Source organism: Sceloporus undulatus, chromosome 3 (genome assembly GCF_019175285.1).
Source record: "Sceloporus undulatus isolate JIND9_A2432 ecotype Alabama chromosome 3, SceUnd_v1.1, whole genome shotgun sequence".
Taxonomy (NCBI): Eukaryota; Metazoa; Chordata; class Lepidosauria; order Squamata; family Phrynosomatidae; genus Sceloporus; species Sceloporus undulatus.
In genome coordinates this window covers 45,165,529-45,309,707 of record NC_056524.1, presented here as the reverse complement: position 1 = coordinate 45,309,707, position 144,179 = coordinate 45,165,529, and the positions used below count along the sequence as shown (strand labels likewise).

Genomic DNA, 144,179 nt, shown 5'->3' with positions numbered 1-144,179 from the left:
TCTGTGCAGGAATATTGCTTTCTTTGTAGAAATTTGCTTTCTGTGCACACACACACACACACACCCGCATATTCATTTTTCATACAGAATAAATCTTGAACTGAAAAGATTCTCTCTTGTCTAAATTCGTGTGAGGGTTGCTTGACAATTGAGAAAACCCAATTTTTGACCATTTTTCAAATATTCTCTTCATCCTAATGAGGAAAGGGCCACAGTTTATAGACTCAAGTCAAAGTGCATTATTCAACTCATAATGCTTATGATGTATATGTATACATCATTTATACATCATGTATATATGTTCGACTACATAACTGTGGTAGTATGCCTGTAGTATTTCATATATCAACAAGACCAGACCTTTCTAAGTCTGGTTGGCAACGGTGTACACTTGTGTCTCTGTACATTGAATCACTAATCAGTTCTTCCTAGTGACAGAAATGTCTTCTTTTTAAGATCCCTTCATCTTCAGTGCAGGAGGCTGCTATTTTTGTGTACTAAAGAGATAAGCATCTTAATTAAACCTGTAGAACTAAACCCTTCCTTCCGTCAGTAAAATCAGAGTTTGATTTCAGCTGGCATTGTTTTCAGGGTGTCAGGGAGTAGTTCCTCCCTCTCCCCCTGCACCCTCCCCCTGCATCCACACTCCATGTGCTTTCGAGTGCCATCTCTTGCACATGTGCCATAGGTTCACCACCAAGGCTCTATAGGGACATATCCAGATGCTTCTGAGATGTCCCCTGATTGCCCTGTCAGGGTAGGCAGCATGAAAGGAAGATGAGACATGGCATAATTCTGCCTGCAGATCCTTTATTCAACATCTCTATTATTCAGGATTGTGTCCACACATGGCACATTGTGTCCACACATGCTAATTACATCTCACTTATTTCTTATCTCATCTCAGCCAATGGGTAGTTAATCTGATGTCATGGAAAGTTTGGGAACATGCTGATTATAAATGTAGAGCAAAATAGAGCATCAGGTTTAAATAACTATATGAGAATCTTTGGATGCCAAACTTTTAAGAGACACTGAACATCCTGACAGTTTCTTAGAGGCTTGGGGACAAAGGGGTTCTACAGACCAGCACTTTGTGCTGGCCTGTAGGTTCGGTGAGGATAGAGTATCTGCATGCTCCAAGCCCTCACCACGCCGCCTGGGTGTCATCTTTGGCATGTGCCCATACACATGGTGTGTGCCATGATGACGTTCCTCGGGTGCAGCGCCCAAACAGCACTGTGCACAAAGGGCATCATCATGGTGTGCAAGTTCTTTTTGGTATCTCCAGAGGCCACAGCATATGGTTGCCATGGCCTCCTTCTGGGGCAAAAACAGGTGGCATTTAGCTGCCCGTCTGCACAACTCCAAAGTCCAAATGAAACCCACCACTACTATGGACTGTATAATTCCCATCCCTATCATCAATAATAGGTAATTCACATACACTTTGTTTGCTGTAATATACCTGTAGCCTTTTCACCATGGAAATCTATGCAGATATTTAGTCCTCAAGAGAGTGTTCTTCTTTCACTTTGATGCTTCAGTCAAGTGGAGTGTGCTACATATGAATTATTTACATGTCATGAATGAATATATTCCCCATACATTATAACCATTCATTAAGACTTAATTTTTTTTTAAAAAAATAGCAGATTATTGAAAAAATGAGATAGACTTATAACTGAATTCGTTCAAAATTTATATGGATCTGTAACACTACCAGACTTGAGAATCAAAGTGATTATTCCTAAAATATACATGTGCAGGAACATCTGAAACCAACATTGGGTGTTATGCCAGCTGCACCACTTCCTAAAACTAGGGCAGTGGTTCCCAAGCTAGCTGGCCTTGGTCCTCCATTTGTTTTGGACTTTAGATCCCAGAAACCCCAGCCAACTTGGCCAACAGTCAAGAATTATGGGAGCTGAAGTCCAAAACATCTGGAAGATCAAAGGTTAGGAACTACTGACCTGGAGAATCTAAACATGGTAGTGTACATGATGGTAACCTCAAGGCTGGATTTCTACAATGTGCTGTACTTTGGACAAACAAACAGCTTCATTTATACACCGCTTCATACTGAACTAACAGTGTTTAAGCAGTTTACAACTGTAAGCTAATTGCCCCCAACAATCTGATTACTCATTTTAGCAACTTTGGAAGGATGCAAGCCTGAGTCAAGCTTGAGCCCTTTTGCTGGTATTGAACTCGCAACCTTATGGTTTTGAGTGAGTGACTGCAGTACAGGCATTTAACCGCTGTGCCACCAGGGCTCTACATCTATACTGGACTACGTCTATACTAAGGTTTGAAACTTCGTTTAGTTCAAAAGAGCTGGAATGATTACTGGTAAATCTAGGATCATATTTGTGGTTGTTGTGTGCCTTCAAGTCATTTCTGATTTATGGCAGCCCTAAAGTGCACCTATCATGGGGTTTTCTGTAGCTGAAATGGTGTGGCTTGCCCAAGATCACCCAGTAGATTTTCATGGCTGAGTGGAGGAATCAGACCCTGATCTTCTGAGTAGTCCAATACTTGAACCATCACGCCACACTGGCTCTCTATGATCACATTACACCAATATTAAAATCACCCCACTATCTGTATCAATTGTTACCTTTCAAGCTCTACAGTTTACCTGGTCTAGTTTACCTGGGGGAATAATCTCTTCTCAAATAATCTGCCCCATACATTCATGTCCTCTGGGGGGGCATGTATTCCAATCGGCCATGAATAGGTTGCAACAGTCAACAAAAAACTTTTCTTTAGTCACCCCTAAACTGTGGATCAACCTACTGGAATAGATTCAATAGCTGTATATATTTCTTAACAAAATTTATCCAGATATAATATTTTAGTATGCAAATGCTCCATATGTTTTTTTATTCATAGATAATACAAACACAGGAAGTGTTTACATATTTAAATACATATACATTCATGTGCTGCTTTATGACCATAATAAAGACTTATTCATATTCATATACATTATTAATTTAGTAGTCAATTGATTTATATCCCAACTTTGTCCCCAGATTGGGGCTTCAGCCAACTCACAACAAGCATAAGTAAAAATGTACAGATTAGAAAAACCACAAAAAGTAAAAATATGGAAAACAATTAACCAAAGAATAGTACTAAAACACAGTTGAATTAAAAACAATTTAAAAGCACACAGATTTTTTTAAAAAGCAGTACACCTCAGCAGCCAATGAGAAGAAGAAAAAATACCTATTAGAGTAAACTAGCACAGTGAAGCAGAGCAACCTAATCTCCCTTGGGGAGGAGTTTGACAGCCTGAAAATACCCTTCTTTATGACTGTATCAAATGCATCTCTGATAGTGACAGCATAAGGAGAACCCCAGAAGATGTCAACGCCCTTGCAGGTGCTTGTGGGAGAATATGATCCTTGAAAACATTTTGTAATCCTTTATTATTTTGATATCTCTGAATGATCTCAATAAAATCTGCTTTACTCAAAACTGAACTGCAGATAGGATGCACAAGAGCATAAAAAGATTCCTGCTGGACCAGACCATAGACGTATGAAGACCTATAATGCACTGCAGCATTTTGTTTCCCACATGCCTCTTTTGAAGTCCTCAAGGAGGACATGAGACCAGTAAGCCTTTCTTTTGTTGTTTCCCTTCAACTGGTACTCAAATAATGATGACAATGGGGGTAATGATGTGACCTCTAATCCTCTGGATAATACAAGCAGCAGCCATTTCTCTTCCATGGATGTGTCTAATTCCCTTTAAAGACCCTGAAGCCAACGGTGACTGCTGCATCTTATTGTAATGAATAACATAGGATGGAAATACATATTGTGAAAAAGTATTTTTTTAAAAAAAACAACAACACTAGTCTTCTATGTCCCCTAATTAGTTTTATGGGATAAACCCAAGTTAGAGTAATAAGAGGCTTTTTGAAGGTGTGGGGATCTATCCTTTTTTTCCACACTATGAAGGATTCTATGACCCTCAGTCCATCATGTCTTCCCTAACTCATCTATTTTCTAAACAAAACAGCTCCAGATGTTCTATTTTTTTTTGTAGGCCAGTTGTTCCAGTCTCTTCATCATTTTGAATGCCCTTTTCTGCACCTTTTGTCAGCTTTCCACTATCCACAAATTCCACCAAGCCAAATGCAGCTCATAAAATTATACTCTGTGAAATCTATTCAATGGGTAGTTAGGCTTCCTTCCCCCCCCCCCCCCCTGTTTAAAACATTTGTCTGCAAAAGCCTAAAAGACCAATTTCTGCAAGGGAATGCCCTTGAAAGTCAGGAAAACTAAAACGTGACAACACTCCCCAATACTCTTCAAAGCAGAGAAACATATTGTAGGTTTTCAGTCTGATTTAACAGGATTGGCAGAAACAGAATTGGGAGAGAGGCCATTTTGCCATGACCCTCTCTCTCAGAGACAGATTTCAGATTTCCACAACTATTACTTTACAGTGAAAACAAAGAAGAGTGAAATGGACAGAGAAGCAAAGTCTACAAATCCCATAGTCAGTGAAAGCCTACCTAGCTGATGTTATAAAGTACAGCTGGCCTGCCCCTTACATGTGCTTGCCTTCTGCAGACTTGAGCTCATGTGGAAGGCAAGCCCCAATCAAATCAAAACAAAACATGGGTGTGCACATCACAGTGCACTGCGGGAGCATACACTCAATTCTTCTTATGTGGGAGGGTCCGGAACTGATCCCCCACATAAGGGGCAGGTCTACTGTAGATTTCTCCATATAATTCTGGCAGAAAAATGATTTTTTCCTCCACCAAAAAGGGGAGAAAGTGGATGAGAATTCTGGAGCCCTTTCACACTACACAACACTGTGATTCTGCTTTAACTGCTATAGCTCTAGCCTATGTAATCCTGGGATGCACAGTTTAGGGGAAATCCTTTAAAATTCCTGGCTAGAAAGCTTTAGTGCCTCTGAAAATTACAAACTCCAGTATTGCATAGAAAGTAACCATGGTAGAAGAATAATTGTGTGGTGTGAAAGGCCCCTGGTCCTGTCTTTCTCACTTGAGTATGTCTGACAATGGTTTGGTACTTCTCTAAGGGCTAAATTCAGTACGACATCAAATGTGTACATATGCACAGTGGTGTTTAACATTTTCTCTCCTAGAATCATAGAATTATAGAGTTGGAAGAGACTGCCAGCGCCATCCAGTCCAACCCCCTGCCATGCAGGAAATCTAAATCAAAGCATCCCTGACAGATGGCCATCCAGCATCTGTTTAAAGACCTCCAACGAAGGAGACTCCACTACACTCCAAGGGAGTGTGTTCCACTGTCGAACAGCCCTTACTGTCAGGAAGTTCCTCCTAATGTTGAGGTGGAATCTCTTTTCCTGGAGCTTGCATCTATTGTTCCGGGTCCTAGTCCCTGGAGCAGCAGAAAACAAGTTAGCTCCTTCCTCAATATGACATCCCTTCAAGTATTTAAACAGGACTATCATATCACCTCTTAACCGTCTCTTCTCCAGGCTAAACATCCCCAGCTCCCTAAGTCATTCCTCATAAAGCATGGTTTCCAGAACCTTCCTGCTGTGCCCTGGGGGTGGAGGCCTCCTAATATTTGGCACTAGTATTTTCCCCCAATCCAAACTACATCTTTAAAAGAGCGTGCACAGCATGCACTAAGAGACAAAGGGGTTACATTTCCTCTCCTCACTTTTGCTGATCACTTTAATTATCAGCAAATACCCCCACAACTAGCTGAGTGTGGGCGGGGCCTGTGGTCCCATGGGAGACAATACTCTTTGGGGCTCCATGATAATGGGCTGGTGGACCTCTTGTTAGTAAACACCACTCAGGACAGGATAGCCGTCAACAACAATTCAACTTTATTTGCAACAACCTCCGAAGCGAAAACTTTTTCCTCACTCCCTAGTTACTTCACTGGACGTGGGACGGCTGTTAAAGGCACAGCTCTCTCTTCTCCTCGCGTTCTTCCTCCTGCTCCCTAGGGCGCTAGTCCTTCAGAACGAGCCGGGCAGTAGGCTTGTCCAGCCAGCAGTTGCTCTTCTCCCGGACCCAACGCTGAAGCCGTCACCCCTCCCGGGTCGCCCCTATTCCTCCACTCCCACCAGGTGGGTTCTGTCCTTTCTTCGCCCCCTTCACTACAACCGGCCCCCGGGTTAAAAGGCTCTCCCCGTTCGGTCCTCTGGTTCCTTGGACTCACCGGCATGGACACGTGGCAGGGTCCTGCCCTTATTCTCCCAGCCCGGGTTGGGGAATTAATGCTGGTGCTGGGTGTTGCCGTCAGGGAACCCCGTCCTCTTTCTCTGCTACCTCCTCAAACCCTTCTTCTGCAAAGTCCCTCTCCTCCCTGGGCCTTATATGAACTTCCTCCTGGGGCCCCTCCCCCGGCCGCCTTCCTGGCGCCAGCTGCAACTCTTCTTCCCCTGTACTCAGCTGGGACTCTTTCCCTCTTGCCTCGGCCCCTGGGCCCTCCCTTCCCCCTCCTTCTTCCTCCTTCGCCCATCCAACCCTCCCTTGCTCCCCCTCTTTACACTGAGCTTTAAAAAAAAAACTCTAAAAGAAGCTAAGTGGTAGGTGAAAGGACACATCCATATAGTTTGTACCTAAACTGTGCTTCCTCCAAGCTCAAATTCCTAAATAGTAGGAAACCACTTACGAAAAAAATTTTGCTCCCTTCCTGTGAATAATACGTTGTTGTGTTCCAAGGGTGAATTGCTGTTTCCACCCACATCTTGAAAGAAGTGGCTGAGGGAAATCCAGTAACACTACCACAAGCACAGAGCAAACTCTTTGTTTACTACAGGAGACAAATATGTAAGAATATATTACACTGAAGGTGGAAGTTCTAGAAATCTTTGAAACACAAAACACAAGCCACACTTGCTCATTATGAAGCCACTGTGGACCTATATCTGACCTATATCTATATAGTTGCCAGCATGCTCCTTCCTCTTTCCTTTTCTTGGTACCTTCCTATTAAATGATTAGAAAAGACAAAAAAAAGTCTCTGTTTCTCATGAGCATGGTATATCTCAGAAACAAATGCTCCCTTAGAACAGAGCTTGGGGAAAAAAGCTAATTTTTTGGACTACCACTCCCAAAATCCCTTCAGCCAGCACTGACATTCATAACACCAGTTTTCCCAAGCTCTGTCAAGACTATTACTTCATGCAGCTGAATGCCTAGTTAGGATAAGTTACTGACCCTGATTATATGGACTGGTTTGAGAGTGCTTTCCATACAATGGCACAATTTCTAGTGAAACAATTTACAGCAATGAACTGTATCAGATGTATGGAATAGCATATGACTGATTCCTGTATCTAATCTATGTTAAACAATGAATTTATGAAGTTTGGTGCTGAACTTTAAAATGTGATCCTCACTGAATTGTTTGCATAAACAATATGCTAGACACAAACAGATGGATATTCTTGCATCACATGTATATTGGGCTGGTGTATACATTATGTTGTGAACAATATTGCAGGAATGACTTTATGAAAACATGAGTTTTCTGATGAATCACCTATATAACTTTCTTAAAACATGAGTTTTTTGAGGAATCACTGGCATATGTAATATAACAGGAAATCTGAGTGTATAGAATAATGGGATGTAATGTATTAAGGTTCTGTATTGTCTTGTACTGAACAAAAACTTATTTCATAAAATATGCTGGTTCCTGTGGTTTTGGCATTCAGAAACCAGCCTTATAGAATCATAGAATTATATAAACATAGAATCATAGAGTTGGATGAGACCACAAGGGGCATCCAGTCCAACCCACTGCCATGCAGGAACTCACAATCAAAGCATGCTTGACAGATAATGTTTTGTTGACAATCAAAGTGAGTCACTCAGAAACCTGTACAAATACACTTCAATATGCAAGTGTTTTTTTTAATTTTTTCATCCAAAGCTCCAATAATCATGTATAATTTCATCTAGTAGTAAAATAGAAGATTTCCTCTTATTATATATCAGTTGCCTCTTTACTCTGAAAAGCCTGGTGGGGTTTGTTCTGCATGTTTTTGGGCTACATCTGTGCCCTCTCCAAAGCTTTTTTCTTTCTTGCTTGGGAATGGGAAAAACTGAAAGGAAAAGTGAAAGGACAGAAGTGATTTCATATACAAAATTCTAAAAAAAAAAAAAAAAGATCAGAACTAGAATGGAATGAGAATCCTAACATTGTGTGTCTTTTCATACACATTTGTTGTGCAATCCTATACATGTCTTCCCAGAAAATCCCACTGAGTTCAATTGCTTCAGGTAAAGACAGGTAAATCAGTCAGCTCCATTTGTTTCTAAAGTCCTTTTTAAAAGGACTTTATTTTTCTATCCCTTTTATAAATTTATGAATTCTGAAATACAATTCTTCCCCAATCTGTACAGACTAAATAGAAGAAGTGCAGTTATTCACACCTTGTGAAAGATCAGGTTGCACCTACCTGTCTGCTGTGTGGCTGTTATAGATGAAAAGCCTAAGGGGGTTGCGGGGAGTCAGCAATCCTAATTCATCATCACAAACTTGGCTGAATGCACAGGGATTCAAAGCCAGCCTTTTAAGAGCTAAGTACGCAAAGCCCTCTGCCTGGATGGATAAATCAGTTTTCTCCTATATTCACTTATCCTGTTTATGAATACATTTGAAGGTTTTGTTAAGTTCTTGACAAAAATAAGACTTACTTTCAGGTACGTGACTATAAGAATGTGACTTTGATGAAGTCACATCTAGATTATGAAATGTCAGAGAGAGTGTTTGCCTGATGGGTTTGGTTCATATCTTTTATCTGAAGCATCTTCAGATATCTTTGTGTTTTAATTCTATGTTTGAAATATTAAATGGAAACACACACAGTGTTTGCATCCTATTGGTTAAGTATGATAACGCTGTATTCCACTATATGTTTATACACCAGCTCAGTAACTGAACAATTGTTCAACAATTTCTGAAGGGTCACAGATTTCCCAAATCCCAAATCTGAGGGACACTCATTAGGATGTCATGTTTGGTGCAGTTCTGTGTTTCATGTTCACTCAGTGGCACTCCAGTTTTTGTATTTCTGTAATGTATGAAATGTCCAATTAGCTACATAATAAATTGTTTGTTTCAAGCCTTTTGATATATTCTCACACCAGTCCAGTTTGGACTGGGACAGTGTGTGATCTCCTCTTTAGCAGGTGACTTTACAGATTCCAGTGGCAACAGAAAGAGGTGTCTTAGCCAAGCAAGCCACAGTGTGACTTCAGATGCAGACCATGCCATGCTTGTCTGATGCAAAGTGGAACACCATGTGCATTTTAATGAGTGGGTTCATAGAATCATAGAATCATAGAGTTGGAAGAGACCGCAAGGGCCATCCAGTCCAACCCCCTGCCATGCAGGAAATCCAAATCAAAGCATCGTCGACAGATGGCCATCCAGCCTCTGTTTGAAGACCTCCAAGGAGGGAGACTCCACTACACTCCAAGGAAGTGTGTTCCACTGTCGAACAGCCCTTACTGTCAGGAAATTCCTCCTAATGTTGAGGTGGAATCTCTTTTCCTGCAGCTTGCATCCATTGCTCCGGGTCCTGTTTTCTGGAGCAGCAGAAAACAAGTTTGCTCCCTCCTCAATGTGACATCCCTTCAAGTATTTAAATAGGGCTATCATATCACCTCTTAACCTTCTCTTCTCCAGGCTAAACATCCCCAGCTCCCTGAGTCGTTCCTCATAGGGCAAGGTTTCCAGACCTTTCACCATTTTAGTCGCCCTCCTTTGGACACGCTCCAGTTTCTCAATGTCCTTTTTGAATTGTGGCGCCCAGAACTGGACACAATATTCCAGGTGGGGCCTGACCAGAGCAGAATATAGTGGCACTATTACTTCCCTGGATCTAGATACGATACTTCTATTGGTTTTTTTTTTTTTAATTTTTTCAGGTTGGCCTTTGGAAAAGGCAGTGGTGTGAATGCTTCACTAGCAGAGTTTACATTGGACCTGAACCTGGGCATGGAGCTGCCAGTCTGATATTTATATATATATATATATATTTCCTGCCTAGGCATTTTGTGAAAATGTCAGTCCAGTCTTGATTGGCATCTTGCCTGAGTGTTATTGATGAATGTTTTTCAGAAGGGCTTGGTAACCTGTCTACAAGTCAACCGTATTCAAGTTACTATCTACATAAAACCTAGAAGACTTCTCACCATTTCATGGCTAGAGTAGTCTAATAGGAATGGAGATGATTTTGTTTGGTTTGGTTTTTTATGCAAGTCTTTTCAAGCAAATTGACCTAGCTTGTATTTCCTACCCTAATATCCACATCAGACTTTACTATTATCCATTAGATATGAATCCAATAGCATGTTGAATCCTTTAGAATTCTGCATACAAAATCTATAGTTTGAGGACTGCTTATTTTATATTGATACTTGAATTCTTTTTTAAAAAATAAGATGGATATCAAAATGAGGCTGAATGGATTTATGACTAGTGAAACTGACACAGACTGGAAATAGTCTGATGTTGAATTCCTAAATATATAGCCTTTATTTTTATTCTTGCTGCTCTCATACCTGCTAAAACAACATTCCTAGCACTTTAAAGCTCTTCTAACACTTCCCTTGATGGAATCATTCTTATATTTTCATTGCATGTATGCATACATTTTGACTTATCTCTGCCTTAATCTCCTAGCACTTCCACTCTCTTGCATTTTGAACAGGAAGATTATCGCCTTTTATGCAACATTATCATATATGGTGAAAATGGGAGATGTGTATTTCAAAAGTAAGGAGGAAAATTAGCACCAAACAAGATATTTTAATGGATCTTCTCAGAAAGCACATTAGCTTTTTGTGCTCCCTGCATGGGAAGCTAGTAATGTGTTAAATGCTTTGTGTATGGAAGATAAGGCACTGTATCTTGGCCATGTTACAGACCGCCTAAAAGTTGCGGTCTGCTGCCGCCGCCATTTGTGGCACAGGGGAGCCTTAGCGGCCAAACTGCGAGGCTCCCTTGCACCGCAAAAAAGAAGCACCAAAATGGCGCTTCTTTTTGCGCCCCGGATGTGACGCCGCAAGGCTCTATTCACACACTCACAGCATCACATCTGGGGTGCACCGTGCGGATGCTACGTGTCCGACACATCAAGATGGCGGCGCCTGTGTGGAACAGGCGCCGCCATTTTGTACGTATCCAGTACGTACTAGAGTTAGGGGCGTCAGGAAGTGACGGCCCTTCCTAACCCCAGTACATACTGGATATGTACTTTACGCCTGTCCGGAACGGGCCTTGGTTTCATGATAAAGTTTCTCCATATTCTCAGATCCAGTGAAATTGTAAAGGATCTTTGACTGGAGGCAAGTACAAACATATCCATTTTCTCCAAGTTTATTGTCACCTACATTCCATACTGTAAGTAACAATGAGAGAAGCTTCAGAGAGAGAGAGACACTCTTTTCTCTAAGACCTATGGTTAAGGCCAAGTCTATTTGACAAACCATATTCCCACAGCAGTCTTCTAAGACCCTGAGATCTGCAGGAGAGAATCTTCTGGAGAGAAGTGACCAGTGGAGTCCCACATGGCTCTGTCCTGGGCTCAGTGCTATTCAACATCTTTATCAATGACTTGGATGACAGAATTAGGGGCATACTTATCAAATTTGCATATGACACCAAATTAGGAGGAGTAGCAAATACCCCAGAGGACAGGATCAAAATTCAAAATGACTTGAATAGACTAGAAAGCTGGGCCAAAGCTAACAAAATGAAATACAACATGGAAAAATATAAGATACTGCACTTAGGGCGGAAAAACAAAATGCATAGATATAGGATGGGGAACACCTGGCTGAATGAAACTACATGTGAAAGGGATCTAGAAGTCCAAGTAGACCACAAGTTGAACATGAGTCAACAGTGCGATGCGGCAGCTAAAAAGGCCAATGCAATTTTAGGCTGCATCAATAAAAGTATAGTGTCTAGATCAAGGGAAGTAATAGTGCCACTCTATTCTGCTTTGGTCAGGCCCCATATGGAATACTGTGTCCAGTTCTGGGCACCACAATTCAAAAAGGATGTTGAGAAACTGGAGCATGTCCAAAGGAGGGTGACTAAAATGGTTACTTTCGCATGTAAGTAACACAACACAAAATAGGTCCCTTAGACTTTGGAACTCCCTCCCTAGGGAGAATAGAATGGCCACCTCTTTTCTGTCTTCCCATCCTCAGGCAGACTTCTTTTTGTTGAAACAAGCTTTTTGAACTGAAACCTTGTAAAGAAAGGGCTGTAAAAAGTGCTATATTGTTTTAACTGCTTTTATCTTTTTAAGTATGTGGTTTATTTGCTGTGGAGTGAAGTCACCAATATAACCATAACACAAAGTTGGAGGAAAGGCAACAACTTTATTATAACCAAGCAGAACAGGGGTAGGGTTGGCTCAAAGCATGAGGTCTGGATCTATCATCAATCAACCCCTGGTTGGTCAAAGAACCAAATTGCTTGGTCACAGCCAAACTTCAGGATGACTAAGTGGCAACTAAAATACCCTATGAAGACATGCAACCGGTCGATCGTATGTTTGCTGTTAATCCATTTGTCACCAGGAGATGCTGAATCAATGTGGCCCCCACAATGGCCGCACCGCCTGCTCTCAGCACTCCCAAGTCCCAAAGGACCCCGGATCCAGCACTATGCAGCTCTGGAAACCACGCCCACCAGATCCAGAACCTATGCAACCTCTCCCACAAAAGTTGAGACAACACCGCACCGTGGCCAAGGGAGGGAGGGAGGGTTGGAGAGCCAAGCAAAAATGGCATCCAGGCAGGATGCCACGTGGCCTTTTATAGGCCAGTGAACCAATCAGGGCCAGGAGAAGAAGGAAGCACTACCCCTCCTGACCCTGAAGCCAATAGGATGCGCCTGGGGACCCAAGGCATCCAATCAGCAGGCATTTCCCCCCCAAGGCACGCTGGGAGATGTAGTGTCCCAGATCTGGGGCAAGGCCCGCTGAAACTGCCCAAACTGGCCAATGGCGGGCCCGCAGGCACCAGCAAAGCATGCTGGGAGCCCAATCAGACCCAGGAGAGACATCTCCTCTCCCCAACAGCAACAAGGGTGGCCCCGGTAAGTTGGGGTGGCCTCATTTTTTTAAATTCAGTGAATTATTTAATTATATATTAATTAAATCAAGAGCTCTGGTGGTGCAGTGGTTAAATGCCTGTACTGCAGCCACTCACTCACAAACCATAAGGTTGTGAGTTCAATACCAGTGAAGGGGCTCAAGCTCGACTCATGCTTGCATCCTTCTGAGGTTGCTAACATGAGTACCTAGATTTTGGAGGGCAATTAGCTTACAATTTTTAAATAAATAATAATAATAAATAAACTTTTTATTTGTATCCCGCTCCTTCCCAAGATCAGGGCGGCTTACAGCGATAATAAAACAATTCATACAATACAATAATAAAATCAAAAATTACATATACATTATACAAAAAAATTAAACAGACTAAAAGCCCCCATTAGCCCATCCTCTTTGCCACAGGAGAGGAGGGAGGCCCACAGGATTTTAAGCGGGGAATGCCTGCTGGAATAGAAAGGTCTTTAGATCCTTTCTGAATTGGGCCAGGGAGGTAGCCGAGCGGAGCTCAGTGGGCAACGTGTTCCAAAGGGCCGGGGCGGCGATGGAGAATGTCCTCCTCGTGGTGGAGGTGAGCCTGGCCCCAGGCACCTTCAGTAATTGCTGCCCAGATGTTCTGAGGGTGTGGGACGGAATGTACGGGGAGAGGCGGTCCTTCAGGTATCCTGGGCCCAAGCCATTTAGGGCTTTATAGGTGATCACCAACGCCTTATATTGAGCCCGGAAGCGAATAGGCAGCCAGTGAAGATCTTTCAACACCGGTGTTATATGGCTGGCCCTGGAGATGCCAGTGACCAACCTGGCTGCCATATTCTGCACCATTTGTAGCTTCCAGGTTTGGTATAAGGGTTGCCCCATGTAGAGTACGTTGCAGAAATCCAATCTCGAGGTTACCAGAGCGTGTACTACAGTTTCAAGGTCCCTCTGGGCCAGGTATGGGCGCAGCTGGCGAATAAGCCGAAGCTGATAACAGGTGCTCCTGACCGTCGCATTCACCTGAGCTGTCAGGTGAAGCGACGAGTCAAGAAGCACCCCCAGACTGCGCACGGAGTCCTTCACAGGGAGCGTGACCCCATTCAGGACAGGTGGAACCACCGCCATTCCTGGACCAGGGGAACCTATCACAAGTACCTCCGTTTTCTCTGGATTCAGCTTGAGTCGGTTTTCCCTCATCCAGCCCATTGCTGACTCTAGACAGGCCACGAGAGGAGAGACGCCGTCCTCAGTCACTGCATCAGTCGGAGACATAGAGAAAATGATTTGGGTGTCATCAGCGTACTGATAACCCCGCGCCCCATGTCTCCGGATGATCTCTCCCAGCGGTTTCATGTAAATGTTAAAAAGCATGGGAGACAGAATGGCTCCCTGAGGGACCCCAGTTGTCAGGGCCCGCTCATTGGAGCACACGTCTCCCAGCTGCACCATCTGGGACCTCCCAGAGAGGTAGGACCAGAACCACTGGAGCACAGTGCCCCCGATTCCCACCTCTGCTAGGCGCCCCAGAAGGATACCATGATCGATGGTATTGAAAGCCGCTGAGATGTCCAAGAGCACCAGCAGGGACACGCTTCCCCTGTCGATGCCCAGACGGAGATCATCGACCAAGGCGACCATGGCCGTCTCAACCCCGTAACCCGCCCGGAAGCCAGTTTGAAATGGGTCTAGATAATCTGTTTCATACAAGACCGCCTGAAGCTGGATTGCAACCGCCTTCTCGATCACCTTACCCAAGAATGGCAGCAGCGAGACTGGCCGATAATTGTTATGTACCAGGGGGTCGAGGGAGGGCTTTTTTAATAAAGGTTTTACTGTGGCCAATTTTAATTCTGATGGAAATTGCCCATCCCTCAAAGATGTATTAATAATCCAGCGTAACAATAAAGTTACCGCCGGTCCCCCCTGGGCCGCTAACCATGAGGGACAGGGATCGAGAGAGCAGGTTGTCTTCCGAACACTTCCGAGGATCTTGTCCACATCATCGGTACTCACCAACTCAAACTGATCCAGTTTAATAAAGTCCACGGAGGCTCTGGATGCCTCTACCCTAGGTTCTGCCTGAATGTTGGCGTTAAGACCTTCGCTTATCCGAGAGGTTTTATCCACGAAAAAGTCGTTAAATTTGTCACAGCAGGCCTTAGAAGGTTCAAGGATCTGGTTCAGGGCAGGAGGGAGCTGAGTTAGCTCCCTGACCACCCTGAACAACTCTGCTGGACGCGACTCCGCGGACGCGACACGAGCACCATAGAACGAGTTCTTTGCTGCTCGTATCGCCTCTCCGTAGTCCTCTAACAGTTGGTCTAGGAGAGCCTTGTCGTCTAAGCAAAGGTGTTTCCGCCAACGGTACTCTAGCCGTCTCAGTTCCCGCGTCCTTGCCCGGAGATCTTCCGTATACCAGGGCTTACGCTTAGAAGCAGGCCTGAGAGGGCGCTTGGGAGCGATACTGTGTATAGCCCTTGAAAGGCCGGTATTCCAAATACCGGTGAGGGCATCAACAGAGTCGCCGTCGCTTCCAACCATGAGCCCCTCTAAGGCTTCCTGGAGCCTTTTGGGTTCCATCAGCCTTCGAGGGTGGACCATTCTAACAGGTCCACCACCCCCGGGGGGGATCTGGGTAGAGACCTTGATTTTAGCCTCCACCAGGAAATGATCCGTCCATGACAGGGCGGAAATATTAGTTATTTCCGCCCACGGATTTTCCGCATCCGAACAGAAGACCAAATCGAGAGTATTACCCGCACAATGTGTAGGACCCTGTAACAGCTGGGACAGGCCCATGGCCGCCATGGTCTCCATGAATTCCCGAGCCGCACCGGATGGAACATAGCTGGCCGTGAGGGAGATGTTGAAGTCACCCAGGACAAGAAGCCTGGGCGTCTCCAACATCAGTTCAGCGACCAGCTGTGTCAGCTCGTTAAGGGAGTCGCACGGGGTGGCCGATACACTAACAGAATCCCTAGACTGTCCCTAGCCTTTAGGGTCAGGTAAATACACTCAATATAGGACGTCTGTCGGATGTGGTTCCTGGTGAGGGACACGGTGTTCCTATGTATCAAGGCCACACACCCCCCGCCCACCTAACCTGGGCTGGTCCTTCACCGAGAACCCGGCAGGCAGGGCCTGAGCCCACACAACATCACCTTCAGGCCCAAGCCAGGTCTCGGTAATGCAAGCCAGGTCGCAATTACTGTCCTCCACCAGGTCGTGGAGGATGTGGGTCTTGTTGTTGATCGACCTGGCATTGCACAGGAGCAGCGACAGGGTTTGTGGCACGGTTGGAGCGACCCTCAGGTTCCTTTGGTTGGGAGGGGGACAGGAAGGGGAGATAGATATGATGCATCGATCTCCCCTTCCCCTGGAACGCAAGTCCCTTCTCCCACCGCCATACCTCCCCCTGCCCCACACTACCTCAGTGGGAGCTCCGCTCGTAACGATGTTATCCCTTTCCTCCCTAGCCCATGCATCCCCCACATCCATAACCTCCCCCCCACCCCCACTTATTAAGTGCACTAATAAGCAGTATAGAAATGTACTTGCTATTGCTATTTACTTTTTGCATGTTTTCAGTTATATTGTTATCAATTTCATTTGTAAGCTACCTTGAGTCCCAATCTCAGGGAGAAGGTTGGAAAGAAGGAGGAGGAGCAGAAGGAGGACAGAGAAGGAGGTCCTAGACACTCCTGTCCTAAAGAGTGAAGTGTGAATTATTTAGCTTATAAAGAAAATTATATTTTCTTTATAAAATAAGGGTAGGTAGGTAACTTTCAGATTAAACATATTTTGATTGCTAGTAAATTGATATTACATCATGTCCTTAGCCCCCAGCATGACTGTTCTCTGTATACAATATTTCTAATATGTTAAATGGTTCTGAATCTCTGAACAATAATTCTTTGCAAATGACAGTACACAGATCATGGGGATTTACTGAGTATGACCTTTCATAGTCCATCCATCAATATGACAGGCAGTCATTTACAGAATTCTAGCTGCCATTATGCCTGAATGCACCTTATCTAATGCTTTGCAGGTACTGGTGATATTACCTTTTATATGGCACTGTATGATGCCTCACCCCCCACCTTATTCCTGTGGATATTTCCTGGTATGAAGTAAGGTATATGTTGTTCTAAATTAGAAGGTAATAATAATCTCTAGTTCCATGTTTACATCCTACTGAACTCAATGGAATTTAAGTGCTCATTATGACTAAGAATAGTGCAGCTTATGGACAAATAATAGATGTGCAGGGACAAGGGACATGATGTGGGTGTGTCTCATTTCCATTTCTCTCCTTTCGGCCTGTATATTTGAAATCTATTACAGATTCACAAACCACAGGCTGTACACAACCCCTCAAGGCCTAATGTGGGGTCTGCTACCCAGTGGACTGAAGCAATCACAACTACCGCAGTAAAGCAACTAAAGCAGCAAATCAAACTGGGGTCACTGAGGAGAAGAACTGCTCCAGTGCAGCTATTATAAATAGTATAGTATCACTCACAGCCCAGTAACATTGGGCTGGATATCTGGGATGGGGCGGGTTAAAGGCTTCCCATAGATCCTAGATCTTCCTCTCACATCAGAGTGTCTCTGTGGGTCTTTGAATCTGTTCAACTATCCAGCCTGTTCCTCAATTAACATCAGATACTGATCAAAAAGATTATGAACCCCTACCCTACACACACTTCTCTATTGTCAGATGTACTCGCTGTCTCTGTGTACAGTATCTCACAATTAAGGGTGAGTCATTAGAAGAGAATAATATCCAGCAATGTTAAAGGCAGTGGGAACAGGAGAATGTTACCTACAGATGGACACAGCCAAGGAAACCATGGTCCTCAGTTTGCAAAACTGGAGCAGGATTGTTAATAAAAGGGTCTCTTGAAGGACTCTCATTCATAGATTAAAGCCATCTTGATGGCAAATAACAATTAAGAGCAATTGAATAGGGTAGTCATGGAAGAATGTGAACATGAAAGAGTGGGTGAAGATGCTGGCCCACTCTGATCAAGAGTGTAAAACTGAGAAAGTAGCACTCACTCCCATTTCATTCTTGCAGATAATTCTTTCCTTTCTGTGACTACAGGGACTTTAAAGAAGCACTCTAAGGAACCAAACCTATTATGGGGATAGATAACACCTTAAACTGTTTTAAATTCTCCTGTAGTTTAAATTGTTTTTATGGGAGCTTCTTAGGTTACAGTCCTATGGTCTCTGGAGAGCCATCTAGGGATCACTTGATTTTTCAAGTCTCCCTCATGAGGGTAGAGAAACTACTGATTTATTTGTATTTTTTTAATTTATATTCTACTATTTTCTCAATGTGAGACCCAAAGTAGCTCACAACTCAGTCTTTTACCACATCACCCTACTGTCCTGCTACAATTGTACTAGTTTAAGAATGGAAGCATACTGGTTTAGTATAATTTCTTATAACATTTTTCCCTATAGTAGCACTTTGGCAATCCATGGTTGCATGATCTACTTTCTGCACTGTCAAACATTGCCTTCTAGGAGGAAGAAATTAGGAGAATAAGCAATTGCAGCTGCCAACCATTTCCCGAAGCTTGCTGCTGTGTGACACAGAAACTGGCTCCAAGAATGTGTTCACAGCCATGATCACTGTGAGGGGAAGGGGGAGAGGAGCAGACTCATGCATACTCTCATCATCTGACTGCCTGAGAAGTAGAACTGCAGTGGAAGATATCTGTCTCATGAAGGCAGTAAAACAGCAGTGAGACTGAGAGCTTATTGATGGGTTTTGCCCAGGGGTAGGCAACTGTTTTGAGCCGGGGGCCGGGTTGCTGTCTCTCAGACAACTGGGGGGCCGAAGCCCAAAAATAAATAATTAATCTTTTTTTAAAAAAAAATTAAATAATAAATAAACCGGGACAAATGTGGGTAACATTTTCAAATGGTGGACACTTTTTTTAAAAAAAAGTGGGGACATGCAAAAAAAATAATGCTGATTTTTAAAAAGTTAATATAAATGCATGTTTCTGAGGCGTCTATAGACAATTGCCCCCCTTTCCCCTGCGCGCAGAGGCCAAAGGCCCTGGCAGCATCGGCGGCAGGACCGGGCTGGGGCCAGTCCCAAGGCCTCGCCGGGCCGCATCCGGCCTGCGGGCCGCAGGTTGCCTACCCCTGGTTTTGCCTGTCGATGAAAAGCTGCACTAGAAGTAACAAATGAAATGCAAGGCAGCAGTAAGATGGACATCTCATTGTGTGATAAGTACCAGCCAGTGTGGTGTAGTAGTTTGAGCATTGGACTAGGACTCCGGAGATCAGGGTCCAAATTCCCTCTTGGCCATGGAAATCCTACTTGGGCGGGTCACACACACTCATCCCTAGAAAACCCTATTACAGTGCACCCGCATTATATGTGGCTTTGAGTGTGTGGGGCACAAGGGGTGGCGCTTCCCATTCACATGAATGGGGTGCACTCGCGTGGCGTGTGCCCTGTGTACTGCCATCGCGCCGCCACGGGCACAAGCCCCACTCATTTGAATGGGGCTTGAGCATCCACGTTTTTTCTCTTATGTGGGGGGGGGGGGGGGTCCGGAACAGAAAGGCAGACTGTATAGGATTATGATAAGGCAGAAATGAATTTAAAACACACAACAACAAAAATACTTTTATCCTGTTAAAATTCCACATTTATTTTCTCATGTTATAAAGTCTTTAAACAACATGCAGGTAAAAATATTCATAATAGGAAATGTAAAAATTTAGAAAACTATCCCATTAAAACACCACTAATTTAAAATAACTGCAGACATTTAAAACAATACAACAACACAAATATAGTACCTCCCAATAACAAGCCTTCAACAGCAACCAGGTGGAGCAGAGAAAATTCAAGTCAGATTTTTTTTCATTTGTATGTGAATCAGGATATCTATTCCTTTGTGATATTTTTATATCATATTTTATATTAAAGTCCTGTAACCCTGTGACCTAAATGCTAGCATGAACTTTTTCTAAAGGCTAGTAAGATTCTATGATCTGGACATTTCATCAAGTGGAAAATATCTTATTGTTTGTTCATTTGAAATTCTCTGAAGAAACATTATTCCAGCTGTCTTACAAAATGTAGTAACCTGTCTGGTAAATGGAAAAAAATACTGATTGAGAAACTTGGTTATTTCCTTGAAATCCAATGAACTTCAAGGGGGAAATTATGCTTTTATGAAATTATGAATCGGGGGAAATTATGCTTTTTATCCATGTACTGATTTAAGGATGATCCAGATATGTACATTTTTCACCATGGGCATGTTAGCCTATCATAAATATTTCCTGATTAACCTTTTTTTAATTAACTCTTTGTTTCATAGAAGCTTTTGTTTTCCACTGTAGTATGTCACAAAAAGCAACTAGTATGCTACAAACCAAGATATAAACTGATGTAAAGATATGGAAAATTATTCCTTTTTCCCTCTTCAATAAATCACTTTGATTGAAGCTAACCAAGCTTACAGAGTCTCTCTCTGCCTTTTTCTCTGCATTTGTTTGTAGTTAGATTAAATCCTATGAAAAAGTACAAGTGATCTTCACAAGAAATAATATAGAAAGTTGTTTACAATGAAGAAAAGCTCTTTTACAAATTGAACTTGTAACTAAACCAAAGAGCCCATCTTCTTATCCATGTGTACATGTGCACTCTTTCCTAAAGAGACAAACTAAGAGGAAGTAGTGCATGAGATACTTTAGAACTTTTCCTGGACCACAAGAATATGCCTTCCTAATTTTGAATGGGAAGGAGATTTGGTTTATTTCATTGGTTTTTTGTTTTGTTTTGTTTTTTTAATGGATTTATTTAGTCTGCACCTTCCAGACTGTGGAGAAAAGGCAGATTGGAGTGTTGGCAATATCCAGTCAGAGTAAGCTTGGCAATAGCCAATGGGAGCTTAGTCAAGAAAGGGTGGGGGCTACTCCCAGAAACAAATATAAATAGGAAGAGAGGAGCATGTATGAGTTAGATAGGGAACTGGATAACAACCAGATAAGGACAGAGCTCTGAGTTAGAGGTTTATTAGACCCTGAGGGGTTTTAACAGCTAAGGTGGCTGAGATACACTTCTAGAAGGGGCAGTTGGAAGTGGTTTTGAGTACCCAGGTAGGCCTAAAAAGAAATCAAGTGTGGAAAATGAATTGATTTGGCTGGAAAAGGCATAAAATAGCAACAAAGTTTTAAAATTCAGAGTCTAGTGAAAACTCTTATGTGAAACTGTAATCTAGAATATAATAACAGATACTGTAAATCTTTGCAACTGTTTAAGCACATAAACACCATATCAACTCTGGATATCAACCAGAAGAGAGATGCTGTAATGAACTATCTTGTAAACAAAGTTTTCTTTTGTTTTGGTTCAACTTGTGGTTGACTGAGGTATTTTAAGAGACTATAAGCCAAACGCTACCAGAACACTGAAAATAGTGAGTGTCATGTCTTCCTAGAAAATGGCCTAGAGGTAAAGGAAAAGTGTGGGAGTCACTCAAGCGAAGGATCTGACTCTGAGAGTCTTGTAATGCAATAAGGTGCCAGCTAGGGAGGTAAACATCACACAGACCTAACACAGAAATGGATGCAATTTGTGTCTGGAAAGGAAAGCCGTGAATTGCCAATTTTGACAATATCTAAGCATTTTAAAAATGTCTCAAACCACTATATATATTTCTAAAATGAACCTAAACACATTTCATTCACTGTGCTCATGTTTTTACTAGTTTATCCATTAATATATACATTTGAGGTAAATGCATATAAATATGTAATATGTTCTACTTTAAAACACACACACACAAGAAGCATGGAATGAATTTGGAGGTGGGAAAAGGCAAAAGTCTAGAGAAGTGGATTTAATAGAGCTGTCCTTCTCTGCTTCTGAGGATCCAAAACAAGGTAATACTTAGAGACCTTGAAAACCAGGAGTGATTGATGAATTATTTTAATCACTAATGTTCCAGAAGTGGGTTATTATTGTTACCTTTATTTACTTATATTATTTTGTTGTTCATTCCAAAATTATGTAGCTGGCATCTAATAGTGGCTTTCATTTGAGATGGTGTGCAGAGCTTAGTGGCATAGAAGGGGCAGCAATGGCAGACAATGAGTGAATTGGTAATACAATACACAAGATAAATTGGGATCCAAATCTCATATACAAAATATTATTAATTCTAATTTCTACTTATTACAAAGCAGCTTCTTTGCATGTATAACATTGCCTTTTGCACCCCATACATGACTTTAATTAAGCTCTAACTTATTCATGACTGTAATTCAGATCTAAGTGCTAGTCAAGTGAAATCAGTGTAATTAGTCCCAGAGGGCATTTAATATGAGAGCTAGGTTTCTGTTTCATCTTCACATTTAGGCAAACTGGAAGGATAGTGGATGATCATTTGGAGAATTTTGTCACATAAAAACTGCTAGTAGGAGAATTCCAAACAAAAATCTGGTTATAAGGGATTCCCATTAAATGCCATTTAATTTAATTTATTTACATGGCATGCAATTGGAGCAAAACAATGAGGATTATTATCAGCTATAAAACTCACAAACATTTCTCTGATTTAGAAGGAAATAAGATTGTACAAGTTTACCTAACCTTTGAAAAGGATTAAAACCCTTTAACCTTTTAAATATTTCCCCTTACTCTGTGTGGTGGCAGCCATTGCTGTCATAGAGTTATTTGTAATATAAAATGACGAGACAGGATTTCTGAGACAGATGTTTTGAAAAGGTCTCAACTGCCCAGCATGGAAAGCATGTTTATTGAGGCTCAGCTTCATTAGGTCAGACATCTGCTCAATATGAAGGGTTCCTCATCTTAATGCACAAGTCTACAGCTAGCTGAGAATGGGCTGTAGTTGACCCTATTCAAGGGGTCAACTCATTCGCAAATGCAAAGTTACTCCAAAGGCCAACCTCAAAACATACATGGATATCAAAACTTGGAAGGTCACTGACTGTATGGGTCAGACCAACAGAAAGGCTAGTGCCTTAGTTGTGCTTCAAGAGATCTTATCTGTGTTTTAGAAATGACATATACAGTTCTATAGGACAAGTGAACCTATAAAGTAAATAGAGTGAACTCGTTCCTGCAAACTAACATCAGTGAAAACAAAAATGGAAACATAGGTCAATGGTAGGAGGCATTTTCATAGGTAGTAGATATTTGTCCACACCAACAGGCAGTACCTTTGCACAGCTTCAGCCAGGAGCTTTTTCCAGACACAGAGTTGCCAATCACGGAGCCTAGATTTTTTTTTTTCCATGTAAATCTTGTAAGTTATCACTAAGGCTGCATCGATACTGCAGAATTAATGCACTTTGACATCACCTTAATTGCCATGTCTCCATGTTATGGAATTTTGTAGTTTTGTGAGATATTTTGTAGCATTGTGAAACATTTAGCCTTCACTGTCAGAGAGCTCTGGTGCTACAACAAACTACAAATCCCAAGATTACATAGGATGGGGCCATGACAGTTAAAGCAATGCCAAACTGCATGAATTCTGCAGTGTAGATGCAAGTTCAGTATAACATATGGAACTACAGTTAAAATTTTAGCATTGAGCTTACATTAGATGTGAAAAGCTATAAAGAATACAAGGTCATAATAACTATGCATTCATCACTTAGCAGCAGAAAGGTAAAAGAAAGGGCTAGAAAGCCAGCACGGTATAGCTGTTTGAGCATTGGACTATGACTTTGGAGATCAGGATTTGAATCCTGGCTCAGACATGTAAACCAAATGGACCATGAACTGTCTCAGCCTCAGAGGAAGGCAGTGGCAATCCTCCTCTGAACAAATCTTGCCAAGAAAACCTTATGATAGGTTCACCTGAGGATCACAAAAAGTCAGAAACGGCTTGACGGTACAAAACAACAACAATGACTAAAGGAAAGATTAAAACATTATACATTTTCACCCATGATTCTGCCATCTCATTCATACATACTTACATACATGAGATGGCAGAAAAGAAAGAGAGAGAATAATAAAAAAATACATAAATCTTACCTTTCTTGGTATACTATGAAGCAAGAGAGAATCAATTTCATAATAGAAGAAAAGGATGGGTATTACTCAATGAACTTCCATGATTTGACAAAACAAAAATGTGTGTATTGACTATGTGTTTTCTTTGCCTGTACTTTATAAAAAAAAATGATGAGATCAGGTCAAAAATTATATGTTGTACTTAATATAAAAGTTGCAAGGTGGCAGCATACTCTTAGAAATGAACCCTTCATGTTTACCCCCAGTTTACTACAGTTCTGTTATTTATTTCCACTAAAATGTAGGAATATAATTTTTTTGCATTTTTATTCCTGCATGCAAGAACAATACATTTCAAATGTTTTTGTCCATGCCAGGTGAGAATATAAACATTTTTTCACATTTCACTACTTTTTTTCACATTTCACCACAAAATTGTTTTTTGTCCAAAATGGATTTCTACTCAATGTGAATTTTTTTCCCCAGTATATAAAAAAATCAATGTTAGCTCATAATTCTGAATGAATGCTTGGAAGAGGTGATTGGCTGAATGAAGAAAACCATATTGAAACTGAAAACAGACAAGCAGCGGTCCTTAATATCATGAGTCTTAATCTGAGGCTGGAGGTGTATCAACCAGTTCTGGATGGGGTTACACTCTCCCTGCAAGACTGTGGGGCTGTACAGATGGGCACTGGGATGCTGCCCCTCTTTACCTTGGATTGGTGCCACAGCAGCTGCACACAGTGACACCGATTCACTCCCTCTAGGGAGCAAAAAGAAGCTGCTCCAAGCAGCTTCCTGGAAGGGGCGTCATAAGCGCATGTGTGTCATCATGGCACACGCCATATGGACAGACATGTACTATAATGGCATCCAGGCAGCACAGTAAGGGCTCGGAGCATGCTCAGCCCTTGCCACACATACAGGCCAGCACAAAGTGCTGGTCTGTACAGTCCCTGTGTTTGCAGTTTGGTAGTGCTCCTGGATCCATCCTGGATAAATGTGATGGTCAGGAGTACCTGTTATCACATTCAATTGATATGCCAACTGCTCCCCTTCCTAGAACTGGAGGACCAAAAGTAGGCAATGCATGTGCTTGTAACTTCTGCAATGCACTCTACATTGGGCTACATGAAACTCCAGTTGGTTTAGCATATGGCAGATTGATTATGAGTATATCCAGGGGTGATCACATCATACCAATCTTAAAATCACTCCACTGGCTGCCAATTAGTTTCCAGGCAAAGTACAAAGTGTTGGTTATTACCTTTAAATCCCTACATGATTTTGGTCCAGATTACCTACAGGATCGTCTTTTCTTATACAATCCTCCCTGTACACTCAGGTCCTCTGGGAAATCTTTGCACCAACCAGGACTAGCCTGGCAACAGTTTCACAAAGGACCTTTTCATCTGCCACCCTGATTGTGGAATGACCTGCTGGAAGAGGTATGACAGCTGAAAATTCTGACAGCATTTAAAACAACATTAAAGGCAGTTCTCTCCCGGCAGGTGTATACAGTCAGTTTTAAGTCATGACTTTTTAACTGGTACATTTTAAAGACTGTATTACAGTGGACCCTTGTTATACGCTGGGGTTTGGTTCCAAGATCCCCGTGGATAACAAAATCCACCAATGCTCAAGTCCCATTAAATATAGTGACATAGCAAAATGGTGTCCCTTATAAAAAATGGAAAATCAAGGTTTGATATTTGAAATTTATACTTTTTTTTAACATTATCAAACCATGGATGCTTGAATCAGTGTATAAAAAAAACCCATGTATAAGAAAGGCCGACTGTATATGAATGTATTTTAATAGTTTTATAGCATTGTATTTGAACTGTTGGTTTTATGTGTTTTTTAAAAATTGCATTTGTATTTTAACATGTTGTATCGTAGAATCATAGAGTTATAAGAAACCACAAGGGCCATCCAGTACAATCTCCTGCCATGCAGGAAATCACAGTCACAGCATCCTCAACAGATGGCCATCCAGCCTCTGTTCAAAGACCACCAAAGAAGGAGACTCCACCACACTCTGAGGGAGTGTGTTCCACTGTCAAACAGCCCTTACTGTCAGGAAGTTCCTCCTAATGTTGAGGTGGAATCTCAACAGTTCAGCATGAGGTGGAATGTTCAACAGTGTGATGTGGCGCTAAAAAAGGCCAATTGTTAATATGAAATAACCATAAGAAAATAAGAATCAAATCCTTGTATATTCCCTGTGCATCTTATTCTAACATTGCTATGTAAATATGAAGAACACAACAAAAAATCATGATGATATTCTCTCACACAAACTTGCCCAAGTTTGAGGATTTTCTGAGGAGGCCCTTTTCTCTGTTCCACCATATTCACAGATATATCTGATGGGAAAATGAGAAAGGGACTTTTGGGTGGCTGCTCCCAGGCTCTGGAACTCTCCTCCTAGAGATTAGACTAACACCCTCCTTGTTATCTATATGAAAGTAGACTTATCTGATCATTCTACGGAAAACTTCATGTACTGTGCTGGATTTTCTATTTGTTCTTGTTTTAATCATTTATGTTTTTAACAGTTTTTAAATTTTTTAATAGTTGAAACACATTCTATGTTTGTTTTAGCTGTTGCAAGCCATCTTGAATCCTGAAGTAGACAAAAAGGGTGTGTTACCAGCATTGGAGCATTAAAATCCTAAATGTGGATGGCTTTCCTCATGACACTATAACAGAGTGCCTGGTGGGGGATGATGTAGAGTCCTCCATGAGTGTGAAGCAAGCACATCACGTAACATAGATCAAAGAGGCCCGGATAGGAGTTGCCAACAGCAAAGTTCATTCACACCTTTGGGCAGATTTATGGCCAAGGCCAGAGCCATCGGATTACCATTCTCTCACCTTGGAGACTGTCTATAGATCAATCAATCTTTAATATGTAGATTTGATTTTGCTCTGAAGTAGAGAAAACAACTCTTTGCCAGAGCCAAGATTTTGCCTTTTTACGATTTCTCAGATCCTTTGTCTAGTATTCTATGTTAGAATCCAGGCATACTCTACATTTGTCTGAGATTCTGATATAGTTCCAACCCCCCCCCCCCGCTTTTCCCTTCCATACAGCAGAGCCTTCATCAATTTGGACCTGGAGCACCACCAAACAGGTGAATATCACCCTTAACGCCTCTTGTTAGCTATCCAATACTAACTTACTATATTCTTTAGCTCTTGGGTGACTGTGTGAGTGTATGCTTGTCTTATGTGTGCATTAATAATAAACCTTAGTCCGTTTTCATAAAACTTGTCTCTGTTGACCTATTACCTTGGCAACCTTTGTATAAACAGGACTAGTGACTGCTCTTCTATTTGAGCTAATGATAAATTTCCCAGACAAAGGTCTCATTATTACAGGTGGGAAACAACAATGGAAACAACAACAACAGCTGTAATCTACCTGGACAATTACAAATGCATATCCACTGTAGTTTTGCAGCTTCACGGTGACTCTCAGCCCTGCCAACTACAATTGCACTTACTGATCAGCAGCCACTGCAACTGAGAGAGGTCCCCTATTACTCAGGGAGCAGATGACTGATGTTCCTGCCTCCTCTGATGAGCAAACTTCATTGTGACAAGTAGAAGTGGTATCCCTGTCATGATAATCCTTGCACCAGAGATTGCTTGTTCAAGGGAACATCAGTCAGCTGCGTTCTGAGTGACAGCAAAAAGACCCACATAGATTGCATTGCCTGCTGACTGATAAGTGGGGTTTGGGGGACACTCACAGTCCCAAAGTATCCCCTGAACCAGGGATCGTGAATATGAAACAGTCACAAATGTGTAAGTCTTGGTTAGATGTCTCTAACTGTCAAAGTAGATGATGATGGTGATGATGATGATGATGATATTGTTTATGAGAGCCAATGTGGTGTAGTAGTTTGAGCATTGGGCAAGATTCTAGAGAACAAGGTATGAATTCACGCTCAGTCATAGAAACCCACCAGTTGACCTTGGGCAAATCATACAGTACTCTTTCAGCATCAAAGCAATGGCGAACTCCTTCTGAACAAATCTTGCCAAAAAAAACCCATGGTAGGGTCACCATAAGTCAGAAATAACTTGAAGGCACATAACAACAACAACATTTTTATATTGTTTACATCTCAACTGGGAGATGTGGTGGCTTATAACATTCAAAATAAATATGTATTAAAAGACAGTAAAAAAAGTAATTTATCTACAGAATTAAGACCAATTTAAAACACATCCACTGAAAAGGCAGGAAACTGAAACAGTACTATTAAAAGCCATTTCCTTATAAACAGTCAGTTGTGATCTGACTTTTTCTTTCCTTTTTAATACCTATGTTTTAAATTGCTCTTGTTTATGCTAATTACACTTGACTTGCATGGTACATTTGTATGTACATTTTGTTAAAATCAACCTGACTTCCAAGTGCACATATTATGGCTGGGGAATAGCTATGAAAGAGAGACGTGTAGCTTCAGTCTCACAAGTCCATATTGGCATAGAGCTTGTTGAGCATGCAGCAATCATAGTGCTACTCCTGTACTGCTATCTCAACCTGTTCTGTACTGGTGATGCCAGAAGTGTTACTGACCATGAAATTGCACTGGCACAAAATCAACATTCCTTCATAGATAGATAGATAGATAGATGTCTTGTGTGTAGGAGGGTACATGAGGCTGCTGAATCAAGATTTTGAGTAACAAAATAACCACCAGGAATCACAACCTAGATAGTAGAGGATCTCAGATGTTCTGGAGTAACATGCAAATAATTATAGATATGTTTGAATGATAATCAAGTCATGAAATGTTATGTTAAGATTAATTCAAGGATACCCAGTTTTAACAGGAATGTAAAGATATTCACAAATTTTTGAATCCTTGAAATCAACAGCAGCAATAACAACAACTTTTATTTCTTTCCTGCTTCTCCTGATGGCTCGAGGCGGGTCAACAGTGTGATGCAGCTACTAAAAAGGCCAATGAGATCCTAGGCTGCATCAATAGAAGTCTAGTGTCTAGATCAAGGGAAGTAACAGTGCCACTTTATTCTGCTTTGGTCAGGCCTCACCTAATACTGTGTCCAGTTCTGGGCACCACAATTCAAAAAGGATGTTGAGAAGCTGGAGTGTGTCCAGAAGAGGGTGACCAAAATGGTGAAGGGTCTGAAAATTATGCCCTGTGAGGAGCGACTCAGGGAACTGGATATGTTTAGCCCAGAGAAGAGACAGTTAAGAGGTGATATGATAGCCCTCTTTAAGTATTTGAAGGGGTGTCATATTGACGATGGAGCAAGATTGTTTTCTGCTGCTCCACAGACTCGGACCTGGAAAATAGATGCAAGCTAGAGGAAAAGAGATTCCACCTAAACTTTAGGAAGAACTTCCTGACAGTAAGAACTGTTTGACAGTGGAACAAACCACCTCAGAGAGTGGTGGAATCTCCTTTGGTGCTCTTTAACCAGAGGCTAGATGGCCATCTGTTGGGGATGCTTTGATTGTGAGTACCTGTATCGCAGGGGGTTGGACTGCATAGCCCTTGTGGTCTCTACCAACTCTATTTTTCTATGATTCTAACTTTTTACCACACAGATCCCCTTAGTTTCACACTTCCTTTTCCACTTCAAGTTAATATGTTTTTAATAGGTTTTTTCCCCCTTCTGTGGTTTCAAGTACATAAACTTTCCATTCAAAGGAGAAACAATCCTTCTTTTAAAGTTCCATTGGGCCAAGGACAGAAAACTAAGAAGGTGTGAGAAATTTGTTTCAGGTGTTTGTTTGCAACTTTATCAACTTCTGCACCTCCCATACTAAACATGGGACTATAAACAATTTTCCACTAAAAGCCATAAATTGCAATGCATTACATTATGAATCTTACCTTATGGTTCCTATCTTACACCTTATTCTTTTTCTCTTAAGGACTATCTACTGGGCATCTTTCAACCTCACTCTAATCTGCACTTCAGGAATAATGTAGTTTGACAATGCTTCAACTACCATGGCTCCATGCTATGGAATTATGGGATTTATAAACTATAAGATATAGTGAGATATTTAGCCTTCTCTAGCATAGAGATCTGGTGTTAAAAACAAACTACAAATCCCAGAATTCCATAGCATGGAGCCATAGCATGAAGTTTCTATAATCGCTAAAGTCCTCCCTGCACCTAATAGAAGGGGACTTTCTTCTCTGTATCATTATCCCATGATGACAGGACTACTGTAATGTTTAATTGCAGCCCACCATCTGGACAGGGCAAACTGGGCCCACGGTTACTGCATGACAGTCAATAATGTCTGCTTCACAACTACCTCATAAAGAATCCATGCCTCATATGTGAAGGCCAGCCTTTAAATACTACAAAACTACTTTGTAATATGCCAATAGGTATTTCCATATTGTTGCATTGCTATCTAAAAAGTAAACAGTATTTCCATATTAAAAAGCATTGTAGCATCTTGAACATATTGGGAAAACACTGGTGTTCTCTTGCTTACAAAGTCCACAAAGATAACATATTTTTTTTTGGCAGAAATAATAATGTATCATCTATAATATTTAATACTTTTAAGGCCAAGGGAGTATGGTCAATTGAACTCAGGATTTTATCGCACAGGAGGCAAAGTGCCTAAATCCGATGGATAAATGGGATCTTGGGAATACCCCACAAAAGCGGGATTGTTTTCAAACATGTCGGGCTAATTGAGCATTAACCTGACATTAACCCATGTAGAAAGTGGTCAAAATTGGGCACTTTTTACTTTCAGGAAAATCCTGAATGTAAAAAGTGGCCAATTTTGCCCACTTTCTGAACGGTTTAATGTTGGGTTAATGCTCATTTAGCCCGACATTGTCTGAATAGAATCCTGCTTTTGCAGGATATTCCCAGATTTAAAGCTCATTTATCCATGGGATTTGGGTGTTTCCCTCCTGTGTGATAAGATCCTCAGTGAGTAGACCTGCATAAGATTACACTGAGCTTGCCCTTTTCCAATTGATATTTTGTCTTTCAGCCAATTAGTGAATTAATTTAGAAGAAGAAGAAGAAGAAGAAGAAATTGTTGTTCAGTGGTTTATCAAATGTCAATAATTATTTTTATTAATATTTTCATTCATTCTAAAAATAGTATCACATTAGAATATTCAACATTTTGGTATTTTCCCACATATACACTATTTTAAAAGTATTGTCCAGAGTCTTGCTTTAAAAAGAAAAAAACAGAGCACACTGTTAATTTTTCAATTTGTACTGTATATTACTGTCCGTTTTAACTTTTTTCACCCATATTTTCAAGTTTGGAGCAGCTTAGAGTGCAGGCTGGAAACACGGCTAGAGACATAACAAGTACATTCACCTAATTTACTTTTGCTGAAGAACTCAATTAAAATGAGATGCAGTAAACTGGTTTTCTTTTATCACAATTCTGGGCTTAATTATACATCCTCTTATTTAAAAAAAAGTTCCATTTACCTCATTCTGTGTGAGTTTCCTTTGAAACAAAAACACTTTTAAGACTAGATTGATTTTTGCCTTCTTTAAATGGCTGAGTGAAAATGGGAAGGTGATTTTTAAGAAGGCAATACTATATATATATATATATATATATATATATATATATATATGACAGAGAGGATAAAATAGATGAGTGGCAATGCCTGACTTATTTTCATGTAATCTTTACTTAATGAGATCAGACTTTGATTCATAGGGAGAGAAAACACTGTGGAATAATAGGCAAAGAGATATTTCGTAGATTTTTAAATTATATTAAATAATTGAGGACAACATGTTTGTCATTAAATCTAACAAATCACATCTTCTTAACAGGGTTTGACTCAAAAGCACAATTCCAAGTGTGGTTGAAAAGATGGTTCAAAAGGTATTATATATAAGAGATGATTTCTTAGAAAGAGAACAGATTGCTTTTCCAAAAGAAATAGTTCAAATATTTTAAGCACAATTATTTTTCTGGTAAGAAAATGAAAATCCTCTAATACTAGGGATGGAGAAGGGGAAGATGCTTCTACAACTGTTGCTGACTGCCATTTCTTAGGATACATCCATACTGCATATCTATAGCTGTTTAATCCCACTTTCATTGCAGTGGAATTTATAGCTTGGCAAAATGCTTAGAATGTTTTCATGCATAACCCTGAATAATAGCATTATTGCTGTCTGGCACATATTTCAAAGGGCCTAGGTAGGTTGGCAAAGTGCTATAAGCTGCTATAGAATCATAGAGTCGGAAAGGTTGCTCCTTGCCAGTTGATTACGTCCTTCTCAGGGCCTTCAGTCAACACATAGAGAAGTGTAGCAGCACACACCAAAAGACAGTCCTTTCCCACAAGTGTACCAGGAGACACCTGCCTCCAAGGTATCACCTGGTGCAGTCCACACACACCACGTTCTTTAGAAACACCTCTGCATACATGTATATCTGCAAGCTCTTCCAGCCTTTTTGCCTTTTATCACATTCTGCCCCAAACACTCCTATCACTCTCTCCATCGGGGTGCCCCATATATACACTGGTATCTCCCACTGGACTCGTCTCTACAGTTAACATCTCGTGTGGAGGCGGTGGCCAGGAGTGCTTGGTACCAACTTCGGTTGATACGCCAGCTGCACCCCTACTTGGCTCAGAGAGACCTTGAAGCAGTTGTGCATGCACTGGTAACCTCTCGCTTAGATTTCTGCAATGGGGCTACCTTTGTACCAAATTCGGAAGCTTCAGTTAATCCAAAATGCTGCAGCCAGATTGGTCACGGGAACATCAAGATTGGACCATATTACAACAATATTAAAATCTTTACACTGGCTGCCGATTAGCTTCCGGGAGCAATACAAAGTGTTGGTCATTACCTTTAAAGCCCTACATGGCTCGGGCCCGAGTTACTTAAGGGAACGCATCTCCCTACACAATCTGCCCCACATTCTTAGAACTTCAGGGAAGAACCTGCTGGAATACGCAAAAATTAGATTGGTCACCACTTCCCATAAAGCATTTACAGCCGCAGCCCCAAAATTATGGAACAACTTACCAGAAGAGATCCATCTCATTACCACACTAGAAGTCTTAAAGAATGCATTAAAGACGGATCTCTTCCAGCAGGCATATCTACCTGACCTGCTATAGTTGAATATTCTCGCCCCGATTTGATAATATGGAAACAGACGACGATTTAGACGCTTTAACTCCCCTACCGCAATACTGCTAGTTGATTAGTATTGTATTGTATAGTATTGTTATATATTGTTGTTTTTAATCTGTTGTGCACTTTGCAATTTGTATTGCCGATATTGATGTGATCCTGCCTCGATCGGTAGGGAGAGGCGGGAAATAGAAATAAAATTATTATTATTATTATTATTATTATTATCTGAAGAAGGAATGGAAAGCAAGGAGTGGGAGGAGTGCGTATGAATTCAAAGATGAAAGCACCGAACTCAACAACTACAGTATGTTGTGGGGTAGGAGCAAGATATGTTCCACAGTTTCAACTGATTAAACCTGGAAATCAAGATGTTAGGAAGAAAAATTAATTGATCAATTCATTAAGTGAATAAGTAAGTGTGAAACTAAAAGTTTACAGTAGGGACACATTTTCCATGTGTATGTAAGCTGGAAGTAAAAGACAAAGAAAGATGAACCAATACTGCATAAACGATGCACCATTTCTAGGTTTAAAAAACCATACCCTTAAATTTAACTAACTGTCTGTGTGTAGGAGATGACTCCCAAGACTCCTATTTAAAACAATTACAGAGATGTTTTTCAGGGCATGGGCATGGCCAAACCATCCACTAAGAATGAAAAATTGTTTACACAACCAAACAAGCCGGCAATATAAATGCCTCTAGAAAGATGTCAGCGGTATTAAAGTAAAAAGGAGTTGAACAGTTTAGGATTGAAGGAAATCTTTCAAATGGTGTAATGGTTTGAACACTGAGACCAGGCAGGGGCGTAGCCAGGATTTTGGGAAAGGGGGGTCCAGACTAAATGCCACCATTATAGTGGTGCTTGCAGTGGCACACACCATTCATTGTATCCAACAGAAGGGGGGGTCTGGACCCCACGGACCCCCCCTTGGCTACGTCCCTGGACCAGGGTTCAAATCCTTGCTTGGGCATGGAAATCCATAGGGTGGAGGGAGGGCCTTCATCTTTTCAGGCAAGGCCTGATGGAGCTGGCTTGCCTTTCTCTCCCTCTGGATGATGGTGGAGGGCGGGAGGGCCTTGTTCTTTCAGGCAAGGCCCGATGGAGCTGGCTTACCTTTCTCCTTTCTAGCAGATAGAGATATCTGCTAAAGAGATGTACTGTATCGTAGACATATATATAAAAATATATATATCTGCTGGAGAAAGATATAGACATATGGCCCTGTCTATCAGATATATTTCTAATCAATGATCAGATATATGTTCAGATTTCTATTCTGCTGAAAATCAGTATTCTAGATTTTCTATAGGAAAACACACCAAATATTTATTGGACTGGTCACAACGTGTTAGATTCTTATTGGGAACAAAAAATGAGGGGGGATACATCCAAAGATTTTGAAGAACACTTGAAAGGGCCAATGCAGCATGCTGAAAAGTAAAAAGAAAAAGAAGCAGAAATTCAGCCAACAGTTTAGGAATTAGATACCATGGGAAGAGACTGACAATGGTCTATCAGAAAATACAATCAATCAAATTGATCAGCTATGGCCCTAAATTTATTTCAGCAATAAAAAATCTCCCAAACTGTTGATCTCTGCTCCTTTTCATATTTATATTGCATTAATTTTTAACACAAACATATTTACTGGCAAAGTAATATAAATTCAAAAAATGAAAATACAGAGGGAAGAAGAAGAAGAAGAAGAAGAAGAAGAAGAAGAAGAAGAAGAAGAAGACATACAATAGGTCCTCCATATCCACAGATTCTGTTCCAAAGATTCCACTATCCACAGCTTTTAACTTTGGAACACCCAAGCCTCTCCTGTCCTTAGCATTGTACAGTGTTTTACTTTTTTTTTCTGGGTTTCTTTGCCTGTCAGGCAAATCTAGAAATCTCTTTCTACCATTGCCCAAAGGTACTCCATTCCCTATAACAGGGATTGTTTGAATGAGAGATAAAAACCTTGGCAATACATTTACTTTTATTATTGTAGATCTAGCCAAAGGGGATAAATATAGCTTTCCCCATTTTTCTAAGTCTCTCTTAATTTATTTCCAGACTTTTTCATAATTATTATGAAATAATAAACTAGAAAACTTTCAGGGGTAGCCGTGATGGCCAATAAAGGTATCACTGTTGGGTTGATTTTTTATTGAAATATTAAACTGTTATTCTTGATTGTAAATTGCAAATATTTAATCCCTTTTCTCTCTACTTTCAAACATTTGAAAGAATCATAGGCCCCATACAGACAGGCCAAAATAAAGCTGCTTCAGGTCACTTTGGAGGTATGCTGTTAAAATGATGCATGCGTCCTAAGAGTCCAGAAGTTGCACCAAAGCTGCACTCCAGTCCTTAGTACTGGATCGGGGCTTTGGCGCGGCTTCTGGATTCTTAGTACGCATGCATCATTTAAACAGAATACCTCCAAAGTGACCCGAAGCAGCTTTATTTTGGCCTGTCTGTATGGGGCCATAGAGTTGGAAGAAACCACAAGGGCTGTCCAGTCCAACTCCCTGCCATGCAACAGATGACCATGTTATAATTGTTGTTGTTGTTCTGCACCTTCAAGTCATTTCTGCCTTAGAAATGCATTGGCTTTATTTGCCACTGTATGGTGATGGGGGCTGCCAACATCGGATTCAAAGTGGAAGAACTATGGAAATGAGGAGGATGCAAAGTCTGGCAAAGTGGGGAAGGTACAGTGTTGCTTTTGACTGGCTGGAAAGGAGGGAGACTTGGAGGAGAGAAGATGGATCCTTCATGGTGGTGGCTGGTAACATTAGATTCAAAATGGAAGAACTTTAGAAATAAGGAAGATATAAAGTCTGGCAAAGTGAGGAAGATATGGTTTTGCTTTTGACTGGCTGGCAGGCATGGTGAGGAGAAGAGGGTAAAAGAGGTTAGTCTTGTTAAGCAGGAGCTACAAAGTCATGAATAGTCAAAAAGGTGACTCTCAAACACATGAATGTGGAGGGGTGACTGTATTTTTTTTTAAATTGGGAAGTCTCCCTTAATCTTTCTTAATACCTTTATTGAAACAATTATCTTCATTGGGATCAACAACTCATTTCCAATGGCCCATGCAGATCAGTTTTTGTAGGTCTAGTTCAGATGTCTTACTTAACATTGATTTCTCATTACTGAGGCCATAAACACTCATTAAATGCATTATCTTGCCATTCCAGTTAATTTCCACAATTACACATCGACCTTGTCCATGATCAAAAATCAATTTAGGTTGTAATATTTGATTTATGTAAAAGACTACTCTGACCTATAACTCATAAGAAGGAATAGAGGATGAGTGCCATATATTTTACTCCTCTAACAGAAATTCTGACAACATGCATAGACAGCAAAGGAAACTTTGGCCTTGTTACGTGGCTATAAAAATTATTATATATTTAACTATTCATGGTCATTTGTTGCAGAAACAGAGAAGCAGTTGGTATCTGGAGCTAGCAAATCTCTCTCCTTACACCCACCAACTTATTTTGGCTCAGTTAGCCCAGCTATTGAGTATAGGCCAGGAAAAAATTTGAGAGACATATTATCCAGGGGCATCTGACAGTACCGTCAGAGAAAATGTTGAGTGATTTGATATTACCCACGTCAACTTTGATAACGAGAAGCTGCATAGTATCAGAGGAGAAATGTGTCAGAAGTCACAACAAATGACATCACACTACAATGAGTAATCGAGAATATTGCCAAAGGCTGGCTCAGGCATACTTGCCAGCTAAATTTGATTGATGAGAAAGTGTTCAAGAGTCATAGATAGATAACACCTGGACTCCCACAAAGGGATATGCATCAGAGAAGATGCATAGAAACATTTAAAAGAAAATATAGAGATGTGCTCACCATGGCAACAAGTGGGTATTGATATATTTAAGTATTTTGGCAAAGTTTTCCAATTATTATTCATACTATCATGTTGCAACTACCTTAGAAAATCTGATAGTGCAACATGGTATTACCATACATCCAAAGTCAATCTTCTCAAGGCATAGTATCCTACATGAATCTCTTGCTTTTAAAAAAGGCACTGTGGCTTTCAGCATGTCACCACAGACCTAAAGTATCTGCAATTCAGTCATGAGATTAGGAGAGGTTGGCAGAGAGAAAATATATTGTAGTGGCTTGAGCATTAGCTACAACTCTGGAGACCATGGTTTGAATCCCTGCTCAGCCATGCAAATCCTCTGGGTGACATTAACAAAGTCATATTCTCTTAGCCTCAGAGAGAGGTAAAGGCAAACCTGCTGGCAAGAGGAAAACAGTCTGGGGGACATTTCTACCCAGATGCAGCTATACTGTAGCAGAGTTCAAAAACAAAAACACCCAGCTATTGCAGTCCATTGACCACTTTTCTCATACACAAGAAGACAACTCAAAGGTGTATGAATCATCCAAAATTCTGGAGGAATTTATTTTCAGATGCAATGTGTACAATTAATACAACACACACACACACACACACACTGATTCTTCAAAAACTTCCAAACCACTACTCCAACTGCTCCAAACCAACTCAATTAACCCACAACTACCCACACTGAGTAGTCTCTTGGTCCACTTATATAGAGTGTTGGCTCTGAGTCATCACTCTGTGCCACATAGCATGATACAAGCTTGCAGCAACTTTGCCTTATGCCATGTGCTCCTGACTCAACAGCCTGTGGTTGTCCCATGGAATGTATGTCACCTGTCAATCAAAATGTTTTTCTATTGTTTCGTGCCAATTACTCCAACAAAATCCTCTTCTGAACAAATATTGCCAAGAAAATCCTGTGAACACCCTAGGGTCTCCATAAATCAGAAATGACGTGAAGGCACACAACAACAACAGCAGCTAGCCAACAGACTGTTCATGAGGATCAATAATCCAGGAACAGATTAATATCTAGTAACGCTGAACTTTCACATTCTAATTTTGTGGATTAAGTTCAAACAGGAAATTTGATTTGATCAGCATTAATAACAACAACAACAACAACAACAACAACAACAACAACAACAACAACAGAAGCTACCAATGTCTGTAGAGTGGGATAGACTTTGGGCCTAGTTTTTCTTAGTGATCCTTGGAGAAAGAGGAGGCAAAAACAAAATGTCACCAAAATTTGAAGTCAAAAGGAACATCATCAATAAATGTATATGGTCTAGATCAAGGTAAGTAATAGTAACACTTTAATCTGCTTTTGTCAGACCTCACCTGGAATATTGTGTCCAGTTCTGAGTACCACTATTAAAAAGGATGTTGACAAGCTGGAGCATGTCTAGACGAAAGCAACTAAAATGATGAAAAGTCCAGCAACCATGCCCTATGATAAGAAAGTGTGGACAGGACGTGACAAGGCAAGTCAAGGCAATGATGGAGTTTATCACACTGCCCTCTCCCGTATTTTCCTCCTGAGCTAGATGTGGGATGAAAACTTTTAAATGAGGATTTTATCCCATTTGTCTATGCCCATACCCTATCATGGCATCCCATAGCCAATCCAGACTTCTCTGGCACATTTTGAAAAACTGGGTTTTCCCATTCTTTGCAACAACAACAACAACAACAATAATAATACATTTTATTTATAGACCGCTATCCGCAATGATCATAGCGTGTACAGTAAAAATTGAATACAATACAAATACAAGGTGACAGTTAAAGGAGGGAGAAATCTCATCCTTCAGGCAGTCCCTGATGTTGCTGGTCTGCCTGATCGCTCCCTCTGAGGCCGAGATGACAGTTACAAGAGGGAGGAGCCTCTTCCTTCAGGCTGTCCCTGATGTTGCTGGGTCTGCCTGATCGCTCCCTCTGAGGCCAAGATGACAGTTGCAAGGTATGGGAGAAGCCCAGATTTGGTACAAGATGCCTCATGCCTTGGCACAGAGGTGTGCAGTAAAATCCATATCTAGACATTTTCATCCCATGCCTAGCTTGGCAGGAAAAGATGGGAAAGGGCAATATGATAAACTCCGAAGTTTCCCAAAGACATGAATAAGTATTAGGATGTTGTTGTCAGAACAAGTAAACTCAGGGTCCATGTGCAACCGATGAGACTTGTATGATGAACCAGAACATAACTTTATTGGAGTCACGATGCCAGAAATTCACCATTCAAGTGTTTAAGCTGGAACTGCTCCCCCCAACCACAAACAGTATATTAAATAAAACCCAATCCTCTCCCATTGATGCGAACTATATCTCCCCTCTTACTATTCCATGAGCTAATTTCCTCACCAACCTCCCTTTCTATCCAGCCCAAGTGCTACCAAGCTATCCCACAACACTCGCACATTCCAAGCCACTTGCAATGCTATCTGCCAGGAACTCAGCTTCTCAAGGCTACATATCTAAAACATCCAGCCACCTGCAACCCCATCCCCCACACACTATAAGCAAACTTACCCTAAGCACTATAATCAAACTAAACCTAATGCAATATCTCCATGAATCTCTACCCAACAACCCTAACTATTGACAGAACCAGACGGTTAAGCCTGGTTATGACTGTTGTGTGGGTGCCAAACAGAAAATGTGATGACTGGCCAAGAGGACCACCATGAGGCTTGGGGGTTAGCTAGTGTTATAATGTGCACAGTGTGCCAGGAAACCATTGGCAATTATCACATGGGGATGGGGTAAGGATGGGATCACTCCCCCATGCTTATCCCATTTTTGACTGCAATCCTGCAACAGGCTTTCTGATTGCAATGTCATTGAAGCGGCATTACAGTAATGCAAACTCCTGTTAATGCAAAATGCCAGACAATGATGGGACAATGATGAGATTTGTATGATGTCATTTGAAATTCTTTCATACGACCGTGATCAATTGCGCTTTATGGAAGGGATAATGTCCAGATAAGCATGACATATGAAAATCCTCTCACAGTTGCACTATGAGGACCGGAAAAGGACAGGACAAGGATGTTTCGACCCATGTCTGATATTCTCCTGTGTCTCTGTTAAACCCACTGCTGATAGACCGCAGTTTGCTGACATACTCCAATTCTACTGTTTTTCTTTCCAGTGTTTCTTTGTATTCTTTTTGTCCAAAGACCTTTTGGTGCAAAGAAAGTGCTGTTTTCTAAGCAAATCAATCATGTATGAATTTTACACAGAACAAGCCTCCAACTGCAGCATTTTCTTAGCAGGAAATAGTATTTTATGTGCAAGAATTATTTTATCTGCATTCAAATTTTATTTTCCACAAAAAAATTCTATTTTCTGTGCAAAACATCTATGTGCAACTGTTGTGCAGACTACATTCTGAATTGCAAAAAATCATGTCAGTCCAGGATTCTTCTCATTACAGTTTCTCAACACTCAAAAAAACATGCTTTTAGACCATTTTTCAAATATTTTCCAATATTCTTTCCACCCCAAGCAGTTCTGAATAGATTGTGTATTGGATATGTACTGCATGTTTGCAGTCTTATATGTGTTTACTGAGAAGTAAACCTCATTGTATTCATTGAAACTTACTCCCAGGGAACTATATTCAGTGAGAGCTTTTAACCTATGGCCTACAGACTCATAGGGGCTGTGCACACCCCTACTTCACCCCAGGGAGTTCCTCTGATGCTGCTTCCACACGACACAGTGCCAACGGAGCACCTTAAAGCCATGGTGCCTCAGCTATTTCACCCTGGAAAGGGCAAGAAAGGCACCCTGGAAAGGCAACCACATGTCATGACAACAATCTGGCACAGCTGGAGGCAGCTGCAGGCCACCCCTTAGGGACGAACTGTACAGCCTCATAAGGGTATCTGTGAACTGGATGAATTTTTCTTTCAATTATCTACCTGTTAATCATAATTGTTAAAGCAACACCACCACTCTGAGGAAGAGGTCCATGACTTTCATCACATTCTCAAAAGTAATCCAAGAAAAGTTTAAAAACCACTGTATATTGGAATGCAGGCTTATTTGACATTATCCTGTATTTGTAATATTGTGATTTATAATTTAGAAGCATTTTTCATGGCTATGTGCAATAGTTATATGTCTTTTATTTTAAAAAGGAGGACAAGTAAGGTGTTCTATTACTATACAGAACCAGTTCCAGCCAGCTCTAGCCAAGAGGGGAGATGCCTTGGCTAATTAAACTGAGCTTGGAATAAAACCAGTTTAATATGACGATCACTCCAATTTAATCAGTCAGTGAGAGAGGCATTAGCTGTGGGCTATGCTTTCTGGAAATAGCTCCAGGTTTCTGGGGAAGGGGGCCAACCTTCATCTGACATGGCCCATCAAACCTAACAGACCTTTAGCTAGTATTTTATTTGCAGTGCACAGCTGCCTGGTGGTTTATGCATTAAATAAATGACCAATGATACCAGGTTGTATTCAAACCCATGTCATGGCTTCCATTAGCAAACTAAAGATCAGCATTTACCCCTTTCCTCCTGCAGCCTGTCTCAAGGTCTGCTTCAAAGATCTTAGGGAATCTTTGTGGGACATTCCATACCTCAGTAAGATAATCTGACTTTATTAAAGCAGTTCAGAAAGTGGAAGCCAACAGCTTATTGGGACAGACATCCACTTTTTTCCAATTCAACACAGCAACAACAATCAGGCAGATGGCTCCTCCTAGATTTTTAACTATCTACTGATAGCACTTTAAAGAAGGGCTACATTGGGGTTAAAAGAGAAGATGAAAGTCCCAATGCATGAAACACAGTCCACTGGTGCAACATTCAATTTCACCCAACACATACAAATTAGTTTCTTAAAGTATGCTAATCTTGTCAAAGCCAATAAAAGATGCACTTAAATCCTTATTAGTTTTGATAAAAGAGGGTGGGAGAATAGGATTTACTCCTGAGTAAATATTGTTAGCATCAGGTTGTAACTTAGTAACTTGTTTCTTCAGCATGTTTAGGTAAAAGTATAGCTGCCAATGGACAGACAAAAGATTAAAGTCCCCTTGTCCACTTCCACTCTTGCTCAAATTTAGCTGTTCTGAAGCAGAAATATTGCAGTATAACTTATCAGTCAATTATGGGAAATAGATCAGAGAAGCTGGGACTATTCAAATGTCACTCTCAGTTCCAAGAATCAGTCACCAGCATGGCTTAGAGAATAAAAGGAAACTCTCCAGACTGGGGGGGAGGGGGGAATAAAGAGAAGCGATTTCCAGAAAACATCAATGGCTTTTCATGAAAGCAATATTGACTTTCAATTATCTGATGATAGGTTATTCTCATAAGGAACAACAGGTATGTCACCTAGAAGATATCATCCTCTAAAAAAGCATTTTTAGTTTACTTAACAAAATATCTGATAGTCTGACCTGAATATGTGACTTAATTTAATAATCATCAACACATTTTTAAAAATCCAGGCTTAATTTGTTGGTTGGATTGTGCTATGAACATTTACATGTTACAGTTCCATAGAAAAGTCCATGGTGCGAGAATATAAATTCATTTTGCCTATCTGCCAAACTGAGTAGAACAAAAACATCCATCAAGGGTTGAACTTCTTTATTGAGAAGATTGCCTAAAAAGAAAATCCTCAGAACAAGGAGCTCTATCTTGCATAATGACAGGATTCCATGATTTTCTGTCACATCACCAAAAGGTAACATTTCTAAGCTCTAGAAGTAAACTATGTACTGTGTGGTTGTACTTTGAAAATCAGTGCAGGAAAGGGAACGCTTTGGGGGAAAACCAGCTAAAAATCAAAATCTAGGGCAGGGGTAGGCAACCTGCGGCCCGCGGGCCGGATGCAGCCCGGCAAGGCCTTGAGACCGACCCCTGCCTGGTCTTGCCGCCGATTGCCGCCGGAGCCTTTGGCCTCTCACGTGAGGGCGTGGGGCCTTTGGCCTATCAAGAGGAGGCGGGCAAGGGGGGCAAGCGGCGGGCAAGGGGGGCAATTGTCTATAGAAGCCTCCGAAACATGCATTTATATTAACATTTTTTTAAATCAGCAATTTTTTTTGCATGTCCTCCATTTTTTATAAAAAGTGTCCTCCATTTGAAAATTTTGTCCTACATTTGTCCCGGTTTATTTATTTAATTAATTTTTTACAAAAAAATTCAATTATTTAATTTTTGGCTTCACCCCCCCAGTTGTCTGAGGGACAGCAATCCGCCCCCCGGCTCAAAAAGCTTGCCTACCCCTGATCTAGGGTGATATACAGTTATTGTAGTAACTGTTGCATGAGGTTAAATATAATCTATTCATTATTCACATGAATCTCATGTGACATCACTTTATAAAACCTGAGCAGAAAATATTATGGGCAAATCCTGTAGTGTTATTTGGAACGATAAGAAAGCAGATCTCTCATGGAGAGAGAGAGAGAGAGACTTCTGCAGTCCTCCTTGCTGCCCAAAACCCTGCTCCATGGTCTGGTATGAATGTGCCATCATGTTATTGTCAGGGATGATGGGAGTTGTAGCTCTTCACCTCTGGCTCGAACTCACCACCTTCTTACACACCGGCGCTGACCAATTTTGGCCAGTGGATAAAGCTTTGCTCTAAAGCAGCAGAGTTACAGAGAATAGGCTGAAGACCCTGACAAACTCTCCAAGCCTTCTCACTCTTGCTTCCACAGAAGTCTTCACCCTTCTTCAGGATCCAGCTGGCTCTTGTAGCTTCACCCAAGACACCAGACAACTCAGTAGTCTTATATAAAAGATCTACTTTATTCTACTATATACAGCTCCAAAACTATCCCACACTACTCCACTACTACCCACGAAATACATTGGGATTCATAGCCATTATTATAGTCATTGGAAAACACCACCCACTCTTGTCAGTTTCCACCCAGTGGGCGTGTACAACCATTTTCATTGGTTCTCTTGGTTCATCCCACAATTAATGATTTCATCATCTTAGCCTTGTCCACTTAACAATTCTCAGGTGTGTTCAATTATCCACTTTGCATTTCTGTCCTTGGCATTTAGGACTTGTTAATTATATTACCTTTTACACCTGTGTGGCTCCTAATTACTTTTGCTGAGTCATCCTGACTCTCACATACATGTTTTATTTCATTCACTGTATATCCCATGTTGCTTTTTCCTTAACAGTTATTAGGCATCTGCTAATGTGATGATGAATTTAGGCCTATATTGCCAGTTCTTAGCCATCTTCCTGGCCACACCTCCTTAACAGAGAGGCTTACATTGTTTTCCCATCATTGGTTCTGTTTTAAACTAAATAATGGCAGCTGTTTCCCCTCACCAACCTCTTACACCATTACTGTAAATCAACAGTTAGATGCATGCTACTAGCCAGATACTGTAGGACTGCAAGTTCCTGCCACCCTAACCAGCACAGTCAATGCTTGGAGTTAAACTCCAACAGCATCTAGAGGGCTTCCTGATTCCCACTCTGCTGTCAAATTTACATTACATGAGCATGACACTAAGGGCTCACACTCAAACACAAAAAGCATAAATTGCACTAAATGTCATTGTAGGTCCGCTCCATCAGCTTAACTCAAGCCTTTTGTGGTTGGTTTTGTGGCCAATCTTGAGTTGCTCTCAGCTGAAATCCTTCCTGGATGTTACAAAAATCATAGGAACATTTTCTACCATAGTCAAATAGAAGTCTCAGAATACATCACACACAGTGAAATGGAAGCTTCTCCCAGTTGTTGTTGTTTTTAAAATGAAATGTACGCACATTTCTCCGCAGACAAATTGCCTTGAATTAGGTTAAAAGAAATGTTGACAAGAAGCACCCAAGCAGAGTTCTTCCTACTTCTATTTGATTGTTCTAGTCAGCAGTTTACTGAATATGCAAATAGCGATCAGAGTCATATCACATAGCCCCTTTTCTCACCATCATACATAGTATGTCACCCAGCCCCTCCCTCCAAACTGTGTGTCACTGTGAGCATGTATACAGAGGAGGCCTAGAGTTTTATTAGCACACATACCACTTTTGAAAATTAATTTGATATGGTTAAATGCAGGAGAATGAGAAAGCGAATCATTTCCATCAGTACTAATAACTGAAATCATTTAATTGGTTAAATTAATCTTAGTTAACCCACTATTTAAAAAGATTTTAGATACTGGCATGGAAGTTGTCATTGCTGTTCCTTAGGGCACAGTTTTCTATTGGTTCCTTCAACAGGTTTGTTTTCTTTGTTTATTTTTGAAATGTTTTTAAAAATGCCTTCCTTCATAGCCTGGGAATGGTGGTAATCTATCATGATAGTTGTCAGGTAAGAAGAGGATATGCTAAAGCAAGAAAAGTCAGCCTCTTACAACCACTTCAATTACCTTTGGTCACTGATTTGTATTTGTATTTTTTCACCTCTACAACATGTACATTTCTCTCACTCTTCAAATACCTTATTGGTTAGAGGTTAATGAGGAACTGTATATTTTAGTTGGAAGACACTGATCCACCATGGTCCATCAATATGTGGAAAGTTGCAAAGAGAGTTAATAAATTAAGGGTATAGAATCATTAAGGAGAAAGGTTTTGAGAATCTCTGAACATATGTAATATATGTGTTGGCTGCCCAAGCTGAGAATAAAGAGACCAGACAAATAATGGGTTTGAAATAAGGGCCACATTATTAAGTTACCTATTTCTTAATTTATTTGTTTTCTTATGAGAACTGCAACTAAGGGTGGGAGGAGCTGCAGCAGGCGGTCCCTACTTCAGAACTCCTCTGCAGCTTTATCTGGGTGATAATACCTGAGACCCAGGGAGAACCCAAATGTTAGGTTACTCCCTGGATGGCCCACATCAGAAAAGCCAACCCAAAGGTCCCTCTCCCAAGCCCCAAGTCTTAAAAAGATGGTTTATCAAGGGAAGCCTCTTTCCCTGCCTCCCTAGTCCCAAGACCTAAAGAGGCAATTTCAGAGACCCCCCCTTTCACCAAAAGGTGCTCATCATATTCAAATTATCTCCAACTATCTGCTAGATGACAATCTATTTAGACACCACTCTATGCCAATTGCCCAGGTCCAATTACAACAGCCCATGGAAAAGGGCTAAAATTCCTACCTGGCCCTGAAGTGACTAAGAAAATGTTGCACTGTGTTAGCAGGAGGGTGGATCGAACGCAAAAGTAAAAGAGGTGGGAGCTGAGGGTGGCAGGGCATATAATGGCCTCTGGCCTTGCCCCCAGAAACCAATTACAAGCTCCTGTATACTTTAAATTTTACTCTCATGGTCCTGGGAGGCCAGCAAAGGGTGCCTCCCCACCCAAACGCTACACCAAAGTGGGGGATCCACAATGTACAAATGAATCACTACATCCTTTCCCCTTCACCACACCCTATCAAGAAAAATGGTCTTCTAAATGGTAGGGCACATGTTTTGTATCCAGGAACCAGGTATTCCAAATTTAGTCTGAAGCATCTTCAGATTATCAAGCATTATCACTTGATAATCTAACAAGTCTACTATTCTCTGCACCAGTTAAAAGGGGATGGGGTAAGAGGAGGAAAGATAGGAAGAAGCAGAATGAGAAGGCTGAGAAGAGAGAGTGGGGAAAGCCAAAAAAGAAGGAAATTGGACAAGGAACACTTCACTTTACTCATTATCTAAATGAATAGCACTGTGTGAGCAACAATAAGATGACAGGCTTACAGTTGTAAACTGCTTAGACACTGCTAGTTCGGTATGAAGTGAATGAATAAATGAAGCTGTTTGAGAAAGAGATTCATTTCAGTTCATCTCAAAGTGTTTTGTTTTAGTGCCAGCACAAGTCCAGGTCCCCAGGAGATAGTACAGGAGGCAACAGGACGAGGGCGGGGGGGACCCTGAGAGATGTGTGGGTCACCAAAAAGGATGACAGAGGAAGATAGTCAGGTCAAATACAGTCAAGTAATCAATTCAAACAGTCTGAAAGGGAGATCCAAAAGTGTTGTCTTTAAACAAAGCAAGGTCTGAATGTTGCATCCACCAGATAGGTCAGTTGTGAGCAACAAGTTACCCAAGAGAGGCATCATAATTTAAGGGCTGTTGAACTTGTCAGCATCCAACTGTTCCCTGATTCTTCTTCTAGAACTCTTCTAGAACATGGCCACATAACCCGAAACCCCCCCCAAAAAAAACCTATGTCCCCTGATTAATGAGCATTTGACTCATAAACATTCCAATCTCTATAAGCCCTGCCATTTCTATCCTTTGTTCTACTACAGTAGGTGCTGTTAGCTCTGTGTCTTGTTGTTCAGGAATTGCCATGTCTGCTTAGCCCTCTGTTTCACTAGCATGGCACTCTGTCTCATTCTCTTTTTCCACCATCAACTCAATTCAAAATGTATAGTGATGGCAAACCTTTTAGAGACCAAGTGCCCAAACTGCAACCCCAAACCCCCTTATTTATATCAAAGTGCTGCATTCTTCTGGCTTTCTAGTAATGAACTCTGGTGAACTGTGTGCTGGGGTGACAGTGTGTGTGCCCATAGAGAAGGCTCTGAGTGCCCCCTCTGGCACCCGTGCCATAGGTTCGCCACGACTAGACACAATGAATGAGCTTGACAAAATGAATACACAAAAGTGTAAACATGCTATGATCAAGAAGTGTCTATATCCAAATCTAATGAAAAGGGTCAGAGTAAAGGCCTAATACAATGAGTTACCTGCTGAGGAATCACCCCCGACCATTGATCATATAATCATAGAGCAGCATCTGGCAACAATGGTGGGTTGCTGTGGGTTGTATCCCACTAAGGATATTTTACTCAAGCTCTTGCACCAATACTGAGAATGCCAAGACCCTGTAAGATCACTCATTGTTTTCTTCTGTCAAATGCTGCAGTGTACAATACAGGGAAACAACTATGGAACACACGAAGTTTTAAAATGCAGAGGTTGCAACAATTTCCTCCCAAAAGAATGCAGCTGCAGTTATGTCAAGCCTTAAGTTCATGTCTTCACAGAACAAAAATACAAACAAAAGCATTTCAAGTTCTGTATTTACCTATAGATATGTACATACTTGACATTTTCATTGCATTTTTAATGTTGATGTTTAATGCTATTGTATTTCTTTTCTTGACAGCTGGAGGTGAAGTTTGACAACTGCCAAAGTAGTATTTTCTCAATCAGAATGATTATGAACTACAATCTGCCATAAACTACTCCATAAGCAATGCTAATTTGGAACAGCATGTGAGCGTACATCCACACTGCTGACATTGTGACATTATGTGTACTAACCTTAATGATTCCAGTTATATGATGCCTCAGTAAATTTGTTGGCATTAAATTTAACAATAGTAGAAGCACAGCATTCCCTCATGTAGACTTATATTGATTCGAAAACATGCTGGTTCAGGAACAAAACAGTACTTCTGTTAACAAACCAGTTGTGGATCTCTATGAGTCACAGAGATTTGCTAGCTGAGTCATGTTATATTTTATTCTCCATTTGCTACCAAATAAAAAAGAAGAGACTTGTTATCACTGGTCCTAATCTATCAAAGAGATTGTGATTCCACTTTGAGAAAATGAGGAGATAGATGTCATCAACACTCCTGCCAGATACATCAGCCTGAGTTAGATTTTCCCAGCCCATTTTGAAATATCACCTAAAACACCATCCTTCAGCTATGGGCTCCTCTAGAGGGTGGACAAATTTATTAAGAAGTTGGAGTGTTTTTTGCTGTAATTTTCAGAGTGAGGAGTAAACATACAAATGATGTCTCTGTTGTCCAGGACTATTTTCTAGCAATTCCCAGAACCAAGTGAGTTTCTTTTTAATTCCAAGACATGTAAGAACAATATGTTTCCTTATTTTCTCCTCTTTTCTTGTTTTCTTCAACTGTAACTCATTTTTGCACTATAACTGCATGTCTCTTAAAAAAAATCAGAGAGAACAAATTTTTCCCTTCAAGAAATAGGAGCACTCCAGCAATGTCCCAGTTTTTAAAAAGAAAAAAAAAGACTTTGGGAAGAGCCCTAGTATAGATCCAATAAAACACTACAAACATGCCCCAGAAAGAATGAAGCAAATGGATATGAAAGTGACAACAACCAGAAAAATCCAAGGTGCGATATCACAGGATTTTGTGCTTCTTCAGATCAATCAGAGAGAGCGTCATATATGCATTTAAAATGTTCAATAATTACTCATTCCTATTACTCATTACAATATTTTCAAAGAATTCATTGCAGTTACATATTATATTGTTTTTGAAATGTAACTTGTTGCATCCTTGTTACAAAGAAAGTCTTTTTACTTGTACCTCATTAGTTCTAAGCTCTTTGTTTCTTTCCCTACACCCAATTCCTTAACTGAAATCTCTCACACACAGACCAAAGCTTATATTTGCTTTACAGGGGAAAAATACAAGTTTGAAGTAAACAGAGAGTGAACAAAACTATGGCTAAAATCCTATTAAGAGCTAGTGGTATGCTATGCCACCATAAATCTGAGATTGGAAGAGCAGTAAGGCATCCAGACTGTTATGCACATATAAATGAACAACAGGATTCTAACCATTTTGTTGTCTGACATAACATGCATAATATCCTAGGCCTGCCCTGTAGTTTTGGCACACAACAAAGAAACATGTACAGAAACATGCATAAATGCAACTGAATTCTTTTGAAAGAAAATTGTTGCAACCACTGAATTCTGAAACTTCACCCAGGGCATAGAAACAGCCCTAGTAGTAAAGATGCAATGATCCCCATTTTTCATTGCACTTATCTCTATTTTTCAGACCTCAATGACCTCAGATAATTCCTAAAGCTTCTGTCTACTCCTCCCCCCCCATGTTTAACCATTTGTATTACTTTTCAGCCAAATTATTCTCCTCAAACACCCAACCCACCAGAAAAGCATGGTGGTTTGGCTTCTTTGCCTGCCATTATGCCATCAAGGAAATTACCGGTTTGGGCTCAAAAACAAAATTGATTGTGATACTGCAGCTCATGACACTTGAGCCCTTCCCAGTTTCCACTGAAAGAGCCAGGCTCATATATTCCAAGACATCATAGTTCTTATGGCACACTAATGAACAGCACAATGTTTTCCCAGGAGAAAAAGTACTTGTAAGCTAGTCCTATATTAGATAAAGGGTAATTTAAAAAAAACATAATTTTTACCCATAATTGACCCTTTCAATTGCTCATTAGGGTAAAGGACACTTCAAACTTCAAAGATACATCAAGAAGTAGAACTGTACTATCAGTGAATAACAGCCATAATAAAAAAGTAGTCAAAAGGGGAGGGGGGAACCATGGCTTCCACTATTCTTCCCTATAGGGGAGAAAACACAGAAACCTGTCATCAGCCATAACTATACAATGACTGGCACCATCATATAATATACAGATCTATTCTAGCTTTCAAATAAATTTGTGAAGATTAGGTGCAACATCTTTCAAAGAAATGATAGTGACTGTACACAATGTGTATGTGAAAAGAGTAAAGATAAATCAGAATGGGTAGTCAGGTGCAAATAAGAGCAAAGCTCAATGCAAACCACTAATAGTGCTCGTACTGAAACAGACAGGCCAAATAGAGTGGTGGGAGACCACACCAGAGCTGTTCGCACTGGGACAGCAGCAACTCGTATGTGCCCTGTGCCAATCTGGGCTGTCACCATGGTCCTGAAAATGGCTGCTGGAAGGATTGGATTCTATCCATTCCTTCTTGGCCTGGTTCTGTGCAAATGACATGGACCCAGCATAGCTTTAGGCTGCATTCGGGGTGTCTGTCATGTAAACAGCATGCCCCCAGTGCCTCCTGAAGCCAGGTCATTTTCCCAGTGTGTTTTGGGCCTATGTCTTGACCTGATCCCTTCATTCAGTGGTGTATGGGGTTTTTCAGTGGAGCTTTTAACAACATAACCTATGAGAGCCAGTGGGCTGTAGTGGTTTGAGTATTGGACTACAACTCTGGAGACCAGGGTTCAATTCCCCACTCAGCCACAAAACCCACTGGATGTCACTTTCTCAGTCTCAGGGAAAGGTGATGACAAACCTCTTCTGAACAAACTTTGCCAAGTGAATCCCATGACAGGTTTGCCTTCAGGTCACTTAAGTCAGAAATGAGTTGAAGGCACACAACAACAAAAATGTGCCACTGCCATCAATTGGTGAGAAGGGAGGAAGAGTAAGAAGAGAGACTGTTTGGATACATAAGCAGCTAGCAAGAAAAGAATGAATGAACCATCTTCTTTTTCTATTTTTTTAAAATAACTGTCCAGTATACCAGCTGGCCTTGTTGAAAGGAAGGAAGGAAGGAAGGAAGGAAGGTAGACTAATGTGCATGTTTGTCTCCGGCTTCCTAGTAAGGTGTGACCAGGATAATGGTACAGAAAATCTAGTCTGGCCAGAAGAACAAAGGAGAATGGTGCAGCACCTTGGATAATGTGGTATGTGGGGAGGTTAAGGGCAACCCTAGCAGTGCCATGTGGAATAAAGACTAATTCCTATGAAATCCTGTAAGATGTCTGGTATAGAAAAACTCTTTTCCCTTCATGGGGGAACAGAGCACAGAACTGTAAAAGGGCACCATGTAGCATATTCAATAATATTACTGCTCTGACGCTGGTCCCTCTGTTGTAAGTACCTGCCATAACATTTCATCATGCTTGGTAAATAAATAAACAAATAAATAAAGATAAAGATAAACACATTGCAGTGCTCTAGCTTTCGGTCATATGTTTCACAGCTCTCATATTAATAAGCCAGTTTACATTAAATGGTTGTTTCTATCATATCAGATCAAGCAATGTGTAGATGTTTAATTTAACTGTGCATATGCCATTGTGAAACTGAAAGATTTTTCCCCCAGAGGCAGAGGCATGGAGAGCCTGCAATACAAACAGCAAGGATAAGAGTATGGCACAGTTGTTTTTCTGAGTGGAAGGCAATAAAAGGCATGCAATTTGCATACTATCATAAAGAGAGACCATTGCTTGTCTGGGATACACCTGTAAGCAGAATTAAGAAAGTCAGTCAATGCAACAAGAATAACAAGCTCGGTGTTAAAACATCTCACTAATGAGTCCTTGCTGAGCAAAGCTCACATAAAGCAATTGGGACAAGAAGGATGCCTAACATTTGAAGAAATTGGGACAATTAAAACAAGAAACAAAAGCAAGGAACTTTAAGAAGGAATCTGTATCAAGCTGAATTATAGAGGACTGCTCCCTCCATGCTTAGGGATGCAGTGGCTCAGCACTTAAGAGTCTGACTCTGATGATTGTAAGATTGACAGGTTGGCAGTTCGAGACCCAAGTGCTGCATGACAGAGTGAGCTCATATCACTAGTCCAGCTTGTGCCAACCTAGCAGTTCAAAAGCATGGAAAAGTGCAAGTAGATAAATAAGTACCACTTTGGTGGGAAGATAACAGCATTCTGTGCAGTCGTGCTGGCCAACCGATCACAGAGTCATCTTTGACATCGCTGGCTCTTCAGCTTAATAACAGAGATGAACACCAGCCCTGCAGTCGGACATGACTTGACAACCTTGTCAAAGGGGAGTATAAAATTTGGCTCCCTTCCACAAGCTGTTCAACCAAAAAACTGAGAAGATGGAAATTTAAAGGCTTAGATAACTAATGGCATTTTATATGTATACATAATGAAATATAATTTTATATGCATACTTAATGAAATATCAGAATACCAAAAGGTTCACATAACACGGGAGTGTGTTTGTTAGATTAGGGTATATTATACTGCCATCAAATTATACGTTCATAGATTCATAAAATCATAAAGTTGGAAAAGAGCTCAAAGGCAAGTCCAATCCTCTGCCATGCAGGAAGACAATCAAAGAACCCCTGACATATGGCCATCCAGCCTCTGTTTAAAAATCTCCAAAGAAAGAGACTCCACCACATGCCAAGGCAGCCTATTCCTTTCCGATAATGTGTATTTCTGGAAAAAAAAAAATCAGGATTGGATTTGAAGCAATAAAACGATCCAGCAGTTGCATCTGCACTGAAGAAATAATGCAGTTTGACAACACTTCAACTTCCATGGCTCAGCACTATGGGATTGTGGAAATTGTAGTTTTATGAGACATTTAACCTTCTCTGTCAGAGAGCTTTGTGCCACAACAAACTACAATTCCACCACATTTAGTCATAGTGGTTAAAGTGGTGTCAGACTGGACTGTTAAGATCTGTACCTTTTTGAAGTTTGTAATTCAGTTAATCAAATAAAAGAAGAAGAAAACTGTATGCATTTGAAACTGCAGTATATGTATATTTTTAGTAAGGCATACAACAATGTATATATTTGAAAATGCACACAAAAATATGTATTCTCATTTTTAAAAATAATTGGAAAAAAATGTGCACTTGTATGAGTGTGCACAGAAATGTGCACAATTTAAAAACATTAAAATGAATGTTTATTTACAAAAATGTCCTGAAAAAAATCCATATGAATGTTCATATTGCCAAAAATAATTCAGACTCGGATGCGGAAACAGATCAGAATGAATTTTAAAGACTTTCGGGTTCTTTGCTGTACTGTTGAAGATCAGGGGGTGGATGCATCCATATCGGAAATAAGAACAGCTGTCATGGTTCCACTTTGCTTTTCTCTGCACACATTGGCTATATTCATAGGTAGAGTAGCTGAATAGCCCAAATGCTTGTCTAGATGAGTGGTAGAGTAACTTTCACTTTCCAGATGTTTTAAACTATGAATCTCACAGTCTTCATGATGGGTGGTGCTAATAATAGTTGGAGGCCAATATATCTGAAGGACCATGGATTTCCCCATCCAAGTTTGTGGTGGTTTGATGAAGTATGGACCATATTTTGTTCTGTGGCTTAACAATTTGGAAGGCAAACCAGAGCAGATAGGTGTTGCTAAGGCATGAACGCATACAACTGTGAGGATTTTTAGCCTGCGCCTAGTTTGAATTGAGGAGCATGCAACTGAGAAAAATCATGTGACAAGGCCATTGCCAGGATTGAGGATCTGGACAAAATATCTCTGTGTCTCCCATATATGTTGCTGTTGTTGTTAGCTGCCTTCAAGTCAACTTTGACTCATGGCAACCCTGTGGATGAGACGTCTCCAGGTCTCCTGTCCTCCACTGCTCTCCTCATGTCCTGCAGACTGATGCCTGTGCCCTCCCTAATTGAGTCTAGCCATCTGGTATGTGGTCTACCTCTCCTTCTTCTGCCCTCAACCTTTTCCAGCATTATTGTCTTGTCCAATTAGTCGTGCCTTCTCATGATGTTGCCAAAATACAACAGCCTCAATTTAATCATCTTGGCCTTCAGGGGTATTTCCAGCCTGATTCGCTCAAGGACCCATTTGTTTGTATTTCTGGCTGTCCACGGTATCCTCAGCACTCTTCTCCAACACCAAAGCTCAGATGAGTTTATTTTCTTTTTATCGGCTTTTTTCACAGTCCAGCTCTCACATCCATACATAGTGACTGGGAATACTATGGCTTGGACGATTCTAACTTTTGTACTCAGTTGTATATCTTTACTCTTAAGGATCTTCTCTAGCTCTTTCATGGCTGCCCTTCCCATTCTTAGTCATCTTCTTATATCATGACTGTATATGCACACCCATGCACATACACACTCCAAAGTGTGCTCTACCCACCGCATAACCTGCATTCTCCCATCATTCCCCTCCCCAGCAGCGTTCTGCATAAGCTCGCTCTCTGCTCCCCTGTTCTTTTCTTTGCTTCCTCCCTGACCCCCATCCTCTCTCTCCTTCCCCCACAAACACATTTCCTCTCTCCTCTGATTTGCAATGTCACTCAGTCTCTTCACTCTTTTGCTATCCTACTCTGTTTCCCATCTTCCTCCCCTTACCACCAGACAGGCATATCTTCTCTTTCTCTGATTCTTTTAGCTCTCAGAAGAGGGTCACATAAACTTTACAGATATTAACTGCAGTTGCTCCCAGCATGCTAATTTTGTCAGAATGCCTCTGGACCCCTGTGCGGCTTCTCTTTGAACAAATGAAAATTTGCAGAGTTTGTTCAGTTCCTCCACACTGAACCCTTTCTGAAATTTGAAAGAGGGGAGGAAAAGTACTACTGCCTCATGAGAAGGATAAATACAGAGTGCTAGGGTGAGGAAAGAGAAAGGAATTGAAGACAGAAATGCATAGGTGGTCCTTACTGGAAAGTTATAAAGTCTTGTATTGTTACCACATGTGGGTACTAAGCACTTCAGCCTATAGGGCCCCAGATCTCGACTTATTGGTCTGGGCCTAGGCTGGATCTGCACTGCAGAAATAATGCTATGGAATCCTGGGATTTGTAGTTTGCTGAGACACCAGAGCTCTCTGACAGAGAAGGCTAAATATATCACAAAACTGCAAATCCCAGAATTCCATAGCATTGAGCCATGGCAAAGCAGTATCAAACTGGATTTGTTCTGCAGTGCAAATGCAACCCTAGTGGTACTTCTGAATATACTCCAACTGTTAGAAAAATGTGTGTCTGCATAATGAATAGCATCTGTTTCAAATTTTCAAATTTATCAATCCTCAACAGAGCTGTCCGACTGTAGAAACTATAATAGAGATCTTAGAGTGTTAGCATAAAAAATCCATGTTGCATTTACCATCACAATATATCTTCAGTAGAATGTATTCTTGTCCTCACAGGAGCTTGAGATGTTTATTCAGCAAGACCAATATCCTTTACCCTGAAGACCCATTAAAACTTGCTGATGTGACAAGATCTGCAGCAAAATCTATATTTGTGACTGTTAAACAAAGGGCTCACACAAATGTTTCTCTGATTTTTGTCATCATTTTATTAAACAATCATATTTTACATATCATCAGACCTAAACCCTGAAGTGCAAAAATATGTTTCTGAGGTATTAACACTGGAGAAAACCATGCAGAGTTCCTGTGAAACAGGGCCAGCACAAGGCAGTTTGCTGCCCAAGGCAAAGAATAAGATGGTACCCATCCCATGTAGAAAGCCAACTTGATTGACAAGGCAGCATTTTCTGCCATATCTGAAAGCAGTAAGCTAGCTAAGAGGTGCAGGGCAAACAGCTATCTCCTTTAAGACTGTGCCTCTGCTACCCATATCTTCCATCTGAGGTGGCTACCTCACTTTGTGTAATAGTAGGGCCGGCCTCTTTCAAAGGTTGATATTTATGAACAGTCCTTTATAAACCAATGGCATGTCCAGAGTGAAGTGATATGAGTGGTGTGTGTGTGTTTTATGTGCAGTCATGAAAATGAAATAACCCTGATATTTGACAATTTGTGTATAAGTTTCCAGGCAAAAAAAATACAGACAAAATTAACACAGGAAACTAAACAATACCAAAAATATATTGTTTGAAGCAGTATGTACAACAGTAATTCTGTTCACTCAATGTAGTGATGATCACTGACCTAAAATGGTAGCATCTGGCAGATAAAAACAGCATCCAACTACATCCCATTATACGGTCAGCGTTATGCAGCTTAGTTTGTTGTCAGTACAATATAACCATACATATTTTGGTGAGCTGTACAGATATCTTCAAGCTGCCATTTCTAATATTATCTAATTAGAGAAACAACATCACTTGGGGGTGGCAGCCACTTACTATAAAGATATGAAACGAAGTATGTTGATAAGAAAAGTGGTCTGCACATCTCAAATAGGTTTCACCCCTCATGCTCCCATTGGCCAGGATGCTGTTCTACCCCAGTAGAGTGTAAAGTTACACTAGAACACTTATACAAACAATATTCTAATAGCTCTACCAGTTCACTTCAGTGACTGTTCTAGGTCAGGGGATGCAGACCCGGGTCCATATGCTGACTTTAAGCAGGCCCATTGCACCACAAGGCAAAGGAAAACCACCTGTGTAAGGAAGTTACTGAATACGTCCTTATGCAAGGATAGAAAAGTACAAAACACCGGCATAAGCCAGAATTGTGTCTGTATAGGATTCTGGCCTTTGGCTAACAGTAATAAGGTCTAATTATGATTTATAAGTAACAAATGCAAATAATGAGTCATCTGTCATTAATTCCTTTTTTCCCCTCAATAACTCTGACTTAACTAAATTACGTTACAGTTGTACAGCAATGGTAGATAACCACTCCTTTTAGTACTCATTATTTGTATTTGTTATAGTTTTGTAAGTGTTATAGTTATTTTTATTCATGTTTAGAGAACTGAAATGGGTTTTATAATACATGCCAGTAGCTTGTAACATTTTGTTTTTAATAATAACTAAAGGAAACTTCAATAGTTACTTTTGAATATAGAAAAATTAAAGCATTATTACTAAAATCCTGCCAGTTTAAGAAACTATTTTGGGAGCTTGGAATTGGAAAAGTAGCAAATTACTTCTTAAAAAGTAACCTTCCAAGTTTGGGAACAGTATCATATGCTAATTGAAAGTGGAAAGAGGAAAGGAGGCAAAAGCCATAGCACACTTCAGATGCTTTAAAACAATATAAATGATCTACCTCTGGAGGGGTGGACACTTCTAATAGCTGTTGCTGCATCTACAAGCAGTTTTCTTGTTTTGAGACACTGGCAGGGATGTGAATTTTTTTTAAAAAAAATCACCTGAAAATCAACTTGAATTTTAAAAAGGATTTTTCATCAAAGTAAATTGTACAGAAAATGTTGGAGTTTGCAGTCATAAATATGCTAGAGAGAGTACATGTTCCAGCTACACACTTTTCAATTACTTTTATAGCATCATAGCTTGAATGAGGCCCAAACTGTCCCTGAAGCCTCATGAATACTTGAAGGCACTTGAGAAAATACTTTCCTCTAGTGGTCTTTGTGAACTGTTCTTCATCCTAAAGAGGGGTTCAAAACTATGCATAAAAATAATTAATTCTTCTTCATCTAGAGAAGGACTGATTGCTTTGATAGTTACAACTAGCCCTATACAAACATTCACCTGTGTACACATATGGTTCAGATGTGAAGAGGGAGGTGGACATACATTTAAATTACATAATTCATGCCTCCAAATGTCTCTTTGGGCCCAGCTAACTGTTAAACTTTCAGGCAGCCAGTACAAGCATCTGAAAAGAGCTCTATGAACATATTCAGGTACACACATTCACAGACCTAACCCAATTGAACATTCACTTGTTAATTTAATTCACTGAATTGAAAAACCTTATTAAGAGAGATGTTCCAATGAATTCCAGATGTTCAACCAAAATTGCAAAACCCTTTTCAGGTCTTCATAGTGAATATGTGAAGTACAGATGTAAAAATTATCTACTTTTTCTACCCCTCAATAAGAATGGGTGTCTAAATACATCAAGGCATCCCATTGAGAAAGTGCTCAGCCACCAATATATATATATATATATATATATATATATATATATATAGCATTTCAGGATCTTTTCACACAAAAATTGATGTGTGCCCCACAAAATACTTGGATTTTGTGGGAAGAGAGAGAATTTCTTGTGCAGCAATATTTCCACAGAGAGAGTATTTTGAACTGGTATTATAGGTTCTCCAAACTTCTTTTCTTAAATTACTGCTGCTTTTGCCTTCTTGGGCTAGGTCAATAAAAAGACTACAAACAGCAACCATGTAGTGAACACAATGACATCACACTCAGGTTTAGAAACATATTAATAGGTTTGGATACTTATTAATGACATCACACTCAGGTTTGGATACTAAGGACTAATAAATTCACTTCAAGGTGAAGATAGTGCTTCATAAATTAATCACAAGGTTGATGACAGCCAATTGGGGATCACATAATAATCAGGATGATATTACAATGCTTTGGTTGTGTTCAGATATTGAGCCAGAGAAGGCAGTGAAGAAAACCTTTCACCCTTCTTCTCCCTGAAAGTCTCCAGAGACTCCAAAATTTCCCTCAAGTTCCAGGGAAACTGCTGAGTGTTGTAGGCTATGGCAAAAAGAATGAGAGGTAATGGAAAGATAACAAAAATAAAAAGGCAAACATGCCTTCTGTGACTAGAGTAGGGCTACCTCGACCTGATTTGGTGGTATGTGTCTTCAAGTCATTTCCAACTTATGGCAACCCAAAGATAAACCTATCATGGGGTTTTCTTTCCAATATTTGTTCAGAGAAAGTTTACCATTGCCTTCCCCTGAGGCTGAGAGCATGTGAGTTGCCCAAAGTTACCCCGTGGGTTTCCATGCCCGAGCTGGGAATCAAACCATGGTCTCCAGAGTTGTAGTCTAATGCTGAAACCACTACACCATGCTATACCACAACCTGATTTACTGTGAGCTTGTTTTTTTTACAGTTCTTCAAACCACAACCTATCCACTTAAAAGAGGTTGAGTACACTCCAAATTGGCATTTGTTGGAGTGTGAAGACTGAGTCAAGGAGAAGTGGGTCAGGAAAGAGTGTTCCCACCTTTGCACCTTCTATGGCCAAACATAACACAGCCACTAAATTTTGCTATGAGATGATATAATGATAGTTAAAGAAATTAATTTCACAGAAAGAACAAGGGGTGATTTGAATCAATAGGTGAGACATTTACAGCAATACATCCCCAAAGAGTGGATGCTTTTCAACACTGCTAAAAGCATTTTCAGAACAACAAATGGTTTCAGTTCAATACTAAATCTGTAACACAAAACTTTTGGCTTAGGAAAAATATGATTAAATACAAGTCAGTCATATGTCCATTGTTGCCATTCCTTTCACAACATGAACTCAACCTAAAACAGAGTAGAATTCACCCCACCCCCATTCGATTACATTTCTAAAGCAATTAAAAACCATAACCACTCATTATGATTACTTTGAACTATCTACTGCTCTTTTCTGCAGCTCAGTAGAAAATGAAAACTATGTGCTTTAAGTACCAAAAATCCTAACGGATGGAATTAAATGCATAGTGTTGTCAAAAAAATGGAAATAAACACAAAGGTTGCTCCCTTCAAAAGTGTGCATTAACTATGGGTCTTTTATAGCAGTCATGTTTGTATAATACAGATATATTTAGAGGTTTTTGCTTCAAGATTATTATTTTTTTCTTTAAGCTTTTTTTTAAGAACTTGATGATACCACTTGTATGCTTGAAACCACTTCAGTTATCTATAATCCTGTTGGCAAAATGTCAAACAACTCAATCATTCACATAAACATAAACATAAAGGAAAAATAACCACCATTGTCTTGACTGCTTATTAACTCTATAATAACATATATAAGACTAAAAGTAAGAATAGTTGGAATCTGAAAGTGGCAGAATGCTGCCTTGGTGACACTTCAAAGAAAATACATTTCTTGGCAATCCCACAGAGAAATTCCCAATGATTTGTTCCTTTTAGTTAAAAACAGGGTTTCGCACACCACTCAAAACTGGACTTCCGCTGGGCCACTTTCTGTAGAGGAGGAGGAGGGACAATATGAGGAAAATGGTGCTTATGATTCCTAGAATTACTATTCCTGAAATCAATGCACTGGTGACTGAATTAAGCTGGAAAGAGGATCCATTCGGACTGCCTACAAAGAAAAGAAATCGGAAAGGTCTGTGTTAACAATATTATTATACATTTTCTGGGCATGATCCAGCTGAAGATATTTAAGTTGCCTTTGATTCACAATTATAGAGGCAGTCCTATGCTCCCAGGAAGGAGAAATTGGGATCACAGAATAATTTGGACTCCTCTTTATATAACTGGAATAGGAAATCCATAAATACGTAGGACATACCCACTGACATTCTATAAATTAAAACAACAGGTGTGGCCAAGCAACAGTGGAGTGTGGTCAAGATGACATAAGCTAGAAGCTGCAGCAATTTCCATTGGGAAAGGCAAGATTCCACTCCCTCCTGTCCTATCTCCCATGCTGAATTAATCAAGTTCAAACTATGTTTGTACTTTGAACTCAGTTTGCAAGAACTGTAATAAGCAGAGGGCAAAGGAGGAAAGTGTGAGGAGGAGAGAGAAACTAGAACTTAAACCTGGGATGACAGAGGATTAATTGGGGCTGTTCCTGCCAAACTGGGGCAATTGGAGGGTATAGAAAGAAGGGCCCTAGATGGAAGTTGCTTCAATACAGTGGCAGAAATTTATGCTGCCACTAATGACCCAGATCATAAATAGTAGGCGCCACAAAGAGATGCACTAGGAAAACACATGTTCTGCTGGATCTTGTTGCCTTCTCTTGGTTTAAATGGAAGGAAAATAGGGTTGTTGTTGTTGTTGTTTTTAAAGCCAATTCAAGAAAACCATGTCTTTCCTTCTCCCACACTACCCATTGTAAAAGCCAGCAAGTCTCTGGATCAAACAGTGGCTCTGCTGCAGTCTATCTTTTCTCCCCCTAAAGTGATTAGGATTACACCATCTTATTGCCTCTAGAATGGATTGCATCATTCTATTGATTCTGATTTGATAGAAATACATATTTAATCCCCACCATCACAAACTTCATTAGTGGCCCTTAGAATGCATAGGTTAGGCTGGCTTTTGACCCCAATTAATTGCTAAATGTCATCTTCTTTAATACTACAACATATTCAAACTCCTTCTTCACTTTCTCTGTTTTACAATCTTCTATGGAAAGCATACATGTGAACATGACCTATGTCAGGTCACAACAGTATCAGCCAACCTGCAACTGGCTTCTTAAATGTCAGCTCCATTTTGAAGACTGTAATCTGCTAAGCTTTTCAAAGATGACCATAGAAATTTAATTGGATGTTCAACATTTACCATTTATTTTCTTGCTGTAAATTAATGGAAAATACTTCAATATGTCAGACTAAATCCAAATGGTTTCACTAGTTATTAGTGTAAGATTCAAATGCTCCTTTTAACAAAGGGGGATTAGTTTGCAGTTACTGGAACAACTTACCAAGTTGTGAATTATTGGTTGGAGTCTCATCTGTATAAAAGATAAAATAAGTATGTTGTGATTTGAAGACACTTTTTCTATATCTTCTTCCAAGACAGATGGGTCGAAAGGGGCATGGTGACGATGATACTAGGGTTAGGGACCGCACACCAACCACACAGTCCCTAACCCTAGTACAGAGTAGCAGTGTACTAATGGCAGTGTCCCATGTACATGCGCGCCACCATTGTGATGTAAGTGCCATGCAGCGTCTGCACAGCACCTTAAAAAGAACCCAGAAACACCGGGTTCTTTTTACTTTGAAGAGAAACTGCACAGTTTGGCAGCTGCGGCTTCCCTCCAGAGGGAAATAGGCTACCACCAGCCCAGACATTTCTAAAGGTAGGCACCGGGCCTTAGATACTTTCAATAGTGACAGCCATTTCAGGTGACTAGTTTGTCACCATCAATGTATATGTCAGAATCAGGTTTATGTCAGAATCAGGTTTAGGACAGTCACAAGAAGAGATAAGGCAGTAATCGCATATACACTTCTTAGGAATAAGCCTACTTGAATTAGGTGAGACTTACATCTGAGTAGACCTGCCTATGATAGTACTGCATACTGAAATCCTAACAATCATTGATCAATTTTCTTAAGCATTAAAAGGCATTCTCCCTAATTAATTGATTCTTGAAAATAATTTGTAACCATGTATTTAATTTCCATTTTTTAAAAAACGCTAAAATTGTAAGCACAACATCCCTTTCCCCAATTTGCCTTCTTTGCTTTTTCCCCTGTCCATCCACCCACCTACCTTACTTGATCTTCCTCTTTAGAGGACTGGGTAAGTTTTCAATTTTTAACTCAAGGCAGATGATTCAATCCCTTTTTAGACACTGGTTAAGAAACACATTTTTTCTCATACAGAGCAAGCACAATTGGTGACTGGACATCAAAATATTGACTAATTCAACTTTTGCTACTTGAAGACAGAGTGTGTGGCAGGAATGTGAAGTTCCGATCTGGAGCTTCTGTCTGTCTGTCTGTCTGTCTGTCTATTTATTTATTTATTTATTTGCAAGATATTAATTGCATCACCCTCATAATGTGACATGGACAGTTTCAATGTACTGTGACAGTAATGTAATGTGACAGCTTAAATCTTGGCAGACAAAGAACAAATAAGGAAGAGAACAAATGAATTACCATATGCCAAACATGCACTTCAGAAATTGAACTTTTCTAATCAACAGTAAATTTCAAAATGTACAAGCTATTCTCATATGAGAAATAAATCCTGACACTTTAAATGTGGCAATGAAGTAAGTGTCTATGTACCTTAAGCTCTGTTCAAGCATTCCCTATCATACATAAGGAGAAATCTGAGATACACTATCTGGCCATAATGCTTCTAGCATCTTCATAATTGGCTCCATTGCTTCCCACATGCTTGATGGGGCTTTCTGAAGGAGGGAGCCTGTTGTATGCATGGAGGCTCTTTGTGAGATTTCAAAGCCTGCAAAGTCAGGGTCCTGAATCACATGGAGAGCCCACAAGCATGTTTAAGTACACACAGCATTCTCCTTGCCTCTGAGATTTCCCCTTTGGTATGTGGAGAACCACTGGACCAAGCCTGTCATGAGCACAAGGACATTGTATAGTGGACATGGGGAAAGGTTTGAAATACCATTTTTCTACTCACAGGACCCACCTAGGTACATCAACCCCTCCACATGAACCTCTCTGAAAACAACACAGGGGTTTTTTTCTTACAACAATGTGGAAGTTACATTGCTCTAGAGGAAACACATTGCTTCTGCGGGCTTCTAATGTCAGCAGTTTTCATTTTTGAGCTAAAAATATAGGGGAGCATATATTGTTGCATTCTGTCATTTGCAGTTCATGGAGAGGCATTTAGAATTTTCATCCAGAGAACGCTGGTATCTCAACAGACTACACACCCCAGGATTCCATAGGCTATTGCCATTGCAGTTGAAGCGAATTGTAGCACTATAATTTTGGATACCTTCTCCAAATAGGAAAATATTTGGTTGTGTCTTTGAAATCATGCCATGATAATAATTTTCTTACCAGTCCTAGTAATGATGGGGCCAGCAGAGATGACAGCACTTCCAGATGTGCTCTGAGGACTCCAAGTGGTTCTCGTTGCCACGTCTCTTCTTTTTCTGTTGCTGCAAATCTGGAGTGAGAACCCAAACAGTCATGACTACAGAATGGAGTGAGCTATTTCATTCCTGATTGTTAACATATAATACATTATCTTCTAGGGCTCTGGTGAAGGTGATTCTTTGTTATTATTTAACTTCTTATACACAGAAATTCATATTGCATTGAATGTATTGAAATATTTCCTCAATCCAATGTTGTTTACTCCTGTTTGTTTCCTTTCATATTCAGAATGGATTTTGATATACAAAAACCTTTCTGTAAATGGTGAGGATTTAATCCAACAAGGGCTTATACTAAACAAAGGACAGTCAATAATGTCTGATTTTCTTCTCCCCTTAAAGCTCTCATGTCACCTTTTGTGCTGTTCTAGAGGTCTTCCCAATCCTCTACAGCAGTTCTTCAGAAATGGTAAAAGAGGGTGCACTTGGTGGAAGGGCAAACTGGTAAAATCATCTCCCATGCTCTCCTTTTGTGATACCCCTGTGCCCCATTTTATGACAGGAACTATGGACTCTAATCTCTAGATATAAACCATTATTTTGGAATCTGTAGTATATGTTCCATTCCATTAGTGTTTTGCATGTAATCTTCATCCACATTAGTTGGCTTTGCTCTAAATTGGGAGGAGAGCATGCCCCAAAACTTAGAGGACAGCACCAGCCTGTTTTGGTTGCTCCAGACCTGCAGCCAAAAGGTTGTGGCCACCATTTTGCACCTAGCAATTATGTTACATCACTCTCTGTTACTGTTTAGGGGAGGAGGTGTTGCTGCTTGGGGGTAACTCCCAAAACAACATATGTAGCTGTTCTGGTTGTTTTGTTTTGTTTTGTTTTGTTTGTTTGTTTGCCTAATTTGTTTTCAGCCATCATGAGTTAGTGGTGGGAGCTTGGAAGGGCCAGGAGGCATTCCAAGGGCTGCACAGGACCTTCCCAAGGGCTACATGTGATTCAAATGTTACATAATGTATCCACTTATTCTAGATGCATGGATTATATCTAGAGATTAGCGTTTATATCTAGAAATTATTCACCATACATTTGGTGCAAAGAGGAAACTGTTATCTACAGTGTTGCCCTCTGTGTATTTCCTGCATTGTGTATTGCCACATTCTTCTCTGACTATAGTCTGTTCAGACAATTGCCCAAAGGCAGAGGAAATACATGGGTAATGGGGGCACTGCCATACAAATATATCCCACCCCAGCTAGTCCTCTCGTGCACCCAGTAGTTCCACAGTGTTTCACAAAATGAACACAAAGTTCCGAAGAGTCTTTTTTAATGGCATTTGGATGAGTACCATTACAGGGCTCTCATGACTGGCAATCCTGGTAAAACAGGACTCCCAGTCATGAGAGCTCTTACTCAGGATCAGCTGAAGGCCATTACAAAATCCTCTTCACACCTTTGTGTGAAGGCCTAACTTATTCCTGGGTCCCTATCTCTAGTTTTATCCCTCCCCATGTTGAGGCAAATGTTTGTGCAATGTCTATATCCCTCCCGCAGGCATTCCAGTCATGTGTGACCTATACATAGGAGGCAGTGGAGTCAACATTTGTGTGATGTACACAAGCATAATGTACCCTTGAATATGTCTCCTTTTTTCTCATTGAAAATGCTGGCATTCTCTTCCTCGAACTGCAGTGACTAAAGGCTCTGCCTCCGGATTCATCATGGCAGTCTTTCCCATGGCCATTCAGGACTAAAAATATGAATGGTGGTATTCATGGTCCATAGCCAGACATAGATCTCATAATCATAGTTGGAAGAAGCCACAAGAAGCATCCAGTCCAACCCCTTGCCATGTAGGAATACACAAGCAAAGCACTCCTAACAGATGGCCATCCAGCCTGTGTTTAAAAAACTCCAAAGAAGGAGAGTCCACCACACTCCAAGAAAGTATGTTCCACCATTGAACAGCTCTCATAGATATCACAGACATCATTCACTGAGACCTCGAGAGGACTCAATTGATTATATTTTTGGTCTGCATCATCTATGGGAACATAGCCAAACTCTTCTCCAATACCTTATCAACCATGAATGGCTAGTGGGAGGGAGAGCAGCTAAATAATAAAATCTGTGGTTGAGAGGAGAGACATAGCATAATTCAATCTTCAAAACTTTTACACTGTGCTCTGCAATACAGGATTGTGGCCAATGTGTGTGAAGGATGACAGTAGATGTTTCAGTTTTTATCTCATGTATTATCAGAGTGAAACAAAAAAGAAAACCTCTCCCAGTTGAACTGCCATTGCAGCATTACCAAAACAATTCAAAACCTACAGGAGCAAGAAAGGGGCAGTCATCAGCTCTGCACAGCTTTGTCACACAATGAAGAAAAACTGTGGACATTTTCTGGTTCTTGTGCTTCACAAAGCGGAACACTTCAAAGGAAAAACGGCCCATCTGACTCTTGCCATTTTCAATTATGGTTGTCTGAGGGTCTTTGTCACAGCTGAAGGAAGAGAAATGGGGTTTATTTTTTTCTGTTTCCAAGACTGCAGAGTCTCAAAGAAGAGTACAGAATTATAAATGCTACAAAATGAAGAGACATGCTTAGGAATTATTAGTGTTTTCCTGCACAGTATCATCTGAGAAAACACACAGCGTAACCACCTTACTGAACCTAAAACTGGGCTGGATTTTTCAATGACTGGATGGATGACCACTTCAATTGTATGATGGAAAAATTATATAAATGTAAATACTTGTTTTTATATTAAAATGTTCAACTTCTGAATACCCCGTTTTTATTCCATTTGTATCCTATAACTGTGATGCACAACTTCAAATATTATGTAACACCATCATATGAAGTCATTTCATTTGCTATTGCATCATATTTGTCACCCAAGGGGCAACCCAATATTTACACTATCCTCCTCTATTGTTCAGCTTCTACTAATGTTGTTATGTTGATCAATATTGTCTATGATTGTCCAACTTAGAAGTGAGTAAACTTATTTGTACAAGGTCAGTAAACTTAATGATGTCATAGAAGGCAGGGCCCTGTCCAAATTCCCTCACCTTGACTCCATCTCATCTCAGACATCCATTTTTGTGTGCATAGTTGTTTAGTTCAAAGGAAAACCTATTATCAGTACCCATGCAACAAAGAGTACCTGTGAGCGGTTTTCAGTCTTTGTGGCCAAAACCATGCAAATTTATTGTTCTATATAAGAGAAATCAAACATGGAAATTGTACATCAAGTTATCCATGGCATTATAAATACAAAAAATAAGGTATTCAAAGTTAAATGAATAGACGAAGTTGCCAAAGCTGGGTATGATTTAGCGTAGGGCTTGCCCTCCAAAGCAGCATTTTTTTTTCAAAAGTATACTGAGACTAAAGAAGCAAATTTTGATCGATTTTACTATATTAACCATGTTTACTCAGAATTAAGGCGGGATACACACTGCCTCTTTGGGGCAGCCTGCACCTGCCCCTTTCCCCAATGGATCGGGGCCTGAGCAACCACAGCGACAGCCCCGGAGGCTCCAATCCGCCGCTTTTCCAGGCCTCTGGAAATTGGCAAAACACTGCTTCCCCGCGGCCTGGAAAGGGGTGTCCTTGGGGCTTCATGCCCCAAGGACATCCCGACAGTGGCGGGGGAGAGAGAAAGGGAGGGGCCACTCGGCCCCATTCTCTTCTGTATCGCTGCCATGGCCATGTAAAGGCTGCGCTAGCGATATGCACGGTGAAAGGAGCTTTGTTTCGGAGCTCCTTTCAGCACTGCTGAAAGGGCGCCACAAGCACCCTGTAGCGGTGCCAGCATGTCATGGCCGCGCCATGCCATTTGGACACGGTGTGGCCATCACGTCAAAATGGCAGTGCCCATGTAGACAGGCACCGCCATTTTGACGTACGGAGGACGTACTAGGGTTAGGGAGCGTCTGAATGGTGCACGCTTCCTAACCCTAGGATCGCCGCCACCACGCTACATTTTGGCGATCTGTATCCCGCCTAAAGTCACAATAATTTCAGTCGGATTTACGTCTTGATAAAAATTAGTATTGCTATCTAGATAAACTTTTTGGGGGTGTTTATTATATTACAAATAAGAAAACAACAGACATGAGCAAATAGCAACAATAAAACAATTAACTAACAAACAAAAACATAAACAAACATATATAGCTATAATTCCCCTCAAAAGTAATCCAGTTCATTAAAATACAATGTCAAAAAACAAATCAACCCATACATTCACTTTCCACTTATTGCCATATATAGCATTACTCTTCCACTCGCCCAGTCAAGGTATTGTGCAAGATACTTGTAATATTAACCACTTCTTTTCCATTTAATATTTATCAGTTCCTCAAAGCTTAACAGTATTCCTTATAAGATAGATTCCTATCCAGTTCATATTCTTCAATATTTCCATATTTCCTTATTCCTTTATTTTACTTAATGCCTTAGCTAGTATAACTCCAGGAATGTTCACAGTAATCTATCAATATTTGCCAGGTTTGTTTATGAGTATCAAAATTTTGTCTTTCCATTACAGATGAATGTTTGCCCAGCTCATATGGGTCAAGCAACTTAAATAGCTAATTATCTAAACATGGTGTATTCATTGATTTCCATTTCTGTGCAATTAAGACTTGTGCAGCTGAGACAATGTATAAGATCACTTTCCAAAATCTGGATCTATCTCTGATTTAATTCCATGCATCATATTTAGCATATATAACTCCAGAGAAAGCTCAAAATATATCTTTAATAAACTACAAATTTTAAAATGAAGTGACTTCCAGAATTTAGCTTTCACAGGGCATGTCCACCACATGTGGATTTATGTACTTTGATCTTTCTGACATTTCCAACAGATGATATTATTTTTATAGATTTTTGTAAGCCTAACAGGTGTCAGATACCACCTGGTATCCATTTTGAAGAAGTTTTCCTTTAAGTTTTGGTTTTAGGTAAATTTATCGGTATACTGTCTCACTTTTAGCCAGTTATCTAATTGAATTTATTTTCCTAGGTCCTTAGCCCATCTCACCATGTGATATTTTATGAATTCATCTTCAAGTTTTCTTGCTAAAAGTAATTTATAAAAACTAGCCATTTGTTTTTGTTTCTTTTAAAAAAAATAACATCAAACTCATTATTTGAAATGTAGACTCGCTATGTTTTTAAATCAGATTTGAAAATTCTTTTATCTGAGTATACAGAAACCAATGTGTTTTAATCTCCATCTTTGAGATGTCTTCTATTTCTTTTAACTCTAAGTTTTCAGTTTTCATATCTAGTTTTAGTTTATCTCTATATTTCAACCATGTTTCAGTAGATTTATATTTGCTTAACAAAGCTTCCTGGGGGTGATACCCACTCTGGATAGACATACTTTTTCTTGTGTTAATTAAAATTCAAAGAAAAATAACCTACACATACAATAACAGCAAGTACATTTCTGTACTGCTTATTAGTGAACTAGCACTTCTTAATAGGTTTACAATGTGTAAACCAATTGCCCCCAACAAGCTGGGTACTCATTTTACCTACCTAAGAAAGGATGGTGGACAGAGTGGACCTTGGAGCTCTGCCTGGGATCAAACTCACAACCTTGTGGCTGCAGTGCTGGCATTTAACCACTGAACCACCAGGGCTACACAAAATGATGAGAACCAGTGTGGTGTAGTAGTTTCAGGGTCAGACTTCAACTCTGGAGACTACAGTTTGAATCCCCACTCTGGCATGGAAATCCAATGGGAGACCTTGGGCAAGTCACATTTAGAATCATAGAATCACAGAGTTGGAAGAGACCACAAGGGCCATCCAGTCCAACCCCCTGCCATGCAGGAACTCTCAATCAAAGCCATTCAGCCTCTGTTTTCTCACCCTCAGAGGAAAATAAAGGCAAACCCGCTCTGAACAATGAAAATCCCATGAAAGATTAGCCTTAGGATTGCCATAAGTAGGAAACAATTTGAAGGCACATCACAACCAAGTCCCACTGATGATACTGTAAATCAGAATGGTTACAGATTACCCTTTATGTGATATATTGTTGATATGCTTCTAGCATCAAATATCACTTGGCAAGTTTATAACTGATGAGCAAGTGGTCCCATGATTAAAGTTGCTCCCCACCACCATCATCCAGATGGTTTGGACTCTCATTTCATAACAAACAAACCATGCTGCATTAGACCAAAATTTAGTATTCTAATCCCACATTGGCTAACCACATACCTACAGGAAGTTCAAGCAGGACAGGAGTGTATCCCATTCATTTCTACGGTGAACATTTTTCAGAACTGCACTGCTTACCATAATGGACAGATTATATAGTTTAATGGTTCCTAGTCATGAATACCCAAATGTTACCAGATACCGCTGTCAGAAACCCTAACCATTGGTAATGCTGACTAAAGGTTTGAGGACTTGAAGTCAAACAATGGGCCTGACCAGACAGGCCAAAATAAAGTGGCTTTGAGTCACTTTGGAGGTATTTTGTTTAAATGACACACACATTTTAAGAGGCCAGAAGCTGTGCCAAAGCTATGTTCCATTCCTAACCACTGGAGCACAGCTTTGGCACAGCTTCTGGCCTCTTAAGATGTGTGTGTCATTTAAACAGCATATCTCAAAAGTGACCCAAAGCAGCTTTATTTTGGCCTATCTGTTCAGCCCCAATGTCTGGGAACCAAACTCTGGGGTACTATTGATGTGGTTACTTTGATATCATAGCATTGACAGCCTTATCCTCTGTTATTTAATACCCTTTAATAATTGATTATTAGATTTAAGATTATCTCCCTATATTTCCACTAATATACAAGAACTCAGTTCTTCTGTAAAGGTTACTCATGACTTGTGCTGGTATCTATTTTCACCAGTGTAAAGAAGCATTACCTATAAGCAAAGAATTATTTAAATCAGAACTTTCTGAAAATGATTCATATATTAATCCATATAATTCCATCAAGACAAAGTGATAGAAACATATATTTGGAACATACCTACCTAAAGAAGAGATCATATCTCAGATCATCATTTGGATTTCCAGATGGAGTTGTATAGCAGTAGTCCATCAAAACATTCCATCTGTGCAATAAAATATAATTACCAGTTAATACATTACTTGGAATTCACTATATTCAGATGTTAGGAATGTGGTGGCTTAATGGTTAAGATGCCAGTTCTGAAGATCAGAAGATAGGAAGGTTGGCAGTTGAGGCCCGAATGCTGCATGATGGGGTGAGCTCCTGTCGCTAGTCCCAGCTTCTGCCAACCTAACAGTTTGAAAGCATGCAAATGGAAGTAGATAAATAGGTACCACTTCTCAGTGGGAAGGAGGGAATAGGGACAGCGGTTTCTCAGTGATATTTCACAACCCTAGAAGGCCAAATTCTGCTGGATCCTGAGAAAGTACCACCCTGCCTCCCTGAGAACCCGAAGACTCTTTTGTAGAAATGACAGCTACTAAACAGTGTTGCTGTGTTTGCTCCTCCTAGCTTCTGCGAAGGTAAAATAATTGTAATAGAAGGAGCAAGAAAAGAATATGTACAGCAGATAGTATCTGTACCATGGAACCTGCTTTAGTGAAGGTTTACCACAGCAATAACAGGTCTTTATAGATTTTATAATACCCTGGAGGAGGATTTAAATCACCTAAGCCTTCTTCTGTCTCTAAAGCACATGGCAGGAAGCAACATGACTTCATTACCGTACAAAAATCCTTGCAGTTTGTCACTAGGATTCGTATTCCCAAATATACCTTAGAAAGCCATCAACCATCTGTCATTCTTATATATGCACATATGTATGTACCATATGCATTACATTTCAAATAAATTCAGGTTCCTTTTGGGTTGTCTGTATTACAATTACAATTAATTTTGCATTAGAAAAATCTTTGACATTGGTAGAATATATGTACATTTAAATTATATTCCTGAGAGCTGAAAATTAAATGATTGTCAATGTGGTTAAATTCTGCATGTTTTTTTTTCTGTTTCCATACTTCAAATATAAAGTAAAGTCTATTAGCCTAGTCTCTTAGAAAAACAATCTAGTCTATTAGAAAAAATGAATGACAAATGAAAGGATGACCCATACAAAGACAAAGCGCAATTTCTAGAAAACAAGATGGGAGTTGCTCTAAGAAAAATTGGGAAGAATAAATCACCAGGAACATAAGATATTCCTATTGAACTGCTACAATCCACATAGACAGAATCAACTCTGGCACTAATTAAAATATGCCAACAACTATGGAAGACAAAACAGTGGACCACAGACTGGAAACAATCAATATATTTTCCCAGTCATAAAAAAGGAGACACAAAAGACTGCAGCATAGCATTAATTTCCCATACAAGCAAAATTATGCTTAGAAGTCTGCAAATAGACTCTAATCATATATAGAGAGAGAAATTCTAGAGGTGCAAGTAGGGTTCAGGAAAGGAAGAGGCACTAGGGACCATATGGCAAACATGATGGTTAATAGAGCACATCAAGTATTTCCAGAAGTACATCAGCATGTGCTTTGTTTACTGCATAGATCATCTTAGACATGGGAATCTTCAGGACCTAAGCAGATTAGCGGGGGATAGGGAAGCTTGGAGATAACTCATCCACAGGATCACCATGAATCAGATCAAGCCAAAGTCAGTTAACAACAACAAAAGACTAAAAGCACTGTGAAGCTTATGTTTCTTCAGTCAAAATCTAATACTAAGCATTTGCAATCTAAGAATGACAGTGGTGTTTTCATGTAAGATATGTTCCCAAATTCTTCACATATTTGCTCATACAATGTCCATGCAGAAGATTCACATAGCAATTGGAGGAGGAGGGGACTTTGTCCAAGGTCCTGGAGGAAGCTACCTGACAGAATGAGCCATACTGGATGACATAAAGTTCCAATTCAGTAAGGTAACTTTGTATCTGCAGATGTATGCCTAGGCTCACATACAGGTTAAAGAAAATTGATGATGTCATTTACAGTACCTTCCATCAAGATTAGTTGCTCTCACAGCTGCAAAAACCTTTGTTTTCAAAGGTAACCCTGTACCGGGGATGATCAGTTGTTGGCTGTAGGTAGAGTCCTGGAAAAACAAAAACAAGAAATATTGGTCGTCAATTGGTGAACAAATTCAAGATATAATCTGTGGTGAGTTTAGGCACTGAAAGCATTAGTTGGCACATACTCTGTTCCAAACCTTTGCTTTAGAGAAAATCGAGCTTATCGCATTTTAAAATAAGCCAGTTTACTTCTTCCATTTTAAAGTTGAATGCAGGATGCAGCTGGGTATTATCACACAAAAATGCTGCTGATGCCACCACCCAGCTGCATCCCACCTAAAATCCGGCTAGAAATCATGTCAGAGGCCCGATTTTCAAAGTCGGGAGCTTCCGAGGGCAATCCTTTCACTTGATTGTTAAGTCCTGCAAATGGGCTCCCTAGCTACTTTGCAGCAAAGAAACAGTATCCCAGATTCCCAAACCCCTATTTGGCACTGAATATCAGTTTGGACGATGCGGGGCCCAGTCAGTGAGGATATTGTCATTTACCAGAATCATTTAAAAAAACAAGTAATACATACAACAGACTGGCTTTACCTTTCACTGATTCACATTATGGATTGAGAACTACATAAAACTGGATCAGCACTTCAGTATAATTCAAGACGACCAAATGTACTTACAGAGAACTATGCTTAATAATGTCATAGATTACAGGGGTGAAAGAATGTCAGTTTATATCAAGATCTGTGCTAGTAGAAAGGTATGTGGCAATTGCAAATGTTGCCAGATAATTTGCAAGGAACAAAATAATCATGATAGATGAATAGGGGGGAAATAACTCAATATGTCATATAAAATCTATAAAACAAGATATGGAGTTCTTTGTCATGAAAATAACCCAGCTGTTCAATTTGGCATACATTTTTACACACAGTGCTCTCTTACAATTAGTATCAAAAGACTTACACCAATGCTACCCAAAGGGTTCTTATGACACTGGACTGCTTGGGGAGCTGGGGCCAGGGCTTTTAAAGGCTCCAACTGGCTGTTTGGAGCCCTCCATGATAGAAGTCTCATGATGGTATGGCCATTGCAGGAATTCAGGTGATAACAAGTGGGAATCTCACACCAGATCTCTGGGGGAAAACTCACAAGACCAGAAGTCTCATGATACTTAAAATGGCATTTTGCAGGCATAAATGTACCTGTGCATGTGGTTGCCAGTCATTTTCAGCCAGATCTTCACAGAAAGAGAATTATCACATTTCTGAAAAACACGTCTTACTGCTGCCAAATTGAAGCTTCATTTGGGCTGTACCCTGGTGATATCACACAGCTTTTCTCCCCAAAACCACCATCCGGGTACAGCTTGGCTCCAATGCAGGTCCCTGAATTCACTTTGGCAGCTGTTCTTCAAAGTCGGAAAGCTCCCGACTTTTGCATTTGTTGTTGTTGTTGTTATTGTTATTAATAAGTCTTATTTATAAAGCACTGTAAATTTACACAGGGCTGTACATATGATCAGTTTACTCTGCAGGACATTCTCCCAAATAAACACATTAAATAGAAGTTGACAAAGTGTGACTTATGGACTATGTGGCGTATCTCCAAACCCCAAGAGTGCTTCCTAGTCCACCTGTGACCTCTCATCTATCCCAAATAGATTATCCCAAAGGTGTCAAAATACAGTCAGACCTTGGTATCCACAGGGGATATGTTCCAGACACACAAACCCCATGGATACCAAAAAACATGGGACTTTAAGTCCCCTTGTCCCTAATGATGACATGCTACCATTGGGGACAACAAGCCTTGCCATCTGCAGATGTTTAAATCAGCAGATGGCAAGCCTACTGTATCATTACCTCTGAAGAGTACAATTGGTTGTTTAATCCCAATTTCATCCCTGAACTGTTTTAGGTCTGTAGGACCTAAAACTGAATTTTCAAAACTGAATTGACAATCCAGTTGGAGATGCCACAAAATAGGGGGAAATGGCTAAATCTAGAGGTAATTAGCCACTTGGGAGCCTTTGGGTGCAAAAAAAAGGGGGAGAGAGCAAAAGGGAGGAGCAACAAAAATGGGTCTTCTTGTCCTCAGGACTCCACCCCCTCCAAAAAAAACCTCCAAATGGTGAGAATCAACTGGAAATGACAGAATTGTCCATGGGGAACCGTGGGAGGAAATGATCCCCATCCCTTCTACAGCTGACCACCACTATTCTGATCAACGTAACCTAGTTTACGGGTAAGTGAAACTTTTATTTCAGTTTATTTTTGTTATAAATTTGCCAAAATTATATTTTTTCCTTATTCCAGATGGAAAGATCATTATATTTTAACATCAAAATATGGGAGAAACTGGAACTGATAGATATTGCCCTTCCTGCCCATGCTTGCAGTTGCTTCCTGTCTCCATAGCAATAACATTATTTTCTTCCTGTAGTAAGTTTTCCTAAACTATTTTTCTTTCCTATGTCCCTGGTTCTAATTTTGATTAAAATGTGGTGTGTAAAAATTGTCAAATGTTAATTAAAGTACATATAAAATAATAGCTTTTGCATTATTAATTTAGACCATTAATGATTTGTTGGGGGGGGGAGTGTGGATCATGAAGTGAGTTTAACAAGACTTTCGGTGTTCACACACACACACACACCACCACCACCCCAGCAAAGAGTGCACTCTATTCTAAAAGTATTTAAACCATATTCTGGCAGCGGGTGAAATTGTCCTTCAATCCATTATGCAAACACAGCACAGTCTGACTAGAGAATATTAAATTTTAAATGTATGGAAATGAAAATGCTTCATATTCATGTTTAATTAACTGCTCTCCTCACAGAATGAGGGCTTGACTCTACCAAAAGCCTTACCCATCAGCATCTCTTTTTTACCAAGTAGTCCTACTGGATGCATATGTATAAACTGAGCAGAAAACCAACAGGAAGAACAAGTCATCCAGAATTGTGATTTTGCTTTAGCAAATTAGAGCCATCATATTAATACGAAATATTTCAGCATGAAACAATTTCTGGTTTTTTTTTAACCTATGAGTGTTCATTTTGGTCCATGATGCTTTATGTTATAGCAAATGAAGAAGTGTGATCCCTGAACATCCAGTGTGTGTGTAAAACAGGGCAGGTGTGGCCCCAGTTCCTCTGCACCTGTTCAGCCCCACTTTCTAAATGGATGAAGCTATTGCTACAGCTGTCTTTAAAATGATCCACTCATGTTCACCATAAGGTTTTATTTACAGAATCAAGGTACAGGATTGATTCACAGAAGTATCCTGGGTGAAAATAGTAAAATGGAACAATACAAAATTATAAAATGGCACATTGTAAATGGCATATTGGGTAAAACTGCACAAGACATTAGAGTAAGGGCATCATCACATTAGCTATTTAATTTATTATAGCTTTATGTTTATTGCACTTGTGAGAATTTTACCTCAGGTCCCAAAGGAGCTGTGCAGACCGATCCTGAAGAGGTGGCCTACAGCCACCTCCATCTTCACCAGATCGGGGCTGCAACAACTGTACACCACAAACCCTATCTGGCCTTTCCATGGCACAAAAAGGAGCTACAAAAAGTGGCTCCTTTTTTCACCACGGAAAGGCCATTGCAGCCACCAGTAACGTGGTTTTACAGCACTCCTTTGGTGCTTCATCATCTAGATGCAGTCCCAGAGGAGCACCATGACACTGCGCACTGTGTCATGCCAGCCTGGGGGCAGAGCCAGGACATGTGTCAGTAGATGCTACGCCTTGACTCTGCCCCCAGGCCGCCATTCCCGTCAGTCTTCACACACTATCAACCTTTGGTTAGGAGGAAAGGATTATATTTATGCTTCACCTTAGGCAGAAAAAGCTAAGGCTCTTTAAGATACATTCCCAAGAGTTCTAATAGTTCAACTGAACTTTATAAAGCTCAATAATCTGTACGAAATAGACAAGAACAATTATTCCTAAAAGTTTAAAGGAAGTTTCCAGTTTTGCTCCTGTTTACAGAAAAGTACCTTTTTTGGAGTAGAAGTAATATCATGTTCCATCTATCTCATTTTAATATGCTCTGCAGAACTATGTACTGTAACACAGCAAAACTTGCAAACAGGAAATTTGTTTAAATGTGATTGAAAATATTCCACTATGGTATTTATAGCTCGTTCATTATACTCCCAAGTCTAAAGCACTGACTTCTAAATCAGATGCATGAATTATAACCCAGGTCCATGATGACATGAATAATAATCCAAAAAATGGATTTGTAATTTACTAAAATGCTGCTTGAGAGAAGGAAAACTGATTTGTAAATCAGGCATTTGAATGGTTGAATAAAATTTTTAATCAACACAAAAATAACATTTGGAAGATTAGTGTTGCTGTTATAAATATAAGTCGGTAAATGGCTTTTACATTTTCTTTCCAATGTCCCTCTTTATGCAATACAAGTGTACACAATTACATATATTCAAATTGGATTATCATGCTAAAAAGGGGAAAACATTAGCTGTCCCAAGGAGCTTTTCAAAATAGTAGCTTTTACGGTGTCCAAAGGAAAATAACATTGACTCTTTCCTATGGAAATATTCTATTTTCCATAGCAGTGGTTACTAAATAGTAGTTATTCCACTAGCTTGGGCATGATCAATATGAAGGAATACATTCCTTCTTGTGAGATAGGAAGTATCAGGACTAATGTGAGGGCTAATTTCATTGGTGTTTTTTTTTAAAAAAAAACTGTTTTAATCTATTAAATTGTTTAATATGCATTTAGTCTTCTTAAATTATTTCCAGTACTTTACATTTCAAATTGTTTTGTAACTGTTAAATCTATTTTACTTACTAATACTTTCATTAACTATGATTTAGTCTAGATTCCAACCATCAGTTTTCCCTCTAAACTTTGGGTTTAGGTTGTGAGCATTATTGCATATACAATGAAAAAAGCACCACCAACATCCAAGAGGAAAGTATCAACATGCTCAGGGAATCCCAATATTTACAGAAATAAAATAAAAAGACTTAGGGGAGGGAAACCCTCATGAGGTGGCACTGCAATCAATAATCCAATGCAGCATAACTATGCTCAGTGGACATGAAAGATTTACTGACTGGAGAGAGGAAGCAAATGGGAAGGAGAAGCAAAATGGAATGTCATGAAATCTTCAAAACAAACTATTTGACACTGTAGCATCTTGCTGAAGACCAGTAGCATTCTAAGAGCAATCAAAGTGGGTTCCTTAGCAAAAAAAAAAAATATGTTACTGTTTACAAGAAACTTCTCATTCTTTGTACTTACATTGTAAAGAAGCAAATTCAAAGTGCTAACAAATGTACCATTGTTCTCTCTGACAGATATAGCAGCTGATGACCTAGAAAAGATTTAGAAAGCAAAAACTCTTGGTGGGATCACTTTTGTCATTGTTAACAATGTCATATTTCATTGATGTTTGTCTTTTTTCTTTTGCTTATAAAATGTTACAAACAGAAGTTTATAGTAGAATCTGACAGCGCTTTGAAGCAATGGGCATTGCTAAACACAAAGGATCAAACAAAGTGACCAAAGATAACAATCATTAATGTTCCATGAGCTGCAGTAGATAGTCATAGAAATAATTTTAAAAGAAATAGAGAGTTTACCCATTTTGCTTGCATTCATACCCATGATCATCATACCACTCCTAATTATTTCTCCATCCTAAAACTAATTCAACCACTACCACTTTACTTGGGTTAGAAAACCCTCAACTTTTCCTACCCCTGTGTTTTTTGTCTTTCCCTCTCCTCCCTGTCTCTTCTTCCTCACACAAACCCCTTTTCATCCATGCTGGTATTTCTCTCTCTTTCTCCAACCCACCCATCTACTCACCCAACTATCTCTTCTCCTACCTCTCTTTGGCCCAGTACAGACCACCCCAAAGTGGCAGCCTGCATCCGCCACTTTTCATGCTGGATTGGGGCCAGGGCAAGCTCACCGGCAGCCCTGCAGCCCTAATCCGGTGTTTTCCAGGCCACTGAGAAGCAGCAAAATGCTGTTTCTCCATGGGCCAGAAAAGGGATGTCCTTGGGGCTTCATGCCCCTGGACATCCGGACAGCCAGGAGGAGAAAGGGGAGGCCTCTTCTCCTCAGGATCATTCTTGTGGCCAAGTAGTTGTCGCAGGAATGAGCCGCTCTAGGAAGGAGCTGCGAAATGCAGCTCCTTCCTGCAACGTCATAAGGGCTGCATAGCAGCCCTGATAACGTCGCATCCCCGTGTGGCCATGGGGACACTGTAAGGCAGCGCCGGCATCATGGTGGCCCCCAAGTGGATGGGAGGCTGCCATGATGACAGCACTGCCACGGACTAGGGTTAAACAGCATGTGGTTGGTGCGCGCTCTTTGACCCTAGTATCTCCAGCAGCACGTCGCTTTATGGTGGTGTGTACTGGCCCCTTCTCACCTTTAGCTGACACCAGGTGTGTTTCTCATGTTTGCTTGCTTGCTGTTAGGGTTGTCACATCCTAGTTGTCCAGATCCAAACAGCATAATTTACACATCATGTATTCATTATGCTAATGAAAGGGTTGATTGGTGGGGGGGGGATTGTTTGATTTTGTTTTGTTTTTTTTGCATGGAATTTGGTACGTAACCTGCAGCCAGGAGTTTGTTGGGCACGTCAACAATGATCCCTTTTCTTTACCATCTTTTCTCCTCTGCGGGATCTTGTACCTTTAGGAGCTGCCAGAGGTGCAGTATTTAACAGAGGTGCTGTCAGAAGTCTAGTATTTAACAAATTTAGGTTTCCTGGGCATGGGGATTCTACAAAGTTTTGAATCCTATGTAAGGCACCAAAGGTTTGGTTCATATAAGCCCCATGACTGTATCCCATCTGTAAAATGGAAAAAGTCATATTGACCTGATTCAAGGTTATTGTAGGCATTACCGAGTTGAAGCAGGAAAAGTGTTTTTTAAGCTTAAAACCTTTACTTGATAATATTACTGTATTGGACTACAACTCTCCCATTTCCCTTAGCCAGCACAGCAACTACTGCGCAGAGACCAGTCACTCTTCAATTTTAAATCTCCTAAGATCTAATGTGAGTCAAGCTGGGCTTCAATCATTAATAAAGCATACTGAAAGCTAGTAGCTGGTTCATGTTTTCCAGAATATTTGACAACTGACTGCACATTTTGCCTCTTATTTTGGCTCCTACAGAAGTTATAAACCTACATTATATTTACATTAAAGTTATGTTGTTTCTACAAAGGCTAGAGGCATGAAATATGTTTGCAGTACAGTTATATACATTCCATATCACATTGTCATGTCTTCTACCTAAGGAACTCTAGAAATTGCAGGTTTCTGAGATATTTAGAGTTCTTTGTGACAAAGCTCTCATCCACTCCCCAGAACTACAGGCCCTAAAATGACCTGAGTCCTATCTTCCCTACAGAATTAAACTGATTTAATCATCCAACTCTCTTCAGTACTTTCATAGCTTCTAAATATCTCAAGTCTCAAGTTTCCCTAGGAAAGAGCCTTAACAATTAAAGCAGTATGATTCTCATATAAACATATAGTACAGTACATTTATTCTTTCTTTTAATGAAACTAGGAATCTAGGCCAGCTAATTGTACAATCTGCTCCAGGTGCAATAGCTATAATTAAAATAAAAATAGCAATTATAACCCCCTCTCTTTTCCCCTATTTCTGTGTTTTCTTTTCATCCTCCTCCATTCCCATTCATTCAGCCTTTTCCTATCTTCTACTGCACATATCTGGCAACAGATATGTTGATTATTATTATTATTATTATTATTATTATTATTATTATTATTATTATTAACAGGAAGTCTCATTTTCATATTTGACTTAACAGACAGAAACACTGAGAAAAGGCCAGCAATGAGAAAAAATCAGGAGTTTACATAACCTGGTGTTCTGGTATTCCAGCTAAAGCTACTTGCAAACATTTGGACCAAACCTCAAGGCTTTTTGCTATTACTCCTGAGGAGCATGGTGTCTGTTACCCATTGACCTCATCACTCAATGTCAACTAGCAACTCAATGTGGTACTGCAGTAGACATACAGATTTTAGCTAACTAATTAAAATTATTGATTTTTAAAAAAACCCAAATATCTCCAAAGTGCAGACTCTGGAGGAGTGTGCATACCAAGTTTCAGGTGTTCAGGTTTCACACTTGTGGATCTAAGGCAAAGCCATAATATTCCTTCACAGAAAATTCTGATTTCTGTGTGAGATGGGGGGAGGGGAATGCATGAATTTTGTGCAGAATAAATCCTGAACTGTGGAGATTCTAATCAGTCTAGATTTTTCCTCATCAGGGTTTCACAACACTGAAGAGACACATTTTGGACCAGTTTTAAATATTTTTGAATAGCCTAAGACAGACACACAGGAAGAAATGCTGCAAGTGCAAGTGCGTGCGCACATGCACACATATATAAACACACATTTTATACTTATCATTGTTATTATTTTAATTTACTTTTATTTATTTTATTTTATTTATCTATACTTTGAATGTCCTTAGAATATATCTTTATTTCCCACCATTTTCCCCAGATGGGAACTCAAGGGATCAAACTCAAATAATTACAAAATAGTTAAAAACGAACAAAAGGTCAACATTAAAATAGGATTGAACTAGTGACAAGCAAACGATTACAGACAGATATTCTATTGTGTAAAAATAATTACTGTTAAAATAAAATGTCTCTTTATGTCCCTCAGGTATGGTGAGATTAATCAGAATTTCCTAAGCAAATTTCATCCTTAATGCAAGTACCAAAGTAGAGACTTTGCTGCTAAACTAATTTTATAGCACCCAAATTCTTTGAAATAATATTCCTTCTTCCTCCTCCCCCATTCTCCCTCTCTGTATACTTTTCTTTTATCTTTTACACCTTCTTTCTTTCTTTCTTTCTTTCTTTCTTTTCAAATTGATACTTTTTATGTACAGAGAGTGAAGAGGCTAGCTTTGGTGTATTTGGTTTGGATGGGGATCTGTTAGGTTCACACATCTATTTCCCCTTTGTTGCAGAGCTCCAAGCATCTTCATCAGAAGCATAAATAAAACAAGGGATGTTTGATGCATAAAAGAAGAAGCATTTCTTTAAACATAAATATGAGTCCCATACTTACGAAGCAAGTTGTGTGTTGTTGACTAAGTATTCCAGAGGATAGCTACAACTAAATTTATACAGAAGTCCTGGTAAATAGCTAATGATTGTTGGTGGGTCTGGGGTATCTATATACCCTGAAACATTTCCTATTTGGACTGTAGATACATTGCCATAAGCATTAATACCTGGAACTGAGGTGACCTATTTGGATAAGATAAAAAAACAGAAATTATGAAGAAGCAACACCTATAATAAAAGAAGATCCTTAAAAGAATGCAAGTAGAGAGTAATATTACAAATGAAAAATCAAGCTTTTAGTCTGAACTTATCTGCAACACCAAACTCTGAGTGCATCTGCACTGTAGAAATAATACAGTTTGACACCACTTCAACAGCCATGGCTTCATCCTACAGAATCCTAGGATGTGTAGTTTTCTACAGTTCTAGATGGATGCTACAACAAAGTGCCTTTTGAGAACAGATTATGCATCTACAGTCAGCCTCAGGTGGAGGATGTTGTTCACTACTTTTTAATTTGTCCATTGTACAGCAACCCTAGAAAGAAACTTTTAACACTCTTGCTGACAAACAAAAATGGGAGCTCTACTGTTGATTCGGTCCAATTCCTTTTGAGTGATACTCAAAATAGAGTGGCTCTTTTTGCCATGACTGCAAAAAAGATTATAAAGAGAGAGTTAAACAAAATTGCCATAAATTGCCAGGGAGACACCAAGTATTAATTAGATTTTATGATTATACCATATATGTTTACTAATATCCAAGAAAGGTGTCTATTTTTTCTTTTGTCCTTTTTAACAGTTAACTATTTTTAACTGCACATAAAATGTTGGGACATTTTTTGTCCTTTGTATTCTGTGCCTTTTGTTTTAAATGTTAAATGTTTTATGCTTTTTGATAAGCTCATTTTGTCATGGCCTTTGGCTAGTACAATAAATGTTAACTTGACTTGATTATCTTAACTCTGTTTTCTAAGGCACTAACTCTCTTTGTTAGAGAAGGCTAAAGACCTTATAAAATTACAAATCTCAGGATTCCATAAGATACAGTTACAGCATTTAAAGAGTGTCAAACTGCATTATTTCTACAGTGTAGATGCAGTATCTAATCCCTTTTTACCAACTTCATCCCACCTCTTATGTCATCCTGCCTTCATGTATTTAAATTTTTGTTTTGCAACCACAAGGGACACAAAGGAAAGCAACAAATGTGGACCATTTATGCTGAAGAGATCACATTCTGTGATTTGTTGTGCATTCTTATTCTAGCCTACCTTGGTTCTGATTAAAATTTCTCCAAATACATACACATCCCCTTATGAGACCATTTATCTTCTATGTAAATGCTGTATCTGGAAACTTAAGTGAAGAAAAAAAGTAAATTCTATTAATTTTGGAGTGTAACATATTTTTCAACCTAGACAATGGGGAAATTGAAATAATAAAAGAGTTTCTGTACCTTGGATCAAACATTGATCAGATTAGAGACTGCAGTCAAAAAAATCAAAAGACTGAAAATGAGAAGGGCTACCATGAAGGAACTAGAAAAGATCCTAATGAGTAAAGTAATACAAACAAGGAAAATATCGTTGGCAGTTATATAATCTTTTTATTATAAAAAAGCCAGCCAGGATATTCTAGCGGCCTTAAAAATTTACAAAGCCAAATTAAGACTGCAATTACTTTATAGCATATTCCAGCTTTTAATAAGGAGATTGAATGTTTGCATACACATTTTTTCAGGAGACTATTATCTGTACCTCCATATGTACACCATCTGACTCTCTATGCAGAACTGGGATTGAATGCTCTTGAAACTGAAGCCTGGTTGATGACTTATAGGTTTTGGTTTAAGATACATTCCAGGCCTAATAGATCCAGTCTTTTATGGTTCCTACTATCTGACATTTACTATGCCAGTTAGGCTAAATTTTATGAAAGTAAACGAATTTCTGTGGGTTTAAATTTTGATTCTCTACTTTTTACTAACCAAAAAGGAGTGTCTTGAATCTATTAGGGCCTGCCTTGCAGAGAGAACATCAGCTGACATATCCCACTCCTCCCAGAGTGTGTTCTCCAGCGATGCTTGGTATTCTCCCCTTTTAGGGTAGGATTCCAGATTATTTTCAAACCCTTTCACTGCTGGTGTCGAGGAAGGCCTTTTTGTTTGCAAGATTTAATGTACACCCCTCAAATGTGACCAGGGGCAGATATTTGCAGACCCCATTTTTGAATCGAGTGTGTCACTGTGATCAAGCTCCAGATGTCCGTCATCATATTGTATTGCTTTGTCCATTGTATATAATTCAGAGGGGGAAATTGTTAAGAAGGTTATTGGAAATGAATATCTGTTTGGATGGGTTATCAGTGGAATACTTATTGGAAGATTGGAACCTGCATATTACCAGGCTAATCGGCCAATTTTCTGGTGGAGGCAACAAGATTATGGATTAAATTTTAATAACCCTCAAGTTTTATTGTAAATTTATGTTGTTGTTATATGCCTAATAAAGATTGACTGACTGACTGACTGAGTAAAGATACACAACTAAACACTAAAGTTGGAATCATCCAAGCCATTTTATTCCCCATCACCATATATGGATGTGAGAGCTGGAAAGTGAAGAAAGCAGATAAGAAGATAATCAATTCATCTGAGATGTGGTGCTGGGGAAGAATGTTGAGGATACCATGTACAGCCAAAAAGACAAACAATTTGGTTCTTGAACAGATCAAGCCTAAAATCTCCCTGGAAGCCAAGATAATCAAACTGAGGCTGTTGTACTTTAGCCATATCATGTGAAGGCATGACTCATTAGAAAAGACAACAATGCAAGGAAAGGTGGAGAGAATTAGAAAGGGAGGAGGTCTATACACTAGATGGATAGATTCAAGTTAGGGAAGTCATGGGTATGATTTTGCAAGACCTAAGCAGAGAACAGGGAATCTTGGAGATGTCTCATTCATAGGATTGCCTTGAGTCGTGGCCAACTCAAGGGCAGTTAACAAAAAAACAACAAAGGGCCTACACTTCAACATAGTATGGCTGGTAGTTTTCTCCCTCACTCTTTCTCTCCCTTTTTTCTTTCATCAGTGACTACATTACTGGGAGGTCAGACAACTCTTTCTCCAATTCTCCAATTGAACAATTTTATGTGGTGGCTTAGTGGTTAAGATGCCAATTCTGATGATCAGAAGATCGGAAGGTTGGCAGTTTGAGGACCAAGTGTTGTGTGATGGGGTAAGCTCCCATCACTAGTCTCAGCTTCTGCCAATCTAGCAGTTCAAAAGCATGCAAATGCAAATAGATAAATAGGTACCACTTTGGTTTTTTGTGGGCTTTTCAGGCTATGTGGCCATGTTCCAGAAAATTTTCTTCCTGACATTTCGCCAGCATCTGTGGTTGGCATCTTCAGAAAATGCTTTGCCTGCAAAAAGTTGGGTATATATATACTGTGTGAGCCTGGGAATGCAGGAGTGATTTGCATGTATATTGTTTTGTGCTGATGGCCGGCCTCAGGCTGGAAGGCTAATGCAAAAGAGGATTAACGTCTGCTAATTGGTGATCATTATCTGCTGGGAAAGCCCCTGACTCTGAATGGTTTCCCAATTGCATATGCTGAGTCTTTATTTTGCTATTCCTCAGGAATGGTAGCCAAATTTTGTTCACTTTAAGGGTTTCTTCTTTCCTGTTGAAATTATCCAGATGTTTGTGGATTTCAATGGCTTCCTTGTGCATCCTAACATGGTAGTGTTAGTGGTAGATACCACTTTGGTGGTAAGTTAACAGAGTTCTGTGCAGTCATGCTGACCACATGACAGAGTCATCTTCAGACAATGCTGGCTCTTCATCTTAGTAACAGAGATTAGCACTGCCCCCTACAGTTGGTTACAACTAGACATTCATGTCAAGGGGAAACCTTTCCCTTTCCCTTTCTGCACAACTGTATGCCATTTCATAGCAGAGTTATTTTGTCTTAATAATAGGTCTCTGGGAGCAACCAAGCCTTCACTAAAGTGAACATGTTAATGCTGTTTTAGAAAGAAACAAAATCTTTTTTTTTTATTTTTTTGGTGCCAGGCAAACATATTGCAGTATTTGCTGCTGTAGTGAGATGGAACAAGTGAATGCAGAGGCAACAAGGGGCAAACTCTGCCAAAAAACCCAAATACATACCATAAGAACTCATGCCTCCTTATCCCAATCTAGAAGAGTCCAAAGGAAAGGCCAGACATCCTGAACTATAACTGTTTGAATGTTCACAAAATTCACCATCTTCCCAAGAGTAATCTAATTTTCAAGTGGCACTCTCTCCCTCACAAGAACACCTACAAAAATTATTGCATCAAATACTAGCTCTGACTAAATCCCACTCCTGCCCTGTAGAAGATCTGCATCAGCAGCAAACCAGTCCCCCCTCCCAAAAAAGGTGCAAGCAACAGCTAAGCATTCACTGACCCTTTGCCATTCAACAAGTAAAGAAGCACTCACTCTGTCCAAATAATTAACAGCTGGTGTTGACATAGTGGGACGATTTGCACAATACATTTTTCACATTACTTTGGAGTCCACAATCTTAGACAACCCATGCAGTCACAGATGCAGTCAACAGCATTGTTCATAATCACACAGTTTCCCTGGCTGCTGTAAGCACAGAAACATCTAGTGACTCTTTCCATTGTAGTTGCCCCAGTGCTTCATTCAAGTTCAAAGTAAACCATGATGTCTGTAAGCGGGGGGGGGGGGGGTTTTCTGACCTAGCTCTAAGCCTGATATGTTAACATTAATCTTTTTCTGTCGCATGTGTCAGAACATTTACATATATACAAACACAAAGGAAATTCAGTTTTGTTTTCAATTAAGGCTTTCAGAAGGCATCTAATTGCTCCTTGCTCAATTTTTCCACTTCGGTAGTGAACTTCAACCATAAAGTGGCTGACCCTGCACTGTTCCCACTTGATTTATGTCACTCCAGCAAGAAAAAACACTGAAATTGTTAGAACTCTTTTAAGAGCCACCAAAGACGAGAGGAAATCATTGGTCATAATCCTCAGATTGCTTTCACCAGAACATTCCTGCTGGCCTCAGAAAAAGGCTATTCTGCGCTATGCCGGGAAGTGCAATCTATGGTTTTAACATTTTAATGTATTCTTTAAATTTATAGTTTTGCCATTTCATCCATAACAGAAATAATTGGAAGGATATGTGCAAAGTCACAGATAATGCTGGACATTAATAGTTTGATTTAAGGTATCAAGTATAAGTATTTGCTTGTTTAAGAAATTTTATAAATTGCCCTTCAGTTGTATTCACATGGCAGTTTACAACATCTAAAGCAGGTCCCCAAATAGTTCTATTAAAATAAAAAAAAACCAATAAAAACAGATTTTAAGAGTGAGATTGAGAGGTGGGGGAGAGAGAGAGAACTTCAATCCGAACTGTTTACTACAAAATATTTCAAAGTTTGGAGCTCCCAGCAACATGTGAAATTGAAAACCCTCAGACATTCTATAAAACTGAGTATGAGCTTGAGGACTGGTATGTAAGGCTCATAGCAAAGAGTAACTGTGTTCTAAAAATCCGAATGGTATGACTGAGGTCCTTAGGCAGAACAATTGTGCTTGATTAATTGGCTGTTTCACACTTTCTATGGGAACTAGGTTCTAGAAAAGGTTGCACCTTTCTTTCTTGCAGTGAATAAGAGGACTGTCAAATATAGAATCGTCTCATCAGATGATTGGGGATATGTAGTATGAGTAGTCCTAATCATAAGATTCAGTTTAGGTCCAATTTGACTAAGAGTTCCAGTTGGCTCCATTTAGTCTCAATTTGATGCAATGAGGAAATGAATTTTTCATCCTGCAGAGAAGTGACTAGTGGGGACCCACAGGGTTCTGTCCTGGGACCAGTGCTGTTCAACATCTTTATCAATGACTTGGATGACAGAATTGGGGGCATACTCATCAAATGTGCAGATGACACCAAATTAGGGGGAATAGCTAATACTCCAGAGGACATGATCAAAATTCAAAATGACCTGAATAGACTAGAAAGCTGAGCCAAAACTAACAAAATGAAATTCAACACGGAGAAATGTAAAATACTGCACTTAGGGCAAAAAAATGAAATGCATAGATATAGGATGGGGGACACCTGACTTAAGGAGACAACATGTGAAAGGGATCTAGGAATCCAAGTAGACCACAAGTTGAACATGAGTCAACAGTGTTATGTGGCAGCTAAAAGGCCAATGCAATTTTAGGCTGTATCAATAAAAGTATAGTGTCTAGATCAAGAGAAGTAATCGTGCCACTATATTCTGCTTTGGTCAGGCCCCACCTGGAATATTGTGGCCAGTTCTGGGCACCACAATTCAAAAAGGACATTGAGAAACTGGAACATGTCCAAAGGAGGGTGACTAAAATGGTGAAAGGTCTGGAAACCATGTCCTATGACGAACTACTTAGGGAGCTGGGGATGTTTAGCCTGGAAAAAAGAAGATTAAGAGGTGATATGATATCCCTGTTTAAATATTTGAAGGGATGTCATATTCAGGAGGGAGCAAGCTTGTTTTCTGTAGCTCCAGAGAACAGGACCCAGAGCAATGGATGCAAGCTGCAGGAAAAGAGATTCCACCTCAACATTAGGAGGAACTTCCTGACAGTAAGGGCTGTTCGACAGTGGAACAAACTCCCTCGGAGTGTAGTGGAGTCTCCTTCTTTGGAGGTCTTTAAGCAGAGGCTGGATGGCCATCTGTCGGGGATGCTTTGATTGGGATTTCCTGCATGGCAGGGAGTTGGACTGGATGGCCCTTGTGGTCTCTTCCAACTCTACGATTCTATGATTCTATGATTGTATGATATTTGGAATGAGGGGCCATATGAAGACGGACCCCAAATTCTAAGAAGTGAAGTGGAATCTGTGATAAAGGAAATGGGAAAAATATATCACCAGGAAAAGATGATATCCCAATTGAACTGCTATAGTGCATACAGACAGATGCAACTTCAGTGCTAATTGAAATATGCCAACAAATATAGGAAACAAAGTGGTCGCCAACTGATTGGGAACACTCAATATACATACCAGTCCACAAGAAAGGAGATACAAAAGACTGCAGCAACTATAGAACAATCACACTAATCTCACATGCAAGCAAAATAATGCTCACAGTTCTGCAGCATAGACTCCAAACATACATGGAGAGAAAAATTCCAGAGGTGCAAGCAGGATTCAGAAAAGGAAGAGGCACTAGAGACCACAGTGCAAACATGTGCTCGCTAATGGAGCGCACCAAAGAATTTGAAAAAAGAATCAACATGTGTTTTGTAGACTACAGCAAAGCATTTGATTGTATAGCTCACGAAAAGCTATGGGATTCACTCAAAGACATGGGCATGCCACTACATCTGATAATCCTGATAAGGAATCTGTGCCAAGGACAAGAGGCCACCGTCAGAACAGAATTTAGGAAACAGAGTGGTTCCCAATAGGCAAAGGGGTCAAGCAAGGCTGCATCCTATCACCTTACTTGTTTAATTTATATGCTGAAAAAATCATAAGAAAAGCAGAATTAAAATCAGAAGCCACCCCTTAGAGACAGTCTGCACAGCCCCTGAGTCCATGAAAACATATGGTAGAAACAACATCTTTCCAGTTGGTCTCAAAGGTGCTACTGAATTCCTTTATGACTTTGTATGCTAAAACAGACTAACACCTCCATCTCTTAGAATATGCTTTATTCTTAAGCTATTCATCAGTTCATATACTTGATCAGGCAATAACAGCATTAATGGCTTTAAAGCAATATGTAAGCTCCAAAAAAATCTTATCTTACCATTAAAGAGTTACCACAAGCTTCCAAAGTGCTGAGATTAATAATGAATATGACTACCGCAGGAAATGTGTTGTTGTTTATAAATCCCCTGCAGTGGGAGTCCCCATGTTTCCCATTTAATGCCAAATCTGTTTCAGAATAACCGGAGAAAAGGACAGTGCAAAAATTAATCTTCATAGTAATTGCCTGTACTCCACAGTAGACACTAATATCTCTTTCCGCTGCAATGAAACAAGAATAATACAGTGAGAATTCAAATTAGTTGTATTTATTGATAATTATAAGATAAAATCACTTTTAAAAATACATGCCACATAAACAAAGACTGTTAACAATTTGTATTGAATTAAGTGGATTTCCTCTGACAGATAGCTCTATATTGTGGATGTCAAAACCAAAAAGACCATGAAGTACACTGTGATTTGTCCAGACCTTGGAAAAGATACCCAGACTTTTCCTTTCCCAGACTCTGAACATGTGACATCACTTTAAAGACGAAAACCAAAAGCAGAGTTAATCTTAAGGATTGAGGAGCAACATATAGTGATGAGGATCTTAGATAAAACCAGATAAAACCTATGAACATTATCTAGCAGTGTGACCCTAGTCTTGGTGCTTACATTTTTGAACATCTTTCAGTTGGGAATAGAAACACATGACTCTCCTTTCTCCATTTAAAGGTATACTTTCTTCTCAAATTGCATGGTCAACACCCACTGGTACCTAAAGGCTTCTATTGCAGCAACATACTATAATTTGTAGATAGCATTCCACTGAAAATATTTCTGCTAAATAACAAAAATGTAATGTGTTCAATACCAGAGAAGGGCTTGAGTTTGACTCAGGCTTGCATCCTTCCAAGGTCACTAAAATGAGTACCCAGATTGTTGGGGGCAATTAGCTTACACTTTGTAAACCGCTTAGAGAGTGCAAAAGTGCACTGATAAGCGGTATAGAAATGTACTTGCTATTGCTAATATGGTATTACAGTGTGTCTGCACCATACATGGGATTGCTGTACATGTCATGCGGACAGCAAGCCCTAATGTGACGAATGGAGCTTGAACATAGGCAGAATTTGCCTTATGCAAGGGGATCTGGAATGGATCCCTGCATAAGGTGAAGGTGCACTGTACTTGAATAAAAGGTCATTTATAGAATAACTCCAATGAAACATGATTTCACAAGATGTTGCATAAACCTTTTAAACAGCCCCAAAATGATATAATATTAAAAACTGGAACAATATTCTGAGGAATCATAATGAAGGTTTTACATCACAATCTGCCTCTGAATATAATATTTGAAGGAACAGCATGTTTTGTTCACCATATAATGTAGGGCTGAGAGAAAGAGAGACAATCAGAAAGAATTCACAGACACCCAACAATTCATTGAGTTCTAGGAGTGTACATATTCTTAACAACAATTTATATTAGCAAAATAATAGAGATAACATTTTGAAAAGTTCTCTATTGATGACATTTTGGTACAACAGCAGCAGAAGAAAACACTCTAAAGCAAAAACAGTTACAAAAGGCATTGTTACAAAAGGTGACAGAATTAGGTCAGCCAAATCCCATAAAACAACTATAAGATTTCCTTCTGCTACCTCCAAATTCACATCTGCATCATAACTATATTTATTTGAAAACCAATCCATTGGATTATTACTGAATATGCTTCTAAATAGTATTTAGAAATATCCAGCTCAATCCAGCAAAAGAGATGTATGTAAATATTTATCATCCGTTGCTGATGTAAATTCACATGTGAATACCCGTCCTCAGCTGAACTGCAACATTTCTACATGATAAATTATTACAACTCACAGAAAAGGAGATGTTCATGTGAGTTGCTGGAGCACAGAACCACATGATATTCCCTATAACAATATATGTGCCAAATGACCTTTCCCTTTATTAATAAAGCTAGCTTGCTCCTATGGTGTCCTAGTGTTGAACCTGTACCATCACAAACGATACTGTACAAGTCTACTGTTGATTCTCTCACCTTTTGTGCATGGAAATGATAGAGAAATCATTTTGTTTTTCTGCTCTACCAACAAAATATGGGCTGAATTGGCCAGATGTCTTTTATAAGAAGCACAGGGACATCTCTGTCCCTAAAGCCACAGCATTATACCCAAGCCTGAAAGGTTGCTTTTTTGGACTACAACTCCCAAACCCCTGAACAGCCATTCTGGTTGGAGGATTCTGAGAGCTGTAGTTCAAAATAGTACCTTTTCCAAAGTCTGCATTACATGTGACTAGCAGAAACAGACCAAAAGTGAACATTTTTCTTGTGTCACTTTTTATGGCTGTGGCTAAGCTGGAAGGATATAGAAAAATATAACTGAGATGATCAGAAGAATATTTGCAGTTCCTTTATTTAATAAAAAGATAAATCTGAGTAGATATGACAAGTGAACAACACGTAATGGGGCTAGTGATGACTAGTGGTTCCCATGCCAGTGACGTTCTGAATCTGCTCTGAATTGTAGTCCAAACTTTATTGGGGGTTAAAGTTCAGCACCTTGGATATGTCTTTTACTATTCAAAGTAAAAATCCAGAACAGATTCACTGCCCCAATAACATGGAGGCCATCAGCCAAGGTTGACACCAGATCTACTCAGAAAATGCACTATGGCGTGCTGCTGTGCTTGCACTTCTATTTTGTCTAGGGCAGTGGGTTATGCCAATAATAGTCCCAAGGGTTCCAAGTAATACTACTTGTATGCTGTGCTCAAAACTAGATGTTCAACAGGGATGCTTAACAAGTTGCAATGGGAGGCCACTAGTGATATATATAAATCATTCACAGCAGGTCTTTAGATTTGGATCCATTCAGCAAATATGGATTCCATCACAATCTTGGAAAGAAGAGAATCTGTGGCAAAGGTGAGGTGCCACCATCTCTCCATGCCTGGGGCTAGAGTGCTCAGTAGCCCTGTGCAAGAGGAAGAAAATGGCAACTGTGTTGCAATGATGAGGAAGCCCTTTTGCCACTGCCTCCTTCCTAACTGCAAGAGATCAATACTTAACTCCCAATTGCTTTGGGAACCCCTCTGAATTTCAAAGCAACTTGTCATGTGGTGTAGGTGGCTTCTGTTAAGAAAGTGTTAAAGCACTACCATGCATGCAAAGCTACCCACACAGTTCTCTAAAGTGCCAACATCATTTACATGGACACATGCTTAGAGTATAACAAGAGGTCTGCCTTGTTTAAACATAGCAGGTGGTGCAGGGAAAAACTGTTTGAAAGATGTTACATTGAAACTCTGAAGATATTTATGAGTTCAGTCACAATGAGAAACAGAATGCATCATAATCAAGACCCAGTCATAGTAATGTTAGAGCAATTTTCAGTTCCTGTAGGATAAATATTGCTAAGCACAGTGGTGCTTTTGTTAATTCTTTACACGTTATAATTATTCTTGGTGTTGTACTGCATGGATTATTAATTTGAATAGTCTGGAATTTATTAGAGCTTCTTAATGATTTAGTACTCTTAAAGTGCCAGAAAAGTTTTAGTTATTGCCTCTAAGACTGCCAGGATGATTTGTTGTGTTCCATTTTCAGCAATGTGAGCAGGCTGTAATCTCTAATTCCAGGGACAGGAATTGTTCTGCCCTTGAAATATTGTTGGCTATACCTTCCATCATTCTTTACCATTGGTTATGCTAACTAGGTCTGCTGGGACTCCTAGACAAAGAACATCTAAAGGGCCACATCTGCTGTATCACAATTGCACTGCTCCTTTTATATTGTTTGTTTGTTGTTGTTGTTGTTGTGTTTGTGATTGTGTTAATAATTGTGATTATGTTTATTTGTATCCCACCTTCCTCCAAAAATGGGACTCAAGGCAGCTTACAGTTCAAAAGAGCTATATAGTTAAAAATACACAAAAAGCAAACATTAAAACAGAATTAAACTAGTCACAATATTAAAACACTTCAAATATCTAGTTAAAAGAATAAAACACAGTTTATAAAAAATAAAATAGCTATTAAAAACAGGGCAATTTAAAGCAATACAGTTTGAAGCCATACATCACAATGCATACTATAAGGAATAATAAACTACTTTCGGAGAGCAGGAGAATTACACAATAACCTTAGGAGAAGAGCAATACAACACAACAGATTTTTTTTTTAATACAGGTGTTCCCAGGTTAATTCCCGAGCCTTTCCAATTGAAAGGAGTAGGCTACAAAAAAAGCAAACAACGATCTTTGTCTGTAAAGTGGATGGAATAGGCTGACCAGTATACAACAGCTTCAGGTATTCTTATATGATGGCTCGATTAGCATCAACACAGCTTTCTTTTAGGTGACAAATTAAACCATTTTTTTTTATTATTATTAAAACCTTTCAGGCATGTTTTTTTTAAAAGAAAATTGTGCCTGTGCATAGCCTTTTCTTCTGTTCCCTACTCAGCCATGGAAACTCACTGGATGACCTTGGGTGAAGCACACACTCTCAGCTCCAGATAACCCCATAATAGGTTTGCCTTAGGGTTGCCATAAATGAGAAACAATTTGAAACAACAACTACAACAATATTTCAATATGCTTTTAGCCTATTTAAACTGTTTTTAAAAAAAAACTGGAATTGTTTTAAATTGTTCATATTGTTTTAATTGTGTGCCCCTCTGAGACGTCACCAAAAAGGGCAGGATAGAAATATTTCAATAAACAAACAAAAAAACTTCACTGCACACATATGCCTCATTTCGCTAAAATGAAATATGGCGAAGCAATTAAAATGTGAGATATCACACATTAATCCTGTGAAGACATTTAGGGTAGAATGCTTTATGTATGTGTGAGTGTGGCTTGCAGATACGTATGTCTCTTTTTGAATGGGGTGCAGAGGGCTGTTCTCTTGTCCAACATTCCCCCTTCATGGCGGTTAAGCAGCTGGTCATTGCTACTTCTCCTGCTGCTCCTTGCTGGTGGGGGGAGAGGGGTGCAAGAAAGAAGCAGCCGGTCTGTTCTGAATGTGTGCAAAAGGGTGGTGCATGCCATCTAAGAGTGCACCCTCATTTCTTCCCTCCACCCCCACCCCACCCCATATGCACCCAAAACCCACTTCCCACTGATAAAGAGCAGCTGCAGTGGCTTTTTCCAGTGCTTAACACCTAACAGGGGAAGGGGGGGTACAAAACTACAGATATGAAGTGTTATACTACACCACTTGATGTAGGATCTCAACCATTATCTGTGTGCAAGCAGTAGTGGTAGTGAAGATCAGGATTTTGGTCACTGATCTTCACCCCAGCCTCTACAAATTCAAGGTCCCAACTGCACAAAAGCCCATGTCTCTACAGTGCATATGCTCTGCACACATATTCTGATTTTTTCTTCATTTTTGTAGGGTACAGATTGCAGGATAGCTGCTTTGAACACTGAGATGTATACTCAAAGGCCTCTCTTCAAATGAATCAGGATCAAGGCAGAACTATAAGGTACCAACACAACTCTCTCACACACCTATACACTTTGAATATCTAGACAGGGGAATATTGAGTCTATTCATAATTCTCAAAGTGCAGTAGTTAACCATATAATGGACGGTATATTTGTGTTTATTACATAGGCCATTTCATTCTCAAAAGAGCTCAGAATAGGTACATAGAGTCATGGAGAACAGAGTGCTAATGCCAAAAAAACTGATGGAAGCTGAATGTAGGTATCTCATTAGTCCATAGTAGCAAGATGGGATCTATAATGGCATTAGGAAGGATTGTAGAAAAATGAAGGCTGAATTTCACAGAATAAGTAGCCAACACTTTGACTTTTTCTCTCCGCTTCTACATAAACAGCCCATATGTTGTCTATTATTGCTTCTCTCTTCTGATCGCTGTAATTTCAAAGGTTACAGTCATATGGAAGGGATAGTCCAACATGTTTGGAAATCCCCAAGCACACAGTGGGAGTACCACTGTAGCTAACTTGATGATAAAAAATTTAATCACCAAGTATTATCATGCTTTTTATTGAATCAATCAATTTGCAGGCGCCTGATTGAGCTATACTGATGTGATGCATTAAATTACCAACTGAAATGTTAAGCAAAATCTAAAATCAGCATTCTTTTCTTTTTTAACAGCCTTTGGTAAATTAGCCAAGCAGTAATAAATGATGGCAGATAAACTCCTGCAAATTAACATAATCACCTATTCACTTCAAAATAAAGATCTATATTTACCTAGAGGGAATCAGTGTCATTTCTAAAATATACTTTCAGTGTAAAGGTAACCTTTTTACCAGACAGGTCTGTGTCAGTGGCGGGATCCAGTGATAACTCACTCTTGATATGAACAAGTTCCCATTTAGCCCATTTTTCTACAGAATAAAATTTTCTCTTTTCAGGAAAAGGAAGACTTGCAGTGCCAACTGTAAATGTATGTAAGACAAGGTGCCACATTCCTAGTGGGATCTAGAAAATACCTGTGTGTTTACTGGCTCTGTGGGTGTTCAAAGTGAAAATAAAATAATAAAAGACAGAGAATGTACGCTACAATGTTAACAGACTTTGAGACTAACTCAAGAAATTGTAGCATAAGCATTTGTAGACTTGGGGACTCAATAGATGCCCCCTAAGGGGTGGCTCTGTGGCGCCCCTTTACTTGGCAGATCAGGGCCACATCAACTGCATGCCATGGCCCAAATTTGGGCTTTTCACAGCACAAATAGAAGCCACAGAAAGCAGCTCCTTTTTGTGGTGCAGAAAAGGCACCCTAGCCACCATCACAGCGGCTTTTTGTCACTTCTTTGTTGCAGCGCATGTAAGTGCTATGCTGAAGATGAAGCGTGATACTGCCCACCATCTGGTCAGGCAGACGGCATGGGGGCAGCATGGGGTTGGCATGGGGGCAGAGTTGGGGTGGCTGTCATGCAGTTACCATGCCCCATGCCACCTCCACACCAGCATATAATGCCAATCTGTCAAGCTCCTGAGTCTATTTTCTCAGATGCATGCAAAAGATGGATGCAGGCTGCTGCCAAAGCTAAGCACATTTAAATGCTATTAATTTCATTGAGCAAATCAAGCAATGGGAATTACAAGGGTCTACACTGGGTAGACTATTGTAGTGAGGTTATTTCCTATATCTGTGATCCTACATGTGCACTTTAACACTCTCCATATACAACTTTGTACTGTTCACCTCCAAAAATGCAGTTTTCAAGCCCTGGGAACAATGCCATAGCATAGCCATTTACTGGCCAGTGAAGGTAGCCAGGAAACACCCAACAGCAATTTTGTCTGGATGTGACCAGCAGAGTTCTGCAGCCAGAGGAAGAAAACAAAGATCACCCTCCAGGATTTGGAGATCTGGGAGGGCAACCTCAGTTCTCTTCCATATCTAATGATGATGGCAGGTTGCTTCCCCTTTCCTCCCCCAACCAATAAATGACACTGGGACTAAAACCTGCTGGAGGGTGGGGTTTGGATATTGCACAGGGAAATATTGAATACTGCTTTACACAATTTCCCCAGAAAAGACATACACATACATAAATCCAAACTGCATACATATACATAGCCAAAAGGATTCCAGGCATAGTCCACAATTTTCACTACTTCTATTTAGTGTAAGTCAATGATAAATATTATTTTCCAACACTGTAATAGCAGTAACTTTTCTGTATTGGAAAAATGCCTGCTATTATCATGGGTCTGAAATGGATTCAGTATAAAGAGGATTAGAGAAATTCATGGAGAATGTTATTCATAGCTCCTAAGTAATGATGGTTATAAACCATCCTCCAAGATCAGAGGATTACAGGATATATACATCTCAAAACATGTTGGTGGGGAACAGGAACAGAAGGGTTCCACTAAACCCATACCTGTTCCAGGATTCAAATAAGTAGAGGTCAATCACTGTGGGAACAAAATGCAGGATTAGACAAGTTAGTATCATCCTCCAGGTTTCTTTTTGTGTTCTTACATAAATAGAACCTACAGAGCACAAATAAGCATGGAAAGTTTCCAAAGAGTCCCCAACAGTGGCATCTACACTCCAGTATTATTAAGTAAAATTAAAATGATGTACTCAGGTGATGCAAATAAGTTTGATGTACAAGCTGGATCTAAATCTGATCTTTGAGCTATGACTTGTTTGTTTGCTTGGAAGTAGGTATTTACTCAAAGGTGTTTATTATTTTTCGCAAAGTATATATCTCATACCTTTCCACATCAGTCAGCTTACCAAAAACGTTCCTTAATGCCCTTTCAAAACCCAATAAAACACAAGCTAAGTAGCAATAGGGAAAACACCTGATACAAAGTTTCTAAAATCAACAGTATTCAGAAAAGAGCAGGGAAAACAGAATAGATTTTATTTGTTGTCTAGGCTTACTCCTCCCCACACAGAGGTCTGATTGCTGGGATGTTCCTGCCTCTGCCCTAAGAAAGACGTCTTAATGCAACCTCTTAAGGTACTTAACCAGGTTGCTGGTATTCTAATACCCTGGAAAGTAGTAATAAGTAGTAGTAGTAGTAGTAGTTGTTGTTGTTGTTGTTGTTGTCGGCCTTCAAGTAATTTCTGACTTATTTTACCTTAAGGTGGATATATCAGAGTTTGCCTGGGGCCTAGGGTGTGTGACTCACTCAAAGTCACCCAGTGGGTTTCCATGACCATGTGGGGAATTGAACCATGATCTCCAAAGTTAGAATCCAACATTTCACAAAGCTGGCTTTTGCCCTGGCAATATATCCCTGCTCATTTGCTGCCTACAGTGAATGCAGCTATCAGTCCTGGGATACTCTGCAACCTCATATTAGTCCCAGGAAATACTCTGCCTTTTTTCTTGTGATCCAGACTGCCTGTCTTCCATCTAATTCCTAACGACAACTAGAGGCAGCTGCGGCAGAGAAAATAAATTTCATTTCTTAAGCACACAGAGACTCATAGAAATTTACAGAAAAGTAAACAAACAATGAAGACAAGACAAAAGGAAATTTAAAAGGAAAAGACTCAGAGACACCAACTCAGATAGCAGTCGATAATTTCCCTCCACTCACTTGTCTCTTTCATGATGTACAACTAACACAGCTAAATTTAGCAACTGAATGAAGAAATGCTGGAAGAGATAACTGGCTGGCATCTTGTTCAATAATTATGAGTTCATAAATTGGACTTAGGATCTTGTAACTGCTTGGGACTTGCATTTATAGTCCTTAACAAGTGGATGTACCCCCCCCCAACCTGCATTTTCAGATGATAGCTCTAAAAATGAAAGGATTTCCAAGGCTCTGCAGAATGGGACACTGGGAAATAAATTTTGCAGCACTGAGAGAAGTAGCTGTGGAAGGATCTTGAGAGTGTCTCCAGATGCTTGTTCTCACCACACCCTGCAACTGGGATAATGCTGCAGATATCATTTTTCAGCCCCCTAATCTGATTCACTTTAGCAACCCTTCAGATGGAGTGCTACCAAGATAGAAAATTAGGCTCTTGAGGCCTAGCATCATCCAATGTAAGTAGAGTGACAGAGCTCTGAGATTAGAGTTACATCTGATGATGCAGGATGTCAGCCAACTGACAATATAACTTCACCTCACACATAATCCCTCCTCACAAATGTTATGTTATGAGTAAAGAACATGGATGACTTTCTTGTTCCAGACTCCACACTGAGGCTAACATTGACTTAAAAAGTCACTGTTGTAGAGGTTGGATGAAGAAAAGAGGTATGGGCTGCATGAAGGGGGGGGGGGTGAAATTGAATCCAGACAAGACAGAGGTGCTTACTATCAAGGGTCCTAATCTGGGGCTGGGGGTATGTCAATCAGTTCTGGATTGGGTGACACTCCCCCTGAAAGACTGTTTTCACAGTCTGGGAGTGCTCTTGGATGTGTCCCTCCAAATGTTAACTCAGATAGATATCACTGTGAGGAGTGCCTGTTAACAGCTTCAGCTGATACACCAACTGCACCCCTTCCTAGAATCGGTGGAACTAAAGATGGTAGATCATGCCCTGGTAACCTCAAGACTGGACTTCTGCAATGCACTCTACACTGGATTACCTTTGTACCAAGTCCAGAAACTCCAACAGGTTCAGAATATGACAGCTAAATTGATTACCAGTTCATACAGGTGTGATCACATCATACCAATCTTAAAACCTCTCCACTGGCTGACAATTAGTTTCCAGGCAAAGTATAAAGTTTTGGTTATTACCTTTAAAGCTCTATATGGTTTGGGTCCAGGTTACCTACAGGTTCACCTTGTCCACCCTGAACACTCAAGTCCTCTGGGAAATGTTTGCTCCAACCGGCCAGGACTAGACTGGCAACTGTTTCCCCGAGAACTTTTTAATCTGCTGTCTTCAGACTGTGGAATGACCTGTCAGTGCTTTTAAAACAGCACTAAAGACATATCTCTTCCAGCAGGCCTACCCAGTCAGTTTTAAATCATGGGTTTTTAACAGTATATGTATGCAATGAGTGTATTTTAAAGATTTTATAGTGTTGTATTTTAAATGTGGGTTTATGTTTTAAATTATGTTTTGTATTTATGTTGTACCCTGCCTCAAGCCTTGAGGAGAAGTGGGAAAAATAAAATTTGTTCTTTTTGTTAAAGCCCAGCTTCCATTACCCTCCTCCAAATCTCCTTGGTTTTCCTTATGTGATCAAGTTGGCTTTTTCCCATTTATTTTTAATATCTACATCTATGGATGAGTCAAAGCTCTTTGGACTTTGTCATTCCAGTGTGCAATCAAATTGGACTAAGCTGATTAGTTCAAAGTTGGTACAAATCAGCCCAATCATCTACATTATTTAGGATTTGATTGAATCTGTTAAACAACCTAATCTTTATTTTAAAATTAATATGTGGAAACAGTAGAATCAGTGATAAAAATAACTACTCTGTCGTAACTTTAGCAATTTTGTACACCATAATAAGTCAGGGTCAAACAATCCATCCAAACATTAACAGCAGAGCTTGGAAAATTTATTTTGAACTACAAATCTTATGCTGGTTGGGATGTTCTCAAAGTAGTAATTCAAAAAGGTAATCAAAAGGCCCACATAACTGTGAGCAGCCAAGCAAAATTCAGCCCACCAGCCACATATTATATCTCCCATGCTTTGGTAGACAGAAATGTATTTAATTAATAACTCACTTTCTGCTTCCCAACGTACACAAGATAGTTGACAAGACAGAATTAAAATCTTAATACAGAATGAAAAACCTAATCTTGTTCACAACATGTCATAAAAGCTAATCAAACAAATATACAACAATAAAACAAGGACAGAACCCAGACTCTATCCCTGTCGACAACAGACCTGTTTAATTTCTGATATATGTTGAAAGATAGGGCTATACTGGTCAGGTTGGTGGCTCACACATTGTGGAGGTTACCTTTAGAGAGGAAACACATACTTGGAGTTCAAATATATTATTCATAGTACTGTTGTTCACTCTCAGCTTTGTAATATTGAGAATGGGGGCATCAATAAGACAATTTAATTAAAAGGGACTGAAAAAATTCCAAATAATGGTTACAGATTTTTCACTGAGACACTAGACATGACACCAATCAGACAGCAACTGCACAGATTTTGTTTGTTTGTTTTAAGAGTAAGTAACAGGGAGCAACCATAAATACTGAAAATAGAGGTTTGTATTCCTATTTAAAATATGATATAGGCTGATCTGTTACAGACATTTCTGTTATGTTGGATCCATTTTGAAACGATATACCTAACCATTTCAAATGGAAGATATGTTTCTGTATGGAAAAAAATTGTGTATGAAAGGATACTAATAAAAATTATTTTAAAATGAAAAAAAAGAAACTTGCAAATTATGGTTTCATTAATTTAAAAAAAGAGTAAGTAACAGGCATAGGATGCCTAACCTAAATTAAATGGAAATCTAACTGGATAGAGGTTGCTTCCTGAACTATCCACACTGATTCTAGACCCAATCACAATTGTAGCATCCCGACCACCCTGTTCTTTCTCCTCTCTCTCTCTAACTATTTATATTCATGCAATTGTTGATTGTAAGAATAGTCTCATTTTAGTTTGGCCCTAAAAATGATCTTCTTATACTGGTCTGGGGGTAAAAATCTTTTACCAATATCACCAACATTAACTATGTGCATTTTTACAAAAAAAGGGGGGGCACAAATGTCTACCTTTTGGATGAAAAGAAACTGAGCTGTTATCTGGCAATTCACTTTTTTGCTACTACACAGGAATTTCATTTGCCATTACACAGTTAATAAAAAGTTTTCTCTCAGTCCTTCACTCACTTTAGAACTTTGTAGTTTTTTACAGATAAGCATCTCTTGAAAACTAGATAGCAAAGGACTTATCATTAACTTGTTGCAATTAACACTTACCAGGAAACCTGCTGTGAAGGTTGGCATCGCAGTTGTAGCCATTGAATTGTGCCATCACAGATAGCACCTTCATAGTGAACAGGAGCAGCAACCATATTCGTTCCATTTCAAAACCTAGCAACACATTAGGCAATTATTCTGTGGCCTGGATTAGTTCATTAGAGATGCAAGTTGGAAGAGTTACATCAACAGATCAGAACTAAAATACAGGAACTCACAGCAACACTGATCCTTTTGACCTGATTTTGAAGCATAAGTCATAAGGAAAGCAACGTCCTACAAGAAAAGATTGTGGGTGTAAGTGTGTGTGCTGTGTGCTGTGTGTGCATGCATGTGCACACGCCTTCAAGTTGCCTGTCTACTTATGGCAACCCCATGAATTCCATAGGGTTTTCTTAGGCAAGGAATGCTCAAGGTTACTTCCTCTGAAATATAGCATACAGCAGCTAGTGTTCATTGTGGTCTCCCATCCTCACACTAACCAAAGTTGACCCTGCCTAGCTTCCAAGATCAGACAGGATCTGGTTCCTAGAAAATCCAAATCAAAATGGAATTTTTGTAAAATGTCTATCTGCTTACACAATGTACTTGAAAAACAGCATTATCTCCATACCTAGTGAATGTAATTCACAACAGTCAAATTCTTTGGTACACCTTTAAACTCCTCTATTTCCAGGTTCTCTTCTATATTCTTATGCTCAAAGTACATATTATGTTTTAAATCCAATGGTGTCATTCTGTTACTACAAGTGACTCTGGGCCTGCAGATACTTAGCTTCTCATCAGGAAACAGGCTCCACAGTCAATTGCAGAACTTGATATATAACCAAGTAGTGGCATCACTAGTTACACAAGTGGCAGTGTGTCTAAAGAACATAAAAACAAATGTGCTACTGCTTGAAAAATGGTGGGGCGGATATGATAGAACTCTGTAAGCTCAGTGGTTTCCTCCATTAAGGTTACATTGGCCTTAGGCCAGTGTACTCAAATCTTTATTGGATTGAAGGCTTGCTATTCACATGGGTTTCTCCCTCTTCCACGAACAGATTTTTGAATTATTTCCATTTAAATATTTGTTGTATTAATACAGAATAAAGAAAAAGCTTCCTGATATCTGACAGAATGCTATGACAGCAACTAATGGTCTATAGTCAATGTTTTGCTTACATTAAAGTTCATCTACTTTAGATGAAATTTTATTTTTGTTTGATTTCTTTCTTTTGAAATAGCCCACTGAAAATTTTCGAATTCTCTATCTGCAAAGAGTGAAAATTCTGCTTCCGTATTTTTCCCTGTGTATCATGCCTACTCTGCTGTGATGGATAACTATATAAACTGTTATGTTAGATCAATTTTTGTATTCATAATCAGCATGCTCTTCAGTTATGTATATTGTTTGGACATTCATTTATCAAATAATAGTTGAGCAAATCTGTGATGAGGCTGCTTTAGAACTGAAAATAATCATTCATACAACTCATTTGCAATCTGACAAGACACACCTCCCCACTAAGCAAGCAACAAACACTACAGTTTCGTTGCATAAATTTGTGCCAACACCCATTGTTCCTTCCAGTCTATTCAGCTGAATAGACAGACGGTTCCAAAATATAATGGTTACAAAACATATTATAATCTGAAAATTAAACTGTGTGACAAGCTATCTAGACTGCTTTTGAGAATGTATTATTTAAAAAGTCCAAAATGGGAGTTGGTATATATTTCTATTTCTTAAATAGAAAAGGTTCAATCAAAGAATTTCTCATGCTTGGAGAAAATCACAAAGAGGAATGGATCACAAAGAGGAATGGATCTTAAGCCAGTTCTTACTAGAGACAGCATCCACCATTGGTTTTCCACTGGTGGGACAGTAAAATGCAGAATAAATGGCAAAAAGTTATCCTTTCCCATTGCAAACTCCTCCCCCCCAAAAAAAAAAATCTTCTGGAGAGCTTGTAAACCCTTTGGAAACAGTTTATGAGCCCCTGGAAGGGCTGCAGGGGTGGAAAATCCATCATGCTATATCTGGGTCTAAGAAGGGATAGATTTACCTATTTAGTTCTCAGTAATATTCATACTTTTCCAAGCACAGGTTCTTCCCTTTCACTTTTTCATAACTATGTGATTTTTAATAAAGTTGTTGTGATAATTCATATACATGTATTTTGTTGTCTGCAAAAATTTGTGTGCATTTTAATGCAATTTTCCCCAATAAATTTTTGTTTTGTGCTTTACTTTCAAGCAGTTAAAACACTAAAGGATGCAGTTTTGTATACATTGATGGAGAACTTCAATGAAAAATTTAGCGGTGAATAAACAGAAAGATAATTTAATTTCACTTCACATACTGGTTTAAGTACTACAGATCTGGTTGATTCGTATTAAAATACAAATTAGTTAAATTTTGCCTCTGTCCCGTTATAACTAACTTCTCCATAAATTTCACTAGATTTGCCCCCATAGATTCCAATAAGATTAACTCTGGATCTGGGGATGTAGCTATGGCGGGGGAATAACTCTCCCCTTGATGAATTTGTCCCCCTTCATTTCTCACATTTCTAGCATTCCAGAAAGTGAGACATTGAAAATCATTCAAAACTTGAACCTATTTGCTGAATTTGCTTTCCATTGGTAACTCTGCCTTTGCCTTTCCTTTAGATTCCTAAACTGTATTTCCAAATGCTCAACTGATGTTTTAAGTTACTGCAATGCTAAAACTTTGAGGACTGAAGGGAAAAGTCAATGAAGGAACAGAATTCTGACTGGAACAATGCACTCATTTTGTCCTCAACTCCATAGCCACATCCCTGTCTGGATTCACCCCAGAATGTTTACATTATTGCTACACTAGAAAGTAAAATGTTTTAGTAAAAGAAACTGCAGTCATCACATTAGCATCATATGCTAATATATTCCTTCTAGATGTCCTTTCCAAGGCTATTGAAATTCCTACAATTTAACTGTTTCATCTTCCGCTGTGCCTTCTTCAGTGTTCTCAAAGTTGTTCAAAGGATGTATTTTTGATGGCTGATACTATCAACCTTCTCTTCCCATCTTTTTAATAGATTTTTTTAAAAAATTTACCCTGCTTCAGGTCCCATTTGATGGCACAGAATGCATATATAAACACAGACACAGTTATGCAACACAAGATCACTTAAGTGTTTCTCATTAGGTTTCAGCTGTAGACATTATGGAAATATTTTAAGTTTTAGTAGAGTCCATATTCTTAAATTGAAAAAAAAATTGTTTTCTATATATTTTTCAGAGGAGAATTATACATTCTTTGTTACTGGAAAATTTTGATTTCCCTGCTAAGCTTGCGAAGAGATTGTGCCTTGCCCCAAATCTCATTTAATCACAACAAAGGTATGCTAGAATCTTTCAGTCAGTAGCAGCCACCAAATACACCAAGAGAACTAGAAACATTTTGAGTTGTCCATAGTTCAAACTGCTAAGTGATTCCCAACTAAAACATCTTTAAAAGTATTACTGACTGTTAAATAATTATTTATTTTCCATTATTCCATTATATTTCCATTACTGAAGAACTGCATAGAAAACCTATTAATGTCTTGGCATATTTGACAGAACAGTTTAAAAACTGAAATGATGTTAGCATGATCCTAAATATATTTACATATGACAAATTTTGGAGAGTTTAACAGCACTTAACTCTCTTTTAAATATATATAGGACTTTAGGTTTAATTCCCTTTGTGAATTCATTTTAGTTGTTTCCAAAATTGCATAATGTCTTTATACTGATAGCTACTAAGAAACAGTAATTCTAATTTTGTTTCAGAGATAATTGAAAATGGTGTAAATGATACCATGTTAATAGCAACAATAATTTACAAACATTTCAAAAATATATTTGATGAACAATTTTCTCCATTCCTAAGATTTTGCCACACTCTGTATTTTGGGAGTGAAACCACAAAGCTTTTGTTGCAGTTCTAAAACACCAATGTGTTGTGAAGGCTTAAAGAGCAACATATTTCATTTAGCATACATTTCTATAGATTCCAGCTAAATGAAGTGGCCTGCTATCCACAAAAGTGTGTGCCAAATAAAATATGTTAGATTTTTAAACTGCTACAAGATCTTTTGTTTTCTTTTTGCTACAAAGTGTCCTCCTTTATTTCTCCTCTCATTGTACACAAACTTTGGAATAATTTAGTTTGTTGTTGTTGTTGATGATGATGATGATGTTGTGTGCCTTCAAGTCATTTCTGACATATGGCTACCTAAGTCGAACCTATCATTTATTTATTTTTTTGCAAGATTTGTTTAGAGGAGGTTTGCCATTAACTTGGTACACATGTTTAATATATACTAAATAATGAAATGGTGAAGATGAACCTCCAGCTAAACAATTAAATTTTTGGAACAGCAGTATTAATATACTTTAGAAATAGAGTAATAATAACTATTATGACAGGCATCCTGATCATTAGTCCCTACTAAAGTAGACCGGTTTAATCAATTATTGAATGGTGTCTCAATGAGTATATCCACAGTGCAGAATTAAAGCAGTTTGACACCAGTTTCCCTTGACTGTATCCTACAGAATCCTAGGATTTGTAGTTTGGTGAAGTATTCAGCCTGATCTTTGAGAGAGTTCTGATGCCTCACTAAACTACAAAAGCCAGGATCCTGTAGGACAGAGTCATGGTAGTTGAAGTGGTATGAAAGTGCTTTAATTCTACAATATGGCTATATCCAAGATGTAGATAAATCTAATGAATCCAATGGTCATTGCTAAAAGATTTTGGCCAACATATTGGCAGATGGATATATAGCTACCCAGACAGAAAGATTATTTATAGGTGATTTGATAATGTACAGCTGCATTTGACATATTGTGATAATTATATTTTCAGGGAGGGAGGAATTATTGAATTTTCTTTTTTAAAGTTTTACTTTTAAAAACTTTTGCTTTTAAAAACCTCCTCTCAGAAATATCTACAATTTTACTTTTATTCACTCATTTTTTAAAAAGTCCTCATTTCTGGAGATGTACAGGCTATAACTGGACCATGAGGGAGTGCAGAGGGAGACCAGAGGGTCAAGTGCATACAGAAAGTCCCAGTACAATCTCCTAGATCTCTGGGATTAGGGATAAAAATGATATCTGTCCCAGTGATGTCCCCCTTTTCTCTGTGTACAATGTATTGGAAGCATATACTGAGACTGAAGGTCTTATTCAGTAGGAGGCAGCTTCATGGTTTACAATGCTGACTTCTCCAACTGTGGATGCAAATCCAAGTAAATATCTTTTTTATTGTAATCATTATGTATGTGCTTTCAAGGTGAGCAAAAAGGCAAACATAAATCCTCCAAAAATTACTGAAGGAAGTAGCACAGATCATACTCAAGCCTTCTGTTTTTAATGCGCATATAAGGGCAGGCCACTGCCACACAGAAGAATTAATGCAAATTGACACCAGTTTAACTGTCATGGCTCCATCCTATGGAATCCTTGGCTTTGTAATTTATTTACCAGAGCTCTCTGACAGAGAAGGCTAAACATCAAACAAATTTACAAAGCCCAGAATTTCATAGTGTTGAACATGGAAGAAGTTGTGTCAAACTGCATCATTCATGCAGTGCAACTACAGTGTCATTTTATTGTTTCAAACCCAATACGGATCTCTTTTCTACAGAAAGGGAAATTATCTGAAAGGAATATGCTGCCTTGAAGTGTGGTGGAGTCTCCTTCTTTGGATGTTTTAAACAAAGGCTGGATGACCATCTCTCAGAGGTGCTTTGATTGTGTATTCCTGCATGTCAGAGGATTGGCTTTGTTGGCCCTTGTGGTTTCTTCCAACTCTATGATTTTATGATTCTATGAATGTACAGTTTGGTTGCAGTATAATACACCCTAATCTAACAAACATACACCTGAGTTATGTGATCCTTTTGGTATATAAGGTTTCTGATATTTCATTAAGTATGTATATAAAATTCCATTAGTTATCTAAGCCTTTAGATTTCCATCTTCTCAGTTTTGTCTTCAAAAGCTTATAGAGGGGAGCCAAAATTTTATGATGGAATAGAAAAAATGATTTCTCATTTATTCTGAATCTTGCTCAATAATCATGCTAGACTCAAAGAAACTTTAAAGTTATTCTGGGAGCAATTTTCAAAATATGCCTAGTTCAGAGAAAAAAGGGAAGGGAAGAAATGTGCCATATTCTTTTATAAAGAATTATATTCTTTTATAAAGAAAAGTTAGGTAAGGTCTGTAGATCCACTTTAGTTATCCTCAAAGGTGGATAAAATCCTGTTTGAAATACATTTAACCATAGTGCTGCAATTTTAAGGCATACCAGTTGAACAAAGGGATTTTATTTCAAATTCAACTTATTTCTCCTTAAAGAAGGTGTAGTCATTTTTAAAGGAACAAAATAAATACCTTATAAATATCTTGTTCATTTCTATAATTTGAAACTATTTTTGGAAAAGTGAAAGGGTTAGTGCGCGCATTGAATTAATGCCTTTCTGTTGCAATAGAATCCAGATAAGAAATCTCACTGATCAAAATCCTCCCCTTTGATTATTGCATGGCATTGATTGTGGGAACTTGTTAGATGGATGCCACAAACTCGGTAAGACTGTCTGGAATCATTTGCTAAGTCTGTCCCAAGACAATTCCTGTCCTAATTCTGTTCTAAGGTCAAAACAACTGCCCAATGCATAGCTAAATTTCATCAGCTACAATCCATGATGTAAAATTAATACGTCCCTTCTCACACTGGAATTTTGACAGAAGTTTATTTTACCTTGTCCATAATCAACTCTCAACACCTCCATTAGAATTACCCATGAACCCATATTGCCTAATGAGTGATACAAAAGAAACTTTGGGAAATGCTCACATTCTTCTTTGTTTACTTTAAAAAAAAAACATGGAACATTGTTAGCAACTTCCATGAAGGGCACTTACCCAAATCCCTCGTATCTGAACTTGAGTCAGCTGGACTCCATGTATCCTGTGCTGCTGCATGTAATCAACTGTTTAACATCACTGCCTAACAGGAACCTTTTCAGAACATACTCCAATTCCTCAGATGGGGAAAGAGACACTCATTATGGAAATGTTTTTAAAACTTTGCCTGGATTTTAGATGGGAAAATCTGCCAGGTCTCAAAATACTTAACAAGTCTGTTCATCACCAGACTGAAATCTGAGTAGGTTCTTTATGATAGGGTTTTTTCCCCTTACTTCTGTGTCCCTTTTTTTTAATGCTTTTGATCTCCAACTTTCCAGGGTAAAAATATTTCAAGAGGTCCGTGTGGGGCGAGCAATCAATCTGGAGATATTATTCTGTCATCAGTTCATTGAGGGAAAATCTTGTCTGCTGGAGTTTAAAGAAAAAACAACCAGAGGAAAGAAACAAGCATGGAGATAGCATCGGTCTCTGGCCTGCAAGGTTATCAGTGTCCTGTTGTGCTTTGTGAGAAATTTCTAACCCTTTTTCAATTGTGATCATACTCAAAAACAAGGGAGCAAGAAAGAGAAAGAAACACATTTTATGTAGAGATAAAATGTGATACGAGATGTCGTTCTGAATGCAGCTGTCATCAAAACAATATTCCCCAACAAGGTAGCTATACATACAAAGCCAGCTGAGCACAATGGAAAAGAGCAAGCAGCTGGAAACTGAACCTTAATTTTGCAGTTCTGATATGGCATCTTTACCGTTGAGTATCTTTTTTTAAAAAAAAATCTTTGTGAGGTTTTTTTTCTCTTCATTTTTAGTTTAGACTGGTCTCCATGGATATCAAGATGGGGCTTAAAACAAATCTTAGCACATGGCAAACCAAACACCTTAGCAACAAAGGACATGGGGGACACAGGAGGGGGACAAGAGCAAAATAATTTAAGTCATAAAGGATTGGGTGAAAGTCAAACAAACCTTTTGAGTTATTCTAACCATTTCTCAGTGGTGACTGTGCCTTTGCCTTATTCAGGTATTATTAGTAATTTTGCTTCCTCAGTATTTTTCAGTCATCTTGATCTAGCAAGTTTGTCCGGTTAACTGAAGCTAACAGGAAATAAGAAAATAGCATAAGAATCCTGTATAAGGAGGAGGATATTATTATTGTTGTTGCTGTTTATTTAAATAGCACTGTAGATTCTCTGTACTCTGCACCAAAGGAAGCATAACTTCCAAGGCCCTGTTGGCCTCAAACCAACTATGGTAGAGGTGGGTCTGCACTGGCAAGGAAAAAAGTATGTTGGGCCCAGAGCTGGCATACTCAGCAAAAATCCAAATCCCAAACCAAATGTGGCCATCTTGAATCAATTTGGATTGGATCCAGATCAGATCAAATTGATCTGAAGTGATTCAGGATGATTCAGCTATTCTGACATCACATTGCAGTCCAAGAAAGCCAAATAGTCTCTCCAAAATGATAGAAAAACAGCACTCGATAATGATAACATTAAGATGGGGACAAGGATCAGGGAGGAGAGGAGAGGAGAGGTGTTGAAACTTGTTCATTGGCAACTCTACCTTCCAATCTGGGACACAGATCTCAGCAGCACTCTCCAGTCACAGTGCTATAGAGGGAAACATGGTGTCATTATCCTTCTCTCACATTTTTCCTAGTTCTCTGTTGCTACTGGAACATTTTGAGAAGAGCTTTTTGAAACTGGATGGACATTTTGTGTTTACTGTAATTTGAATTTCTCCTTCTTTCATCTTACCATTTCAGTAGGACAGCTCATATTCCCTTGCCTTCAGTGCTGCAAATTTTGGTCCTAGTTCTTTTTAGAAGGTGACTTACATAATTTTAATATTTTCCTTCTAAATTGGGATCAATTTGTTGGAGTCAGCAACCTTTGTTTATTAACATTCATTAAATGCTAGTTTGCATTATTGTGACTTCCTGTTGGCTTACATTTCCGCATCTACTCTCTTCCTGCATCACTCTAACTTGCCGCCATTTCTGTCTCTCTCTCTCTCTTCCATAGGACAATGTGTTTGACTATGAATAAGTAATCTATAAGTAAAACTACTTTGTATATGTTTTACAAAAAAAGATTAAACTTGCTTCTGTTCACTGTTAGACTCTTTGGATGGAAGGGTTATGGGACTGGGTGTTGGTCAGCTTCTGCCTTACTAATTGATTATTCTCCTTGAGAGATCCACTATCTCTCTCATTTTCTAATACATGTTAGAAAGATGTTGCACCTTATGGAGGACCTTTGGTGTTGTGACCTCTACAGTTAGACCTCTTCCTTCCACTCAGTGTAAGCAAGTTTTGCAATAACTCATGATCCCAACAGGGATTTCCTAGGGCTGATGTAATTACTCCCTTAACTGTAATACAGAACTATAATCTTGAACAGTGATGTACTCTTAGCAGTTAAAGAGGTCCCCAAAGTGCAAGAAACTGTGTTGACTTGTGTCAACAAACTAGTTCTACAATTAGATCTATGAGTTTTCATCTTCACCTGAAGAAGGTCTTTTGTAAAAAGAATGAATTGCAGTTGTCCACTGAATGCTAAGCTACCCTCAAATGCCTTGAATTACTACAGGGAAATCGTATAACAATACAATGTTTTTATGAAAATCAGTTCCCTCCTCTCCCCAGCTACTGTGATGATTGCAACTAAGAAGGGACAGGGAAGTTTAAGGGAGCAGTGGCAGATAAAGGCACAGACTTTGGTAATCACAAAGTCCCACTGCTTCAACCCTGTGGGCCCTGATTCCACTACAACATTGGTTTCCAGATGCAATCTTTGGGGTTGTTCCCACTAGGAAAAGCATCAAATCCCGATTTGATGTATGTGCCCCTATTTCCCACTGGAAATTGATCCCAATTCCTCATTGGATCAATTCCAGTGGAAAAACCGTGGGGCAAATGCCAAAAGCCTGGGGTATTTTGGTAGCCGGTTTTTGGTGGTTCTTTTGACAAAAATCGATTCTGACGCAGTTTCTAACAGTGGGAACGCCAGATCAGAATCGATTTTTTAAAAAGGGGAGGGACAAATGGCAGGTGTGTGTGTGTTGTCCATCTCCAGAGATATCACACACACCACCAGTGCCACCTTTTTGGGTCTTTTTTAAAAAAAAATAAAACTAGGCACAAAAGCGATAGCTTGACAAAGCAACTACTTGTAGAAACAAGTAGCTTTTAAGCCATTCTATCGATTTTGCAATTTTGTGATTAGTTTTTTTTAAAAAAAAACAGTCTCCCCCATCCTCCTCCTTCTCCTCCTCCTCCCAGCTCCATTCTCCAGTGTCCACACTCCCCCCGGCCTTGCCCCTGTCCTCCTCTTCCTCCTTCTCTCCATTCGGTGGTGATTCAGGTGGGGGAGGGATGGAGGAAGGGACTGGGAGAGCCAGTGGCGGGCGCCATCTTTGCCCTCCAGGACGCCTCCTCCTCTGAGCCACCCTGAGCAGGTGGGGACAAAGGTCCGTGCCAAAAAACTGCAATTCCAAAAGTTCCCCATTCATATGTGGATGAGGGACCTTTTAGAATCAATTTGACATAGCGGAGCAGAGCCGGATTGAGATTCGAATATTTCCTTAAGTGGGAATGACCCCTATGTATAGCTTATGTGTCAGCAAAGCTACATATTGTGATTCAGCCCCTTTGAAGTATCTGATAGCTTTATGCACTTGCATTTTGATAGTGCACTGAGTTGCATCTGTCATCTTCAATATCTAAATTTTACTTTAGAACTTAGAACCCACACCAAACCCTCAAGCTACTTCTTAAACCTAATATTTGGTATGAAAGCAAGTTAATTGAAAACATGCACACACACACACACACACACACAGACACAAACACGGGAGCAGCATGCTACTACTACTGACTACTTCCTAGTGCCCACCTCATTTTTGCATGCATGTACATGTGACATGGCATTAAGGAATATTTTGCAGATTCTGGGATTGCAGGTTCTGAAACAGAAGACTATAACAGCATAATATTCCAGTAGTGGATAGCACTATGTTTTGCTAGATTGTTTGGGTATACACACCACTTATGGATTTATGTGCCATGGAGGAATGTTTCACATTAGACTTGTAGAAATAAGGTTTCTAGACCACCAACAACAACTGTTTTGAATTCAAAAGGGTGGAAGGAATCCAAACATTATAATGTTTTTAATCTACTTGGCCATTTTGACACAATAAGAGCACCATGATCAGATAAATTGTGGTGAACAATACCAAACCAACCACTGAATTCATGTAGTGAAATTCCCATTTAGATCTCATTTTTATAAGTAAAAGACTGAATAAAACTTAACCATTATCTCATGCAATCAGTAATTACAATGATTTCATTGAACAGAGATATTGCCAAGGAATAGTAAGCAGAAGGGACTGGAAGGCAGGAGAATTTATTTACACTTTTAAGATCTCCAATTAAAGCTAAAACAGGATCACTCTGCATGAAAGGAATCAGCAACAGAATATTGCTTAAGCATCATAAACAAATGTACTTAGGGCACCTTTTATCCTTGAGTAGATTTACAATATGTGAATCTCCTAGTTTTATGATGTCATTAGTATTTTTTTTAAAAAAACTTCACTTTTGGTCTTTAGTGAAGGTTATTAAAAACATAAAATCACTTTACAACACTATTCCTGTCTCTCTCCATTAACACTGACTTGAAATGTGCTGCCTCATGGAGATCACCAATGACATTTGAAGAGCCTTCCCTCTGGCAAAGGACGGCATAACCCCAGGTCCATTCCTCAATATTACTTCAGTCTTCTGTAAAACTATCAGCACAAAATATGTTAGCAAGATATACATCCCTATAGCACTTCAGCTGCAGTTTTAAACACACACACACAAAGTTATCACAGCATGCCTGCAAAATTTTACTGCATCATAACATAACTGTCAACCATGAACCTTGAGATAAGCTCAATTTCTGTACCCCAGAGTTAATGAGCTAAACTCAATTGTCAGTCCCAATAGGAGTAGGCTGAATTAATGGCGTTTACATAATGTTAACTGGCTAAATTCCCATTGATTTAATGGTTCTAATATGGTTGGAATTAACAATTGGATTTTTAGCCAAAACACCGTGATTTTTGAGCATGAGGTTGTTGCTAAGATAGTCAACAAGGTATTTGGCACTTTTCTCCATGTGAGAGATACCTCATTTGACTCCAAAAAAACACTAAAGCTTACAGACTTTTAAAAAAAATCTTAATGAGAGAGGAAAAAAATAAGGTAAGACTCTACAGTCAGTTATGACTAGACATCACGTCAAGAGACTATCTTTACCTTCTACCTTTAAAACCATAAAACTACAATGAAGACCAATGATGAACATGTTGACTGACTATTGGATGACTGTCTAACTAGGTAGGCATAAAAATGCAATGGCATATCATGGATGAAGACATGGCTGGTTGGATCAGATGCTGAAAAGAAGACCCCCACATTGCAATGTTTTATGTTGTTGTTGTTGTTTGCCTCCAAGTTGTTTCTGACTTATGACAACCCTAAGGTGAAACTAAGGCGTGGTACAGACCGCGCAAAAGTGCCGCGCGGCAACCGCATGGTCCCTAACCATGCGGTTTGGGGGTTGTGCCGTCCCTCTGAAGTAAAAACAGGTGCCAGCAGGCCACCATTTCTCAGCCGTCTGTACTGCACCTAAGTTTCTAAAGACAGAGTTTGCCATTGCCATCCTCTGAGGCTGAGAGAGTGTGACTTGTCCAAGGTCACCCAGAGGGTTTACATGGCCAATGCATATCACAATTGCTCGATTTGAAGCAGAGCAGTGCTAAGAATGATCTACACCTCAGGCAACTGTGCTTTTCCTATATTCCCCACCACCACCACCACAAAATCCCTTATGCATATTTTCTGTGATCTGAAAAAAGACAAAATAAATTACGGAGGGGAAAACACATGCCATGATTTGATAAGAGCACCATATTTCTGCTGTTCAAAAAGTGAATGGTTTCAGTTTCAGCAAGGCTAGAACATCTCTTGATCATTCCTGTGAATTAATTTGCTTTATAAGGCAAAGGTTGTTGAGAATGTGATGCACAGCCTGAGTAGGTTTACGCTGAAGCTTCACACCAGGATAGCCACCAAGTAAACTGTCTCAGAGCTGTGTGGCTGTTCAGGAATCTCCTCCTTCCCTCTGAAGCTGATAAAGCACACTGAGACAGATGGCTCTTCAAAGAGGCTCTTTTAATCTTCAGTTGCTATTTATGCAGATTCCTAAGCTACTTTCACTATACATCTGCCACCATCAACCCACAACCCACACTGTACAATGAGACGATCTTTATATACACTTTTGCCATGTGACCATTAAGTCCAGCCTCTTCCTGCTGTGTCATCTTAATTCTTATCCCCCAAGCAAGATGACTATGCATATTTACAGTAGTTTTACAACACTTCACAGTGCTTTCCAGCACATGATGACTTTGCAGAGACATCACCTCTTCTGATCCAACTGTAACCAATTACTGGGTTACCATGCTGCAAGTGACCCATAGTTACCTTTGTCACTCTTCTCCACATCTGGACATTTTATTTCAGGCTTTAGTCTCTGACAAAGGCAGAGAATGAAGAAAGGTTGGCCCAAGTTCTTTTCTGCCTGAAGCAAAGGGACAAAGTGATATCTTCTTCTTGCCTCCATGCTTTTCAGAATCCAGGTGGGGTGGCAGTTGCACTTTGCTTTAACACTGGAGAGGGGCAGCTTCTTTCACCATACCTGGAGACAGCATCTTAGTTTAGGGGAAATGGTGGGGATCTGCTATCCTACCGACAGCATCTGCTGCTTGAGATGATGCCCTCATTCAGTCTATTAGGAGAGCCAACCTAGTGCTAAAATAGGGAGATTCTATTTAGTACTAAGACTGGGGGAATATTAAATGCAAAAGAAAACAAATTCAGAGAACTACTCAAGGGTCATATATTTGAATTCACCCTTTTGCTGAAGCACTTGTACATGTGGCCAACATCAATTTGAGAATGCGAAGTGGTCAATTTGTTGCAGTGCTTAGAACTTGTGAGATGCATACTTAATGAAAGAGAATTATCTTTATTCATGAGCACAGTCAGAAAGATTATGTTTCCAATACATGGAACAGGGGGATGAGTCCTGACTGTCTTTGCTCGCTTAGATTCTTATGGAACAATGTCAACTCTTCTGCCCCTTAACAAGCTAGTTAGCAGCTTGCTTTTTCATTCTTATGTTGCGGTCTTTATTTGTACAAGAAGGATTTTGCTATATAAAATAGACACTTGCAGTTGGCAGAGGGCGCGGGGTGGGAGGGAAGGAAGGCTTAAGGCCTTTTCAGAACAATTGCATATGGTTATCCTAGCTAGAACAGATGTAACTGCAGAAATAAAAAGCAGAAGACAAAGGCTTGACATGTCTCTCAAAAATGCCTCATTACAAAATGCTTCACTCCTTATAGACAAACATTCTCTTCCATTTCTAACACACAATTAATTATTTGAATGCTTATATTGATATCAGAAATTCAGATACCAGAAAGTGACTTTAGAGAAAATTTTATGCATGATCAATTTAAAAGTGTGGGCTGTGGAATTAAATTATTTTACTTCAGTCTTTTCCTTTGTCAACTTGGAATTCTTTCCTTTGGTATTCATTGCTCCATCTAGTATAGAATGTCAACAATAAAAATATTTTCATCTTCCTCGTATTCACATCTTCTGCTGTGGTAGGCAAAACAGTATTGCTAGTCAGAATGGAGGGAGAGAGAGAGAAAAAGAAATATCACACTCAATTGTTACTGTTATTTGAAGAAATGAAAGAAAGACTTCAGAAATCTGGAAATTTGACCTGCTTATAAAAATAAGACAGCCAGCATAGTGTAGTAGTTTGAGTGTTACACTAGAACTCCAGGAGAACAGGATTCAAATCCCCACTCAGCAATGGAAGCCCACTGCGTGATTTTCAGCTAGTCACCTTCTCTTAGGGCCAAAACAGATGGCCATAAAGGCCATCTTCCCCCAAAAAATGCCTCAAGACCATGGCAAACACACACCACAGTCCAGAAGGCACCCTCAGCTGCTGACCGGAGTAAGAGTGGAAAAGATCTGCTCCTTTTTGGGGCAGTTTTGGGCCACCTTAGATGGCCCTGGCACAGCTCCCGGGTGACTGCCCAGTACTCTGGAAGCGTCCATCATCAAAACATCATCCCGCTAGAGTGGCTTGAAGCTGCCCCTATCTGATCGGCTGGGTGGCTTCCAAGCATCTTAGGGGCATGCGCCATCATAATGCCATGCCCCAAGCCACCCAGAAGCTGGATTTTCCACTCAGTCTGTTCAGGCCTTTAGAGCTTTATGACATTACAAAAGTAAGCTGAGACAGAGCAGCATAGAAGCAGCTTTCTCTTTATCAAATCTCACATTTGTGGGATTGCAACTACCATCAGCCCTAGCCAGTGTAGCCAGAGCTACAGGGTTATGAGAACTGTGTTTAAATATCAGCTGGTTTTCATTAGCTAGAGAAAAGCCATCCAGAATCTAAAGGGCTTATCAGGGCTTGGGACAATTCCTTATCCAAGAATCCCAGAATCCTCCAGCCAGCATAGGCACTATAGTTTGGGTAGGTGTGGTCCAAAAATTAACTTTCCCAGGCTCATGTCCTACCATTCTCCAGTGTGTTATATAACTCCAGTATGTTATATAGTTCTATAATACCCTGGTGCAAGAATTTTGGGCATCATCCTGGCCAGTGTGACTATAGGTTGATTATCCATTATCCTGATATCTGAAATCCAAAATATTTGAAAACCAAAATTATGGGTGGCTGAAACAAAGACACCCAATGCTTTTTAATGGTTCAATATACACAAACTTTGTTTCATACACAACATTATTTAAAATGTTGTGTATAAAACTACCTTCAGCCTATAAAGAATATAGCAAACATAAATGAACTTGACTTTCAGACATCTCCAAGATATGCAAATATTCCAAAATGAAAAAAATCCAGCTCTTCTGATCCTAAGCATATTGGATAAGGAGGACTCAACCTGTATATTTTAAAATGTCCAGTTGGCTTCAGCAGGAACATTTAAATTCCTCCTAATCCTTTTCCTTTAGAATGAATTACACTTGAAGGTACATAATGAGTATGAACATTTCCGGTGTTCACTCTGGGGCCTGACGAAGCTTATTGTTTGTTGCTCCAGACACCAGGACTAGAAGAATGTGTAAAAATAGTAGAGGAGTAGATGATATTGGATAGGATTCCCCCACCCAACTGGACGAGGCCAGAATTCTAGTCACTTCCAGGAAGTCATAATTCTACAACTGCATATCCTCCAACATTTCACACATGAAAAATGGGAAACAAGTGGCCAAGCAATATCAGAGTGTGGTCAAGATGGCAAAAGTAGAATCACAGAGTTGGAAGAGACCTCAAGGGCCATCCAGTCCAACTCCCTGCTGGTCAGGAAGAGGAAACGGATGTCCAGTGAGGAAGAACATACAAGCTAGGAAGGTTGCAGGAATTTGTTTTTGCCTGCTGCAACAGGACAGGATTCTGCCCCATACCTTTCTATTCTTCTGAGTTAACTGAGTACAAACTACTTTTGCACTTCAAACTCAGTTTACAGCAACTGAAGTGTGCTGACAAAGGGACAACATGGAAGAAGGAGAGATAAACTGGGACATTTCAAATGCTGCTGGAAAAGTGGAGTGGCAGAAAATTAATCAAGATGGTCTCTGCCAAATCGGGTTGGAGGGTATGTGACTACTGAAATATGAGAGCAAAGAGTTTTAGGCTTATAAAAATGATACAGGGCTGAAGTATTTGAACCTTGAGCAGTTCAGTTGTGTTTTAGATTTTTCTACAGACAGAGGTGCCTGTGTCTGATTTGGCAATGCAGACTAAAAAGTCTCAGTAGAAACAGAAACCATATGATCTTTAAAATGCATTTCAAAATGATAATCTAAGAGGCTATACACACAGGCGAGGAAGAGCCGCCTCTCTGCTGTGCAGCGTTGCCACAGCAACCAAATGGCATGGGAATGCTGCACAGCAAAAAAAAGAAGCCACCTAGAGCAGCTCCTATTTATTTATTTATTTATTTATTTATTTATTTTATTTGTATCCCGCTCTTTTTTGCAAAGTGATATGGTCTGCATCACAGCCCTTATGATGCCGCTTCCTGTAAGAGACATGTGGATGCTCAGATGCCCACACGTCATCTACACGCCCCCCGTGAGGGCAGTGCCACTCTATTTAATGACATCACCCACACATCATAGGGCTCGGGAGCATGCGCTTGGTGCGTGATCCTGAGCCCTACTATCGCCTCCAGGACACGGCTTCCTGGCGGTGTGTACTGGCCCTAAGTATTCTTATAGCCCTTTTCAGATCACATGTACAATGAACATATGACTTAGGTCCAGACCATTTGAAAGACCATATCTCCCCATATGAGCCTGCCTAAGTCTTAAGATCCTTAGTGAAGGACTTTCAGAGTCCCACCATTCCCATTAAATCTTTTAAATAGTTTTATACTCTTTTAAATGATGGATGTTTTTACATGATTGATAATTTACTCTTTTCTTAACTTTTATATTAACAATTTTTTAAATTGTTTTAACTTTGTTGTAAGCTTGAGTCCACTGTCAGATCAAAAGGAAGATATAATTTAAATACCCGGATAAAGAAAGAAATATAATCTGTGGGATGGGGGCAGTACCATAGGCCCCACCTCCAAATTTCAACCTCTAAAATGGATTTCTGCACACTGGCAAAACCACCTTTGAGCATTCCTTGCCTCGGAAAACCCTATCAAATTCATGGGGTCACCATAAATCAACAGATGACTTGAAAGGACAGACACAAAACAAATAGATTCATCTTAGAAGTTGACATAAATATGCATAGATTGGAGCTGGACCCTCTTGGTGGGATTTAACTAAGTGGTGCTTATTCCACATGCAATTCACAACTGCAAAAGAGATTATCTGTGGGTATGTCCACAGTGCACAGTTATAGCAGTTTCTTGCTACTTATAACTGCTTTCTATCCTACAGAATCCTGCCATTTTTTATTTGGAGAGGTATATATACGTCTCTAGTATAGTCCCCTGAATTACAGCATTAGAGTTCTGTGGCAGAGAAACTACAAATCCCAGTATTCTATAGGATGAAGGCATGGCAGTTAAAGTGCTATCAAACTGCTATCATGACTATTTAGTATTATTGTTGTGTGCTTTCATTTGGCTTCTGACTTATGGCAACTCTAAGGCAAATCTATCACAGGATTTTTTGGGACTGAGGACTTTATCACATGGGGAAAATTGGGGATTTAAATAGTGAAATTCACGTGAAAATCATGTAATCATGATTAACATTTTCACACACAATGTGATTACAGAGTGATTATCCCAGGAATAAACAGGCAATAAACAGCAACAAATAATTCACAGGATTTCCCCATTAATGATTTGTTGCTGTTTATTGCCTGTTTATTTCTGGGAGAATGGCACTTTAATCGCGACATCATGTGAAAATGTTAATTGTGATTGCATGATTTTTGCTGTTTGAACCCCTGATTTTCCCTATGTGATAAAGTCCTGGGAATGTGCCCATGGTCACCCAGTAGCTTTCCATAGCTGAACAAGGAATTGAACCCTGACCTGCAGTGTCCTAATCCCATCCTCAGACCCTAATCCCATGTTGTATCTATTATGCTGCTATACATTTTCCTAAGTTTTGAATTTTCAATTTTACACTGAAAAAGTATTCACCCCTTCCCTTGCTTCAAACAGAATTACAAGAGAATAGTGTTTTAGAACTATCCTGTATACACACATACACACAGAGTGGACTCAGTACAAATTGACTTTCCCATTGCTCTTTCTACCAAACTGATTTTTAAAATAATAATAATAATAATAATAATAATAATAATAATAATATGTTTTATTTATATACCGCTATTCCAAAGATCATAGTGGTGAACAGCAAGTAAGCTAATTAGCAAGTAAGCTAATTTGCCCCCAACAGTCTGGGTACTCATTTTAGCGACCTCGGAAGGATGCAAGCCTGAGTCGAGCTTGGGCCCTTTTGCTGGTCTTGAACTCGCAACCTTGTGGTCTTGAGTGAATGGCTGCAGTACAGGCATTTAACCACTGCGCCACCAGGGCTCCATGGTAATAGAGATATATTTACCTATAGCTGACATCACATATAATTTTACTACTATGTCACACACAGGGTTGCATCCAGATTTAGTCATGATCAATAGCATACTGTGGATTCCCAACCTTTTCATCTGTAAGTCTCAGAAACAGGGACAACTTGTTCTTTTAAACAATTCTTGAGTACATATCAGCAAGTGGGGCTGAAAAAAAAACCCTCATTTCTTTGAAGTTTATTTTTTTTAAACGGTGCTAGCACTGAAGAATCTTTGTGATTCTTTGCAGTGCTGTGTGCCTAAATGGTTTAAACAATTTAAAAAGCTGCATAGTTTTATCCTCTTGTGAAACTGGCTGGGTATTTTTTTTCAGGCATTGGGATAAAGGAAGCATTTTGATGCCGAAAAATCACGCTAAACTAATCCCTGTCCCTTCATCCTCTTTCACTTAAACTCAAACACGCTGCCCATTCTTTTGGCTATGGAAAACAAGCAGCCTATTAAAAATGTAGAGGCGTGGACAGATTCTCCCATTCAGATGATTCCCAACACACTTGCAGGTGCTGAACAGCACTTCTTGTGTTGCTGAGAAAAAGCCAGCAGAGAAAGAATGTTCTTGTCTAAGTAGTTTCCTGGTTTCACATTTTCTGAAGTATAGTGTTAAGTTGCTGAAAGATTGCTTCATTTGTCACCTGACTTTGAGCCCATGCAACACGAGAGTGCAGAGAGAATGAGGTGATAATTATGGGACTGAAAATTATGAGCAGTTTAGATTATATCTCAAGGAAGGATGCCTTCATTTCTTTTTTTCCTATTATATCAGGGCCACATTCAGGGGACTTTATGATAAGCTTCACTCTCATTCTTGTACAGTTACACACATGAATGGTCCCAGAAGCTACTATAAAGGGCACCAGTCTAAGTGCCTGAATGAGACTGAACTGCAGCAAATGGAACTTTATAATTTAGTTTTCATCATTGCTAATGAGAGCTCCTCGAATTAGCCTTCCACCTGTTACTTAACCACCAACTCAAGCAGATCTAAATGGATATTAGCTGAGTAAACATGGAGGAAAACCGAAGCTCCACTGACCTCAGACGTGAAGTTTTATTTGGTTTGAGTTACAAGGTTCTTGATTACAACTTCAATTTCATGCTTATGGTAGAATCTATCCCTGTGGATCTAAATTCATCAGCCAAACTCATTTGCATACACATGTATTACAGTGTGGCTTAAGGAGGCAGTTTCATGTTTCAAAGATGGGGAGTAGATCTTTCCAAAAGAAATTTGGATTAAAACAGATTCAAAGGAAGCATATTCATCAAGCACATCTTGTAAATCAGGTGTAGGAATTGTGCCAGTCAATGAACCAGTGTGGCATAGTGGTTTGAGTGTCGGACTACAACTCTGGAGACCAGGTTTCAATTCCCAGTTTGTCCATGAAACCCATGCTCTCAGCCTCAGGGGAAGGCAATAGAAAATTTCCTCTGAGCAAAGCTTACCAAGAAAAACCTGTGATAGGTTCTCCTTAAAGTTGGAAATGACTTGAAGGGGCACAACAACAAGGGCCACAGTGCATGGATCACTTGTGGCCTACCAAGTCATCTCACTGTGATCTCAGTGCCACAGCAAACTTCACAACATTTCCCCAGTTGCCTAAGAGGGACGCCGCCGTGGACAAATTGAGAACAGCACATCTTGGAGGAAAGGCCACACTTTATTAGCATACTAAGAGATAGCAAACACAAAATGTAGGGTTGGCTCCAATGCATGAGGTCTGGATCTGTCATTCATCAGCCCAGTGCTGAGTGAATGAACCAAGGTGCTTAGTCACGGCCAAGCTTTGGGATGGCAAGGGAATTTCAGTTAACGCTCACGCTCCAACGATCGCTCAAGCGATTGATCGCATCTCCGCAAATGTACATCAACGCATAACTCTCCCTTGTCAACGGGGGGGGGCGCTGTGCTGATGATGCCCCCACAATGGCAACACCGCATCGCTCGCAGCCCCCCCCGTGTCCGGATGGACTCCCGATCCAGTGCTACGCAGCCCTGGAAACCACGCCCACCAGATCCAAGACCTATGCAACCGCCACACAAAGTTGTGACAACACGCAAACCCACATAGGAAGGTAGGTGGGTGAGCAAAACAAGCAATGGCGCCAACTCCCGCGCCTCGTGGGCCTTAAATAGGTCCACCAACCAATGGAAGGCTGGAAAAGGGGGGCCAGGACCTGCCTCCCAGCCTCCCACCAATTGCAGGCGGCGCCATCCAATGACGCCGCCCACTCAGCGGGCGCTTCCGCCCACAGGGCCCGCTGGGACCCATAGTCCCAGCGGTGCAGGCAGAAGTCCCTCCTCCTGCCCTCCCCCAGAGCCAATCACGGCTCGAGCGGCCCAGCACCGGGGCTTCTGGGGCCGCTCGAGCCGGGAGGGGCCCACTGCCCGCCACGGGGGCATCCCCCAGCGGCAACCAGGCCGTCCCGCCAAGGCGGGCGGTCTCATTTCTTGATGCAGGTCAGAAAATCCAGCCATTTAGGGGCTTGTTTGTTTTTGTTTTGTTTTGTTTTTGGGGGGGAGGGTGGCTTCTGCCCATTGATCCCTAAGGATTTGAAGAAGTAGCAGTCTTTGGAACTTAACTAGCAACTCACCCCAACGTAAACTACAATTTCAAAGATGGGCAGTGCCAATCAAATGTGTGTTTATTAAGAAGGAAATATTATTGATTTCAGTGGGACTTATCCCAACAAGTGTGCACAGTGGGGTTTTTTTCCTCTTTGGCTAAAACTAACTAAACAAATGCAGGGGATAGGAAATGACTTTATAATGAATAATAGGATTAGTCATCTACACCAAATCTGTTGAATGGTTGGTAGCAATGCTTCAGCATTTCAGGCATGATTTTTCCCAGGCCATCCAGATACCTGGTTCTTTTTTGGATTCTAGGCATCCAATCAAGACCCTGTCTGGACCATTGTTTGATCTGGATTTCAAATTTGCATCTAATAAAATAAAGTAAAGTAAGCTCTTAGCCTTTGTAGATGTGGGGCAAAAGGTGGAGACACTCTTCTGTCACATTGTTCTGCAGGAACCAAATCCACCAGAGAATTTCTGGTATGAGAAAAATGAGAGAGACTAATGAGAGCAGCTGAGTGCAAGAAACAAGCAAGGGATGCACTGTAACAGTGCGAGGTAGGAGAAACAGGAGAATGAGAAATGCAAGCAACTGTATTCAGGATGCAAGAATTTAGCTCACTGTGAGGGAGTTGGACAGTTAGGCAAGCAAGCAATGTGAGTGGCAGAGTACAAGAAATAAGAGACAACTGGAATTGGAGGACATAAGGTGAGGTGAGAGAGGGAATAGGAGAGTTAGGAAGTAAGCAATATGAGCAGTGGTGCGCAAGAAGCAAACAAGATGCAAGATAATGGCATGTGATGAAGTAAGGGAGGGAATAGGAGAGAAAGGAGAATGAGTGGTACAAGCAACTATGTCCAAAAGGCAAATGAAGAGCTCATTGCAAGGGTGCGGAATGAGGTGAGGGAGGGATAAGAGAGAGTGAGTGGTCTAAGTGATGGAGCTTAAGAAGCAAGGGGTGTGTGCATTCTGTGTGTAAGAGAGAAAGCCGAGATGAAAGAGTGAGTAGGAGGGAAGGGACAGTGAAGCAAAAGAGTGCAGAGACAAGAGAGAAGGGAACATGAGAGTTGCAGCGGCAGGTTACAAGGTACCAGAGAGGAAGATGTGGTGTCACAAGGTGAGGTAAGAGGATAGGAGATGCAGCAGTAATGTGCAAAGAACAAGAGAAGGGAACATGCCCGAGGCATAAATTGAGTCCAGAGGGAAGGAAGAATTGGGGATAGGGCAAATTGGTAGCACACTAATCGAGGCAAGGCAACAGCACTAGAGATTGAGAGTTCCTGCATTGCAAGGGGTTGGACTGGATGGTCTTGTGGTGTCTTCCAACTGTACGATTCTATGATTCTATCCCAATGAAGAAGAAAACTTTGCAATTTATTGTTCCCATGCACTTCTCCTCGAGGTGGCTATTTCACAATACTACTCTGAGAAAAAAAAGCAGCTGTGAAAAGGCAAGTGGAGAGAGTAGACAGACACTTATTAAGGTGAATGCTTTGTGTGAATCTTCAGATTTTGGGGCAATGGAGCCAAACAATTATGAAGAAAACATAAAGTTTATTTTAATGGACTAATTTAACATTTATTTGTCCTGTGTTGAGAACTGTGACAGCAGACTACTGACTTCAAAGCAGGGAGTGAACAACTGCTGATGGCTAAGGGACACATTAATACCCCAGGAGATTCTGGAGGGCCAAACCCCATCACCAAAAAAGAAATAAAAAACATTTGTCTCCAAATGCCCTGTGGAAGAGTATTGGAGCACTTTTACCATGTTTTTAGTTTCCCCTTCGGCATTTGAGACCTCTACTCCCAGGAGGGACTTTGGCCCTGTTGGGGAAATATGCAGAGATAAACGCAGAGTAATCTTGGAAGCTAGTGAGTAGATAGACAAACTGGCAGATTGGAGCTTTGCCAGGAAAAACAGCTGCTAGATTAAAGTACCGTAGGCTGGCTTTTCTCCAAAGAGGCACTGTTTATTCTTGGTTGCAAAACACACACGAGAGCTATACCAACACCATCCCCCAACTACAAAATCCACACTGTACAATGATGATTTGAGCTTATATACACTTTTGCCATATGGCAATCTAGCTCAACTCCTTCCTGTACAATTTCCTGTGTTACCTGGATTACTGTCCTCCATTCCAGATGACACAGCATATTTACATAAGTGCTACGTGCTGCTCTCTGGCACACTCTGCGACCTTGGACAATCACCTGCTGTCTGGATCCACAGCTGCAACCAATTCCTGGTTAAGAGCAGTGAGTGTCCATTAGCTTCTCTGCCACATCTGAACATTTTCCATGCTGTTCATGGCCCAAGGAGGTCACAGCCTGGCCAAAGTCCCTTCTTGGAGCCCTGGGGGCCTGAGAGCTCACAAAAATGACCCTTGGCCCACATGCAGCCTGCAGGCCACACTCTGTCCACTCCTATATTAAATCAATTGTTACTTCCTCCTGGTAGAAAAACAAAAGCCTCAGTATAAAACAACTTGGGAAAGTTATTTTTTACTACAACACCCGAATCCCCAACATGGGAATTTTGGGTGTTATAATCCAATAAGTGATTGTCCAAACTGTAAACTATACAATGGGTATGGTAGTACAATACATTAGCTACATAAGTTGTCCTCACCAAGTTAATATAGGTCTCCAGACGTGCAGCCAGCTAGATAATTCACAGTTCTTACAGTCTCCGCTAGACAATCCACTGTTTTTGCAATCCAGTAAACCAAGAGTTTGGGGGAATTTCCCCACTTGTTTTTTTCTACAAGACCCTGGTGAGCCATCATACACAGCTAAATTATAGTCATCATTCAGATTGTAAGATCACAAGTTGTGCAATACAGTCTACTTTTATCATCTTTTTGCTTAATGGTGTTGAGCACTCAATCATAAGGTTGTGCAAAAGAGACAGAATTGTAAGCTATACTCTGCTTATGAGCTTTCCTTTCCTTTGTAAACCAAGCTGTTGACATCAATACAATGTTGTGCAGGGAGGTGCAGAGAACTAGATCAATACACCATCACAATAAAGGAATAATATAAATTTTCCTGAGAACTAGACATCGCTTATACCATCAGATTGAAAACTGAAAAGGAGTTGTAATTTGCTTTCTGCTCAGTGCTAGCATATGCTTAATTAGGAGGCTCCAAAAAGAGTTCTCTCAAGTGATGAGTTCACAAATCATTATTTTCCAGAAGTATACCAATTATGTCAAATATTCACACCATGACAGGTTACATGACGGGATCTTCACTTTCAAAAGAGATCAAACCAAATATATCTATAAATTCTACCATCATCACCCCAATCCATTGGCAGTCTGGAACAGTCTTTGATACTACTCTCCTATAATATATTCAAGCAAAAAAAGGTCCTGGTTATAGCATAATGTATTTCACATGACAGACATCAAAGGGAAGGCATTTCTTTGCTAGAAATAAACTCAATGGCTAAGTCATGGCCACTCTCTTTGTATATTTCAGTTCTTTGTTCGTGAAATCATTTAAAACATAACAGCAAATCAAGCAAACCTAGGGCGGTCTCAGGCCCCTGCTGGTTGCAGCGCGGAGGAGTCGCAGCAGCCAAACCGTGCTGCAAAGAAGGAGCGCGAAAATTGTGCTCCTTCCAGCAACCCGGAAGAGACGCTGCAAGTGCCAAGGCGCGCACTCGCGGCATCACTTCCGGGCCACGACATGCGGACGCAGAGCATCCATTACGTCAAGATGGCAGTGGCCGTGTGGAACGGCCGCCGCCATTTGTTACGGACTCTGTCTATAACAGGGTAAGGGGCGTCTGGAAGAGACGTCCCTTTTTCAAAATGGGACGTCCTAAGGACATCTCTAATGGCGGTATGTAACATGCCCTAGTGTCTAAAAAGGGACTTTATCACATGGGGGAAACCAGGGGATTCAAAAGGCATTATCCAGGGAAAGTCGTGTGATTGTGGCTAAGATTATCACATGACATTGCGCTCAGAGAGGGCTTATCCCAGGAATAACCAGGGAATAACCAGCAACAAACCATTTACGGAGAAATCCCGTGAATGATTTGTTGCTGGTTATTCCCTGGTTATTCCTGGGATAAGCCCTCTCTAATTGCAATGTATATGATAATCTTAGTTGCAATCATGCAACTTTCTTCTGATAATGCCTTTTGAATCCCCTGATTTTCCCCCATGTGATAAAGTCCAAGATTTCTATGATCCTTCAGAAATTTGGGTGATTTTTCATGTACCAATATGTTTCCATTTCCAGCCTTTTAAAAGGATTTGAGATTTAAAGACTTCTACTGTGTTTAATTATAATTTCAAAATACTTGCCTTCAATATCCAATATTCTGCATCATTTAAGAAAGCTTTAGATGCAATAGCAATGATTCTGTTGACGGCAAACACTGGTTATGACCTTATCATTAATAGAATTGTTGACTCGGGGGGAGGGGTACAGATCTCAGCTACATTCAGGGCAAATATATATATTTGTGGCTACAAAGGAAACAACAGCACAATTAATTCTTCAATATTTATATGATAGATTTTGAAAGAGGTGCATGAATTGTTTTACATAATGGAGATTATGGAAAGCGATAATAGTGGCTTGCTAAGTGTAATGATAAAAGCAAAATTCTATTATGCAAAATGATGAAAGCATTATAAGCCAGTGTGATTAGAGAATTTTCATTTGAACATCCTTTACAATGAAATGTTGGATGAAATAGTACATTGAGGATTATTGCATTTGAGTGTGGAATTTCTCCCCATTCACTCCTTTAGCATCTTAAATTTACCGTATTATTTATTTCTTCAACAGATTTAATCAAGAAAACACATTAAAAGTCACTTTTCATTTGTGACAGTCTAGGGGGGCTGACACTGCAGAAGCAAATTACAGTAATGTCCATATCAAAGTGATATATTATCTTATAATTACTTATACTACAACTCTTAAACTTTCAGGGCTAGATTATTCCCATTCCTGTAGATATGAATTTTGTGCCACTGTAAACTGTTGGGAAATCACACTGACCTTCTAATATAGCATCATATTTTATTTGAAGAAGTCAGTAGTCCATGTGAAAATGATTTTTAAATGCATTTAAAATATATTTAAATGATACATCTAAACAATATTTTTAAAAGAGAAGTCTATCTTTAAAATATATTTTCTATTTCCCCCCACACAACTAATTAAAAGGCAATAACATAGATTACAGGATAATACAAATTTAGAAAATGCATACAGAGCTAACTTGGTACCCTTGGCAGCCAGAATATCCCTCACAACTGACTGCAATGGCATCTAAAAATCTTTTCCTTTTAATTAGCAGTCTTAGCTGCAGCAAAGAGAAACCTCCAAGTAATATGTCAATGTGTTCATTACAAACAAACAAAAACAACATAATTTCTGATTCATTTCCAGTACTTTATTTTCTTTGGAATTCAGAGACATAGTCATTTTAGTCTGGAATATCAGTATGAAATGGGAATTTGCAGCACCTTTGAGACTAATTGTGTGAAAGAAGTTGTAGCATGACCTTTTGTAGACGATCTACTTCAAATCTACAAAAGCTCATACTACACCTTCTTTCACACAGTTAATCTCCAAGTTGCTGCAAGGTCCCTTCCCATACATTTAGTTTCTTCTCCTTTGTCGCTGTCCATTGGAGTTCCACAGGGCTCTGTCTTGGACCTGTTTATACTCTTTCTACTTTGTCCCTAGGTAACCTTATTGGCTACCATGGATTTCAGTAGTATTTATACACTGATGACACCCAACTGTATTTCTCCACTCTAAAACTCTCTCTGGATGTTGAACAGCAAGTGTCATTATGTCTGTCTGCTATTTCTGTTTGGATGCTCCTCTATTGGCGCCTTAAGCTCAATATGGAAAAGACCGAGCTACTTGTTTTCCCACCGAATCCAGCTCTGCATTATTCATTTTCAATCACAGTTAATGGAACTAATATTCAACCTGTGAAGGAGGTACGTACTCTTGGTTTCATTTTTTATTCTTCCCTTTCTTTTGTTCCCCAAATTCAGGCTGTGGCAAAGTTGTGTTGTTTCTGTCTTTAAAATCTAATGAGAATTAGGCCTTTTCATTCAGTTTTTACTGCTAAGAATTTGGTTCATGCAATGGTAATTTCTCACCTGGATTACTGTAACTCTTTGCTAACTGGGCTTCCTCTTTCCCATCTTGCCACCTTGATTTCTGTGCAACACTCTGCTGCTAGAATAGTTTTTGCCACCTGTCGTTATGATTATGTCACTCCATTGTGGTCATCCTTTCACTGGCTCCTGATCCCATTTAGAATCCACTATAAACTCTTATTACTAACTTTCAAAGCCCTTCATGGTTTGTCCTCCTACTTGTCAGCACTTGTTTTCCCCTATCTTCCTGTTTGCACTCAGAGCTCTAGTGATTCGGGACTGTTGATTCAGCCAAGGATTTTCTCTGCCCCTATTCGGATGCGCCCCTTCTCCCATGCTGTCCTCTATTTTTGGAATCTCCTTTCCATGAATTTGCAGACCACCACCTCTTTAGACTACTTTACGTCCAAATTAAAGGCTGTTCTATTCAGGGAAGCCTTCCAACTTTCATCTTGATTTTATGGCTGTATATTTCATGTCAAATTATTTGTATTAATTTACACTTTTATAGTATTGTTTTAAATTTGTTATAGTAATATGTTATTAATTTTATAATCTTGTTTGTGGTTTTAGATTCTGCGCCGTAAGCAGGCTTTTATTTCTATTTTGGATTGATGTTTTCTGTCCTTTGTAAAGCACTATGTAAAGTCTATGGTGCTATACAAATAAATGTTGTTGTTATTGTTGTTATTATTATTATTATTATTATTATTATTATTATTATTTTCTTTAATAAGGTTCCTACATACTGTTTTCTAATGATAAAGTAATTCTGAGAGTCAAGGAGATAGTGAGAGAGACACTTCAATGTTACAGCTGAACAACCTATCTGAAGCTGATCCCATTGAAAAAGTGACTCCATCATTTGACTGTCATGTTTATGTTCATTACATGGATATCTCATTCCAGCTTAGGTGCATGACTAGCATGGAGAAATATCTCTTCCTATCCAAGCTGAACATGTGGGTTTTGCTCTCCACTGCCATGCTAAATCTGGAGTAGGGATGTAAGTTTTGTTGAGTTTCTCCAAATTTTGCCTGATTCTCACAGAATGGTCATGTGAACATAAGTATATCAGCATCACAAGAAAAGTATTATTAGTCGAAGGCTTTCATGACCAGCATCCATGGTTTTTGTGGGTTTTTCGGGCTATGTGGCCATGTTCTAGAAAAAAAATTCTTCCTGATGTTTCGCCAGCATCTGTGGCTGGCATCTTCAGAGAATGCTTTGCCTGGAAAAAGTTGGGTGTATATATACTGTGTGAGCCTGGGAATGCAGGAGTGATTTGCATATGTATTGTTTTGTGCTGATGGCCAGCCTCAGGCTGGGAGGCTAATGCAAACGAGGATTAATGTCCGCTAACAGGTGATCATTATCTGCTGGGAAAGCCCCTGACTCTGAATGGTTTCCCATTTGCATTTGCTGAGTCCTTATTTTGCTATTCCTCAGGACTGGTAGCCAAATTTTGTTCACTTTAAGGGCCATCAGCACAGAACTATACACATGCAAATCACTCCTGCATTCCCAGGCTCACTCAGTATATATACACCCAACGTTTTCCAGGCAAAGCCTTCTCTGAAGATAGAGTTGCCATAGTTCTTTATTATAAACCGGGAAATAATGTAGGACAAAATTTAGACCAATATGTAGGACAAAATTTAGCCCAAGACGTAGGACATTTAAGAAAAATGGAGGACCTTACAGATTTACATTAAATTGCAACACCATTGTAGAAAAATGAGACACCATTTTGGAAGGCCCAGTTTGGAGTGGAACAACAGCTAACATGTAAAGAGTTAAAGAAGTCTTCCTGCTTGCTATATCTTCTCTTCCAGTTCCCCCCCCCCCAACTAAACTGCCTATAATGTCTAGTTAACCTTTTAATAATCATTGTGTATTTCCTAAATAACTCCAATATGGTGGTAAGTGAACATAATACTGTACTTGATCCAATTGGCAAACTAGAAGGTTAAGTGTTTTGTAGCTTTGTGTCCAGTTTGGGTTTATGTTTTAATTTTTCCCCAAAGTATATTTGAGAGACAGTGTGACATAGTGGTTTGAGTATTGGACTACAACTCTGGAGGCTAGGGTTTGATTCCCCACTCAGCCATGACACCCACTAGCTGACTTGGGCAAGCCACATGCTCTCCTCCTCTGAATATATACATGCCCGAAAAACCCCATGGTAGGGTTGCCAAAAGTCAAGAATGACTTGAAGGTACACAACAACAACAACAAAGTATATGTATTTTTATTCATACTTGAAAGACTTTGGAGGAATCAGAAACAGTATTGTTTTCTTGGGCAAAAAAGTTCTTTTAAAAAATTATATATAGACAGAAAACATTCATAGCAGCAAACAGCTAAATTATATCCTTCCAAAGTTATAACCCAGGGCAAAAAGCCTTTGCTCATTTTGTCCCAGAGGAACTTAGATATTTAAAAATAAAATGCTGATAGAAGCTCTGAAAGACTAGCATTTCACACAGTGATTGAATGATGTAGCTAAGAAGTGAGAAACTGAATGTTTTGAATTTTTAAAAAGCATCCTTTTTCAAACACATCCAAGAAAAGAGGAGAAAATCCTTAAGATCCAATATTAATTTGGAAAGATCACTGAAAGAACTAACGGATTTCAGTTGTCAGATGTTTCAGCTAACTACCACAGAAGAGAACATGAAATGATTCCCAAATATGTCACTTGTTCCAACAGTAAAACTCTACAGAACAGCTGGTACAGCCAAACTACAGATGTTACCAGTGCATACACATTTATCTTCAAGAGGCCAGATATCCAGACTCTGCAAAAGAGTCACACAAGTACAAAGTATAATTGAATGAAGGAACAAGAACAAAAGAGAGGACATAAAAACACTGTATGAATCATCTCATACCCTCCAACATGTCACAGATGAAAACTGGGACACAAATGACAAGTAACATCAGAGTGTGGTCAAGACGGATAGGCTGCAGCATTTTGCTTTCACTTGAGCCTACCAAGAAGGGCAAGATTCCAAAACTTCCTCTCCATCACCACCCCTCCACTGAGTAAATTGAATATGTAAAACTTTTGCACTTTGAATTTAGTTTTCAGCAACCTAAAGCAAGGTGAATACAAAGGGGGAAAGGAGAAGAGAGAAAGTGGGACAGCAGAGGGTTAATTCAAACCAAATCAAGACAATTGGAGAGTATGTTATCTTTGAGAAATCAGGGTCCAACTCATTGTGGCTCTCCAGACTGACCCGAAAGGGCAGGCTGGAGGCATCCGTTTTTCCTCCAGAGGGACACCATAACAGCCAAACCGCACGGCATCCCTCTGCACCAAAAAGAACTCAGAAAAATTGGTTCTTTTTGGTGCACATGGATGATGTCATCAGTGCACCATTGGCGCACTGTGGTGTGTCAATGATGCAAGCACGGCACCCAGACAGGCGGACACTGTGCCATGCTTGTATCATGGACGTGCACCCCGTGTGGGTAGGGCCACGCAGTCATGGCGCTGGTGGCATGAACTAGGGTTCCAGAGTATGCAGTTGCTTTTCGACCGTCTATATCGGACCTTAGTTTGAGAGAAGACTGGGAGCTTTCATGGTGATATAGTAGAATTTAAAATCTTTGAGAAAGGAACAATATGTGCCTGATTTTTAGAAGCAGCAAGCCCCAGACTTGTGGGTTCCTGACTTGGGGGCTGCAGCAACTAGATAAGGAAAAACAGAGCTGCCATTTTTCTCTTTAAATGCAGAATCTTCTTCCCAAGTCCCCTTGCAGCATTTTGTAGGCTTGAGAAGAAGCAACCAATCAGCAGCTATGGTGGAGGGTGCTTCCCAAGCATCAGACCTTACAGTTGAAGGCTTCAGGCAAATGATGTCACTAGTGGGGTGCAGAGGATGCAGACCAGTGGGGTTGTATGCCTAATAAACGGCTGACTGACTGATTGACTGACTGACCAGTGGGGTAGTACACCTGGAGGGATTGACACAGCTAGTGGGCAAGCAGTGCAGTCCCCTTCAGTAGCAGAGGCTGTGGAGGGGTGGTGCCTTCAGGACCCAAAACAGCTGCTCAGAGACACCATTTTACTATGCCATTGTATTTAATGGGACTTGAAACATCTACAAATTTTCGTATCCACACGGGGTCCTGGAACCAAATCCCAGTGGATAAGAAGAGCCCAGTGTACTACATTTCTAAATCCAGGTACAAATCCTAAAGAAAACCCTGCTCATGTAGTTTCTTCAGCAGCACCATCACAACAACTTCCATGAGGCAGAAACAGACTGTTTCATTCAAAAATTGTCCAAATACTCAATAGTATATGTTTCATCCTCTAAAACCAGAACTTGGTAGTATATAGGGGGCATACTCATAGATAGATAGATAGATAGATAGATAGATAGATAGATAGATAGACAGACAGACAGACAGACAGACAGACAGAGACAGATGATAGATAGATACACACACACACACACACAGAGAGAGAGAGAGAGAGAAAGGCTGGTATATGGGTGGGGAGAGCAGTTGAGGACAAAATGTGTAATTGGGGGAAATTCACAGGCTGAAAACTGAAAATGTACAGTTGGAAAAAATAGAGGGAATATAAGACACATTAAGGACTTCATTATTAAGCACTTAAATTATAATATCAGGCAATCTTGGGAGGCAGCTCTATTTGGAGATGTGCCAGCTTTATCATTACAGTTTTGATGAATTAGCAAAAATGGTTCTTGCATTGGTGTAAACATCACTGAACCAGATTATACATGATCCACTGCATGAGCCACTGGATTTTCCTCTTACTTGGTACGCCAAATGAATTGTTGCTATATTTAAGAATCACTGAGTCCTCCGGAGAAATGTCACAGATACATTTAGGGATATTAACCCACATCAATTTTGTTCTTGTTGGTGAGAATGAACAATTTTACAATTTTTTCTCCTCACTGCAAGAAAGTCACTGAAAACAGTGTGGTTTTCAAAGGCATTTAACAGCATAGGATTTCTTGTGTGCAAAGATAAATGCATAGTTTTTGCATTCTGTAACATTTGTGTGCAGAAAACAAATTCAGTGCATAGAAAACAGAATTGTATCAACACAAAAAATTCTGCACAGATAAATTTCTTGCACAGAATGCAGAAAATGTTGTTTTCTGCAGCAAAAAATGTGCATTTATTTATTTATTTATTTATTTATTTTTGCACACAATAAGACCTGAACTCTGAACCTTCTCACTGTCTAGGATTCTCCTCATCATGTTTCTCAACACTCACAAAAGCCATTCTTGGAACATTTCTTTAATAGCTTCAATAATTCTGTTCTTATACAGATTGCAAGCGAAGCACAACACATTAGTTTGTGTTCGTATGGCTTTTTCAATGTGAGAGAATTTTTGGAATTGGAATATCTGCTTTTAAAACCTCCAGGGATAAGAGTTATCAAATATTATTGTCAGTACATTGGGTACTACTGCAAACCAGACTGGCTAGAACCATGTTAATGCCAAGGATGTCAGCAACTCATCTGAGCCCTGTAGCCAATGCTGGCATACAGCAGAGTAAACTGGCAAATTCAGAAACGTGGTCCTCAGTCCTCAGTTGAGATAACAGCAGCTGGATGTCTTCCAGGAACTGAAGAAATGCAGGAACCTCCGGGGACTCTCAGCAACCGATGCCCGGCTTCAGCTGATAAATGACCAGACAAGCCAAGTCTCCCGAAATGCTTTATTTACAGTGCTATAATACAGATCACACACGAATACCGACTCTCCTACTACAACCCACAAAGCAATCACTGGAAGCTCCTGAGTTTATATAGCCTTCAGACCATGCAGTCTCCCAAACCCAGTGACTTCCTGTGTTACATTCTAAAGTGCCCCCCTATGCAATCCAGCTAGATGTTTCATCATCCAGGCTTAGTGCATGCAGACACCAGAGTGTCCTTGAAGCTATGAGCATCAGCTGTGCTTGATCAGCCTTGTCCTTCCAGTGCTGGATGCTCATAGTCAGACACACACACATCTAAGCATTTCCCAGTGTGCTGACTTTAACCCTCGACAAAGGATGCCTATGGCATATCTTTGTCAGAACCTCCAAGGCAGACTTGGTTCTCTGCTCTGGACTATGAAGCGGCCAATCTCTCCACTGCTCCCTGTGAAAAATTACCTCACCCAATCGAGCCATAGACCTTGTGACTTCTTGTATTCCTTCTCACTCGGCAAGAATTTAACAATTGACATGCTTTTTCTACGACAGGTGTTTAACATGTTATGCAGTTCATGCAAATGATCAATAATTACAGTGACATCCTTTTTCTTCAGCCTAGACCTGTGCCGCAGCACATCTCAGCAGGAAAGATTCCTGTCTGTTGAAAACAGCAAGGAAAAAATGGGCTTTAGTAGTAAGGAAGCATTTCAGCAAACTATACATGACTCCTTTTCTTTACAGCTGTGTAATTCTTGGTAGTAGGAAGAGCAAGTTTGCAGCTGAGGATTGCTTGTGAAGGGATCTCTGTATCCCAAGCAAGTATAAATTGCACCTATGATTAATTCAAAATCCAGAGACCTCTGTCATCTGTTCCAAGCAGAAGATGCAATAGATCTTGCCTGCAGTTAAGTCTGTGATACTAGAAGTGGGAATTGGATGAAACACTGAAACCACTACCAACGAGTCTCAGGCTGCCTCTACACTGCAGAAATTACCCAGTTTGACACCACTTTAATTACTATGGCTCAGTGCTATGGAATCTTGGGATTTGTAGTTTGTTGTGACACCAGAGCTCTCTGACAGAGAATGCTAAATATCTTTTAAAACTACAATTCCCAAAATTACAAAGCATTGAGCCATGGCAGTTAAACTGGATTATTTCTGCAATGCAGATGGAACCTCAGATTCTCCTGACCTTTGCAGATTCTTTGCAATCTAATATCCCCTGAAGGAAAATAAAAATTGCATTGCTGAAGGGAACTGTTATGAGCCATGAGATAAACTAATTTCTGGCAAGAACTGATTTAGCATCACTGTGAGATGGTTCAATTTCATCAGGTAAGAGAAATCAGCCCTTGGGAATCTTCCTTATCAAGGCAACATTTCTAAACAATTATGCTCAGATTTGGGAAAGAGACCACAATATGAATTGTAAAACTGTGCAGAGGACAGACAATAAAAAGTGAGATTCCCCCTCCCTCTTACCAGCAGTGGGTATAAGATAAACAATTATTTCAGGAAAAGTAAGTTATTACATTTAATCATTGTTAAAACTGTGCTGGCAGAGGAAATGAAAACCAAAATGTGAAATGAGTCCCCTCCCATCTCCTATCAAGCTGCAAACATAACAAGAGGAAGAAATAACATGTTTCATCATTTCCTAAAATCCAAAATCAAAGCAATGTAGCACAACTTTCTCATCAGGGGAACATGTGGCAGCCCACGTAGTTCACAAATTTGTTGTTGTTGTTGTTGTTGTTGTTGTTGTTATGTGCTTTCAAGTCAATTCTGACTCATGGAGACCCGAAGATGAACATTTCATGGGGTTTTCTTTGCAGAATTTGTTAAGAGGAGAGGTTGTCCTGGCCTTCCTATGAGGCTGAGAGATTGTAATCCAGTGGGATTCCACAGTCAAGTGGGGATTTGACACTGGTTTCCCAGTGTCCTAGTTCAACACTGAAACCATTATATCACATTGCTCTCTACTTCAAGTATAAGGATGAAATTTTATTTTTATTTTCTAGCTTTCATTAATATCTGGCTCCGCATTCCTGCCCATTTCTCTTTATATCAGTCTCTGGCCTGATTCTTCCTCTCAGTATTCCCACATATTGGAGGGAGAGGATTGGAGATGTACAATTATTAAACTGGGAGGGGTTTAGCAACTATGTAGTCAATACAGGATCTACAGTATAAGATGAAACTGCAGCATGCCTGACAGGTGGCCACCCAGCTTCGCAGACTCAGCAATGGATCCATCTAACAGGAGTATTCTCCAGACAACATTTTAGCATCTTGTCAATGTGGATATCATTGGGGACATTGTCAAATGGTTTAGTAAAAGCAAGATACAAAAAACCCATTTGACTTGCCAGAATATGTTGTTTTCTCGTGATTTATTTTGATAAACCAATGCCCAGTCCTAGCAACCAGTGCATTTTGTAGACAACCACAGACTGACTGCTCGATAATCATTTCTATTATTTTATTTGTTTGTTGGTTGGTTTGTTTGTTTTATTTCCATCCCACATTTCTCTCAATATGGAATCCAGGGCCACTAGATTAAAACAATTTGCAGCTTTAAAAGCCTCATTATAATAAAAGGATTTTTTTAAATACAATTTGATTTTCTACTGAAAATAGTACTGGTACATCTCAGTTAACAAAGCAGAAATCACTGCTAAATCATTGCCCGGGCCCATCCCAGATGCAACCCGGGTCCTGTAAGCCACTTCGGCAGCCATTTTTAGAAGTTGGAAGCTTCCAACTTTTAAAAATGGCCTCCAAAGCTGCCTACAGGACCCGGACTGCATTTGGAACAGACCCGGGCAGCAATTCAGTAGTGATTTCTTTGCGATAACATCCAGCTGCCTCCCAAATTAGGACTGAATTTGGGAAAGGTAAAATGGGGTTTTAACTCCATGCAAGAGGGGTTAAACCATAGTGTCAAACCAGATTTTTTCTCCAGTGTGGGTGCAGTATATATAAGAGATCCTCAAAAATGCAACCAAACATTTTTTTTTCTTTCATCAGCCTCCACTTCTTTTAATATTTCCATTTTGGTGGCCAAACTTTTATATCTAGGCTTTTTTAACATCCTGGGGTTAGTTTGGGCCGAGATAGCTGACCCAAAAGTGGTGTGGCCATGGCGATTTCACAGTTAGGGACTATGCACCAACTGCATGGTCCCTAACCCTAGAATGTGCCGGTGGTGGCATCATGGTGGCGTCCCGTCCACACAGGTGCCGCCATGATGATGTCATGCACGCACCATGTCCAAACAGCACGGCACGGGCGTGACGTCTCTGTGCCACCCAGGCCGCTTATGGCAGCCTGGCAGCGGCGTGGAAACAAACTCCAAACAGAGCTCCTTTTCAGCACACACATCATTGACGCAGCAACCAAACAGCCACACCAATGATGCAGAGGGGAAAGGGGCCGCCTCTTTCTCCTCTGTAGCGCCAGCCCCGGCGGAGTACACGGGGCCCCTGAGGTGCCAGGGCATCCCTTTTCCAGGTCAAAGAGAGGCGACATTTTGCCGCTTCTCTTTGGCCTGGAAAATGCCGGATTCGGGCCGCAGAGGCTGCCAGTAAGGTTGCATTGGCTCCAATCTGGCCCGAACAGGGACAGCTGCAGGCCACACCCTTGGGGCGGTCTGTACCGCACCTTAGTAACACAAACTAATAAATAATAATAATAATAAAACTTTAATTTATATCCCGCTTTTTGTTACCACAATCAAAGCAGCATACAACCTTTAAAAAATACAATATATACAATCCCCCCCTTAAAAAAGGATTAAACAATTCTATCCATTAAAATTACAAATGATAAAATCTAAAAACAATAATATGATAATAAAATAACGGTGGGTAGAGTCTTTGCTTATATATGTCTGTGGGGGGAGCGTTACATGGCCAGGTTCTATTCCGGGAAGGCCCTAATCTGCTCTGTCCTTTTCTTTCTGTTTTGCTTTTTACACATGCTCAGTGAGGGATTCTGAGACAGCTGCTGTGTATCTTGACTGTTGGATACTGGAATGCACTGTTAAGAAAATTATTGCATGGCAAAAAAAAAGCGCGACTTACCCCTACTGGGATACAGTCACTTATGGGATGCAGTCAGAAATTATCGCATTAAAATGCCACCGATGCTATCAGGTGACTGCATCCCAGCTGCATCCCAGCTCCCAGCCATACTCAGCCAGCTAATTTGCAAACATGGGAAGCTCCCATCTAAAGTACAGCAGCCCCTTACTGAAATAAGGCAACATTTTAAAAGCTCCATCAGCACTTAAAGCATAACTGAAAAGTACAGCAGCCCTCTGCTGAAATAATGCAACATTTTAAAAGCTCTATCAGCACTTCAGCACATAGTAGTAGTCACATGGGACCAGGATCTGTTCAGATGATCCATGGAGAGAAAATGGAAAGGGCGTGTGCAAATGGGAGAGGCAGAAGAAAGAACAAAAAGAAAAGTGCATTAAGATTCATGCACACAGTGGGAGGGGCACATATAATTTGTAAAGGACAATAACCTGAAGAGAATGTGTAAACCACATTCTATATCAAAAGTGCATAAATATCTCCTGCTTATTCGTCATTCATATCAAGAGTCCATCCTGATTCATTAGGAGCAATGCAAATGTAGCTAGGATTGAAGGGAAATCTCCACATAGAGCTGTAAAAGCACAAATCTATCACTTCTGCATGAAAGATTTATGAGCAAAACTCCCCACTGAATGGGAAGAAAGAAAAATCTGGCAGGCTTCCAACTGGGAAATTGCTTCTTCCTCTCAGCAAACATATATGTAAAACAGATTATTGTTAGATGGCTAATGTTTTATTTCTCCAATTATTAAAATCCTAATTATAAAATAATTAACTACAACAGTGTTTTGATTTCAAAAGACTGGATAGGTTAATATTAAGACATACACTCATTTGTCTTTTTTTTTTTAACAATTCAGCTCTAATTCTGGCAGTGTCTTTAATCTATTATGTCAATTTTGATTGTAAAGTTATCTTCAAAGTAGCAGTAGCATTCCATAACATTGCTATATGTCTGTATTTCATTACCAAGATATCAGCCCATGTTCAAGAGATGTTCCTTCTACATATTATTTTAGATTGCATTGAGATGGGCAGGACTGCTATGGGATGGAACATGTCCAAAGACACCATAAAATAAAGAGTGAACCACAAAAAAAGAAAGGACTAAATTAAACGTGACAGAAGTTGCCACATTCCTTTAGTCATATGTCTGCCCTGTGCACATATAAATCAGAGGCAGAACAACACATATACCCATGAGGAATGAGGAGAGCCAAACTACTTTTCTGCTTTACTTGTCTCTCTGGGAAACCATTGCCAGTCTAGTCCTGGCCAATTGGAGCATACATTTCCCAAAGAGCTTGAGTGTACAGGGTGGGTTGTATGGAAGAAAAGGATTCTGTAAGTAACCTGGATCCAAACCATGTAGGGCTTTAAAGGTAATAATCAAAATTTTGTACTTTGCCCGGAAACTAGTTAGCAGCTAATGGAGTGATTTTAAGATCAGTGTAATGTAATCACTCCTGGATATACCGTAATCAATCTAGCTGCCATATTCTGAACCAATTGAAGTTTCTGGACTTGGTACACAGGTAGCCCAATGTAGAGCTCATTGCAGAAGTCCAGCCTTGAGGTTACCAGTATGTGCACTACATTTTTAGGTCCTTCCAATTTCTCAAGTGATTCCCTTTGAAGTCACACTAGGTATTATGATGTTATCTGCCATCATACTGGCAGGTGTACTTGTAGCATATTGTAATTGTCAAGTTCTCAAGTTGAGAAAATGCATAGTTGTAGCAAGGTCCTTCAAAAAAGGGCATTGCTGGAGATTCAGCCAAGGTTGTAAGAATGCACTCTTTGATGCAACCTTCATTGAGTTATCTGAAAGGCCCCCCAAAATTCAGGAGCATTCCCAAGCTGTGACCTTGTTTTATAACTAGGCATGTAACTCTAATGAAAAACTGTGAATGTAATATCAGTGTGATTCCAACTTATCTACATTAAGAATCAGTTTACCTTCATTCAATCCATTACTATTATCAGGCAGGGGGATTCCCAGGTGAGGGTGGGGAAGCATTGCCATATGTCACCAGAATGTGGATGACAACACCAGTCCAAAACAACGCGCCAAAAGGCCGATCCTGGGGCATGCTGTACAGATGAGACACACCCCTAGAACATGTTTCTATAAGGCTGAGGCTGTGCCACAGCTTGCTAAGGCAGCCCAAATCCTGCACAAAAGGAGCTCCCAAAAAGTGCTCCTTGCCAGTGGTCCGTTGCAGACCACCACAGGGGCCAGCCTTGGGACCGCAGTATCTGGTCACCACAGTTCAGTGCCAAACAGGTACAGGAGTGGCCAGAGGACACTTCAAGCTGCCAGTCTGCGGCCCAGTACATACTGCCAATAAGTAGTATACCAGGGCCAATACTAGGGTAAGGGACCGCGCGGCAACCGCACGGTCCCTAACCCTAGTATGTACTGGCTCCGTTATAATGGTGGCATCCCATGTACATGGGTGCTCTCATTGTGACATAGGCGCCATGCAGTGTCTGCGCGGTGCCACGTGGCACTTACGGCACAAGTGCACCAATGATGCACTCGCGATGTTATTGCGGCGCTGCAGCAAGAACCCAGAAATACCGGGTTCTTTTTGCTCTGCAGGGACAGCATGCCATTTGGGTGCTGTGTCGTCCCTGCAGAGCAAAAACAAGCACCAGCAGGCCGCCATTTCTCGCCAGTCTGTCCTGGGTCAGTATGACCCCACAGTCCACACTTTCAAATGCCTCACACATGCTTCTGGAACATACCAGAAAGAGGAGGTAGGAGCAGAACCACAGGAAAACAGTGTCTCTGCACTTCTATGCAAAAAATGCAAACACATCATCACAACTAATGGTATCAACTACCACTGGAAGATTTAGAAAAAAAAGTCTGACTTGTTTCCCATCCCCCCCCCCCCCCCCCCCCCCCCCCCTCTCTCTCTCTCTGTGTGTGTGTGTGTGTGTGTGTGTGTGTGTGTGTGTGTGTGTAGTGGCCTGTTGACCTATGGCAACCCCATTAATTTCATAAGGTTTTCTAAGGCAAGAAATACTCAGAGGTGGTTTTGACAGTTTCTTCCTCTGAAATATAGGCTACTCTACCTTGTATTCATTAGAGGTTTTCCATCCAAGTACTAAGCAGGGCTGACCCTGATTAGCTTCCAAGATCAGATAGGAGTGTGTTCCACTGTGAAGTCAAAGGCTTCCATGACCGGCATCCATAGTTTTTTGTGGCTTTGGGGGCTATGTGGCCATGTTCTAGAAGAGTTTCTTCCTGACATTTTGCCAGCATCTGTGGCTCGCATCTTGAGAGAATGCTAACCTGGAAGAGAGTGGGTATATATATACTATGTGACCCTGGGTGAGGAGGAGTGATTCCCATGTTAATCTGTTCTGTTAATATTGTTCTGTTGTTGATGGCCTCCTCAGGGTAGGAGGATATGCAAAAGAAGGTTAGTGTCTGCTAATTGGTGGTCATTGTCTGCTGGGAAAGCCTCTGACCTTGAGTTGTTTCTCATTTGCATTTGCTGAGTCCTGGTTTTGATGTTCTTCAGGACTGGTAGCCAAACTTTATTTACTTTGAGGTTTTCTTCTTTCCTGTTGAAGCTGTCCAAGTGTTTGTGCATTTCAATGGCTTCCCTGTGTATTCTGACCTAATAGCTGTTGCCATGGTCCAGAATTTCAGTGTTTTCAAACAGCTTTTTTTGCACAGGATGGTTTATGTGTTCTGCTACTGCTGATTTTTCTGACTGACCCAGTCTGCAGTGTCTCTCATGTTCCTTGATTCATGTTTGGACACTGTGTTTGGCAGTCCCTATTGTCTGCAGCTGCATGGTATGTGGTAAACTCCTGTGGCAGTGTGTTCCACTGTTGAACAGCTCTTACCATCAGGAAATTCTTTCTAA

At 39.9% G+C, this 144,179-nt stretch overlaps 1 protein-coding gene across 1 annotated transcript; it reads right to left on the bottom strand.

Annotated features, from left to right (window-relative positions):
• Nucleotides 1–60,510: 60,510 nt before the first annotated feature.
• ZPLD1 (zona pellucida like domain containing 1) lies at nt 60,511–126,665 on the bottom strand. Its single transcript, XM_042459776.1, has 11 exons — nt 126,549–126,665; nt 102,560–102,673; nt 90,190–90,410; nt 82,354–82,535; nt 78,504–78,576; nt 73,183–73,280; nt 71,194–71,274; nt 66,501–66,672; nt 64,120–64,228; nt 62,046–62,075; nt 60,511–60,689 (listed from the first exon to the last, which is right to left on the bottom strand). The coding sequence occupies exons 1-11, from the start codon at nt 126,628–126,630 to the stop codon at nt 60,511–60,513; spliced, it is 1,341 nt and encodes a 446-aa protein (XP_042315710.1). The 5' UTR covers nt 126,631–126,665.
• Nucleotides 126,666–144,179: the final 17,514 nt, after the last annotated feature.

Bases quoted from the DNA above. Each gene is read 5' to 3' on its own strand.
- ZPLD1 (XM_042459776.1), bottom strand. From the start codon at position 126,630: ATGTTCAGATGTGGCAGAGAAGCTAATGGACACTCACTGCTCTTAACC. The intron at 73,281-78,503 runs GTAAGTACAAAG...TTGTTTTTCCAG, and splicing joins TGAATTTGCTTCTTTACAAT to GACTCTACCTACAGCCAACA. The intron at 64,229-66,500 runs GTAGGTTTTGAA...TTCTCACTCCAG, and splicing joins ACTGCCCCTTTCTTGCTCCT to ATTTGCAGCAACAGAAAAAG.